Here is a 138961-nt window from a genome sequence, read left to right as displayed (position 1 = left end):
GGAAAAGGGCTCTCCTATAAAGTTAGCGGTGTGGTACAGTAAAATCCGATGTGTTTCGTGCCGAGTTGGGCAAAATAAAATAAAAATAAAAAATAAAAAGCCTTTATAAATCACTGTTAACATTCAGTGTGCGTTAGCGAGAACATTATATCCTATAAAATTCAATTAAGCTGAGAATCCCGGTCGATTACCTTGACTCGAATTTCTGTACCGAGTGCGGCAGACCCTGGAGCTTGGCATCACAGGAACACCCTAACTACGACAAGCTTGTCTCGGCGTTGGGGCAGTTCGCTTTCTGTAGCATTCTGCCCTTAATGCAGAGGGCACGTCATATATCTAATAACCCACCTGTGTTGTTTGCATCCTGAGCTTGGAGGGAGAAGAATCCCGGTTTGTCAAAGGCAACGCGATTGGAGTTCTTTTTTTTTTTTTTTTTTTTTCCCTCTCTGAATATATTTCCTGGATTAACAAATCTAAGGTCAAGTTCAAGGCATCAGTTGTAGCGATACTTTTAAATGTAAGTCGACATGGGAATGTTTGGGCGGGCTTTTCTTTTTTTTTTTTTTTCTTTTTTTTTTCTAATGTGTAAAGCGCCATTCCGGGTTACGGGTGAACTTGGGAACATCGCCCGAGATGTTGCCGGCCGCAGGCATAACCGCATTGTTTAATAACACCGCACTTTCAAGGAATCGCTGGGGATGTTCCCTACACCGCTCGGATTAATCCCACATAAAATACTGGCACATGAAAGGTGACTGGAACCTGCTTCCTGCCACCGACGCTAATGACCCAGTTCCCAGTGGGTCTGGGTGGGAAGCGGTGGGAAGTGGCTGGTTTTCGGTATCGGGAGGCGATAACCAGGGAAATTCGCTCTCGCACCCATTTTAGAGCCCGCGGCTGGGTCCAGACACCCCTCTCCCGCACCCTGGCTTTGTCAGAAGTCTCCTGCACCTGTATCTGGATACACGGGAAAAAAAGAAACGAATGAGTGCGCACTTTCACGTGTCGGGAAAACCTCGAAGAGCATTCACGTGCAGAAAAAGAGACATTTATGGCAGCATCGCCAGTCGGTCAATTTCTGAAATATTTGACCGTCTACGATAATAATTCCTTACGCCCTCTTTACTGCCAGATCTGCCTCTATTGTCTTCCAGCAGCAAGCTACGAGCAGTAAATACAAACTAAATTTTAGAAGGGCTTTAGCGAAGCAGAGCGGGGGGCACAGAGTGCTGGAGAGGCAGGGTTTTAGGACACTCAGCGTTATAAGAAACCCTCCGCGCTTGTAAAGATGCTGGGAGTGTGTTAGAACAACAAATCGTTTGGCTGCAAAAGGGCAAGAAAGTAGTGCTCGAGAAAGAGAAGTTATCTTGCTGGAATAAGCTTCCTGTCTTGAAAAACGCCCCCGTTATTTCTGCTTGTTGCAACTACAGGAGTCAGAGTCTGACTGCAGATGGAACGGTCCATCGTCGCAAAGGGATGCAAAATACCGTGGTTTATCTCCAGAGCAGGGTAGATTTTTTTCTTTCGGTCCGAAGCCATTTTATTCTAATGTTCAAACTAAACGGGAGGATTGGGAGGTTGAAAAAAAAAAAAAAAAAAAAAAAACACCCTCCTGAAACGTTTCCATCTCTGCGACGAAGAGGTGACAGAGTAAGGAAAGGGTTTCGGTAATTGATATTAAAAAACAATCTAAAATTTTCTACTCCCAGATGACCACAGCCTTTCGAGAGAAGTTCAAGTCTTTGAAATAATGCAATCTGATTAAATACAACAAAAAAAGTCAGAATAACCTTGCCTTGGATTCTGTTTAAATCTGCCCTTTCTTTTTACACGTATTCTGCAGTTTCCTAGCAAAATAACAACCATACTGCTTCAGGTTTGGGACAATACATAGCCTGTTCCGTATCACAGCACAAGGGTTCCCCCTTGCCGTTATCAAAAATCACTTCAAATTATGAGGTAAATTAATATTTAAAAAATCGTAGATAGCTATTGTTACACTTCCTTCTATTACGGTGCTGAAGGAAATTTAGATTTTTTTTTCTAGTAGATGGATTCGTATAGCTCCTTTCCATAACAGAAAATATATATATATATAAAAATTAAAAAGCGCACAGAAAAGAACAAATGCCGGTAAAGACCTTCTGAGCCCGAAATATTTTAAATCCAAACAATCACCGTGCGTTTCTGAAGCTGCATTCCTGGCAAATTTTGAGAAGAATTATCGCCTTATGGCCTTATTTTCATTGGAAAAAAAAAAAGGGGGGAGGGGACGTGCCTTTCGTAGGCAGAAACGCTGTGAATTCCCTCGTATTACACTTCTTCTATAAGTCTTTGTACACTGTAATCATCCCGTAAGTTTACAAAACGCTGTCCTAATTCCTGAGATACTTTCCTGTGGTTGACCCGCAGCAATCCTTGCCGTGCCTACGCGAAGGGAGAGTAAGAGAGTTAAAGCAGTGGTCGGGCAATATTTTAATTAGCTCTTCTTGCCACAAATTCCTTTTAGCACACGTTTCTCCTGTTAATTACAGGCACCCACCCTATAGGCAAGGTAAACGGTGGGCTGAAAATGTTTAAAACAAAACGCAGTACGAAAAAAAAAAAAAAAAGACAACTATTTGGATACTATAGAACTTGACCTTTTGGAGAACAGTGGTAGTAAGTTAAACAGTTCCCTTTGCACGCGATCTGTATATATGAAAGCTGGGCTATCGAGGCGTCTAGCTCTGTTTATATTCCTCCAAAGAAGAGATGTAGCTTTTTCCTCGCTTTGTTTAGCTTAGCTAAATGGGTAAATGTGCTCACAGCCTCCCCACCTCTTGGCCACGTTCGCCCTGCGCAAAATGTGCTGCAGGGGAGCTGCAAAATTCATAGCGTTTTTAGCCACGTTACCCTCTCTAATCCGTCCGAAATACTCGGGAAGGCGTAACGAATGCATTTTGCTTCTCAAAACGAAATGCCTCCCTTTGTTGATGTTGTTTTCACTGAGGTTAGGAAGGGGAAGGCTCGATTTTCCCCCCTTCCTCAACGCGGAAGTCCCAATTACTGTATTAAAAGAGCAATTCAACATTAGACCAAATAATCAACATTGATAATTGTGCTGAACACAGCAACTTAACAGCAGGCTCCCTGCAATTACCCACACATTCCGGGGCTTTAAGCGTACTTTATCTCTGTTTCACTTAACAGCAAATAAAGCAGAGAACAGTCTGTGTGCATTGGGTGTCTACTCGCTCCCAGACGCTCTGCGCCTCCCGCAGCCTTCCCCATTACCGTCTCTGATTTTTGGGGTCCCCTCGCGCTGCAAGCAGGATTGAGCAAATATGCTGCTTGGGGTGGTTGTCCTTTTTTCCTTTTTTTTTTTCCTTTTTTTTTTTTCCTTTTCTTTTTTTTTTTTGGGGGGGGGGGGGGGGGGACAGCCCGCGAGTAACACAAAAGCAGGCATCGGGGCTGCACGTGTGCAGGCTATGCAAGCACACATATGCCCACACACTCTCCCACACACGCCTGGTCTCGCAGGAGGGTGGCCGGGCTGCTGGTGCCTCCTCGCCCCTCTTGCCTTAATTTCCCTTTGTTTCACGGAGGCAGCCCCGACCTCTGGCACGGCCGAACCCCGCACGGCTCGGCAGCCCCGGCCGCAGGGATGTGCAGGAAAGAGCCGCATACAAACCTGTGCCAGCTTTTTGCTCCCCACTCCTAGCTCTAAAATTTATTTAGTGCGAGAGGGGGGCTGCAGTGAGTCCAAGTAGGTGGCGTCCTGCGATTAAGCGCCGGGCAGCTCTGTCATGTCTGCTCTGACACAAGCTGAAGTTGACTGCCAAAGTGCTATAAAACCGCAGGTCAGTCTAGAACTGTTTTCGGTTCTCCTAGACGCGCCGTGTTCAATTATAGCCTTAAAAGCCCTAATACAAGTGCAAGAATTTGTTTGCCATCACACAGAGGCGGGGCGAGGCTCTGCAATGGTGGCGCCTTTGTTATCTCAAAGTCACTGAAATCCTTATACATTCCTTTTTTGTTGGGGGGGGGGGGGGAACTGTGTGAGAGCAGGGTGTGGGGGGAGATTTCTTCGTGGACGGAGTCGGAGGTTGGGGGGACAGAGGAAAAATAAACAGCGCTCGGGTACCAAAAGAGGACTCCCACCCTCACCACCCCCCGACAAAAGCTCGGGGAGAAATGAGATGCGAGTAGAAGTATAGCGTTAAGGAAAAAGCCAACAGAGATCTTGCACCCCCCAAACCCAAGTTGTGTGGGGAGGGAGGGGGGAGAGAGAGAGAGAGAGAGAGAGAGGGGAGGGAAAATCCCCAAACGCTTTTACAATCCCTCAACGACAATGCAGTCTTCTGCTGGCGGTTTTGACGACATGCAATCTCTTTCCATCCACTTTCTAGCAAATATGTCAAGCTTGAAGATTAATTCATTAATTTCAAGTTCAGCTCACAGACATGCAGCAAGCATGAGAAGTTCGTGCAGCAAACCAAAATAAAGAGTTCATTACGGGGATACGTCCAGAGCATTTGATTTGTGAATGGTAACCCTTGTAAAATAAGAAAAAGGCATATAAACATTAATGCTAATAAATTAGTTTACTCCACTACAAAGTAATTACTTGATAATATTGAATTTACAGCTTGAATTCAAATGTAATAGTTAACTATAATGTAGGGAAAATACATAATGAGAATATTTTTTCTGTGCACAACATGATTAGATTTGTTATTGAGTCAGTTACGATAAGCTAAGCAATAAATAAACAAATCGATGTTGACATTTAAATACCGAAGATCTCCAGAATTTACTATAGAACTTTCTCCGGATATATAAATACTTCCACAGCACTGCAGAGGAAGGGGGGGGGGGGGGGGGGTGGAAATCCAAATATTATTTCCCTAGCATTTTAGTTTCCCTTCCATTAACCTCCCAAGCCCAGGGGGGGGACGGATCTCGAAGCACGTCTAATTTCATAAGAGCACCGACTTCACAATAGCCTTTTGCCGTTCTGTTTTTCTATTTTGATTAAATCCAGCCGGAACCCAAATATTTCTTTTCTGAAACCGAGCATCAGACTAGCAAAAAAATATTTTTTTCCAACAGCCGAGGGATGTCCATGCCTGAAAAGGTGCTGTATTCTTTGGCGTATTTCTCTGTTTTCTTTGGCTCTGCTCATTCGGTGGGGTGTGCATTTTTATTGGCAGAGAAGTGCTTTTTAGTCTCTGCCCTGTACAATCCGCTTTCTATATCATCCCTTTCATGCAACAATAGTAAAAGTTTAACCACGTTTTTAAAATAGGTCTCCCTGGGTCTCAGCCTTCAGCGACGGTACGAGGCGAAAAGGAAAGCATCACGGTACGGCGAGTTTGTTCCTAGGGGTTAATAGTATGTCAAATCATTTTAACTAGGCTTCTGGCAATTAAACCCCGAATATTTGTCAAAGCGGGGCAGCCCAACATCCCCTGGTTTCCCAAGTATTTAGCAGCAGCGCGGAGGCGAAGAGATCAGCAAACACTTCTGAGCTCAGCGGTCTGCAGTTTAAAGGGCTTTCTGGCGTCGCACATAGGCGAGCGACGGTTTGGGGGGGGCGAGGGAAGGGAACCTGCGATCGGGGAGTGAAATCTCGGGAGCTACCTCTAGTAAAGCTGGGATGAAGCCGCGCGGGGTATTTGAGGTTAATATGTAAGTAAGGGAAGGAAGACACTAAGCGCTTCGGAAGTGAACATGAATGCAAGCATGTAATCTATTCACCATGAAAATCAGTACAGACTTGACCCTGGCACATTCTTCCTAGTAACGTTTCCAGCAAAACCCTGCAGGGCGAGGGCTTTTTTTTTTGCCTTTTTTTTTTTTTTTCTCTTTTTCCCTTGGGTCGGTGGGAAGGCAGAGCGAACCGAGGCGAGCTAAAAAAAGAAAAAAAAAAAAAAAAGCCACGGCCGCTCCTTGAGGAGCTTCCTGCTAGCCAGCAGCCTCCTCGAAGGGCTCGGCGCTGGATTCCTCCTGCTCGCTCCTTGCTTTTTCTTTTCTTTTTTTTCCAGCCCGGCGAGCAAACAAACAAACAGAGAGCTCTCACCTAGCCCTGCGGGGATGGCTAAGCCGCTCCGCCGGGGAACCGGGCGGCCGGGGGGGGTGCCGTGCCCTTCGGGGGGGCATCCCCCGGAGCGGGGGGCAATGCCCCGGAGGGGGGCTGCGTTACCCCGGGGCGGGGGGGGGAGCCCGGCGCCGTGCCGATCTGTTGCATCCCCCGAGCCGGCACCGAAGGGGCGAGGGCCCGGAGCCGCCGCTTGTCAATTTGGCGTGGCGTCACGTGACCGCACCTCCCTGCCGGGCTGGGGCGAGCTCTCCACGTCAGCCGACGTCTCCCAATTTTCCTCCTTCACGGATCCGCTTCAAAGGGGCAGCTGCGTTAGAGAATCATGTTAAGCTCAGCTAATGCGGAGAAGCCGAGGTAGCCCTAATGATGGATTTTGATGAGCGTGTTCCTTGTTCCTCTAACATGTATTTGCCAAGTTGTACTTACTACGTCTCGGGTCCTGATTTTTCCAGCCTCCCTTCTTTTTTGCCCCAGACCCCGTCTTCTCGCCCTATGACATACTCCTACTCTTCCAACCTGCCCCAGGTCCAACCTGTGAGAGAAGTTACCTTCAGGGAATATGCCATTGATCCCTCCAGTAAATGGCACCCCAGGAACAATCTGCCCCACTGCTACTCCGCAGAGGAGATCATGCACAGAGACTGCTTGCCTTCCACCACCACTGCTAGCATGGGCGAGATGTTCGGCAAAAACACAGCTAACGTCTACCACCCCAGCGCCAACGTCTCCTCCAATTTCTATAGCACGGTGGGCAGGAACGGGGTCCTGCCCCAGGCTTTCGACCAGTTTTTCGAGACGGCTTACGGCACCGCGGATAACCTGTCCTCAGCGGACTATTCGCTGGACAAGAGCGGCGACAAAGCGCCCGCGGCCGCCGGGGCGACGGCGGCAACTTCAAGTTCGGAGGGCGGCTGCGGCAGGGCGGCGGCGGCGGTGGCCGCGGAGAAGGAGAGGAGGAGGCGGCCGGAGAGCAGCAGCAGCCCCGAGTCATCTTCCGGCAACAATGAGGAGAAATCCGGCAGCTCCAGTACGTATAAAGGCAGCGCCCGAGCGCTTTAGGAAAGGGAGGTTGAAATCTAGCGCACCGCCGCTGTTAAATTTTTATATGCTGTTTTATAAGCATATAAGGTTTATGAAGGGCCTTTAGATTTCCCCCAACAAAACTTTGTTATAAAAGGCGAGATCACGTGTTTAGTGCTGAAATTGGCCGTGAAATACCCACCGGGCAATGGATGCCTTTAAAAAAAAAATTCTTTCTCCTTCCTCTTTTCTTTTTAATAAGAAGAAAGAGGGGCTCTGCGGTCAGCTCTCGAAAATATAATAACGGACGTTCGGTGCCTGTAAATGCGGCGAAAAGGGGGGATCCCGACTCCTTTGATATCGATGTAATCCAGTGATTTTATAAAAGCCATGTGTTGCACCAGGAGTCTAGTTAGGAGCCGAATTCAAAGCCATCGCCGTTTTAACGATTGCGCTAGAATAGCGTTTAACAGATAAAGTAGCCGCCTGAACTGTAGCAATATATTAAAAGAAACAAATTAACCTAAAGCTGGCCTTTTTGTCTAAAGGAAGCCATTTTACTAAGGCGCTGTGGCAATTACGTGTTGCCTTCTGTCCAACAGTTTGTTACTTACAATTGTTATTCAATCTGTCAAAGTCTGATTTTTTTATGTGGGCTTTTTAAAAGGCAAAGCTAGTATACGGCTGGGGGAAAAAAATACCTCCACAATGAACTGTACCAGAAAAGGAAGTTTTTAAAGGGATAGCGGCTGCGTTTCATGTAAAGAGCTCCTGAACCCTGAAACCTTTTATATTCCGCTTAATGAACTTAAAAACCGTGCTGGCTAATCGCGAGGAGAAGACCTCGGCAGAGCCGAGACCGTGCTTCGCAGCGGCGGGCTGGGGGAGCAGGCGGCGCTCAGCTGCAGCCCCGGGCTCCGGGGCCGTGTCTGGGCTGGGGCCGGGCGGCAGGGCTCGGGCTCCGAGCGAGGGACAGCGGGGAGCCGGCAGGGCTGGCGGCGGGGTGCCGGTGCCCCCGGGCCGCTGCCGGAGGCAGCCAGGTGGAGGCTTCTCCGGGGAGCCTCAGTGCGCCTGGCGCCCGCCGAGGCCGCCTACAAAGGCTCGCTCCCGGCTCTGCCGAGCCGCGGCCGCCGTCCCCTCGACCCTTTTGCCCCTTCCTCCCTCCGAGCGAGGCCGCAGCCCCGCTTCCCGGCGGGGGTCGCGCCCTGCCCGGTGCCGGGGGCCGCGGCGCTGCGGGAGCCGGCGAGTCCCGGAGGGTCCCGGGCCCGGGACCCCCGCAGCCGCCGAGGGGCAAAACGCGTCTTTTCCATATGAATGTGTTTTGCCCCGGTGTCCCGGTCCCCCCACCCCTTCCCGGCCCTCCTCGGCCCCCACCGGCGGCAGCGCCGAGTGACAAACCCTTCTGCCTTTTCTCGCTCCACAGGTGGACAACGTACCCGTAAAAAGAGATGCCCATACACCAAATACCAGATTAGAGAGTTAGAAAGGGAATTCTTCTTCAGTGTCTACATAAACAAAGAGAAACGCCTGCAGCTCTCCCGAATGCTCAATCTGACCGACCGCCAAGTAAAAATATGGTTTCAAAACAGAAGAATGAAAGAAAAAAAAATTAACAGGGACCGATTACAATATTACTCAGCCAATCCACTACTTTAAAACTCATAGGGTTTTTCAAGACGAGATTAAATTCCGATTTCGCCCTTGACAAGGTCAAGCCACGGGGTTACACGGAGGAAGGAGGTGTGTATCTGACGGGACTAGAAGAATCCGAGGTTTTACATACATGTAAATCCGCTCTGGGACTTCCACGACGATTTCTTTTTTTATATACATATAGATATATTTACTTATCAACTGGAATCGGTTTGATTTTGACACACATGGCATCCATTTCTAAAGTGCACGTCACCTCTGAGCGCCAAGCCCATACCTCTTACCTTCCCAGGCACCGCGCCCCATCCTGCTCCCGATTTCAGCAGCCGCGGGCGGGGACGGCACCCCCGGCCCCCCACCCCAAACCCGCGGTGCCCAACATGTGCGGGGACACCGCCGGGCCCTGCTCCCACAACCAGGACCGCTGCAGGAGGCAAACTTTCCGAAATAATCTCCTGCCCTTCCTGGCGGCGATTTTCTATCTCGCAGGCAGCGCTCCACCATCGCCCATGGGGTTGAGATGGGAATTGGAGGGGAGGAAGAGAAAATTAAGGGGGGGTGACATGCCTACACCTTCACGAGGCCAACCACGAGCAGTTGTAATATGGATGTAGTGATGGGTATAATAGTGTTTCCTTTGGAGGGGGGTGGGAGCAAGGGGGGAGGGGGAAGAAAGAAGAAAACTAAGTGAAAGACTTAATTATTTACTAAAAAAAAAAGAAAGAAAGAAAAATCAGGTATAAATTTGCCATATATCGTAAAGAAACAATCACTGAAAAAAAAAAGCGCAAAGATTTAGCAAATTTTAACTAGCTCTCGTTTTATTTATGACAACTGACCACACGTTGCCATGTTTCTGGAGACAAATCATATTTAAATGCTAAAAATAAAGTCACACGGCAAAAAAGTGTGAATTTCAGCGTTTTAGAAGAAAAAAATACATAAAGGAAACTAACCTTCTGGCTTCTGGCTCACAAACTTTCTTCAGGAAATACCTGTGGAGAACGACAGTTTAGCAAATACCACACAACACTTAATTGAAACTTGGAGTTGTGCAATGCACACACATTGGATCATTAAAATAACTCAATCGCCTGTTCTTTTAAAGGTGGCTAGTGAGGAGTTTAATCAGAAGCCAAACAATGTAAATATGGTAATTTTGTTGTTGTCTACTTTAAATGTCACGAGCTCGACTTTGTCGCCCAGTCGACATATGCAAAGAATGAAGAGTTGTTTGGAGTTATTTTAAATATCTATAAATATATATATTTCCCTGCAGGAACCAAAGCGTGAAAAAAAATGCAATTTAAAAGAAGAAAAAGAAAAAAAAGGAAAATATTTAAAATTCTATATCAGTTTACAAAGGATACGGTGTTCTATCGTTAAGGTAATTTGCTGTTGAGAATATCTGAATGTATATTTCATACAGGAACGGTGTTTTACAAGGCTTGTAAATAATAAAAAAAGAACCCATGACCTATTTTGTTCGAATGCTTTTTTTTTTTTTCCTGATTTTTTTCCTTTGGGGCTCGAGGGTGTGGGATTTCTTTACATGTGCAACAAAGTGGTGATAAGAATGTTTTTTGATTAATAAATTTACTGAATGGATGTAATTTCTTTGACACGGTTCACAAAATGCAGTATCTTTATATGACATCACTGTTTTCAATATGTATCGACTATATGTATATACAGTTTTCTTTTAATATGCGGAAGTACTTGGTTGCATGTATACAGTGGAACAGCGCACAAGGAAAATAAAAAAAATGGAAACTTTATATTTTTCATTCTGGTGTTACGTTACTGCAACGTTATTTTGCCTGATGGAGCTTTGGGACCCGAAACTCCTCCTGACCTTGGTCAGTCATTCCGGGAGAAACGCTTATCCTTTTGTGAACCCTCGCTGCTAAATCTTCTGCCCTGGCGTAAACAAGGGAACCTGGGCTTGCTTGTTCGAGCACCGTGCCGGCGGGGCTCAGGAATGGAAAAAGAAGCATGGTCACAGCTGGCTACGTGCTAGGCCCTTCCCTTGTCCTGCCAGTGCCGGTAGAGCAAGGTCTTGTGTGGAGGGCTTGCTGTGACATTGTTGTTTGCTCCCCAGCACCCTCAGCCAGGAGGGCTGCTCTGGAAGTGGTCGCGGTGTCGGGAGCGCTTGGGGCATATTTCATGCGCCCAGCACCAAAGGGAAGGTCCGGGGCAGCTGATGGAAGTGCTGAGGAGCGTGAGAGCCCTAAGAAAACTGTTGTCTTTGAAAAAAAAATTCCGCATGGCAGTGTGGTGGAAATGGCCTGTTTGAAATTGTCCTTGATCTCCAAGGCAAGGAGGGGGTGGGCTGAGGCGGGCGGGAGGAGGGAGAAAGTTAGGAGGGGGGGAAAACCAAAGGAAAACAATAGCTGAGATGGGAATGTGTTTGGGGAAGAGTGCTAGGATCTTTAATGTTGACCCTATTCCTAATAGCGAGAAGAAAGTACATTCCGTTTTCGCATTGTTTACTGGCTTTGAACTTCTGTATTGCTTGGACATCACCCATAACCTTGAGGTGAAGCACTTACTGACTTGGGGCCTCTGCTGACAACCGCCACCGAGCCAGGCGACGTCCCGTCGAAGGAAACGTTAGGAGAGCGAGGGGGGGAAAGGGGACTTTATTTGTTTGTTTGTTTGTTTGTCCAGCGTGCTGGGGGGGAAGGCGAGCTCAAAGGCAATGGATGGACGGACGGACGTGGACAGGCGGCGGGAGAGAGACAGAGGGACGGATGGAGAGCCGAAGGGCAATGAAAGTTTAGCTAGAGAGCTTCCTTCCCCGGTTAAAAATTAACTGGCATTCATGGCCAATCCCAGAGACAGTTAAACCATGGAGTTTCTCTGCTCGGGGTTTGATTTCCTAGCCCAATAAAATCGCATCCTCTGTGCCGCTGTGACAATGCGGCCATAAAAAGTGTCCGTGACTTGTACGCTCGCACAGGCGGAATGCCCCGCTATAAAGGCCGGCGGTTCGGCGGCTGTTCCTGCTCCTGCGGATCAGAGGGAGGCGAGGGGAGGTGAGCGGCCGCTGCCCGGCGCCCCGCGCCGCCACCCGACGGCTTGCAGCCGGGGCCGCCCGCGGCGGCGGCGGCGGCGGCGGCGTCGGGGCCGCTTTGCCACAAGATGGCGATCTTCAGATCAATGTCAAAGCCGCCCGGGGCGAGGGGAGCAGTCCTGCGAAATCTTGGCCTTTGTTCACTTTGCAGCCGCACGTTCAATTCTTTGCACTTTCCGGGCTCCGCGTTGCGAAAGTCAAGGGGAGGAAGAGGTGGAGAGGTAGATCCGCTGGGCTGTGGGTTGGGAAATGCACGAAGGTAAGTGCTCGCCGGGTGCCCTGTGAGGCGTGTGCGGTTGTCACCGGGGTGTCACCAGGGTGCCGGGGTGGCCCCTGCCCCGACCTGGCTTCGTCAGGCACCTTGGAGGAGAACCGCGGGCAGAGGGAGCGAGGCAAAAAAAAAAAAAAAAAAAAAAGTCGGGCTTAAACCCGGGCAATAATATTTCAGGGACTTTCAAAGTCGCAGCTGACCTTTTTCTGTCTCTTCATAAAGTTTTGGCCAGCGGCGTGGAAAATCCAGGGGATCTGGAAATATTTTTCAGAGAAACTTGTAGATTTCTTCCAGTTATAAAAAATTGTAGCGCTGGAAATATTATGAAACTTGACATTTATGTGTGGAACAGTAGGTGTCTTCAATCAACTAGATCTATGGCAAGCCAGACTGCAAATGACAGACAATTCTGACGATCTTATTGGACTTGAACTGTAGTTTGGTTAGGGTCCTTTGGTAACTTAAAAGGATAGCCTGCTACCTCGCAGCTGGACACAGCCTGTGGTAAACAAGTTTTGACACATTTGTGCTAAAAACTACGCATGCGGTTGCACGTTAAGTCAGTGCTCCTGCAGGACCAGATTTGGGTACCTATCTATCCATCTATCCATCCGAACTAGACCATGTGCTGTAAACAAACAACAGTCACACATTCTCATGTACTCAGGGTTGCTCGGGGTTGTAGCTTTGAAACTCTATCCTCGCTATGAGTATCCCTAACTCCAGGTTACTTTTCTCGCCCATAAAAGTTTCACATGTTTTTGTTATGTCTCCATTTGAGAAGGGGGAAGGAGGAAAGGTGGTATTGTATGGAGATACTGGTTTGGCTACATATTTTAATCCGCTTGTTTCCTATGAGAGGGTATGCCATATTTAATTATCTGAGGGAAAAAAAAAAATTGTCCTTGCTCTCAAAGGAGTCTTCGTATGTAAACTAATGCAACTCGCCTGCAGTATTCTTAAGACAGCGCCCTTTAAAATTGTGCTCCTGGGGAACTGTTGCAAGCGTAGTTAAAAGCACATGTTCAGTCGGCAGAGAGCATTTTTCAGATGATTATCGGAACCTATCGATTTCATCAAAGATGCTCCATTAAAAGCTCGGGCACGCTGATCTCTTTTGACCTCCCCTCGGAAACGGCAGGACGTAAGAAGTCACGTCTCGAGAAGGAGCAGGGCAATTGCCGAGGGTCCCTTTGCAACATTTCATTTTACTCCAGTCGAGTTAAACTCAGCATATTTGATCAAATATTTATTTTTCCCCTTGTTGTTTCCCTGCCCCATTCAATACTCCACTGAATAAATCAAAGGGACCCCAGCAGCAGTTAAAGCGCCCTCTGGTTACGAATTGTTTACTGACGGCCGCGGTCATTGGATAATATTTTAAAAAAACAAGCTTGTTTCTTACAATAACTGTTTATTATTTCACATGATTTGGGTTTGCATGTTTTGGAGGGAAGAGGCGAGGCCAACTCAGTGTCTACACTGTGTTTAATTAATCGTGTACTCAACTTCAGTTCACATACCACATCCAAACCCCTGGGAGGCTTTTTCATAAGCTCTTTGGGTTTGTGTTTTTTTTTTTTTTTGTCACAATCTTTTCATTAAATGCTCTGAAATCGAAACTTCAAGCCAACGTGTGTGTCTGAGAGCCAAGCTATACCGCAACCAAAAAATATATTTGTACATGCATCCAGATCTTAAAGAAAAAAGGGCTACAAAAAGGGGAGAGGGGATACAGTTTCAAACGCTTAATACAGCTGCGCGGCCCATCTCTCTCGATAAAAAGGGTGCACTTAAAAGACAGATTTGTATATTTAAGATTTTACCGATAGAGATATAACCCGATACCGCTGTTGCTTCTGCATGGTGTTTGGGGCTCTCCAGACAATAGAAAGCACCGTTCTCCTTACCAGTGCCGGAGGAATGGCGAGGAGATAAAGCCTTCATGAATTGGTCGGGGTGTATTTTGTTCTGCCTCATACTAGAATTCGGAGCTCGTCAAAATTACTTGCAAAATATGTTCCTAATCCAAATGAGTAAACTGATACACATACACTCTGAAATATAGTTAGGAGAACAAGCCTTCGGATGGCTGGAATAAAATTAAATCTCAGCCTAATTTTTAACAGGATAATCCGCCACAACAAGCCAATTCCCCCACACCCCCCCAGCGTGAAAGAATTTCTAGTAAAGATAAAATTAGTGGGGCCGTCATTTGTCACCTAACTTGGCACGGACGCAGTTCCTAAACCTCCTGTTTGAAATCCGCCTTCTTTGGAGCAAATCCAGAAAAAGAAAAAAAAAATGAAAGGAAGAAAAGAAGGAATCTGGCACACATGCACGTTCCTGACAACTGACAGTTCCAATATTAAATAACTATACCCTGATTGCATTAATTTTTCGAGATGTATAAAATGTAATCTGCAGCTATATTCTCAGATAGGCGGCGCATGCACTCCTGCAACAAACTGCAAGGCCATTTACATTTTCGCAAATTGCAGTTTGCCCCTGTCTACAAATAAAAGCATATTTTAATTAGCTTACAAAATGGGTCTCTGGATTAACAGTGCTGATCTTTTGGTGTATACAGGCTAATAATAAAAATATAAATCACAGTTTAACATGATGCGTTTTGAAATTTCCAGTCAGAGTTTGCTTAGGCTGAGCTGTCCGTTTTTATTTATTCCCTTTTTGTTTTTAATTTTAGTCCAACCAATAAAACGGCTTAACGACGCTATTAATGCATCTATTATATTTTCCTTAGATCAATAAAGTTTTATTTTGATAGTGTTGTCTATGTACGCCGCGAATTTAGATTCTGCGCGAAATCACCTACTCGCTGCTTTTGATATTTATCAGAATTTTATTTGCTCGGTTTTATAGACCCTGGGATAGCTTTCCTTACGGGAGCAGAATTAAAAAGAAAGCATTTCTCGTCCCCTGGCGTCCACAATATTCTTTAAAATTTCTTTTAAATGGGGGTTAAGCTCCAAGGGACACATTGTTAAGCGTTGGAAATGCGGTAGCAACACCCAATGCATGCCAAATTAGTTCAGTTTAGGCAGAATTGACCATTATCTTTTATAGTTAAGAATCAAGTGAACGTTATTAGTTTTACTCCACTGGCTTTGATGATGCTGGTTACTATTTGCCTTGGCCTTGTTAGCGATTAAAGAAAGCGGGGAGAATGCAACGGCGATCGGAGTTCATGATCCAGGCGGAGTGCCTTGACCATCAAGCCGGCACCGGGCGTTATTATAAGCACAACGACCGGCGGCTCCTGCCGGTCCTCTGCGTTCCCGACCGAGGGCTGAACCCCAGCCCCTGCATCGCCAGACCTTTGGCTACGAAACCTGCGGGGGCCTGGCCGGGGGGCAATGGGAAAGTTAAGCTAAAACCTGGTTCTCTTCGTCCGAGCTGTTCCCGGCCTCTGCGCCTTTTGTCTGATTTTGCCTGCATTCGCCTTCCGAGGGACAGAAGCAGCCAGCTCGTGTTTGTTGCGATGCATTTTGAGTCCTTTTTATTCAGGCTGACGAGGATCGTAACGTGCTTTTATAGGCCTTTCCCCCCTTTAATCCAAATTTTAAAAGGGAGCTGCTTATTTTAAAAACAGCTTTGGAAGGATTTCAAGCGTTACTCCTCGATTCCGTATGGCTTTTGGGTTTGCAATCCATTTCTATTTAATTTGGCAAATGCAAAATAAACATACCGCAAGAGCGGACTTCCCCGGAGTAATTTTTATACCTGACTCGTGTAGAGAAATGTATTGGGAACGAGGAGTCGGGGCTCACGTTTCATTTTATTTAGATCTGCATTTATAACGCTAAGCCTATTGATAATGGCCTTCCTGTATACTGGCCAATAAAACGGTCCCTTATATGGTATTAATTTTGTTAGCAGCGATACGGCCCTCATAGGAATCTGATAAGGGTTTGTCCATCACACATTAACACATCGTGGGCTTAGCCGGCTTTGGGAAACACAAACAGTATTCCAGGAGCAAATGCGGGGAAAAACTCGGAGGGTTTCTATAGGCTGTCGGGCCGGCTCCTATCACCCCATCCTACAGCGCTCAGAAAGGAGCGGTGCCTTGGTGCTCACTCGAGAAGGCTGGAAAAATAAGACGCCTTTCCATCAAGGTTTTATGGGTCCTGCAAAGTTGTAACAACCTCTCCCTGCCCCAGCTGACGAAGGACGGAGCCCCGGGAGGGCCCCAGCAGCTTAACTCGCCTACGGAAACCAACAGGCACGTCCCGCTGCCTCCTGCACGGAGCGACTCGTCCGGGCCAATGTCAAAATGTGGCAAACAAGATTTTCCCCCCCGGCAAGGCAAAGGCTCGCGGGGGCGACCACGTGAGGCGTGACAGAGCCGCGGGGCGGAGGGCAGAGCCTGCCCCGGGCCGCCTGCGGGGCGCTGCGAAAGCCAAGGGTAGGGGCCGGGGGCTGGGGACCGGGGACCGAGCGACCGGGGGCCGGGGGACCGAGGGGCCGGGGGACCGGGGGCCCGAGGGGCTGGGGACCGCCGAGCCATGAGCCGGGGGCCGGTGCCCGGGCCCGGTGGCTCCGTCCGGGGCAGCGCTGAGGCCCCGCCGGTACCGGCGCTGCCCCCGCTCGCCCAGGCGGCCGGGAGCTGGGAGCCCGCCGCCTTCGCTTCCCCGGGCTGCCGAGGGGGAGAGGAGAGAGGCCAGCTCCTCAGGGGTGGGCAGTGAGCGCTGGAAAAGCCCTGAGAGCCGCAGGCTCCGCTTAGGCTGAAGAAGGCTTAATTCCTCGGGGCAGGCTGATAGGCGACTTCCAAATGGCATAAGCGAGAGATGATGGAAGTGAAAGCAAGCGATCATTAAGCGATTCATTAGAAAATCTATCTGTCTCTCTGTCTGCGTGCTTGTCTGTCTGCTATCTGTCTGCTCCCTCCGCCACAATTACATATTGGCTGGACAGAGCTGTCTAGTATCTCAGGATTCATCTACTTATCCTTCTTTCTATTATTTAGTACGGTGCTTGTGACAGAGACGGTGCTTTTGAAGAGGCGAAAAGTGAATGACCCAAATGGAGGGAGGGAGGGAGGAATCAAAACGACGGCCCAAATATAAACACGTCAATAAACAGGGTGCGCAGCATCATGCGAGGATCCATTTGAACTGCTCGCGTCTGGATTCTTTCTGTGGCGTATGTCTGGCTTTAGATTTTAAATGGCAATCAGACCTCGGGAAGAATCCAGCGTTAACTACAGCATTAGAAGCTGCAACCGCACAATTAATCCTCCCAGAGTGGCATTGCTCCCTCTGAGATCCCCGAGCACAGCAGCGAGCGTTTTATCTCTAGGAAATTTAAGCCCAGCCTGGCGTCGTGGTGGTGATGCTGGGCTGGAAGCAGCCCCTTCCCCAGCACTTTAACACAAGAGACACCAGGCCCCTTTACGGTTCCCAATGATCCGTGATAAACAATAACACGTCTTTTATTCCTTAAAAAACGAGACAATCAAATAAAACGAGCGGAGCCCGGCCATAAAACCCGCGGCTTTATTAATTTCGCGACACACGCGGGCTGCGCGGGGAGGTGAGCGCGCATCGCTTCCGGCAAGCCCAACCGCGGGGAGAGGAGCGCTAATAAAAACTTCATCTGGATGCAGCCTCAGCCTAGGTACAATAAACATCGGGGCGGCCGGGGCTGTTTTATCGCTGTGCGGGCCATAGCAGGGGAGCACGGCTCGGGGTGGGTGCCCCCCAGCCCCACTCCTGCCCCTTCCCCGGCGCGCAGCTCCCGCACGGGCGCAGGCGCTCGCCCATGTGCGCCGCGCGTGCGGGTGGAAATCCATCTCCCGCATTAATATACATCCATATCCCAAATTCAGAGGTCGACCTGAGAGCAGCTCGGTGCATACGAAACCAGACGGGGAGGGGTTGCTGGGGAGGCCTGGGCTTCCATTGGCTGCAAGCGTCCGCCGTGGTGCGGGGGTATCTCTAATCATATTCAGCATGTTTTGCACAAGAAATGTCAGCCAGAAAGGGCTATCTGCTCCCTTCGCCAAATTATTCCACAACAATGTCATGCTCAGAGAGCCCGGCCGCAAACTCTTTTTTGGTAGACTCCTTGATCAGCTCGGGCAGAGGGGAAGCGGCGGGAGCAGGAGGCGGAGGCGGAGGCGGAGGCGGCTACTATCCCAACAGTGGGATCTACCTGCCACAAGCGTCCGATCTGTCCTACGGGCTGCAAAGCTGCGGACTTTTCCCCGTTTTGAGCAAACGCAATGAAGGTACTTCTCAAAGCATGGTCCCCACCTCGCACCCCTACGTGTCAGGGATGGAAGTGTGGCTAGACCCCCCCCGGTCCTGTCGCATGGAAGAGCCGGAGAGCCAGCAGGCCACCTCGTGCTCCTTCGCTCAAAACATTAAGGAGGAGAGCTCCTACTGCCTCTATGACTCAGAGAAATGCCCCAAAGGCTCGGCCGCCACTGACCTCGCTCCCTTCCCGAGGCTGAGCGCCGAGGTCAGCCCAGCCAGCAACGGCACCGGGGTACCCGTCCCGGGCTATTTCCGCCTCTCCCAGGCTTATGGCACCTCCAAGAGCTACGGCGCGGGGCCTCCCGGGGCTGCCCCCTTCCCTCCGCAGCCCCCCGGCCGCTTCCAGACGCCTCCATCTCTGCCTCCCGTCCCGGACGCGGGGAGGAAGGAGGACGAGGAGCGCTCCCCCAGCCCCTTGGCGTGCGGCTCCCAGCGGGAGGACGAGACCCAGGCTTCGTCTTCCACCGCCGAGGAGCTCTCCCCAGCCCCGTCGGAGAGCAGCAAAGCCTCTCCCGAGAAAGAGCCCGTAGGTAAGCAAATAACGATGACGGTGGCGGTGAGGCTTAAGGAATGGTAGCGGTGGTAATGAGAAAGGAAAAGCGGCCGAGGAGCGTGGCAAGGCGAAAGGATGATACCAGCAGCCCTGCGGGGCTGCCAAGAAGCGCTGCTCACACTGACCTTGTGAACTTTGTAATATTCGGGCATGGGGTTGCCGTAAAAATTAATGTCCGTCCTATAGTTTAAAAACCTTAGAGCCTCTGCTCTGGGCAACTTTAGCCTGCATGCGGCTTAAACGTATAGCAAGCGAGATCAGTCTTTCCCCTGCGATGCGAAGGTGCCTACCAGATAACAGAGATGTTTGTAAAGCATCCAAAATAAGCAATAGGCAGTGCCAATAAATAAACCTATTAACGCGGTAAGTTATATTTTACGATCCAGAATGCTTTTCGGAATAACAGCCGCGCTGAAATGTGCCATCTATGAACTGCTATCAAATTAGACTGATGAATGCACCGCGAATATCCTTCAGCGTCTACACTAGATAACAGGCTTGTTATTTATTCATTTGCTTATTTATTTCCCTTTCTGGTCCCCATGGCAAAAAAATAACTCCCTTTCCCTGGGCTGCAGGCTTTTCAGGCGCTTCCCTCTGGCTGCATTTCAGACGCCCTGTTATTCCTTCAGGCGCCCCGTTGGAAAATAATAGGATTAAAACAAAAAGCAAGCAAAAAAAAAACCCAAACTCCTAGAGAGTCGCCCTCACAACAACGAACCACTCCGAGCCACCGAGGGATCGGTTTTATCTCTTTCCCAGCCGCTTCCAGCAATAGGAATAAACACCCTGCAACGGGTGATTTTTTTTTCTCTTTTATTTTTATTGTATTTTTCTCCCAAACCTTTGGAGAAGAGAGGGCCATGGCGAAGCTTCCTGAGACGGCAGGGGTAGGACACAGGGAGGCTCCTGCTCTGCAGCTCACCTTGTTTTCAGCCTCCAGAGCACATTTACAAAGTTCAGAGCAGGGTTTTTTGTTTGTTTCTTTGTTTGTTTTTTGAGGGGAAACAGGTGTCTCGGGGGGGGGGGGGGGGTGTAAAAAAAGACCCCAGGCCATCCAGTAAGTCGCCTTCCAGCAGCAGTGGGGTCGGAGCTGTTAAAAGCCTATTTTGGGGGTTTGGAGACGAGCTGCCCAGCGGGCCGCACTCCCCGCCGAGCATCCCAGCAGAGGCAAGGCTGTTCCCGGCCAGCTCCAGGGCCTTTAGGAAACCGCTTTGAAGCTCTCGGAAGCGAGGTCCCCCCCCCGAGGCTCCGCACATCTCAGCTCTGCCCTGGGGCCGCAGCTGCAGGAGCGAGCCCCTGTGCGCACACCCGCACACACACACGCACACTTTTCCCCCCCTCCCTCCCCAGCTCATCGCCTCCTACCCGCTGGTAACGTCCCTCTTTTACTTTCTCAAAACTAGGCAATTCAAAAGGAGAAAATGCAGCAAACTGGCTAACCGCAAAAAGTGGTCGAAAGAAACGGTGCCCCTATACCAAGCATCAAACTCTCGAGCTGGAAAAGGAGTTTCTGTTCAATATGTACCTGACTCGTGAGCGTCGCCTAGAGATCAGCCGCACAGTCCACCTCACAGACAGACAAGTTAAAATCTGGTTTCAGAACCGCAGAATGAAACTGAAGAAAATGAACAGAGAGAATAGGATTCGGGAGCTCACAGCCAACTTTAATTTCTCTTGATGAACCTATAAACACATCTTTATGGTTTAAAGAGCCAGTATCATTTTCCTAGGCTGTAGTCATCTGCACCTGTATGGATTAACGATTTTAGACGTTCTCAATATGTCCTTAACCTCTTAATAGCTACTTTGGGGTGGCGGGGGGGGGGCGGAAGAAAGCCATGCTAATGCACAAAATGCCATGTGTGAACCTCCCTGGTTCCTGCAGGCTTCCCCGGGCCCGAATTCTTCTTTCAAGCTTTGAAACCCAGAAATATGATTTCAGGAGCTGCAAATATCTTTCCCCTTCATATCTCTCCGAAAAGTAAACGAGCTCGGTTAAAGGCGCATTCTTTTAAATTATAGGAGGTGTAACTTGGACTGTTCAGAATGAATAATTTAAGCCTTGCCATATTTCTATACATTGGGAGCTCAGCTTTTTCCCCCTCTGTTTTCCTTTCCTTTTCTCCCCCCTCCCCCCTTTTTCCTTCGAGAAGCAGGACTTACAATAATGAAATGCAGGCATCCTTCAAAAGGGCTTCATGGGAACTGGCGTTAAGAGTGATTTTTTCCCCCTTTACCTTGAAAGTCAACATTACAGCTTTAAAATTGGCCAGGAAAATGAAATCTCTTCTCTTTAAAGGTATAAAAGAGTTCGTGTTGCTCATGGACTAAATTATGACACTTACCTCTGAATTTCTCTCTCTCTTTCTGGTTGTAGATATTTACTTAATGTAGTTTTGCTTAAATATGTGGAATTAGTGATTTTTTTTTGTCTATAAATAACGTTACCGTTGGTAACACAAGACAAGCACACAACAATTGCCCCTTGAGAAAAAAATAGTCACTTTTTCCTCACTAATTTCACTGAAAAGTGTATATCCTGAACATCAGAAGGACTTTCTGAGCCAGAGTCTAAGATAGCAAGGGAGAATATGTTCGTCTTCCTTTATACTGTGAAGTTACATGCATCAAAGGGTCAAGCATATAGGTGAAAAAAATTAAAAAGATTTAAAAAAAAGAAAGAAGGGGAAAAACTATAATTACAGATATGTATAAATGTCTATTATTATTAAAATGCCGATACTGTTTTAAGCAAATGCATTCTATCGTTATTATAAATGTTAGTTCTAGCTATATCTAGTTCTTACCTTAAATCGGAATAAATTAATATTGTAATGCTGCTGTGCGTGAAAAAGGCGATGTTTATGTTCTCATAGAAGAATAAAAAAAGTGGAATGAATCCTTTTAATTTTACCTCTTTTTGTGACTGTTTATCCTCAGGTTCTACTTTATGTCTTCAAGAACTTTTACAACAGGAATAGTTGCTTAAACCCCCTGCAATTACTTTAGGAATCTATTTAAATATTACCTAGACGGTCGTAATTTGTCTGGGCCATATAGCGATGGTGCTCTAAGGTTTGTCGGCTTTTGTTCAGTTTTATGACTTGCTAGTATATCTGGATTGTTGCTGTCTTGAACGAGTGGTTTCAGTTGACTGAGGAGCTGCATAGACTGAGGAAGCAAATTACTATTTCTTGAGGGTCGGGAACGGATTTTTTTTTTTTTAATCAAGCACCTACGAGTGTGCGGAGATCTTTTAGCTCCAGAGGACGGTGACAAAACCTAGCTTTATCTCAGGGCTCAGAAGAAACCGTAAAGGTGAGCGCATGGGGGGGGGGGGGGGGGTGACGGACATGAGAGTCGCCTTCGTGCCACCGGGCCGCTTCCACCCCCCCTTAGACAAGGCTGTTCCCTACCTGGCTGCATGCGGGAGAGCTTACTTCACCCGGGCTGCTTTTTGCATCCTCCCTTCTTTTTGCTGCATGCTTAGCTAGCAGAGTCTTGCACAAAGGAAAGGCAAAACGAGGGCTGGGAGAAGAGCGACAGCTAATGCTTTCATCCCGGGTATGTGTATGCTGGGAGGAGGGGGGGGGTAGACTTTGAACCCGGGCTTAGTGGGAGCCGTTAGCTTTTTATGATGTAACATTGTCGTGCACGGCCTTTTCTTCCCGTTTGCATCTGCATGGAGAGGCGAGAGCTGCCTGGAGGGGAGGTTATGATGATATTTCTCTCTCGTTTTCATTAACCCACCCGAGTCTGGCCGGGGGGCGCGGAGGGGGTGCCGGCGGGGTGTGCGGGCGGGCGGGCGGGCGGGCGAGAGGGATGCTGTAGTCACGTCTCTGGTTTTATTTTCGTAGCGGGATCCTTGCGTTAAAGACCACGGCTATGGGGAAAGTAATAATTAGCGCCTGAGAACTGCTCTGTGGTTTAGGTAGTTTCATGTTGTTGGGGCTCCACCTTTCTCTCTACAGCACGAAACTGCCTTAATTACTTCAGTTGATATCATCACCAGGTATGCTTGGTGCGAGGGTCCTTTGTGCCCGAAGAAATCTTAAAGCTGAAGTTATCTGTAGGCGTCAAGTCCCAATGCCATTGTTCCCCATCTGCAACGGAGGCTCCTTTGATTCCTCAGATAAACACGGCAGCCGAGGGGGGAAGCTTGACAAGTTCTTCAAGGTTAGCTAGCTCCTAAGCGAGTCCCTGCCTGCTTGCGGGATTTTAATATGCCTCGTAGGCTGCATTCAAGGTCAGGTGCGTTTTTGCGTTCTGCTCGGCCCGGGTCGAGCTCGGGAGGGGGACGGGAGGGGGTGGGGGTGGGGGGCTGCTTTTCTTTTGCTGTCCGGATTTATCAAAACCCAGCCAGCAGAAAGCTCTCGGCCTCCCGGGGGAGGGAAGAGCCCGACTCTGCCTGCGCCGCTCCGCTCCGCACCACTCCGCGCACCAACGCCGGCAAGGCCCACGCGTGCCGGGGGCTGCCGGCCCCTCCGGCGGCTCTCCCCCACGCAGCCCGCCCCCCGGGCTGGCCGCTGGTTCCCTGGGGAACCCTGGCGGAAAGGCTCCGAAACCCCGCTCCGCCGTCGGGGCCGCTCCCCCGGGGCTCTCCGCGGGCTGGGCGCCCGGGGGCGGCGGCTGCCCCGCGGCCCACAAGGCCTCGGTTACGATCACGATTGCGGCGAGCCCGGGGCCGCTCTTCCGCGGCGGCGGAACAGGCAACAGCGACCTCTCCGGGCCCTCCGCCGCCGCCGCCGCCTTTTGTGTCCGCCTCCCGCCCGCTCCTCCGGGCCCGCTGCCCGCCGCCCGCCCGGGGGGCAGCCCCGCCACCGGGGTGCCCGGGAGAGCAGAAAGGCTGACGCAGGAAAGGGCAGGAAAAGTCACGCGTCTGGGGCTTGTTTTCTTTTTTCTTTCTTTCTTTTTTAACTAATGACTTCGATTATTTTTGCTGAAAAAAGAAAAAAAAAACTTTTTCGAAACTCCGAACTGGGCTGCAGGCACTCAGAGTAGTTAGAGAGTGGATTTTAGCCAGACCTACCCTAGCTGGATCATCGCAGGAGACGCCTCGGCTGGGTCAGCAGCAGATGTCTACGCTGCAGTCCAATATAAGTGTTTGTGTCTGCCTCTGTACACACTGTGCGTCTGTCTTGGCTCTGTGTACATATGCGGGTGTATTTACAGGGCACATGTGTGTGCGTGCGTGCCTCTCCAGCCTTTACACACAGGTTTGCCTCTGTCCATTTGCATCGCATCACTCTGATTTTTGGACCGCTTCCCCCAAACTCTGAATCATTTTTTCTGCCCGCCGTGCCAAAATACCTCTGCGCGCTGGTAGCACCGGCAGGAAAAGGCGATCCTGAACTTCCCGTTCAGCGGGGATGGCGAACGGCCGCGCAATCCTGCGCCGGGGCTCCGCGGTGCGCTGCTGCTGGAGCTGCGCGCACCGATGCCCCCCGCCTAAAAATCCCGGGGTCCTCCTTCCTCTCGGAGCCGGGGCTCACTGCTAACGGCGTGGGAGCTCCACTATTTTGATCACACCGGGATGGAGCTCAGGGAACGTTTTGGTTCAGCCGCGGGAGGTACGGCAGGGCTTCGTTCCTGGAAAGTGCGATTTGGTATTGCGATTTGATGGGAAGGGCGATTTCTGGGCTGCTTGGGGTGTGCTGCGCCCAAGCGTGTAAAGTGGCCAAAATGCCGAAATAATTCGCAATGCAAAGTGTACGAAGCCCGTGGTACCCCCCACGAGCTGTGGTGGCTCGTATGCAAAATGTACTTTGGGGAAAACTGGGTCTAAAAGGACGAAAAAGGAGGCGAATGCTCCAGTGTTATTATCTACAACGTGACCGCGTGAAAAATGTCTGTAATTATTTGCCGTCTTTTAACTCTTGCTCTCTGTACTCCCTCTCCCGCCGCTTGGCTGCTGGCAGTGAACAAATTCAGAATTTTACAGGGAAATAAAAATACAGGCGCGTTCTTTAAGACGTTATTGTTATTGTTATTCATTTGCTATTAGTTTTGGTGAGGAACCAAAAAAATGAAACCCGCTGCAAGTTGAGAACCCAAATTCGAATATAAACATCCAGGACTCCTGCAGCTAAGATTATTTTTTTCTGAATGGAGAAAGGAAGTTCTACAATCACATTTCACCACAGCTGACTCCTTACTAATAAATACAAATGACGTCGAGTTCCGTCTTTCCAGGAAAGAAATACAATTATTTTTTTCTATTACGGCGTGTCTATACAATGGCCACAAAAAAATAACAGAGGCGATCTTTATTTGCATTTTTTAAATGGTTAGAAAATAACGGGCTCCCTGTTTGCAGAGATCTTGTAACTGTTCTGTAATTTTCTAACTATAATACGGGATAATAGTTTCATTATGGGCCTTTGTAATCCTGAATGGGGAGAGAGCGTTGTTAAAATAGGATCTCCGTAAGATTTCTGATTAAACCGTTGGGAAGACATGAAAAGAAAAAGCGAGAAAGAGAGAGGGGAGAGAGGGAGAGAGAGAAGGGAAGAGGCAGCCCACATAGCGATGTAAAACTAATTAGAACCACACTTTTGCACACACAATATTTACACGTGATTTTAATTATTGCCTCAGCCTTCCCTGCGATTCGCGAGGCTCTAATAAATATATTTCGACCAAATCGAGCGGAGATTCTTCTCGTGCCCCCCACCCGGATCCTGCAGGCTTCTTGGCCAGCCCCGGGGAGAAGCGGGCTGCGTGGCCGCCGGAGAAAAGCCCGGACCCGCGGGCACGTTTGCGAGCAGCTCAGACCCTGCTTTAATTCCTAACACTGGACTTGGATCTGGCCGCGGCTTTACTTTCCCCTCGCTCGCCCTCCCCTCCTTCCGTGGGGGGACCGCAGCCTGGTGCCTAGGGGCTGGTGCCGCTCGCGTGTGCCCTGCGGCAAATAAATAACTATATTCGCACATAAATATTTTGGGGTCGGCAGAATGCGGTGCGAGCGAATGCAAGCGCCCCTTTTATAGCCGCCCCGGCAAGCAGGGTGCCTTTCGGCAGCGGGGAAGACAGGGCTTTTTCTCCCCTTTCCCCCCGCTGCTTCGCTGCATATTGAAGGATTAATCGTGGCGAGAAAGCCCGGCCAGCCCCGCGGCCCCTCTCCCCCGGGGGGGTCCAAGGGCAGGACGGGGAGGACGAGGAGGGTGTTTCGGTCTTGAGGATGAGGAGGGGGCTTCGGTGATGAGGATGAGGAGGGGGTTCGGTCACTGCCGCCCTCGGTGAGCCCGGCGAGGGGGCGAGCCCACAGCCGGCCGCCCCGGTCCTCCTCCGGCCTCGGCGAGGGGATGCGTTGAATTTGACTTTTCTCTGCTTAGCCCGGGACTGAACGGAACGGGATTATTTACAGTGATCTCCCAAACTAAACACAATGGTATAATTTAACCTTTCCGAGCACTCGTAAATTTTTACTGCTGTGAAACACAGCGATGCAAATGAGCGCGCTCATAGTTACTGACTTAATAACAACCCCGTGGCTCCCGAAACAATAACTCCTTATGAAATATAATAAATATATATTTAAATACAGTATACCGCAAGTGCTATTTTCCTTTTTTTTTATTGCTTCAATTATTGTATAATTTTATGTGAAGGTCTCCGATCGGGAGGGGTTTTGTTTTGTGATTTTTATTTTTTTTCTCGCATGAAACACGACCCACTGATGGGATGATTAACTGTGATATAAAATAGTCCGCTTAAACGAAAAAAAAAATAAAATAAAGGGGGGGGGGGAGGGAGGAGGGAAAGAAAAAGGGGGAGAGGCCGTGAGGCGGAATCTGATCTTTTAATCTCAGTTGGCCGCAATTAAAACAAACTCCGCCGTATAACTCGCGTATCCCTTTGCATAAAAACATATGGCCTCGCTATAAAAATGATGGCTGGAGAACACTGCCCCGTTAATAGCCCGCGGACTGATTTATACTTTATTGTTCTGCTCCCCCCCCCCCCACGTGACCGGGGCAGCCAATGGGCGCCGGGGCTGCCCCCAACTTATTACTGACTCTACTTCTCCGCCGGCACCGAGTTGGTGCGGGGAAGCCCCGCAGCCCCGAATTGCGGCGGGTCCGGCGCCCCCGCCGCGCCGAGCCGCGCCATGTCGGCCCCCGGGACCCTCAGCAACTACTACGTGGACTCCTTCCTGGTGCCGGAGGGGGACGAGCTGGCGGCGCCCCGCTACGCCCCCCCGCCGCTGGGGCCGCCGCCGCCTCCTCCTCCTCCTCCGAGGCCGGCGGCGCTGGGCGAGCACCCCGAGCTGGCCCCCTGCAGCTTCCAGCCCAAGGCGCCCGTCTTCGGCCCCCCCTGGAGCCCCGCGCACCCCGGCGGCGCCAGCGGCGTCCCCGCCGTCTACCACCCCTACGCGCACCACCAGGCGCCCGTGGCACCGCCCGACGGCAGGTACATGCGTTCGTGGCTTGAGCCTGTGCCGGGTTCCTTGTCCTTCCCCGGGTTACCTACCAGCAGGCATTACGGCATTAAACCTGAACCGCTGGCGGCCAGAAGGGGTGACTGTACCACGTTTGACACTCACACTTTGTCTCTGTCTGATTATGCTTGTGGTTCTCCTCCAGTTGATAGGGATAAGCAAAGCCACGAAGGCGCATTCTCTGAAAGCAATGGAGAAAGTGAGGCAAACGGAGAGAAACCCCAGATCGATCCAAGTAAGTGGCACCGCGAAGGGCAATGGACTTCATTCAGGGCGCCGCGCCGGCCGCGGGGAGGTGTCGAGGTGCCGGGGCTAATGACTTGCCGAGAACCGCCTGCTGCAGCTGGGAGCCGCCCGAGAAAGGCAGCGCTGCCTTTCGTGGGCTCTGCTGGCATCCAGGACGGCTCCAGCATCCCAGGCTGCAAGGAGGACAAAAACCCCACTCTGCAACTGCAACTTAAAGGAGAAAAAAATAAATAAAGCCCCCCCCATCCCCAGCCCAGCTCCCGAGCAAACTCCGCGGGACGGGCTCGCATCTTCCTGCTGCGCCGCGCTCACGGGCGTGAGCGAGGGACGGGGAGAGGGTGCCTGGGAAGCACTGGATGTGAATCTGATTTTTTTGTGACCTGGGGGGGATTATCGCGGGGCTGGGAGCAGAAACCTCGCCACTGACTCGGTGCCCTCCTCCCCCCTCCGTGGAAAATGCTGGGCCGGGTGCTCCCGGGGCTGCGGGACCGGTAGCAGGGCACCTCGGAATTGCTACTGCTAACAACGCTATGCAAATAAAGGTCTGAAGCAGCCCAGGCTTTAATTGTGCCGGCCGCAGACTGGCTCGCCAGCTCCTTGGGTCTTGCCAGTGATGACACGGGAGAAGGTCGAAAATTAAAAAGAGAAACAATTTCAACGACACGCTGCTCTGGCTGGGCATTCCCCGGGCTGGCCGTTTGAGGGGGGGGGAGTATGTGGGGAGGACAGGAAGGAGGGAGGGAGCTAGCAGGGAGAGGAGGCGAAAGAGGATTTTAAAATTGCATCCTCCGAACAATAAAAAAGGGCGAAAGGAGGCGGGGGCGGCGGGGCTGTGCCGCGTGTGGTTCCGTGTGACCTCTCTCTGCTTTGAGCCCATTGTGCCCCACCGTCCCGCATGTCTGGGGCAACGAGAGCCACGTCGTAAACCCCAAAATCGGGACACCTAGGCGGGACCCTGAAAAAGTCAGGGCACCCCTCGGTGGTCCTGCATGCTGTTCTCCCGACAGCCCCCTCCCGCCCCCCCCCCCCCCCCCCCGCCCAAGCCTGAACTTCTCCCGCTGTTTCCCTTGCAGATAACCCCGCTGCAAACTGGCTCCACGCAAGGTCCACCAGGAAAAAGCGATGCCCTTACACCAAGCATCAGACGCTGGAACTGGAAAAGGAGTTTCTGTTCAATATGTATCTCACTAGGGACCGTAGATACGAGGTGGCCAGACTCCTCAATTTAACTGAGAGACAAGTGAAAATCTGGTTTCAGAATAGGAGGATGAAAATGAAGAAAATCAACAAAGACCGAGCGAAGGACGAATGATGGTGATACGCGGGTTACACTGAAAATGCGTACAGTAAAACAAAAACAAAGTTAAAAACAACAACAACAAAAAAATCCTCCCCTCGAGCCCTGCCATGCAATGCGTCTGGGTCCAGGCCTCATTTTTTTTTCCATGGCATATTCTGGTTATGATTGTACCTTGATTGTCACTGTAGCATGGAGAGGCCAGTTTGCCAGGAGAGGTACAGTAAGACTTTTAATTTTCTAATAGGAAAGAAAAAGGGGGCATTAGCACGAAAAGGCTGTCTAGCTGGCTTGTATAAATCTACCTGTTTCTTTACTTATGAAAAAAAAAAAAAAGAACAGAAAAAACTACCTTTTCATAATGCACAACTATTTACGGACTGTATAGTTTAGTCTACGTAGTTAATTTTATTCGCTCTTTGCGCGGCAGAGAGATCTCTGCTTTAATACTTGAACACTGTGTTTTATTGTGGTAATTATGTTTGTGACTCAATTTATGTGCTTGGGTGCTGTACCGGATGTAATTGTGTAAGCTAGAATTCAATTTGAACTCAGGTTGTTTATTATAAAAATTGCATAGAGTATAGCTCTGTAGTGTATTAAGTCTTTTCTGTATAATTAGACAGTTAACCTTTGATTGTAAAATATATATATTATATATATCCCAATTTAAACACACAAAAAAAATTAGAAAAGAAGTTTGTCCGGGATGTCTGGGAATTACGGTTCTCAAAATATTTCGAAGCAAGTCGTTTTAGTATGCACAGTTGATATATATATAGTACTGTCTTTGTCAGTTGTATATATAATCTATATATTAAAAAGTAAATAAACAGACTAGCTTAAATATTGTTTTTGCACCAGTGAGCAGTTATCAGATTTCGGAGCTATACGTATATGTGAAAAGGGTAACTACCTATGGTTTACGTTTTAATTTTAATCGAATAATTTGATGGTTATTGTAATGAAGGTTAATTTTATTGATAATAAATTATACGCTATAAAAACCTACATTTGGTTATTGTAAATTTTTATCGCTTAGAAAAAAATAAATCTGGGAAGTGATGTCGATGCAGAACGTACACTGTCTATTTTGAAATGGTTACCTCATGGCCTACTGACCAAATCGTTGTGTTGAAATGATATTTAACTTTTTGCCAAATAAAATATATTGATTCTTTTATATTTTGTGATGTTTTAAGATTATTAAGAAGGGTTCTTCCATGTCCCACCGAAAATCATCAGCAGACGTGGCAGGGCTGCGGAGGCGAGGCGAGCGTTTTCGTTAAGCCTCAGCCAAGGCAAACTTACCGCCCTATAAACGCAGCTCGGGAAAATATGGGGCTTATTTTGGTCCTAAACGGGCCGATGTGGGTCCTAAACGCCTTCGCTTCACGGAGAGGAGACATAACTCCCCGCTCCCGGATATAATTTCGTAAGCTGGCTTTTAGCGATGTAAAAAGGAAGCCCTGGCAGATAGGAGCGGGGGCATAGGCTGAAGTTAACGCGTTTTTAATAAATTCCTCTGGCAGGGCGGGGGGGGCTCCGACCAAACCAAAATGTCCAACTTCCTTGAGTGCGGACAGTAGTGTAAATCCGATTAGGCAGCGACATTTAAACCGAGATGGTTAATTAGTCTCCGAGAAAATGCCCAGAACTAAGTGTTCTTCAGTAAGCTTTGTGAAAGGCTCGCCTTGCCCGTGCGCTCATTTTAAATTCCCTTCTAGAGATAATTGCCCATGCAAAATATGCTATTTAAAACACCACCCATTTTTTTCCTTCCCTTGCCTTCACGTTTGAGATTTTTTTTCCTTTTAAATGTCCCGTGGCAAATAAAAACAACCCGTTGCTTTTTACTAGCGCTTCAGATTATATATGTATGTATATAGATATAGGTACAGATAATTTTTTCTGACAATTATGGTGGAATTTATGGTGTCAATATTACTCGGTGATTTAGCCGAGGGAGAGAGATGGGCTGGCAGCCGGCTAGAGCGGAGAAGGCAAAATAGGATTATTATTTTTTAATATATTTTTAATTTTTTTTTAACCAGAAGGAAGGTTTCTTCGGAGTGGAAGATTTCCACACACACCCCCATTGCACCCACCCCTCCCCCGCTGCCCCAAGCCAAACCAAGCTCAGCAACAAAAGAAAATAGTGAAGTCTGTGAGCTTGCTGAATTTTTCCCTTGTTTTGGGCAGACATCTTACTGCTCGGGGTGAATGTCCTCCATAATCTGATCCCCAGCGCGCTCCTGCGCCACGCCGCCCCGTGTTTGCAAATATGTCGAATAACAATAAAAGCCGCCTTGGTTTACGGACGTCCACTTACCTATGTATCTACTTAAAGCAAAATAAGACGGAGCACACTTATGGTCTTGGCAGAAGTTGTTGTTAGGAAAATTCAGAGCCATACAGTGCAATAAAAGAAAATGACTGCTGTAACCGTTTATGGGGTGTAAAACGCTGCAGGGCTCAAGACAAAACTTAGGGAACCGGCAAGAAGTTTACAGATGTGCAGAACTGCGGGGGAAAAAAAAATGCTTTCGGCTTCACCTTAAAAAAAAAAAATAAAAGAAATCCGGGCTAAGATTTGATGAGTTCTAATTAGTGAAAGGGAGCTCGTTCTGGTGTGCACACACACAAAAAGCCCCTAATTGATCCCTGAGCCAGTATTTGGGGATGCTGGGACGCCCTCTGTTGTTGCAGACAGAGGCAACTTCAAAGAATCAGCATTAAGAGTGTGTAATAAATGACGGGTCTGCAAACTGTCTGGAATTCGGCTCTTAATGAGTTTACAACTGTCCAGCCACAATTAAGATTTTCCACAAAAGCCTTTTCATTTGTTTTGTCTGGCTGTTTTAGATAAAGCGGGCGAGCGGAAATAACAACCTTTTATTGGCCTTCCCCTGCTTAAATCCAGCCCGGGCGGCGGACATTTATCTTGCCGGGAGCTGGCGGGGCCGGGGCGCGGGACCGGGCGGCGGCGGCGGGGCTGCGGGGCTGCGGCGGCGGCGGGGCGGCGGCAGGTGGCGCTCCGAGCCCGCGGAACGGGCCCGCCGCCCGCCATCAAGCGCTCGGCCACCTCCCCGACAGCTCCTAAAATGTCGACTTTGAGGGAGCATAACTCGGGCTGAACACGCTCATTTCTTCCCCACTAAGACCGATAATTGCCTTTCTTTTTCCATCCTTCCCCCCCCCCTTTTTTTTTTCTCCCTTATCCCCCGCTTATTATGGCACGAGTGGGATGGCATCACTGTGCAGCAACAGCAAAGGTAAAAACTTGCTCTGCACCACGGCCGTATCCTGCGTTTATTATTCTCAAAGCCCCCCATGCGTTTCCTACTAATTCACAGAGCCGGATGGAGCCCTGTCACACAAGTGCCAGCTCATCTTCCCCTGTCCTCAAACCTTCGCCCTTCCCTGGCGAAGCTCTGAGCCTGCCAACAGGGTGTCCTGAAGGGCTGGTGAGAAAGGAAATATTGGAAAACTGCGGGGAATTGAAGGGTTCGGGCAGGACGGAAAGAAAATCACGGCTCGACGGTGCTTCTCGGGTCTGCCTCGATCAGCCCAGGAGGAGAGGGGACGAGGAGGGAGCCTCGACCGCAGAGAGGGTCGCAAGGCAAAGGGTTTTCGAGAGAAACCCGCCCGCCGTGCCTGGAGACGCAGCCGTGCGGGGAGGCGGCAGTGCTGCAAAGCTTTAATTTGAAAATTATTTACCGGCGAGTGAAATTTTTCAACAGCTGTCTTTGATCCAAATAAAAAAGCCCTGCTTGCGTCCTCAGCAATTTCAGCTCTGTGGGACCCGCTGTAATTATATTATACAGATGCTAGCAGTCATGCTCTGCAAACTTGACGGGTCTCTCAAAGTCATTCCTAACTTCTGCTGCCCTGCTATTTTGATTTCCCCCGGTCGTTTTCGTAGTTTTTCTCCCGTTTGCTTTTGTTGGCTTTAGCGTCTCGACAATGAGATTTAGTGGGGAATTCTGGTGCATTTTCAGACGCCGGTTGCCAAAAGAGAGGGGGAAAAAGTAATTGGAAAGAAAATAGAGGCAGGAGGGAAGGAAGCATAAAATGTGGTCTGAAGTATGAACGTTGTATTTTTCAAGTTAAAGTCAGACAAGTAAATAAATCGCTGCATAGTACCCTGTAAGAGAACTACTTTCTCTGCGTTTTATTTACATTTCCTTAAATCAAAGCCAATATCTTACCATCGAAATTCAGCATCGGAAAGGAATGCGAGCACTGTGCTATTTTTTCCCCACCCTATTTCAAAGATTTAATTCTTTCTAGGGATGAAGAGTAACTGCCACTCCCTGCTTTCTAATAAGAGCATTCCTATCAAATGTTTGCCTACAATGGCATTGTTAAACTTACTATGATTAATTATTTTTTTTCCTTGGGCAGTAAAATTATATTAAAATTAAAAAGTGTTTATGCATCGTCATACTAAGTAATAACTTGGCACAGCGTGCTCCATTATAATCGTGGATAAATTACGGCGAGAACAGATTCCAAAACAACAAAATCCTGTCTAGTAGGAACCACATCAAGATACTGCTTAACACACAAGCCATAACCGTGGAGTGCTCCCAGGTCGCTTATAACTTATGAGCACCGTTTTATCACTACCTTTTACTTCCCGGAAAAGCTCAGAATGCAAAGAGAGGTAGTCCGTCTCTTCCACGAAAAAAAATAAATACAGTGAATCCTGGAGGATTATTTTTAAAGCGTGTGAGAATATTGCGGTGACGGAAACCTTGCAATCTGTGCTCGCTCTCTGTTTCCTCGACTGAAAAAAAAAAAGAAATAACAAAATGCATTCACATGAAAAGTGCATTTTCAGGCGCCGGGGATCCGGCGTTGTTTTGTAGGCGACAAAATGAGACATTTAGGGGGCAATTTCAGAGGCAGCGTTATGCTGCTGTTTGACCAACACGCAGAGGGAGGGGGAAGTAAATAAGGCTGTGGGGACCGATGTCTGGGTCTCCTTTTAAGATTTATTCGGTGAAGGCTTTTTGAGATTTTTTTTTTGACGGGTTGGCAGAAAAAAAAAAGCAAAAAATAAGCTGCAAGCGAAATATTAAAAAAGGCGGCGGTACAAAACAGGCACGCAAAGCTAAACACATGAAAGTGCATATTTTACAGAGACCCCGAAATACACTCGCCCGACTAATCTATTCGGTTCTATATTATCAATATTTAAGTCTAGACATTGGTTATATTTGCTGTTCCTTTCTTCTTGCATCTTGGTATGTTGTCACCAGAGGAGCAATTTATTGGTCTAATGTCATCTACTTCAGGCTCTTTGATCTTCTTAGTCGTCGTCTTGTTTGCTTCGCGTTCGTTTAACTTCTTGGGCCTTTATTTATTTCCAGCAGCCTCTTCTGCCGGCGTGTTCCCCCCTTGTGCTTCGCAACCGCAGGGATATTGTCTAATATTGGAATAAATGAACGAAGGAGCCTCTTTTTGCAGATTCCCCCCTGCGCCTGCGAATAACGACTGCTTTTTCACGTGCTTAACACTTGGCAAATATCTAGATAGAGCCGCCACATTTGCATACTCGGAAGCACCAATATCTCAGGGACCTCGCCGCAGAGAATTTACTCGCTTCTGTCAGTATCCTATATTCATGGGGCTGCAATAACCGCGCATAAAGAGTCCCAAAGGGTGCGTGCGTGCTGGAGGTGTGTGTGTGTGGGGAGAGGGGCTTCCACGTTTACAAAACGTAAAGTTTAGGGTCCGTGCGAAATATCACCAAGAACAATTTTAACTGGTGAGAAAGTCTTTGTACACGGGGCACCAAACTATAATTGAAAGGAGAATTTCCGGGGCAATTCCATTGTGCTCCTTCCAGTTTATGATGTGCAATACAGGCAGGCAGTAAAAGCTGTCTTTACCAGGACTCCCTGTCTGAGGGAAGGAAACTCATTTTACGATCCGTTTAAAGGAAGGGCACGGTGCAACATCCTCAATGGAGAGCCATTCTCATTGTTGGGAAGCCGAGTGTTTAGAAAAGCAGCAACGTTCCCCGCGGTCCGAGCGTAACGTTGCCGCCTCTCGCTGAGGACTGGAAGGTGCGTACGACGGAAAGGTAAAGGGGGCATTTAGGAAAAAAAAAATAAGCTGAGAACTGAAGCGATTTGAAGGCTATTCCTTTAATTTAGGGAGTTTGCTTTTCCTTTTCCTTTTTTTTTTTTTTTTTAAGGGATTTTTTTTTCTTTCTTTTAAGGCGTCCAGAAAGTTGCTTCCCTGCATACTTTCCCTTTCCCCGATTTTTTTGCTGTTTTACTTTTCTGCCGGGGGGCGGGCTGTGCTGTTTCCCAAGGGGAACCGGAGGCTCGGGGTCCCTCGAGGAGGGCTCCCCGCTTTGCCCCGTCGCTCTAGGACCGGCGGCGGTGGGCGTGGCGGGACCGGGAGGACACCCCAACAGCCCCCCACCATTTTAGGGATCTTCTGCGGGGCGACAGAGCGATAATAAGACTAAGTCATACCAACACCGAGCTCTTTAACTCCTTTAAAGCGTTTTAGTATTATTTTTAATTCCCCCTCCCCGTCTAACGAGGACCACATGGCTTAAGCCCCCCCTGCGGCAGTGGAGCGGGGCGGGGGGGGGAGCCGAGCGCCCTCCCCCGTTCCGGGAGCGGCGGCGGGGCCGTCGGGGGCCATCGGGGGCCGTCGGGGGGCCGGGGGCTGCGCCTCGACGGCGCGGGGCGGCGGCGGCCCCGTCCATGGCCGGGCACCGGCGGGCCGCGGCCGGCACCACCTGTGAGGCGGGCGGGGATTGGCGGGCGGCGTCATATGACCGGTCACGTGCTGGAGGCAGCTCAGTCCAAAAGAAAATGGGGTTTGGTGTAAATCTGGGGGGGTAATGTTATCATATATCACGCTACCTCGTAAAACCGACACTGAAGCCTGCCGGACAACAAATCACAGGTCAAAATTATGAGCTCTTCGTATTATGTGAATGCGCTTTTTAGCAAATATACGGCGGGGGCTTCTCTTTTCCAAAATGCAGAGCCTACTTCTTGCTCCTTTGCAAGCAACTCCCAGAGAAGCGGCTATGGACCAGGCGCGGGTGCCTTCGCCTCCTCCATGCCCGGCTTGTACAATGTGAACAGTACCATATATCAAAGCCCGTTCTCTTCCGGATACAGCCTGGGCTCTGATGCCTACAACCTGCATTGTTCCTCTTTTGATCAGAACATTCCCGTCCTCTGCAATGACCTAACCAAACCCAGCTGTGAGAAAGCGGAGGAAAGCAACCTGCACAACCAGGCTGAGGCTAATTTCCGGATATACCCCTGGATGAGGTCTTCAGGTAGGGGCAAGCGGAGAAAGAGGGCTGGAGCTGTGGCAGCCAGGCAAAGCGTGTCGCCAAAATTACTGTCAGCACAGCCTTTATGGTTTTAATTATAGCCGAGGCGCCATTGCGTAGAAAGCCCGTGGCATTGTATGTAAATGAGTATCATAAAACTTTTTATTGCCCAATTAATGGGTTCTAGCCTCGTAAATTTATTTAACTCCATTCGCTATGGAATTTTAGCATCGAGTTTATTTGCGCTGTTTGCTAGAGGAGCGTGGAGAGTTGGCTGCGTGCTCTCCGAGCCCCCTCGGGTGAGTGTCTCCCCTACCCTCTGCCCAAGTCGGGCAAGGAAATCTCCCGCTTGCTGGGGGAGGCAGAGGGGAGAGGGGCGCTCAGGAGCGGGGGACGGGCTGCTGAGGGCTTCGCCGGCCCACGCCGCTGAGCCACGCCGCCCTCATCCCCCTGCCCTTTCCACGGAGATAAGAATCTATAGAAATGGACTAAACAGGAAAACGGGGGGGGGGGGGGGGGGGGGGGGGGGAGGAGAGGCTGGGGGGAGGCTGGGGGCGAGAGTGTGTGAAAAACGAGAGCTCTCTTCTGGAGCTAAATGCAATGTATTGTTTACGGGCCGGGCGGGGTAGGGGGTGGGGGGTGGAGGGAGCCCCCGACATTAAAATAAAATAAATACAGCCCAGCCTTCCAGATTTTTATTTCCCCTTGCGAAACGCCGAAGTCTGGAAGGTTTTAGGGAAATACATCGCCTGGGGGAAAGTTCCTCCTCCCAAAAGCAATTTCCTCCCCCACCTCCTCTCCTGAATGCTTTCTCTCCACTTTTCCTATGTCTCAAGCAACTTAATTTTTGCTCTGCCTGAGTAGGACAGGTCGTGTAGCTGAAATGTCTTTGTTAGGGCAAAGTGTGTAGGGGGGTGGAAGTGAGAGAAGGGAATTATTCACTCTCGCTTGGACGGTTTTTATTTTTGGTTGGTTGGCTGGTTGGTTTGTTGTTGTTGTTGCTGTTTTTTTTTTTATTATTATTATTATTATTTAAAAAAATAAAGTAGAAATAGGGGAGAAAAAAAGAAAACTTTCCTCTTCTCTTTCTGCCTAACTCCTGGACTTGTGTGCCTGCTTTCAGGTCCAGATAGGAAGCGAGGGCGCCAGACCTATACCCGCTACCAGACCCTGGAGCTGGAGAAGGAATTCCACTTCAATCGCTATCTGACTCGGCGGCGGAGGATAGAGATCGCCCATGCCCTCTGCCTAACGGAGAGGCAGATCAAAATCTGGTTCCAGAACCGGAGGATGAAGTGGAAGAAGGAGCATAAGGAAGAGAGCTCCAGCACTCCGGCTCCCAACGAGCCCACGTCAGCAGCAGCGTCTGTTGAGAAAGTGGAAGAAGACGAAGAAGAGGAGGACTAGGGAGTCCCACTCGAGGAAGCAATCTCTTACTATAATGTATGCACGTGACAGTTATAAAAGCTCCCTTTAAAGGAAAAAAAAAAAAGACACTTTTTATTTAAAAAAAGTCAGTTCCCTTTAATAATCATCTTGCAAGCGAGCGTTTGCAAACATTAAAGCGTTTCTTGGGTTGGTTTTCCAGCCCTCTCTCCACTCTCCCGTCCTCCCTAAACGTGCCCTGTGCCGAACCCTTCGGTAGTATCTCCTAAGAGCATCTTACAATCATTTGATTTTTCGTTCACCCAAGTTTGGGTGGGTTTGTCCAGGGGACATTTCAGTGGGAGAACTGCTGCTTGCACATAAAGTAAACGTGACCTTCCGAAGTAACTACCTGACTCAATAGTCCCAATCATATTGTAAGGGGAAAAGTGCATTAGGCTCACATTAAGAAAAACTACCTAATTTTGAATAAGTAGCTCTGCACTTCTTTTTTTTTTCTTCTTTTTTTTTTTTTTAAATTTTGTTATTGTTAGAAAAGTATCATAACTAACAGCTACACTAACAAAAGGTTAAACAGCAAGTGAGGGAATAAAAGATGTTCCACAAACCACTACAGTCTACAGCAATGATTTGTACTACCTATTTTCCAGACTACCTATATATCTTGCTCCGCCTACCTATCTTCGAAAGTATACTGTATTTTAGTAGTCAAAAGAAGATAACGTACTAATGTGAATTGCAAAATGCTTTTAGAAACGTAAGTGTAATTGTTCGAAAAGCACGCATCAATAGCTTTGGTATAGAATTTGGTACCGAAAAGGCTGAATATATTTAAATTTAAAATAATATATTTATTCCAAAGCAATTATAAATGAAAACCATATGCTGCAATATATCTTTGTTCTCAAATCTTTACTATTCCGAGTGAGGAAGCAAACACATGCCAATATTGTACAAAGCGGTTTAATATCTTCCGTTCGCTTCTACCTTAGGCTGCCTCAGTTAAAGGCCGTTTTCGTATTATAGGCTGATCTTACTTAATATAGCTGAAAGTGTTCTTTGAAAAGTGAATTTAAATGACCATGTAACCACCTTTTAAAAAAAAAACTGTTTGTCCTGGTTATCCGAATGTGCTAATATGTAATACCGTGAATTTTCCTACAATAGCAGATACTGTATATTTGAACGATTTTTTTTTGTCATTTATATTTGTCTTGGAGCTCATTTGTAAGATCATGTCATAAATTGGGAAGTATGTAATTAATTGGGAAAGTTTGTAGCATGATGTATTGTTAAGAACTCTGTATAAATCCGTCTCGAAGGTTTGGCTAAAGTTTATTCAAAAAATTGTATGTTACAATGTGTTTCGATGTGTTCGTTGTGAACATTTGGATATGCCGTGTAAGTATTGGAAGTGGAAAAAAAATGTCTGTGAACTCTCTTTGGAAGTGATACCGTGTTCAAGTATCTCCCACGATAAATGTGTTTTATGTTACACAGAAAATAAATATGCTCGTTGACAATGAATTGTGTTACTTTATTAGGGATACAGTTCGAAGGAAGCATAAAAAATAATTTACATGGACAAATAAAGAAATTAGACCACATGAATCTTTTTTTTTTTTTTTTCGTAATCGGTATGAAAAAAAAAATAAAATCCAAGGTGATGAATGGATAGGAATCAGTCAATTTCTCTATCTCGACTTCGTGATTTTTTTTCCCCAGCGCAGTTGATTAATAAAGTGGAAAGCCTTCTGTATGGGAGGGCTTCCTTCCACCGTGTTCCAGTGCCCTCTTGAAATCGCGATCCCAGCCCAGGCGGCCCGTCACCAAGCCGAAATCGTAGACAGTGAAATAATATTTGGTAATGAACAAAAAGTGCGATGCGAAACTTCCAAGTGTAAATGATCGGGTACGCGCGGGCAGCTTTCTAGATGCGGGGGGTATAAGAATGGGATTAAAAAGGGGAAAAACAAGCCTGCTTTAAAAATAGATATTTTTTTTCAATGTACCACATAACGCCAAGGGGATCAAATATTTTCAATCATTAAAAAAAGAAAAAAATGAAAAAAATGTAAAAAAAAAAGCCCGAAAAGTCCCTTTATTCGGCCGGATAAATACAGGTAGAAGGAGAGCATAATTTGCGCGGAAGTTCCTTTTTTCTGCTGCGCTCAGTTCCTGGTCAACGTACTAATTGTAATTTTAATAAAATTAGTGCAAACTCCAGGTCTTTTAAAAAACTCCAGAGCTGCCTCTGTGGTAAGATGGCGCCTCTCTAAGACCTGCCTCTTCTTAGTGATGAGGAAAAGGCCATAAATCCGTTGTTGTTTATGAAAATTTACAACTTTGCAATACAACTTTATGAGTTGTTCGGTTTTTCCATTGGTCGTTGTCGGTCATGTGGATGGTAACCGTGAACATGAACTTTTTTATAATTTCCCTTGCGAGAATAGAGCCGCATTCTTTTGCTGAGCTCTGTCCTGCTTCGGATCTCTCTGGCTTTCAATCCCCATTTCATTTGTTCTTTGTAAGGCAATAGTGAACAAAGTGTGCGGAGGTTCGGCATAAGCAGCCGCCTAGAACACAGATCCGGGATGGCAATTTCCAGTTCCCCCGCTGGAAGGTGTGGCATATTGGATTCAAAGCACTGGCGTGGCAGATTTTCAACTTGCAACCTGGCTAATTTCCTGCTTCTTCTGGCACCAAAAGGAGGGCGATTCGTCTCCTGTGCAGCCAAAGCGACAGCTGTCAAAGTCGCAGGGGCTCCTGTGAGCCAGAACCTAAAAGGTGAGAAATGTATATGACACTACCGTAAGCAGGGAAACATGGTTTAATACGTTTAAATATTAGACATATGCAATTAAACCAAATGGAAATGCTACCGGCCAAAAATAGATGTGGCCACAGCTCAGCTTATTTCGATTTAACCAGTGCATGCAAAAATATGCCTAAATAAAATGTCTACTTGCTATTATTTAATAGGGAAGCCGTGGATTTTTCACGAAGTTTATTTCTGTTTGCATTTGCCTGGGGGTTGCTGTGACATTCAGCTTATTTTCAGGTTTACGATATCAATCCGAGGAGATATTTAATATTTTTTTCCCCCGCAGGATGAAAATATATATATATAGAAATATAAAAGCAGTAATTTGTCTTTCGCAGCATTAGCTTAAAGTTCATTTGCGGCAGCTGAATTGTAGATGTAATTTATTTGTGATTATTTCGTGGGGGGGGGGGTTGGGGGAAGGAAAGAAAAATCACACCAATCAGCACAATGCCTCCTCAGGTTATTTCTGGAGCGGGGAATGTGGCTTTGATTTTCTTTATCAGCCCGGGCGCTGCCTGCAGCAGCCCCGCGCCCCGCGGCGGGGCCGTGGGAGCAGCGCCCCGGCAGCTTTGCGCGCCCCGGCTGCGCGGAGCGGGTTTGGCGGCGGTGAAACCGATTTCAGCGCCGGAGACGGAGCTTTTCCCTTTCTCCCCTCGGCTCGGGAGGGGGGCTCGGGCAGGGAACGACCCCCGTGACGGAGCCCGGGTCCCCGCCGCCTCCCCGCTCCCTTCCTCTCGGTGCCAGCCATCACGGGTGAGCGGCTCGGAGCGCTGGAAATGTGCGCTGTTTGTGCAGCCGGGCTGCTAAAAGCATCGCATTTGCATTGCATTGCGGTATCCGCCGGAGTGGAGCTGCAGGGAGCGGCGGATTATTTATTGCGGGGCCGCGGGTGCTCAGTGCTGCCACGGCGTGGCCGAGCGGCGGAGGCGGACGCGGAGCGGAGCAGCCCCCGCAGCCCCTGGGAAGGGCAGCGCTGGGAGCGCTCCTGCGGGAGCCCGCGGGGAAAAAATAAATAAAAATAATAATAAAAGAATGAAATTAAAATCAAACTTTTTTTTTTTTAAAAAAAAGAGAGATTAAAAAAAAATCCGGCCTACTTCACCTCTAAGGGAGCATCAGAGCTCGCTCACTGGTATTCCGGCAGCTGCCCCCTCCCCTTCCCCTCCGCTTTTCCCTCGGTGTGTGTGTCAACTGCAAAATATCACGCCGGTCAGGACGAGCCCGAGTCCCCCTAGCGAGCTCCCTAATACCCCTCCAGTCTAAACAGCGGGTCGCGTTGCCCAAACTGTTTGGATTAGAAGCTATTAGTTAAAGGTTGTTTTTGGGGACGCTGCCGAGCATGAGAAGGATTTGTAAAGTGGATTTGTATACGAGGAGAAGGAGGCTTTGAAGCTTAAGAGGGTAACTGCCCCCGCACCTGCATCCGAGGGTGGCTGGAGCCGCTGGCGGGGATTTCGGCGCGGGGACGAAGGCGAAATGCTTGGCGGAGGAGGCGCTGGCCGTGCGGGGAAGTCCGCAAACAAATAAAAGGCGGATGGGATAAGTGGCCGTGGCAAAGTGTGACTTTGTGGCGGTGGCAAAATGCTCCGGCTGGCTTTCCGGGAAGGAAAAGTACTGCGAAATGTGTCCGGGAGGGCCAGAGCTCGGGGGTAACGGGTCGGTGTAATTTGGGGTTTTCTGGGGGTAGGGGGAGGAGCGGAGAGGACGCATGAATGTGACCGAAGCGGAGATTGCAGTGCAGATTGCTTAGCTGTCACTGTAAGCACTCTAACACGACCCAGCCAGGCAAACGTCCACGTTTAATTCCTTACAATATCATGGGATCAACGAAGAAATGTTTTCGCTGCCCGCGGTCGGCCTTTGGGCGGTTTGATTTGGATGCGAGCAAGAACTTGAGAAACAGAAGGAAAGAGTCAAAAAAAAAAAAAAAAAAAGAGAGAGAGAGAAATAAATCAGTGCGTAAGCAATGCTATAAAATGTAAATATAACTAAGCCTTGAGCGATTTTTCTAGTTTGGTCTCCGTTCGATGGATTCAAACAAAAGGCCGTCTGGCCACAACTTTTTAAAGTAGAGGCGGTGGGCTTCGCTTGCCCCAAGTCTTGATTTTTCACGGTGCGTTTTCGTTCTGACCCACGTTGGCAAAAATCTGCTCGTTTTAAAACCTCTTTTTGCTTGCCGTGTTGTGTGCTTGTTTGCTGTCCTTCCCCTCATTTTATAACTCTGCTTGCCGAGAGCAAAAAACTTTTTTTTTTTTTTTTCCTGGGGAAGGCTGGCTTGCAGTAAATACACTTTGCTCGAATGACCTCCCAAAGCCTGTAGCTAGAGAGATGTAATTCTACCAGGTGTGTTTATGGATTAGCCGGGATGAAGAGGTTAAGGAAGCCGAAGAAAAAAAAATTGGAGGCAATCAACATCTGAATGTGAAAGTCCAGCTGAGACTGCCAACAATACAAACTATTGTGGAGAGATGTTTTAACTCACTACTGTTTTATAGGTATCGTAATCCGCCCCCGGAAATGAGATAAATAGTCCTCCAACAACAACAAAATTCGCCTTTTAAAGCTACTTTAGGAAACGGGGCTCGCACGAATGCCACTTTCTGCCAGAGCACGTTTAAAATTAAGCTATTCAATCTGTTGTAATGGGAACGGATTATGAGTAAACACAGCTTGCAATGAACAACCTCGTGCTATCCCCAGGAACTGCAGGGTTACGGCTGAATTAAAAGCATCTCAGCGAATTTCTTCAGCACTGTTACTGTCCCTGCCCTGGGCCAAGAATTATATTTCCGCTATGGGTTAACTGCCATGTTGAAAAATGAACGTGGAAATGCTTGTTTCATGTATTTTTTTCCCTCTTAAAGACACACATCCGCGCTTGATCCAATTATTTGGAGCAACAACGAAACCGATTGGCTTCTGCTGACTCATTAGTGGAGCTATATTAATTAGGAATAGTCCTACTGGCTCGTTTTTGAATTTGAATGTTTGATTCACTCAGCTCCACTTTGGCGGGGGGGTGCTCGGGGAAGGCAGACACGTGGAAGTTTATTTGGGCTGCTCGCGGGGCTCCGGGGGCTCGCCCGGCCCTTCTCAGGGCCTTCCCGAGCCCTTCGTGCAAACCAAAACTCCCCTTCCCCAGAAGGCCGCCGCCTCCTGCTCCAGCCAGAACCTCGGCGTTAATTACCGGAGCGTTCATTAAGACACGAGACCTCACCCACGCAGGAGGTGCAGCCCCCGACACAAAAGCTGGTGCTGGAAGCCTCGGCCGAGGGGCGACCGCAAAAAATCGCCTCCAAGCTGGAGGGTCGCGGCTGTGGCATGGCGGTGGGAAAAAGGGAGAAGCGGCGGCCACGGGGGCTCAAACACCGGCAGCCCCCCCCGAAAAAACCGTCGCTGCGCGGTGCTGCGGGGAGCCCCGCTCCCCTTTTTCACGTGCTCTAAACTTTCCCTCCGCAGCATCCATCACCGCCTCCCTCCTCCCGAGGGCCGGGGGCCGGCTCGCCCACCCTGCCCGGCTCCCGGGAGGGGGTAGCCAACTTTTACCGGCCGCACCTCACCCCCCATTAAACCGCCGGGGTCAGGGGAGGCGCGTCCCCATCCTCCGCTGTCACGGCGCGCTGCGGCTGGCTATATTATTATCGTTATTATTATTATTATTGCTGATCTTAGGGCATCTCCCCGGGAGAGGGGCGGCGCCGCCGGGGCCGGGGGCGCGGCCGGTCCCCGCGGGCCGGGGGCGGCGCGGCGGGGCCGGGGCTTGCCGGTAACTTCGCGGCGCGGTGGCGGCGGCCCCGGGGGAGCGGGCGCCGCTCGCTCTCCCATTGGCCGCCCCGCCGTCAGCTGCTCCTATTTTCTGCTGTCGCTTTTGGCGCTCGGCCATCCAGAAACAAACCACTTCGATGACTACTAATAGTTATAGCCAGATGTACTAATACACAACAAATCACGGGCCGGGCGAGGGGAGAGCAAATGAGTTCCTATTTCGTGAATCCCACTTTCCCTGGGAGCCTGCCCAGTGGCCAGGACTCTTTCCTCGGGCAGATCCCCCTTTACCCGGCGGGCTATGATGCTCTCAGGCATTTTCCGGCTTCGTACGGGGCAAGCAGCCTGCAGGACAAGACTTACACCTCACCTTGTTTCTACCAACAGTCCAACACCGTCCTTGCTTGCAATCGGGCTTCCTATGAGTACGGAGCCTCTTGTTTTTATTCGGACAAGGAAATTAGTAGCGCCTCTCCCTCCGGCAGTGGCAAGCAGAGGGGACACGGGGACTACCCGCACTTTTCTCCCGAGCAGCAGTACAAATCGAGCGGCGTGCAAGCCAAAATTGTAAATGACGAAGGCACCGACCGGAAGTACACGAGCCCTGTTTACCCCTGGATGCAGCGGATGAACTCCTGTGCTGGTAAGGCATTGAATGCAACGGGGAGGGGGGGCGCGGGGGGGGGGACAGGAAAAGTTTCTTTCCCCCGGATTTTAGTTTTTTTTTTATTATTATTTTTTTTCCCCTTAGATAGAGTCCGGGCTGCTGGAAAGAAATGGCTCCTGCAGGGCAGCGTGTAACGTGAAACCCTCCCAGGTTATTTCAGCCCTGGCACGCTGGCACCCTGCGAGTGGTGGCCAGAGCCCTGCTCGGGGGTCCGCTGGGGAAAGTTACTGCGGGACCCCTGGGAAGCAGGCAAAAAATAAATATAATAAGAACAACAACACAAGAGAGGGAGCAGAGAGCTTTCCCCCCTCTCCTAAAGCCACCCCAAAGCTTCAGCTCGGCTCCTTCATTGTCAGAGAGCGATGTAAGGACTATGCCCTCTGCGCTGAGGATGCAAGGCGTTTGTGGCACATTCCTCCTCGCCCCCCTCCCCCAGCTCGTTAGCGTGGAAGGATTGGATATTGGGAGCACGTTTCTGGGGCCGTGTGCGCACCGCCAGGGCACCGCGGATTTTCTCTGCCTTACAAGTGAACTTCACAGAACCGAACTGTTCCGTCTAGGAGTGGTGCTGGCGGAGAGGAAAGGCGGGGGGGGGGGTGGTGGGGGGGTGGAACTGCATCGGGCTGGCACTTATTTGGAATCATCCCATTAACACATTTCCTTGCAGTGCTCGCTAATGGCTCCCCGCTCTCCCCCTCCCGGGTTTACGCTTGTTGGACTGTGGCTTGCCTTTCTTTTTTGGAAAGTTAAACTTTCAGCAAGACCATTCTGATGCTGCTTTGCAGTCGAGGGCAATAAATTCCGGAGCAAATGGCAAAGGCTGTTCTATGATCTTTAGCTGATGTCTATCGTGAGACTTAAATTACAGACCCTCCGTAGCCATAGCCACAGCGATAGAGCGTGTTTGTGTAAACACACGCATCTATGCACGCCCGCAGCCACCCGCACACATGCGTGCAGCTCCCCGGCTCGCACACGTGTGTGTGTGTGTGCGCGCGTGTGTGCGCACAGGCTGGCTGCATGCAGAGGGCAGCTCCTGCTCAGCGATTTATAAGGGTGTTACCTACCTCGCTTCCCCTAGGTCCACCTTACAGCCTCGCTTTGTATCACAGTTACTCCAGAAGCACGACGCACGTCCGCTTTTACAGCTGTTCAGGCAGGAGAAAAGGAAAAAATAGGGACAAAAAAAAAAAAAGCCTCCGGAAAACCAGAGCACCCCCCCAGCCCCCCGCCCCCATGAGATTGTGCCTGCGAAAGGAGGCAGAATATACTAACCGCTCTTTCTGGTCTGAAATCACTGGGCCCTGTCCAATGCGATCGTTTTGTCTTTACTTCTACAGGTACAGTATATGGAACTCATGGGAGACGAGGGAGGCAAACTTACACCAGATACCAAACGCTAGAGTTAGAGAAGGAATTTCATTTTAACAGATACTTAACCAGAAGACGACGCATTGAGATTGCAAACGCTCTCTGCCTTACTGAACGCCAGATTAAAATATGGTTTCAAAACAGGCGGATGAAATGGAAAAAGGAAAACAAATTCATAAATTCCACACAGCCCAGCAGCGAAGAAACAGAGGAAAAGTCAGGGGAGTAGAACCATGTTTAATAAACGCTACCAGGCCTTTCCTTAGCGCTTACTGTTACTATTATTATTTACCTTGTGTTCCTTCTGCTACTAAAATCCTATAGGTTTGTCACAGCCTATTAATTCTCAAAAGGCTTGGTGAAAAGATATACATTTGCAATCAACTGTGACTTTCTCTAAAATATGTAGAAGTCCTAGCTTTCGAGCTGCGGTCATGTATATACATAGCCACTTTTCCAAAGTGTAGATGGTGTTGCTTAAAGTATTAGAGACACGGCCCAAATTTTTAAATATTTGAGGTGAGCATGTGTGTGTGCGTGAGTGTCTCTGGCGTGCCTATGTGAGAACAGATAAGCTAGTATTTTTTTTTTGTGATTATGAATGTGCATATTGTAGAAATACGAGAGATTTTAGAAAATATTGGTTTTATCTTTTTACTAGTTCTCGCTATGGCGGGCCGTCTCGTTATGCTGTGTTTGGGATTTTATGATCTGTAGGGGAGAAAAAAAACTTTTACACACGTATAAGATATTTAAATAGTAAAAAAAGAAGAAAAATCCTTTTTAAAAAAATCGTTGTATAAAAAGTTGCGTATAAGATTGCAGTTAAAGCGAAAAATGAATTGCAGGGAGATTTCTAAATGCCGCTAAACTGAGTTTAATCTGCACTACTGGTATTAAAGTAAGAGCACGGCGTTCAACTTTAGGACGAGCGAGGGAAGAGGTTTTGAAGCGGGCGAATTTCTGTGGTTCCCGTTGAGCTTACACCGAGATTTCGGTGAGCTCGGCTCTACACTGAAGGGGCTTTGAATTATGGACTACGTTTCTTAGGGATTTGTGGGCTTGGGTCCGTCTTTTTTTTTTTTTTCTTCCTCTTTTGAATTAAAAGAAAAGTGTCTGTCGTATTAACTCGGGGATATTCTCCCCCGCTTTTGTGGTATCTTGATTCACGTTCGCATTTCCTCGCACTGAAAAATAAATAAATAAATAGATACTCTAAGGAAAAGTAACTGCATGGTTCCATGTCGAGTTCTGTGTAAGTAATATAGGCGCAGTGAAAATATTGATTAATATATACGTTATAGCCCTCTCTATTATAATGTGCGTGTGTGAGTGTGCGTGTGAAGCTGTGTACAAATCCACTCGTATACGCATCGAGGCTCTTTTGTTTGCAAGGAAGCACAGTTTGGGCTACCGCTCTAAACATTTTAAAAGCCACATCTCGAGAATCCTAATGCAAAATGGCTACCACCGGCTTCGTATTTTCTCTGGGAGGCAGGAAAAGTCTCGGCGACCATGCAGCCGCCTGGAATTTGGCCCCCTAGCTAGGAAAAACGCCGTGTCCAGCCCGCGTAGCTACCTGCCACCGCCGACCGGCGGGACCCGCTCGCCTCTCGAAACCCGCTGCGGGGGAGAAAGGGGACGATCATAGGAACCCCGACAGGGACTCGCCCGCGGCCGGCATCCGACGATGGATCCCGCAGGATCTGTGCGTGCCGCAGCCCAGCCTCGCCCGGCCGGGGGGCACGGAGCCCCGCCGAGCTGCGGCCGGGGGGCGGCGGGGAAGCTCCGGGGGGCGGCGGGGAAGCGCCGCGGGGCGGCGGGGAAGCGCCGTCCGGCGGCCCCTTCCCTTCCCCGGCGGAGAGCTCCTCTCCGCGCCGCCGTCGGGGGCCGTCACCCCGGGCCGACCCCGCGGAGCCGCCGCCGTGCCCCGCGCCGCCAGCGGGTGGCGCTCGAGGCCGGCGGACGGGCGGGCGGCGGCGGCGGCGACGCGCGGCGGCGGCGCGCCCCGGGCCGCCCGCGCCCTCCCAGCTCCCCCACCAGTGCACGAGTTTACCTCTAGAGGTCATCAGGCAGGATTTACGACTGGACAACAAAAGCACGTGATTTGAAGCCGTACCCCATATTTGGGTGCCTACGTAGGAGGGAACCAAGTACATGTCCCAGTCATTTCCATAATTCATCATAAATTGTGCAAGGGTGCTATAGACGCACAAAACGACCAAGAGCCACAAATCAAGCACACATATCAAAAAACAAATGAGCTCTTATTTTGTAAACTCATTTTGCGGTCGCTATCCAAATGGCCCGGACTACCAGTTACATAATTATGGAGATCACAGCTCGGTGAGCGAGCAATACAGGGACTCCGCCAACATGCACTCCGGCAGGTACGGATACGGCTACAATGGCATGGACCTCAGCGTCGGGCGCTCTGCTTCCACCCACTTTGGTGCCAATGAGAGACCCCGCAGTTACCCGGCCAACACCACCTCTGCCTCGACAGAGCCCAGGTACAACCAGCCCGCGACGTCTTCCCACTCGCCTCCCCCTGACCCTCTGCCCTGCACCGCCGTGGCCGGTTCGCCTGTCAGCGAGAGTCACCACGGGGTGAAAAACTCCCTCGCCAACTCCACCAGCACTTCGTCCAATTCCAGCAGCAACACGCACATCAGCAGGGACGGGGTTGGCACCTCGTCTGGGACTGAGGAAGACACTCCAGCAAGCAGCGAGCAGGCAAGTGCCCCGACCGACCAAAGCACAGCCCAGCCTTCACAGCCCCAGATCTACCCCTGGATGCGAAAACTGCACATAAGTCATGGTAAAGCAAATACCCTGTTCTTTCTTTATTTCTCTGGAGGAAAAACAGCCTTTAATGTAAACCGGGTGTCTGCGCCGAGGAAGGTCGGGGAGAGGGGGAGAGGAGGGCGTGAGAAGCGTGCAGCCTCCGCGCACAACTCCGCTTGCAGGGAAGCCCGCTCCGTTGTCTGGGCAAGTCCCCCCCGAAAGCAAAGCGCACGGCCCCCTGAACACAGCCCGCCCGGCTCCCACCGCCGGCCCCAGGCTCGCAGGGAGTGGGGGAGCAGCAGACGCCTTCCCGGAGGGGGGACCGAGAGCGGGGGCTGCCCCTGGCTCTGCTCGTCCAGGGGGATCCTCCAGTGGGAACAGCGCTGCCGACCCCCTTTCTTTTGCCGAGCCGTGGTAAAAAGAGAATAGCCGAGGGCGAGGAGGGCACTTTACACTGTTGGGAAGCCGGGGGGGAGGGGGTCGAGCACCCCCCGGACTCCGGGGGAGCGGGCAGAGGGGCGCGGGGGAGCGGAGCAGCCCCCAGCCCTCGCTACCTGCCGTGCCCTGGCGGCCGGGGGAGCGGCCGGGGGCTCGCCGCCTCCCGGAGCCGTCCCCAGCTCGGCCGTGGGAAAGGGCTGCAAGCCTCTGCCTCGCTCGCCCAGCCCCGAAAGCCCGGCGAGCGTCGCGGGCATCCTCCACGACAGCTTAGCTGTGGGAGGCGTTGCGGGGGGAGAGCCTTAAGCGCTCGATGAAAGAGTAGTTTTCTCTTTTGGGGGGAAATCGAAAGCAAAATCCGAGCGAAAACTTCCCACGACCACCAAAGCCCCCCTCCCCCAAGCCTTTTCGGAAAGGGGCTGGAGGGGGAAACTTGTTGAGCATTTATCCAAACCAGAAACAAAACCGAGCAGGGCTGAGAATAACGGTCTTGGTGGCTCGTAGCTGCAATAAGACATGAAGGCTCCAAGTCGCTGCTGAGAATCTAAATCATGTACTTTTCTCTTCCAGACAACATAGGGGGACCAGAAGGGAAAAGGGCTCGGACTGCTTACACCCGATATCAGACCTTGGAGCTGGAAAAAGAATTTCACTTCAATAGATACCTGACCCGCAGAAGAAGGATTGAAATAGCACATGCTCTTTGCCTCTCAGAGAGACAAATAAAGATCTGGTTCCAAAACAGGAGAATGAAATGGAAAAAGGATAATAAGCTGAAAAGTATGAGCATGGCAGCTGCAGGAGGGGCATTCCGTCCCTAAGCATTTGATCAATTAAAAGTACTGAGCAGTATTAGCTGACCCTGCGTCTCATGTCAGTACTAAGTTGACTTTCTAAAACTTCCTTGTGTTACTTCTGTGAAGAAACCCTGTTCTTGTCGCCCTTATTCATCTTTTAATCATGAGCCTGTTTATTACCATTCTCTCGCGTGTATAAGTAGATCTGCTTTTATCGTACATTTCTTTGTCTTGAATGGCTTTGTCTTGAAAAAAATAATAGATGTTTTAACTTATTTATATGAAGCGAGATGTGTTACTTGAAGTAACTGTTAAAAAAAGCAAAACAAAAAAGAAAAAAAAAAAGGAAAAAAGAGAGAGAGAAAGAAACCCTCCCCCGGTTTAGTACAAATGTTATGTGTTGCACTCAACCTGCTTAACTGTGCATGTGTGGTCAAGTGTTAATGTCTGTATAGCTCCAAGCTGTTAAAAATATTTTTATTCAAACTACCTATATAATTCCTGTGTAATTAATGCTGTTGTAGAGGTGAAATGATGAAATCAACTGAACTTGTCCTACGTGTAGTGAATAGTGAATCTGTGACGAAAACTGTGATTCCAAGCAGTATGTCCTTGCTGTGCCTTTGTATATGACTCTTTGCACGAACTCTTAGAAGTGGCTCTTATTAAGCGCAGCTTCTGTGATGTACGTTTTTTTTTGTGAACAAAGTTACAAATATAGTCAAAGTCTGGCTGTTTGAGCAAACTGTGATCAGCTTTTTTTTTTTTGTATTTGTTTTTAAAAAAACTGACTGGAAATCAACAAAAAAAATAAACTTTCTATTGTAAAGTTTTCGTGATCTGGTTTGTGCAAAGCAAGAAGTTGTGCTTCCTGATTTGCCTCTTAGAAATATTAACCAGTGCAGAGTTTGTAATAATATTTTACCTGGCTCACGCTGCACGTTGCAAGTGGTAGAGCTGCATTTGTCCGATACCAGTATTTTTAATTGAAAGTTTGACCATAAGTTCCTCCTTAATGGTTTCTGGCTAGGTGGAAAGCTGCGTTGCAGGACCACAATCAACACCCTTTGTGGGTGAATCAACTGTTAGTTGTTTGCTGATGGTTGAAAAAACATGTGCTTTGTTAAAACACCCTGCTAACTCCAAGACGTGTTTGCATCGCTCTAGATTTTCTCCTGTGGTTTCATTAAGTATATTTGCAGGACAGCCACGTTAGAGCCCTCTGCGTCTACTAGTAACACTCGATAGCCACGCTCCCACTTTTCGCCCTTTACAGATTTTTTTGGTTTTCTTCGCTACGATTAGTTTTCTATAAACGCAATGTTACTTACCCCATCAGAGCTTGAATGGTTAACTCTTCTGAGCTTCTAAGAGCAACTAAAGATTTGCACATTTACTGACTGGTTACATTGATGCCTTCCCTTAAAAGTTATAAAACAGTAAACTTTATAAGCCCCAGTTCCGGCTATATGACATTTGGGTGCCAAATGAATAGGGTTTTGTCTATGAATTAGATCGTAAAATCATCCATAGCACAGACAGATAGGCTCACTGGCTATAAAAAGTCACGTGGTGCCATTAAAGTAAGTTTTATGGTTTTGGGGAGTTGACATCCAACATTATATACCACATAACATATAATCTCACTGACGCTGGACTTCATTTGACTCTTTTGCAGGCTACGTGTGCCTCCTGGCCATTCAAATTGTCAGTTTTAGGTACAGAAGTATCCAAACCACAAGTTCTCAGTACTGTATGAAAAATGGCTCCTTGCAAGTCAAGGTAAGTTTTGTGCACAAGTTCCTTAAAGTTTATTTGTACAGTTGGGAGCCGAGTCTCTCTCTCTCTCTCTCTCTCTCTCTCTCTCTCTCTCTCTTTCTCTTTCTCTTTCTCTTTCCCTTTCTCTCCGCCTCGAGGCTTTCAGGACTGTCCCACCGAGCCCGAGAGGCAGGAGCAACCACTAATGATACAGGTTGCGCTGCAAATTCCCCCATCCCTTCACTCGCAGCAGCTAGAGCTCTATTTTAACGATCAAATCAAAGTAAACCACAATAAGCGACTTTGGCAGAGATGGATTTTGGGGCCTAGCTTTAATCACTTTGACTACCGCAGAAGATAATTACTTCCTTTGCTCCAATAGACTCTCCAAGTTTGGAGAGGTTTTGTTTAGCAAGGACTAGTTACTGCAGGCGATTAAAAAAAGGGAAACAAAATAGATAGGGCTTGATATTATCTGGGCAGTGTCTTAAGTAGGCATGATAGAGGTGGAGGCGTGCTGATATGGTAATAATCTTTGGATTGGCAAAATATGTTGCACATCAGAGCAAATATTAAAATGGCACGGACTGTACTGGAGTGCTTAAGATTCCTATTTTCTGCGATGGGTCGTGCAGAAAGCTTTAGCTATGTGTATACGTCCATCCGCGAGTGTGTAGTGTCTTGCGAGTGAGCATATTTAGAACATTGCTGTAACTTTTTCCAGCTCCCTACGTGTAAATATACAAATATAAATGTATTTGAATCGTGCGCGTGTGTGCATGCCTGTACAAATCTACATATACGCCTGTATAAAGCTGGGCACATGCATCTGTTTATCCAATACCGGTGTATTTATGCATACAAAGGGTGTGTACGTGTGTATACATATATATGTTCCTGCGAGTGTTTTTTTTTTTTTTTTTTTTTTAAGCGAACCAATTGACTGTAACTTGTAGCATTAATACAAGAGACTACAGGTCATTAGAGTGCTGCAAATTATGAAATACGGGCTTGGTTTATTGAAGATTGTAAATATCCCCATAGCTCTGCTCTCTCCCTCTCTGCCTTATATTGCTGGCTGCCATTGTGGGGTAGGCCCCAGCTGCATGTTTACTTCCACATTCTTTTTATTTAAGTGGACTGTTCTCACTAGAGTGTGATTACTCAGCAATAAACTTTATGGCCGGATTTAACTTTAGTCTTTGAATTTCCAGGACTTGAATGAAAGGGTGAAAGGAGCTCTGTCTCTCTTTGGGTAGCTTTAAGGCCTGATCCTTACCCTTAGAGAGAGGGATCGTGGGGGTGTGGATGGACTATTCGGGGGCCGGGGAAGAGATCAGAGAATTAGCTCCAAAATACTTCTGTATGCAAACCAGCTGTAGGTATCTCCGCTCAGATTCGGATCAGAAGGGATTCAATGCAATCGCCTCTGCAGGTTGCATTGTTTTCCTCGATGTGTCATAAACTCGAGTTTCAAGAAGAACTGGGCGGTTTGATGCGAGATGGGAGACAGGCTTTGTTGTATTTTGCTTGCGCTACCCCTCCTGAAAGCTGCAGTTTGGACGATATGTGGCATTGAGAGCAAAAAGAGGGGAAAGCAGAGGGGTACAGGAGGGTGAGGTTGGCGTGTACCTCTGCAAGGTCTGCACAGGGTCCGAAATCGACATTGCCGACTGATCCCTTTCTTAAATCTGTCTCCTTTTCATGTTAAAGAAACGGTGGTATATAAGGTTGGCTCAGTTCAAAGATTTCAAAGTTTTACAAATATTTAATATTTGGAGTCAACCTCCTGTGTAAGATAAATGAAGTCCGAAGCCTTTGTGTCTGTGGATCTTTCTGTGAGCACTAAACAAACACATATGCATAAGTTTTATATTCAAAAAATGGGAAAGGCTTTAAAAGCGCATATCCAAATACAGATTTGAAAATTATTTCCGTAATAAACAGCTGGGGATTTTATAGTACACTAGCTGTCACAGTTTCATCAATAGGAATACCAGAAAGATTTTTATGATAGGCGTGTATTATATTATATTATGTGCCATAAAAAATTGATAGTTCGAGGGAAAGGCATGAAAGGACTTTAAAAGTTTGGGCTTCATTCATATACGTGTCCTTTTCCGAAGGAAAATCCTTTTCATGTTACAGAGAACGATACTAGGCGCGAACCATTCACGGTTACTCAATAGTCGACAACATTGCGTTATTTGAATTATCTGGTGAATACACAAACACACCCCCACACCCTTTCAACTAGTATTTTTGGAACCTGGATATCATCCCGCGTTGTAGTGGTCTAAAGCGAAAAGATTTGCTCCTATTACTTTCACATTTTTGGATGTGCTTTCTAGAGTACATTCTCGTAAAGCTGGGAACAGAAATTCAAGAACTATGGCGAAAAAAAAAAATCACGAAACCCATAAACGTATAAACCCGCACGTACTGCAAGAAACACACTAACAACAAGAGAAAGTTAGCTAGAAATGACAGCTCCTCAATATTTTTGGCCCTGCCTCGTTCTAAGCAGGGCAGTCGAAGTCACTCAAAACCAGAAGCTCATTAAGATTTTATAATCCACTTTTTAAATTTTAAATTCAAACAACTCCAGACTGCCGAACTCTACAAAAATATTCCCAGGTCCTAATTGTTTTCTGAGTGAAAAATGTCATGGAGAATAATCGCCTGGAATCAAGAGAGAGGTCTTATCTGCGCACATTATTTTTCTGCTGTGTTTTGGGGATTAATGCGTGCGAGTTTGTTTTACTTTAGGCATGGCAAGTGGCGTTGAGCGCATTGAAATATAGTTTACTTAATCCTCTGAAAGAAATACTTGAGTGTAGTGTGTCATGTCTAAGCGTTAGGCCAATTAAAGATTAGGCAACTCTCTTAATGTGTGTAACTAGTGACTTTGTAAGTCGTAACTTTCTCTAAACCAGAAGTAGAACAATTCGCTTGAAAGTCATCCGTAAATTACAGTTCTGTAGCGCTTTCTAAGCCGCGCAAACGCCCTAATTGCAGAACATTATAGGGAAATTATTATTCTGCCATTTCCTTACGTTTAATAAGTGTGTATCTGTGAAAGGGTGACAATAGAAGGGTTTGCAATCTGCTCCATGGGAAATTGAATGGAACAGATCAGAAGGGGCGGATCAGGAGGTTTCGATTTCAAACCCTGGATACTGGAGCAATGCCTTTTCCCTCCCCGCAAATACAGATTTAACGCATTAAAGGCAGACATAAGTAAATCTCCTGGCCAAGTTATGGCATCGCCTTGCTTTCTTAGCTCTTTTTCTTGCCTGCCCTTAAAATATCCCCAGTTTGTTGTTGGAGTTGCTACCCAGAGCGCAAAAAAAAAAAAAAAAAAAAATACAGCTCCCACAGCCGCCTGATCATCTTTGAAAATATTATTCTTTTTAAATGAAAGCATCCCCACTAACGTCTCTCTGGAAGCCACATACTCATGGACTATCACAGTCACATGTTCGTGTAGCTACACGCACAAACAATATCAAATCTGACACGGAGAGCGTGTGAAATTTGCAAGGATTTCGCCTTATAGCACGCATAAGGAATCTTTCCTATAACCCCCCAAAAATGTCTTTTCAATAATAATATTTGCTATGAAGGTTATTGGGTAATTATTGCAATTTTGTGGAACAGTCCTTGCTTGAGGTGAAGTCTGTCTCTGGATAACAAATGGCAGCCCGTGCAGTTCACTGCCAGGTTAAGTAAATGCAGAAAAGATAAATCTGCACACCCTAGGAATCACCAGCAGAGCTCGCTTTAGACCAAGTTCACAGTCAACTCGTTTGCCTAGACAAGGCTTCGCAAACAATTAGAGTTGTTTCTTTATGTTTAAATCAAGGAGAAATGACTAAGACCCTAGCAGCAGAGAGCTGCAGCTTTTCCCCCAACGCCAGTCTCTATATCCTTCCAACCTCACGCCCAGAACTTACCCAGCATTTCACCTGCAATTGTAACCATATAGCGCCTTTGAGTAACAGGCTTTCCTCCAACGCTGCCGAAAGGGTGTGCAAACTGATTTAACAGCACTTTACAAAGCTGCCAGATTAAAGAAAGAAAGAAAAAAGAAAACAATAATTAAAAATGCAAAAGTATCCGATTTCTCATCAGCAAGAAGAAGAAAAAAAAAAAAAAAAAGCCCTTAGAAAGCGGGAGGAAACGGCAGAAGTATTGAAACAAACAGTGCGACTCTCTTAGTCCTAAAAGAAGCTGCATAGCTTTTGTATATCTTTGTGGTTAAGGGCGTTACAACTGCAGGTCAAAAAGTTGAGGGTCAAAAGTTTACGTTTTGCACCACTCTTAGTCATTCGCCCAGACAGAGTTTGATGTCAATGTTATAGCCGAGATCTTGACTATCAGCACAAAAGATAAAATAGCTTTGAGTTACGTGTGTATCACAGTATGGACTCCAGGTGAACCCTACTGGCTGAATGACCTCAATTACCGAGGAAAGGATAGAAAATTCCTCTTTTCAAGAGTAATACACGTTGTATTTCATCTTGAATTATCGGCCACATTTGTGTCTGAATATCTCGAGTTGAGGCGCGGCAGGTAAACATGCATGTTACCCCCACGCCAGCCGCTGGTGCTGCCTCCTCCGAGAGTCAGGTAGCAAAATGTTTCACCCTTGTTTATTATATAATAACCCGCTTTAAGAGGTTTAATGTTAAGCCTTCTCACTTTGCAAAATGGCAGGAAGATAAGATAGGAGCAAAGCTATTAACGTGTGTATCGATCCTAGCCGCGTCTTTGTTTTTGCTCTCGTTTCTGTAGCGACCACTAAACTGTGCTTAAACAGGACATGCTGCAGATCATACGGGCGGGTTATATGTTTAGTCAGAGGGAGCTCGCTTAAACCGCGGAGCGATGGGGCCATGTTGTGCTATCGATGGAAAATATTGCGGAGAAACTGACGCCCAGAGCAGCTCCGTGATTTGGATGGACCTCAGAGCCTTCTGGAATTACCCGAGGCAGCAGTTGCCAGAGAAATGGGGAGCAGGAAGGGATGTTTTCCCTCCTCTCCCCCGCCAAGGAGAATGGAAAAAAAAAAAGTTTAGAGGAATTTATTTGCGCAGAGAGTTATTTCCACATTGCTGGGATTTTTTGTTCCCAGTGCCGCCTCGGTGTTGAAGCTTTAGCTCCTCGGCTAGGCGGGTCTGGAAGGAGAAGTGGCCAATATTGCACAGGGAACTGCATTTTGGGGAGAGCACTGCAAGGCGCCGCCGGATTCAGGTTGCAGTGATGAGGATGGAAGGGGGAAAGGAGATTCCAAAATATTGATAAGCAGCTGTGCAAGGTGTGGAGGAGGGGACAGTGCCATGAGGAAGGCAGAGAAAGAGCGCACCTTACCGCCATCCACGCATAGCTGCCTTTCGACCCCAAAAGGCAGGAGGTTACACCGTCCTCGATGCATTGGGCACGCGTGAATTATTTGCTACAGACCCAGCTGGATCGTGGCAGCCGAGTGATATTTCTTGGGAACAAATTTGCGAGGTGTTAGATTTCAGATTAGCCAAAGCTGTCATTGGAGATTTTGCCCGAAGTACCTGCTGAAGCGCAGAAAAGGTGTGCATGCAAGTATTTGTTCGGCATGTAGACGTTGCTCGCATGTCCCTGCTGCTGCTAACTTGAAGCGAGCCCTGGCATTGCACGTTTGGGGAGCCTTTCCTCACCGGAGATATTGTTTAACCTTTCACATCTAGAGTATTTATTTGGTGTAAGAGCGAAGCCTGATAACAAGCTAAAAGCCATAGCCAAATATCTATTTTGTTAAAGAATAGCAGGCAGATTGTTTCCAAGAACAACAATGCGTCTTTGATACACCCAGAACGAAAGCTGTTGCTATAACTGGGTTACTCAAGAGAAGGTGACTGAAATTCATTTGCTTCCTTACCAAAACAATTAGCCTCTCGAATTCCATATTTTTCAATCCAGCCTAGAATAAAAATACCAATGAGGATATTTTCAAGGAAGTTGAAACTTCAACTTCAGCAAATATTGAATCTTCTGAATCGGTGTCTAGATTATTCCTTAAAAAAAAAAAAAAAAAAAAAAAAGGAAAGAAGGAACAGTTAATAAATTGAGACAAACTATTTCTTCCCTTTCACTCTCTGCATTCAGCACACTGCTCTCTGGTCTGGAAGGTATGGTCAAAAGACCATTCATTTCAAATCCGGGCACAAATCACATTTTCTGTGTGTTTATTTAACCATGCCAGGACAGAGCGAGCAAATCCCGCCAAACATCCAGTTGTTAAGAAGAGAGCCAGTGCCAGTGAAGTCCCCGCTTTCACAAAAGTCTGAACTTGGGCAAAAATGTGAGCATTGCCCCAGTAGCGACCATATAGAGCGGGTGCTTGCAACCGTGGAAGGCAGTAGCTGCCTCGGGGCTTTATGATTCCCAGAACAAAGGAGGGAATACAGTCGATACATTCCATAACGTTTACATTTTCCCGCGATTTTTTCTTAATTTTCCTTTAGAAGTAGTGACCTGGGCAAAGCACCCCGCTATCTAAAAGACACTGTTATAGACCTTTTAGAAAAACTAAGTCCAAGGCCGAGGTGAACTTCAGGTCACCGCGTCTAACAAATATGAAAATGTCGCCTGGTGAAGGGCACGCCTTGTTATTTAACAAAGACTGTCAATGTGTAAGATTAATAAGAAACAAAATGCACACGGTGTCACTTTTCGGTCACTTTGAAACTTGGGACAGCCTCGCATTCAAGAGGGGAAAGCTGGGGCTAAATATATTCAAAATGGTTCAAATCAAATTCAAACCAGGCTGCTAGTGCGATTCTTCTTCCTCCTACCACTCTCTCTGTGGAGGGTGCCCGGGCACGGCGAAAGGTTGACTTGAATTATTATTATTATTATTATTACTATTACTGCTGCTGTTATTGCTATTCTTGTTATTATTTTCTCTTTCGCGGTCATTACGGTTTAGCCGCGCACGTGGAGGGGAGCAGGGGTGCTCGCACGTTTCCCGAGAAAAGGGGGGATCCCCCTCTCCCCCTCTTTGGGTATGCGTGAGGTTGGCTCTTCTTGGTGCATGGCAATTAAGTCTCTCCCTCTCAACTTCATTCCAGTGCAGTCCCCATCTCCTCAGCCAGCCTCGGCCAGGAAACTCTGGCTCCTCTATTAACTGATTAAAGTCTCCTTCACCAGCGAAACCGAGACTTCAGTCCTCCTGCAAAAATAAGGGACCTGGCCTATTTTTCCTCTCCTTTTCTTTCCTTAAGAGGTTAGGATGATGCTACAAGTTTGTTAAAGGGAAGTACCGGGGGAAAAAAAAGGGTTTCTGAGATTGTTTATTACAGCCATAAATCTTGCAGTAAAATGTCGAAATGGCCGTGTGCAAGATAACACTTGGTGGTCTTGGCTGGGTTCTTGTTTATGATAACAAAACCACAAAGACATGGAACAGGCCTTTTGGAGGTCCTGCCTCAGCACATCTTCGCAGACTAATAGAACCACACGAAAAAACAGACTGCAGCCGCGCAGCTCAGGTCACCTTGCAGATTTACAGTCGTATACAAAATCGCATCATTCTCCGTTTAACCGAGCGCCAGAGATACACAGTAGAAAGAGGTGCAGTGAAACAAGTATACTTTGAGATCTAATCACGGTAAATAATAGGAAGCAGAACGCGGTCAGCTCTCCGAATAGAGCACTCAGCCTACAAATCAGGACACCAGTTTTCGTTGTGTTTTACCGTGGCTCGGGAGCACGGTATCTGCTGTAGCGTTCTAGCCATAGTGTCTCAGGACTAGTCCCTTATGCCGAGGATAATGGGTACGGTAATCCAGTGTAATTCATCTGGTGCTGGCCAGCAGGTATTTGTACGTGTGTGTCTGTGTGCGTGCATGCATCTCCTGGACGCCGGGAAACTGCTCTCTGCTCGCGGGGGTCTCTGACAATCTTTCATTTTTTACAGTAACGTAGGTGGGAGCTTTAGTCTTGTACAGTATGAGTCGCCGTGTTGCTTTTGCTTGCTTGTTTGTTTGTTTGCTTGTTTATTAATAAAACAATGTCGCCTTTCCTTTCAAATGGGTGCTGCTGCACAGTTGCGGCTCTCTGGGTGCGTGTAACCGCATTTCCTCTCCATGCAGAGTAAATAGAGAAACTTATCTATTACACTAGTTAAAGACTTCCATAGATGTGCTGTTGGAAATGAGTAAGTAAATGTGTTTTAACTCTCTTTACAAATTAGACATTCGATATGAGCAGGAAATGAGTGATTGTTTAGATAAGTACCCCAGTATACCCAAGTGCTGGAAATGTTCTAACATATTACAAGCCGCCTGCAATGTGCGTGTGTGCGTGTGTAGAAAATATAAATCGATACGCGGTGTGTCTAGTTAGATAGAATATATATTCAAATAGAATTTTATTGCATGTATCCATTATCTATAAAACTGCAAAAGGCAATAATCTGAATTTAAACCAGGCTAACTGTTAATGTAATATCTTTAGGAGGGCAAGATCTAAAACGTATCATATTTACACTTGATATATTAGATGTATTTTCCCATACCAGGGGATGAGATTACCCACTCAGCAATTATATTCGCGAGGGGTGTGGTAAATATTTCTACGTGGTTTTATGCTTTCGTGAAAAGGTGAAAAAAAAAATCCAAAAAGTTCGCTTCTAACTCCCAATTTACGAGAGTAGATGGCGTTCAATAAATATTTTTTCCCCCTAGAATTAGAGTGTAATTAGTTTCACCATCAAATTTCAATTACCTAAGGTCAGGGCGGCTGCCTCTTTTCCCTCTGAGCTGAAAATATCGTTAACAGCCTCAGTTTTAGCACGGCAGAAGTGCTCGAGTGCCCTTTCTCTCCTACACCAGGGTTTGTGAGTTACTTTTGCGAAAGCGCAAGCGATTTCTCATGGAATTAGAAATCCAGAAATAAACCCAGCACCACGCATACCAAAGCGGCGGGCTTAAATTCGTAGTTTGCAAAACGCTGCTCTGCGGAAAGGGAGCAGCGAGCCGCCGGTAGGAAGCGTTCGGGACCTCCGTGTCCGCCTCCCTTTCCCCCTTCCCCTTCTCCTCCCCGTTATTTCCAGCCTCGCTGTATGCCACCCCCCCCGCCCCACAAGACACTTAGGGGCTCTCTTCGGCCTTCCCTCGCCGCCCACGCTAAGTTTTGCGTCTCGTCCTCCAGCGACCGCGGCTGCAGAGGCGCAGGGGGCCGGGGGCTGCCGGCCCTCCGCGGTCCGGGTGGTGGTGGTGGGGGGGGGGGGGGGGCAGAGGAGGTGGCCGCAGCCCGGCAGCCCCGACTCGAGGCTATTTGGAGATGGGCTCGCTTAAACCGATCGTGCAACGCCCCGTGTAATGCCTGCCTCCCCCCGGATCACGCAGCCGGGCTGCGCTCCGCCAAATAGGGGAAAAAAAAAATCAAACCCAAAGTGTTGCGGGGAAAAAAAAAGAAAATGTCAGGTCTGGATTAGTTTTATCTCGCTTGACACCCCGACGGCCCGGGGCGGCGGGGATGGGATGGGATGGGGTGAGGAGCGGGCGCGGGGCGCGGGGGAGCCCCCGTCGGGGCCGCCCCGAGAGGAGGCGCGGAGGCGGCGGCGGTGCCGGGAGCGGCCCCCGCGGAGGGCCCGCGGGTGCGGAGCTGCCCCGAGCCCGGCGGCCGCTCGCCCTCCTTCCATTTCCTGATCCGGGGTCCGCGGCCCCGCGCGGTAATTGGCGCTGGCGGTCAGGTGGTGATGGTGTGTCGGGGGTGTGTGTGTGTGTGTGTGCGTGTGTTGTGTGTGTGTGTTGTACGCGCTCCAGGGGTGGGAAGAGAGGAAGGGAGGGGAGTGCGGCGGGGAAGGGGGGGGGGGAAGCTGGAGGCCCAAACTTTGGCAGCGGCGAGCACTTGACAGCGGCGGGAGGGGGAGACGGAGGGAGGGGAGGGAGGGGGGGGGGGGGGAAGGGGAGGGGCCTCGTCGAGCCCAGAAAAACGACAACGCGAGAAAAATTAGTATTTTTGCACTTCACAAATTAATGACCATGAGTTCGTTTTTGATAAACTCCAACTACATCGAGCCCAAATTCCCTCCCTGCGAGGAGTACACGCAGCACGGCGGCAGCGCCGGCAGCTCCTCCGCCAGCTACCACCCGCACCCGCACCCGCACCCGCACGCCCCGCCGCCGCCGCCGCCGCCGCCGCCGCCGCCGCCGCCGCACCTGCACGCCGCCGCGCACCCGGGCCCGCCGCTGCCCGAGTACTTCCCCCGGCCGCGCAGGGAGCCCGGCTACCAGGCTCCCGCTGCGCCGCCCGGGCCGCCGGGGCCGCCTCCCGAGGCGCTGTACCCGACGCAGGCACCCTCCTACCCCCAGGCGCCCTACAGCTACAGCAGCGCCGGCAGCGCCGCCCCGGGCCCCGAGCAGCCGCCCCCGGGCGCTTCGCCGCCGCCGCCCGCCAAGGGCCACCCCGGGCCGGCCCAGCCCCTGCTCCCCGGCCATGCCCTGCAGCGCCGCTGCGAAGCGGCCCCCGCCGCCGGGGCCGGCACCGGGGCCGGGTGCCCGCTGCTGCCCGACAAGAGCCTGGCCGGGCTGAAGGGGAAGGAGCCGGTGGTGTACCCCTGGATGAAGAAGATCCATGTGAGCACGGGTGAGTTGCCCCGGGCAAGGGGGAGGCTGGGATGAGCCTTCAGAGAAGGGAAAGGGGGGAGGGTGCAGCCGGGGCCGGGACGGGTCGTTGCGTGTGTGGCTTTTTTTTTTTTTCCTTCCCTCCTTCTCCCTCCGCGTTTCCTAATAAAAAAAAAAAAAAGTGAGAAACCTTTTGTATCCGGGGTCCTTTATCAAAAGATTTACGAGACGCCAAACTGTTAGGGCAGTAATTATAGCCCCCATAAATTTAATTGCCCTGCAGTGGCTCTGGGCCATGTGTCTTTGAAGCTTTTCTTCTAACCCAAATGCCCATCACCATTTTTTATTGCTCCTCGATTGTCCCCACTGTCGATAGGCTGCGAAACAATTTTTCTTGCCGTTATGTATCTTATTTGAACCTGGTGTCAAGTTATTATATAATGATTATGTTCCATCGCCCCCCACCCCCTTTTCTTTCCCCTCCGCGTGTGTGCCCGTGTGTGCACGTTCAGTCAATCCCAATTACAACGGAGGGGAGCCCAAGAGGTCTCGCACTGCCTACACCAGACAGCAGGTCCTGGAGCTGGAGAAGGAGTTCCACTTCAACCGCTACCTGACCAGGAGGAGACGCATCGAGATCGCGCACACCCTCTGCCTCTCCGAGCGCCAGGTCAAGATCTGGTTCCAGAATCGGCGCATGAAGTGGAAGAAAGACCATAAACTGCCTAACACAAAGATGCGCTCCTCAAACCAGTCCACACTGAGCCAGCAGTCCAAAGCACAGACACAGGGCCACCCCCATCCGCTCGATGGGTCTACACCCAACGCAGCCGCGCTATAAATACGGTTATTATTATTTTTTTTTAATATATATATATTTACCTATCTATTGGGGTTTTCCAGCTGCCCGTGCTGGTGGCTGGCCGTTTGGACCAAACAACTGTGTAAAACAAAACAGGATCAGAAAAGGAAGACGAGACGTGCCCAAGAACGGGCACATGTTTAAACCAAAATCCGGACGATTGTCTACATTGTATATAGATAATGGTTCCATGCCCATCATTTTTTTTCTATTTATGGAAACACTCTCTTGCCCTCGGTGTAAGAGAGTGCTGGATGCTGTCACGGACGAATTCTCTGTACCTAAGACGGACTCTTTTTTTTTTTTTTTTTTGTAGAGAACACTTTAAAAAATAAAAAGACGGTTAAAACAAAGCCAAGACCTCGTGAGACACTTGTGTAAGGCATTGACTTGAATAGCGTTGTTTCGTGGCGTGGTCGTGGATTCCCGTGTGAGTGTGCGTGTGTGTGAGGGTGCACATACACGTATGCACACACACCAACACAGGAAAGCGAACTCACACGTTCACGGAGGTTAAAAACTTACGAAAACTGTCCCCTCACGCTGTCTCAAGGGAAGTGTTTTATGTATCAAAGGTAACTTAACTGGTTTTAAGTGTAGCCCCCGCTGTAGCTGTGATATATTAGTTTTTCTCCACATTCCCTATTGCATTTATTTAAAAAAAAATGCTATAAAGGCTGTTGCTGTCTTCATATTTGGCACCGTCTCAACCGTTTGGGTCCATGTACAATTTTGTGGATTTTTGGTGTAATGTAAACAGTGCCAAATGCTGGTAATAAAGATTATTCTGTACAAAAGAATTAAACGCTTGAAACACACAAGTCCCCTCAGTGCTGTTTCCTACACCTTGTGCTTCGTTGGTGTTGGCACCAGGAACGGAAAACAACGGTTTAACGCATTGTTTTAACTTGGATTAATCTTGTCAATAAGGTAATGGTTGCTTTAAATATAGTGCAAAGCGTCCTGAATCCTAAGTGCCTGCCTGAAAAAAAAAAAAAAGAAAGAAAAAAAAAAGGCACAGTAGGACCAGGAAAGGTCTTGCTGTATTGTGTAGGTGAGTGGTCTTCTCTTTAGCAGACTTGTGGCAGAATTAGTCCGGCTCTCCATCGCTGGGCTTGAGACTGTTTTCGACTGCAGCACAGAGAAACTGAGCTTCTACTGGGAGCCAATAAGCTCCCCTGGCGGATTTTGCTGGAGGAGAAGTCACACATGCTCCCCATGATAACACTTTAAATCTCTAGCCAGTCGTGATTTATTCGTTCATTTTCGTCCGATTGTGATTTCTCAATTGGCTAGCACTTCGAAGGGAAATACATGGGCGGTAACCTGAAGTTTCTCTAGCTGTCTTTTCTGTTCCCCTTCCTTTTTTTTTTTTTTTTTTTTTTTTTTTTTAAGACAATTTCGAAATGTTTTGAGAAAGCCTTAGCAGTGACATGAAGCTGGGCACAACTCAAACGGTTTATTTGACCGAGATCCTCCAAACGATGGAGGCGAACCGGGGGCCAAGAGGTTGCAGCTTGGAGCCTCCCGTCGCTGCCTCCGCGGGCTTTCTCAGCTCTTTCTGAGACCAGCACCGAGCTGGGGAGGAAAAAACATTGAAAGGAACTCCAGCGCTAGTAAATCTTCCAGGGAAGCACCACCGAAGGCCAAGATTTAGTTGCTTAGCCAAACACATCCGAGAGGGATTTTCGGACCCTTCACGTGTTGGAGGCCGGAGAAGTGGGTGCCTCGCCACCCCTCGGGTGCCTTGCACCAGGCCCCGGTTATGCTGAGCATCTCTGCCTGTCCGAGGAGCACGTAGCGCCCGGGTGAAAAATTTAACGTGTCATTGGCAGAGTATGTTCAGCATCAGAGATATGGCGGTTGTAAATACACTGAGCAAACACCGCTGTCTCTGAACCCGACCAGCAAGCAGGCCTGAATAGCGCGCTTCCACTCACGTATTGCTGTTTGCTAAACCCTAAATTGCCAGCTGCCTCCTTATAAAGGGGGAGAATATAGCTGTAAGTGAGGTAGCTACTATCTGCAAGCGTGTATTGTGCGTTGCTCGAGAGTCCCTCCATATACTTAGAGCCCACATTAGCACAAGCGAGCAAAATTCCAGCTGAAACGTATTAACTGGCAATGCAGGATTTCTTTGGTGTGCAGCCTATGCGTATAAACCTGTTTGCTCCCATTGAAAAGAGAAATGAAATCACGCTGCAAATAGCAATTTTAGCGAGAATCATTAATCACCTCCTACAATAAATACTTCTTTGTAATTCAACAGCGGTTCTGAAAGGCATTCTCTTGGAAAAGTCTGTGAAGACGCAAAGGATTTTCCTGAAAAAAAAAAAAAAGAAAAAAAAAGTGGTCATGTGTAAAGACACAGCATCTTGGCTGTCTGCTAAAAAAATGTACATGCTCTTGGTGGAGAATGAAGAGCGGACTGCAAAATACCCCATGGCAGATTTTCGTCGTTTAAGGTAAATTTTCATTTTTCCCCCCTTCCCCCCTCCACCTCTGCTGGGAGCGGCACGGTGCTCCCGGGCTGGGAGCCCTCTGCTCCCGCTTCCACACCGCCTGTCTTACAATAACTTCGAAAATTACATCGCCCAGCTTAAATTCTCGCATTGTGCTCCCTTTGCTAGGGCAACCAGGAGTTCACCGAGAGGACAAATTTTCTATCCCATTAATTGTTTTTTTTTTTTTTTTTTTTTGAGAAGCAGACTGACCCTTCAAACCCTTGACCTTTAAAGACAGTATTCTTTTTAATCCGGCACTTGGACCTAAATGTCTCTTTCTCTCCCTCCCTCTCCCTCTCTCTCCCGGTGTCTCTCACACACGTATTTATCTGCTCTGGCCACAATGGCGAGCGCGGCCCAAAACGCTGGAAGTGGAAGTTTGTCAATATCTCTAAGAAAGACAAAATCACCTCGGAGTCAATTTAATGGCCGCAGGGAACGCCACTCCGTTAACCCCGCTCCCTACCTCCCCTCCACCCAGCAAGAAAAATGGGAGTTTTCCAAGGTCTCCCTCCCCATTTCCCCCGCAATCTCTTGCTATACCTGGTGTTTTATTACACGGGGAACTCAGGTGTGACAAGCGCCTTGTGGTATTTAAAAACTAGACCCATTCTGCATCGGAGGGTTACCCAATCCTGTGATTTTTTTTTATATATATATATATATATATATATACATTATTGATTTTTTTTCAGGGTGCTGGCCGTCCCAAGGACTTGCTCCTCAGTGTTTATAACAGGGAAGGGGTGGGGGGAGCCCTCACACAGGCAGAAATCTTGGCAGCCTCGCCATGAATAACACCCCACCCCCCCCCGGGGCCTCCCCCGGCCCCCTGGTCCCGCTCTGGGGCCCGATCCGGGCGGTCCCGGCCCCTTGGCCCCACCGGAGCCCTTCCAGGGGAGGGTGGGACCCCCCGCGGGGGTGGCCCGGGGCCGTCCCCTCGGGCAAGCCCGGCCCACGCGTGTCCCGGCAGGGCCAAGGGCCGGGGCTCCCCGCGTGGGCAGGGGGAGCACGGCGGCCGCCTTCCCCCGCCCCCCTCTCCGGCCCCGGGCAGCCTTCATGGCTCCGCCCGGGGCAGCACGAAGGCAGGATTGACCCGTGCCTTGGAGGGCAGCCCGGGGGCGTGGGGGGGCCGGGGGGATACCGCCCCCGATGCTTCCCCGGGCAGCAGCATCCTGAGCCCCCCCGCATTAGTACACCACGCCGCATACAATGAGGCGCTGGCTTCAACTCACTGATGTGTGTGCGTGTGTTGAGGGGGGGGGGGGAGTTGCAAGGCTGCCCCATCTCGATACGGAGCAGGACAAACCCGTATTATTCATGTCCGAGCGCTCTCCCTAGAAACTGAGGAGCTGTCAAAGCCAGCAGAGATTAGGGGACCCAAGTACGAGGATCCCTGCGCTCGCAGATAAAGGTGTTGCGTCTGTTCTGGGGGAGATATTGAAATTTTAATCTTTAGGGTCACGTGACTCATTAAATAATTAATGCAGATAGTCAGGAATGGATCTGTGGCCGTCAGTCCTCACTAGGAGTGATTCTCTCACAAGTGAAACTCAACTCCTTATTACTGGAGTTTGTTTTTCTTTCTTTCTTTCCTTTTTTTTTTTTTCCCTTTAAAAAATCCCACCTGATTTATCTTGAAAGATTCTAAACTTCTTAAGCAAGCAGTAGGGTCTGTGTTGGTAAGTAGGTAGTGTGTATTTCTAGCTTGATGACTTTAATTGTTTGTGCTTGCTTTGTCTGCTGAGCATTTGCTTAACAAGTTTAATATTTAGAAATGTTAAATCTTTGTTTTAGCTGCCTTGTGGTCACATTACGGCTTTTGGTGATTAAGCGTTACCGAGGCAAACACATTTGATAATGTTCTAATTCACACTGTGGAAGGCTGGGTGCCACAGTGCAGGAGGACCTGCTTTGTTCAATTTTCCTGGCGTTAATAAATCACCGGCTCCTAATGCAGGGCCAAAAAAGCAATGGAAAGGCAGTGAGCATTGTAAAGGAAAAGTCATGGGCGAATTTCTCTATGACTCATTAGTCTGAACGATTTATGTACGAACTTAAAGTGCCGCAATGAATATTAGAGTTTGGGATAACAACAAATTAAAAAAAAAAAAAGTCATAGCGTTTGTAAAGTGCTTTATTGCTACTTAGCAATTCTTTCAAGAAGAAGCATAGTTTAAAGGACTGTGGCAATGTAAAATATGGTGGTGTGACTTAATAGCTCCAAAATAAATAACAGAAAGTCGCTGGCACCGTTTTCAGATACACACTCCATATTTAACACGAGTGGGGCAATCCAGTCACGGCGTGCTTGATCAATGTTTATTGCGGCTTGTAACATGACTATTGATTAGGGATCAAAACGGGTAAGGTATGAGCTGGAGCCGAAAATGCCAGGGGGTTTCCCTCTGCTCCGGAGCTGAATGGAGAGCAAGGTAGAGCTAAGGATAACCCCAGGCAGCAGCGCCCGGGCTCAGAGATCGCAGATTGAACTTTCCATTTTCTTTTGTGTTTGCCAGTAGATTTTAGCAGTCAGCGCTCTGAAATTTATGAGACGGCAATAAACAGCTTAGTAGGCTATTATTGCATGATTTTATGTAGACTGGAGTTCAACACCAAATTTAAAATTATTAGAGTAATTATGGAACTATTAAATTGCCAAAGCAAAGTATCTGCTCGAAAAGTTCTCCCAAGACAGACTTAATATTTCCAAGGCTCAGATGACATCCTTCCACAAGAACTGTATTATTTAATTATTAGCATTTACATTTACTGACTATTTTAAGATGCGTTAGATGTTTTTTATTAGCGAGAATGAATACAGGGGGTACGTTATTATATCTGACAAATTCATATGTAAACGTGATTTAGTAAGTGGCATCCGAATAATCTGACTATTGTCTTTTTGGATTGTGCAATATGGTTTTTTTTAGGGGAAGAGAGACCGTCCAGTTTTCCTCCCCCCTTCAATGGCTTTCAGTGTATTTTTTTTTTTAAGGAAGGTTTCGGGCCCGATGCTGTTTCAGTGAAGTCAACTGTTAGTCTCTTATTGTGCTGGTGGTGCCAGGATCGGGCCCTGGCTAACTGTTTGAATAAAAGCCCAACCACAATACTCCCCGCATTAGAACTGGAACTCTTTCCGCGTTTTATTCAACAGAGATGAACACCACTAGTTGTGTTTAATGTCTGTTCTTGATTAAATGATCCTAAACAAAGGTTTCCCAGAGGAAAATAAAGCAGACATTCATGTAACAAGAGTTTGGAATGACAATATTTCCAAACACTTGGAGACAGAAGGCATAGCTGTCTACGGGAAAGAGGAAAAAAAAAAAAAAAAAAGAAAGAAGGAAAAAAAAAAGCCTCCCGCTTTTATTTCTCAGATAGCAGCGCTCCTCGCCCCGCTTCGCCTCGGACCCGCGCCCTCTCCGGCCGTGCCCGCCCGGCGCCGGGGCTCTCCCGGCGAGCCCGGTGTCGCCTATGAGTGAGCGGCTACCTCCCCCTGCGCTCCCCGTTAAGGCGTTGTTTGTTGCTTGTTTGCAGAGAGCCCGGGCACCCAGGAAAGCCGGTCCGGGCGGGCGGCGGCAGCCGGGAGAGCCTCAGCCCCAGTCTTCGCGGTGGGACGAGGTAAGAGCCCCGGGGGTCGGGGGGCGAGGGAACCGCTGCCCCGTACCTGCGCACAGGGGAAAGCCCCCCGGAGCTGGGCTTCGGAGTGATAAATATTTAACCCAGCCTAGATTTTTCTGGATTGGCTCTATTCATCTTCCGCGGCTGGTGAATGCGCGTGTCCGGGCAGACAAAGAAGCGTGCGGGACCTGAGTGATAGCCGGCCTTATAAAGGGGACAGGAAGGATGCAAAGTCATTGGAAGAGCCAAAGAGGTTGAGAATGCCTTTGTCCCTTCTTAGCTCCTTCTCAAATCAAAGGGCGAGGGAGATAGCGGGAGGCATGGCGGTGCGGGATGGCTCGGCGCTGCTTGCTGCTTCCTGCTCGATGAGCGGTGCCGCCAGCCCTGCGCGCTTGGCGACGGGAAAAGGTTGAGTTCAGGTGGCGACCCTAGAAAAACCTGCCTTTTGTCTGAGTGCACGCACCAGAATGGACCGCAGATAAGTTTCAGGTATTCGTCCGTCCCGGCCTGCCTCGCCCCGGCCGTGGGGTGGTGGCTGGTGCCTGCCTCCTGGATGCGGTTGTTCCGCTGGCAGGAGGAACGCGATGCTTCTCATAGCGAGCATTTGCTAGAGCCAGCCTCAGAGGAGGGAGGATTACAGAGAATTAGCTTAAATTCCTGCTAGATTTACCTGCTTATTTTTGGACGCTGATGTACAATTAGTATATTTTACTACCTTTTAAAAGCGGCCATAAATTACAGGACTACAAGGGCTCTTTGTGTTGGCTTAATGGGCTGCTTAAATCTTAACTACAAAAAGGCGCTGCAAATGTCTGTTCACGCTTACGTTAGGAAATTAAAAGGGAGAACACGCTACGAAGGAACCTTCCTCCGGTGGCATGCGTCCACGGTATTTCGTGCAGAGATATTTGGGATTCCTTAACTGACCCAGCACTCCCAGCCTCAGCTGACTCCCAGCAGAACTTCTTCCATGAGGGCAGAGTCGATAGCTCTACTCTTTATCTGCTTCGAAGTGATCAAAGAGCAACTTTATCTCTATCAGACGCACAGATGTAGGTAAACAGTTCTGCATCCCAGCAGATTTCCAGTCTTTCGAGGAAGCAAGGAAATAAATGCTTGTGTCGTATGGTCATTCCCATGTCTTCTCCACATGGGAGTGACACCTTACCTCTTAACAACTGGCATAAACGTAAACATGAAAGACGGCAAAAATCCTAAATCTAATTGTGTTGAAGGTAACTTTAAATAGCATTAGTGCTAAGAGTGGCTATTAATGCCAGAGCTCGCACAAAGGCTTTCGCCTAATGAATGTACGTTATGAACCCAGATCTGTTTGTGGTTACTGAGCTTGGAATTTCAGCTCAGCTCGAAGCCATGTGTATGAAGTGCAGAAAAATCAGAAGCAGACCTACTGATAAACGCCACATTTTTTTTTCCTCCTAGAAACCGTGTTTCAGGTCTCCAAATCATCGAGGTAATAAAACACAATGTTGAATGTCCAGGAACAGGAACAAAGCAATATAGAGGTTGGCGGGGGAAATCTAGCGTCTGCTACTTACAAGATGATTTGAATTCGTATTTGAAAACTCATAATCATGATACTAAAGCAAAGAAAGCTTTTCCAAATTCGGCGGAAGGGAATCATTTTCAGCTGCGACCCAGGACAGTGTAAAGTTAGGAAGATTGCCCCTTCAGCCCTCCCAAAGCACACCCTGTGTAAGGTATTCACACGTCAAGAAGTTACTTTTCTTAAGAATTAATTAGTTTCCCCACTACATACACGATGTTAATTGTTAAACAGTAGTTTTAGCATTAACTTGACAATTAATACTAATAAAGATGTTCATAGAAACAGGGGTTTGAAGCCAATAGCCATAGCTAGCGTTAAGGCATTTAAGCTGACTTATGATTGTGATTTATTGCTTTTGTAGTTTCTATTTGCTCAGGACTGCAACTTCTAAAGCCATCTTTCTGCTTTTGATGCAAAGCAGTCAATAACTTTTTACAACAGACCCAAGAAAGTCTGCCCTGCTTTTTTCAACATCTGCTCCGTTCCCATTAATTTCGGTTTCATTGTTTCAGAAGAACTTTTCTCTATGTTTCTTTTATGAGATCTAAACGCACTGGTTTTAAAAGCGCCACGAATCTATCTCGTCCAGTAAATATCAGTCTTGGTTCGCGTTTAGTGTGAGGGCAATGGAGTTCAAGTCGTGATGATAGTTGCAGCCTTAGACATGTCGTGTGTGGATAATGCTCTCTCTCTTTCAGAGGTATATAATTTTTATTCCAGTTCTTAGTGAGGGATAATATATGTATATCCTGTCAGGAGCTCACTTCCATATGAAAAATTGCAAATTCTTCCTCTGTTGTAATGTCACGCTGACTTTGCTGCACTGTCCACTCATATACACTGTTACTGATGGGTTTAAATTCCAGTGGCCCACTTTTACAGTCCAAGTGAGGGTACGGAAGACATGCCTGTAACTGTAAAAATCACCTTTAAAAAGAAATCGCCTTCCATTCTGTTGTAGGAAGTGCAGGTGAAACACTAAGAGGGGATATGCAGTTAGCTGAAAGTTTTCTTCGAGCTTATGGGGGATGGTGGAAAGGTTTAGGATAAGGTATATACATCATGATGCAAAATGCTGGACTCACAGAACTCGGTCAGAAACACGTTAAAAGCGTCAACTATCTGATTTTCTTTGACTCTAGCCAGAAAAGTTATGTGAGTTTAGGGTTTCTTTTGTTTGTTTAGCTTATTGTGTCAATAGCAAAAGTTAAACAATCTTGCAGGGAAGATGTACTGTGTTCGCACACAGGCGAAGCTGGCTCGCGTGGTAGGCTGGCTCGGGGACCGAATAGAGCTTTGCTCTTTTTTTTTATTATTATTATTATTTTCCCCCCCTTAGGCAGAGAGCTCCCCCTTCCCATTTTTTTTTTCATCGTTAGAAACCTATAATTTTGTGCATCACTCAAACTAGCTGTATAGGAAATGCGTAAGCACAGGTTTAACAGCAAGGTCCCAAAAGGTTTTGCAAAATTCAGAGGCACGCCGGTGAAGGAAGGTGTATTCTTCATAGTGTGTTACAAGGACAAAAATCAACTAGCCTCTTAGAAGAGACTCTTTTTTGCCTTTGTCAGGTAATTATAGGTCTTTTTAGTTTCTACAGGAGCCCTGATGTAGCGTGTGGGAGTTGAGCAAGCTCTGTACAATGGCAGGGTAAAGGCGTCTGGGGGTGGGGGGAGGTTGGTGGTCGTCCCGTGTAGAAGGGGGCTGGAAATAATGGTATTAGGGTTTGGGCTTTCTTCGGGGGGTTGCAGAGGACACGCGACGTGGAGCAGAGTGGCGGGTCTGGGGAGCAAATGACGGTTAATTAGGCTAAGTAGCAAAGTGCAGTGTAATCCCATGTTACGAGAAGATTTCCTCTTACTTTTCAATGGGCTTTGTATAAAGAAATATTGATGTGGGAGGAAAAAGACTCTAACAAATCTCCCCCCCACCCCCTTAGTCAGCTACATCTCTTGATTTTTTTTTTCTTCTTCCCTCCCTTAAAACTCTTCTTCAACATACCGGGCTAAGGCTTTAAAAAGCCAAGGCTCGCTCTAAGAAACCCTGTTCCTTCAATGATTCCCTATTTCAAATAAAAGGATTTAAGTTGACGTATGACCACGTGAGCACATAATACAGCGCATTATTGTGGCATTTGGAGTGGAGACCCGGTCTGGCTCCGTCTGCGATTACGCTTTTCCAGTTTCTGTTCAGAGCAAGCACCGCTTTCTATTATTTTTTTTTCCTGCCCCCATCACCGTCCCTGCAAGAGCTGGCCATTTCGCTGACAGCTTTCGTTCCTTATGGAAAGATTATTGTCGAGCGGAGAGGACGAAATGCTTCGTTAGAAAGGATGGATTTTATTTTAAGGTATTTCCGTTGATTGTTCATTTATGTGGTGAGTTATTGCTGTTCGAGGCAAAGGTCAGTAGAAAAGGCTGAAGCGAGTGCGTGTGTGTGCGTGCGTGTGTGTGCACCCGGAGCCAGGCTGCTTCCCCCTTTGTTTCAATTTGCTGCGGTAAATATTCAACTCTCCCCTCGCAGCGAGCGGAGCAGGGAGAGTTTGCTTCTTTATTTATTTTTCTCCATAGAGATCCCACACGGCTGTTGATGGCCAGCTGCCTCCGCTCCAGCCCTTCGATTGCCATGTTATCGTTATTTATGATCGGCTAGAGATGGGAAAGCCTCTCGTATTGTTTTCTTGCCGGGCTCCTTCTTTTTTTTTTTTTAATTTTAATTTTTAATTTTGATGTTTGTATGTTTATTTCTGGATGTATTTGGGGAGGTCGGGGAGGAAGGCGCGGGGGGATGCTCCTCGGCTTGGGTCGTGCTCGAGTGTGGGGCGGTTGTTGTTTTATGTGTGTTTGTTCGGCCGCTGCCGCTCTGGAAATCGATGAGTATGCAATTGTGCTGCCATTTTATTTATGATGCTTTAGTGGTACTTTGTTTACCGGGAGCGGAGGGCTCAGCTCTGTGGCTTCCCCTTTCCAAACGAGCCAGGGGCTCCTCTTTATTTCTCCTCGGTGAGAAGGAGCTGCACCAAGAGCCAGCCATGGCTACTAACAATAAATCAGCCTTGGAAATGTGGTGTTGATTTTTTTTTCCCCTCTGAACGGGGATCTGGAAAGCGAGAATAACAGGGATAGCAGTGGAAATTATCTTCTAGGATAACATATACTAGTCCTAAATTCATATCCGTACTGTCTTTTACATAAATATATACATATCCGTATGTATAAATATTTGAGTATATGCAAGTATGTATAAATATGTCTATGTAATTACATTATAAGGAATGCACTTAAAATGACGAGAATTGAAGAATTACGTGGTTATCCAAGGAGGGCAAAATGTTACAAAAAAAATGACATTTCCCTGGTGGGTCCCGGCTTTGGGAAAGGTCACAGCGCCGAGGCTTTCTTTCCTCCAGTTTGGTCAGCGCCTATTTCTGCTGTACCATTTTGTCCCCAGCTACCGGGTGCTGGCAATTACTCTTCTAAGGGGTCAGGGAGGGAGAGAGGCAGAAAAGAGAAGGATGAGAAACAAAACCTACTGAAAACAAACCAAAACAAAAAAATGGTTATTTCCACTTGAACCTATTCGTGGCTATTGTGCAGGGACCCCCAGGGCCGAGATGCTAGCGCTGATTTCTCGCTTTCTTGCTCCTTAAGCCGCTCTCAGGACAGAACTGACCCAAATAAATGCTATTTCCCCTTCAGACCATCCTGAAGCACGTTGTCCTTTATCAGACACAGCGTCTCTCTTATGCCAGGGAAGGAGAACTGCTTTGCTCTTTTAGCATGTCTAAAAGCCGAGGTTGGCTTTGCCATGTTTTGAAATGGGCCAAAACGCGCCTCAAAAATAAAGTGTAAGCTTTAATTGCAACTCAATTACTTGGCAGCGTTTCCTCTGATTTATGACCCAGTTCGGATGCATATTGACCCAGTTAAAACACTCATAAATAACACAGTCCTGGTTTGTAGCGAAAGAAAGCAAGGAGAGTTTTGTAGGAGCGGGGCATTTCGGCGGCTTGTGTAAATAACCTCAGACTGCTGAGCAAATAGCGAAGTGTCCATTGCGATTCTTTGCTGGTAGATAACATAAACAATAATCGCGATTAACCACGTCTGCTTGGACTGTCCGATAGCCCAGTCCTTCTACTATCCTCTGCTAACTCCCTAACGACTCGCAGAGACGCCGCTTCCAGAATCTGTCCCGTTCTTCTGCAGCCTTGTCCTTTCATCCCTAAAAGCCTCCCCCATATCAACCTTGAATTATAGCGCTGACCACTCGTCGGAGCATCCCAGGATAAAGCGCTTTCCGGGCATTATTTTATTTGGAAACTAAGAACAACTTCACGAAGGCGGACAGTCCTGAAAACGAGACTTTTTGGAAGAAAATGCGGCTCGTTCCCGAGTCAGGAGTCAGCCCCAAAGGCTCCCTGTCCCTCCCCGAGCAGAGCCCTATCGCTCCCTGCGGAATGTGGCAGAAAGAAAATATTCGGCCTCTGAGAGGGAAAGGCAGATAAAAGCAGCGGGAATCTGTGCGTTGGGACACTTATCCCTCCATCATAAGGCACATAAAAAAGAAATCATCTTCTCGTGTTTAAAATGACCTCTTTGGGGAGAGAGGGGGCGTGGGGAAACGGGACTAAGAGGCAAATACTCTTTGCAGGCAGTGAGACGAAGGGAGGAAATACTTCAGTATTGCGAGGAACCACTTCGGTTCTTACAATTAAAGTCCCTTGCAAATCCCTCCAGTTTTAAAAAGCCCCCCCCCCCCCCCCCCCTCCGTCCCCGCTCTTAAATACAGACATGCAGCCCGAATAGCCAGCTCCGACGGTTCAGTGCACTCCTAGGAAAAGATGGCACAAGCTTTCGGCAGCGCTCCCCAAACCGGCCCGGTCCCCGGCGTCCGCAGGTTTCTGCAGTCCTCGGTTCCCCCTTGGCCAAATTTCTCCTCTTTATCCCGAAGGGCTCCGTCGGGGCTCAGCGGTGCCTCTGGCTTTTTGGTCGGCAAACAGGGCGAATGGCGGCTCAGCAGTTTCAGAAGAAAGTGTGGGGTTGATTATTGACTAAAAAGACTTCTCTTCCGATGCAACATTCAAGGGGTTGTTTGAAGCAAAATGCATACGCGGGATTTTTGCTTCTCCTCTCCTCCTACGCTGCCCGCTTCCCCTTTCATGTGGTGCCTTCTCACTTATGCCATAAGGAGCAAGTGTTTTCTGTTTTAGTGCTCTGTTTACAGCTTTGGTGCATGAAGTCATAAATCTTGCATAGCCATAAATGACAAAAACCATTGGTATGCGTAAGAGGCCACCCCAGCCTTATAGTGCTTTTTATTTCTCTCTTCCCCCTCGCTTTGTTTGTGCTTTAAGATGACGCCGGGCTCCCTCGTGCTTTTAACGGAAAAGTTTTATTTTTAATGCCTTCATTAACCGAGTAACGTCAAATTTACACCTAGGCACTCTGCGGAGCCCCCTCTTAGGGCGCGGAGCCCACAGCCCCTCATGCCTGGGGGGCAGCGGCTTCCAATTGCTTGAATTTCCCGTGCGAGCGCCCGGCTTGCGCCCTCGCTCCCGGGTTTCTCTTCTAGGGAAAAATTGGGGACTCCGCCCCCCCCAGCTTGGGGTGCTGGAAAAATAAAGGCGAGTGCCTTTCCCGGAGCTGCCGTGGAGCGGGAGGTGAGGGAGGGCTCCCACGGGCCCCCACCGGGGGGCTGCGGGCACCCCGGGCCGGCTGTGCAGCACATGGGTGGGTGGGAGCGCCTCTGCGCCCGTCCCGGGCAATGGGGAGATTTGGGGGGGCGAGGGGGGTGTCCGGGCGTCCATCTGTGTGTGTGCGCGCTCACGCATGCACATGCATGAGTTAATAATTAGTAACTCTAATGATTTCCAGCGTGGCTCTGGAAACATTGCCCAGAGCGGGGCTCCTGGTGGGCTTTGCTTGGCTCCCTGGACCCGGCTCTCCGGGCCGCTCCCCTCCCGGGCTTTGCGGGGCTCCCGGCGGCGGGGCTATTCCGCGGCCGCCCCCAAACCCCACTCGTAAGAGGGACAAAACAAACAACCCCGCCACAGCAACCCCGGAGGCTGGTGAGAGCGACCCTTTGTGAGCGCCGTTTGTCTTCATTAGCATAATTTTCCTGGACTTTGGTGACGCCCGGGTGCTGGGGGGGGGCCGCACTCCTTCACTGCCACACTCCTCCGCTCCTTCCCCCAGTCCCCAGGCTTCCCCAGGCGGCCGCCTTTCTTTCTTCCTTTCTTCTGTTTTTTTTTTTTTTTTTTTTTAATTTGTCCTTTTTTTTTTTCCCTGCTCCCCCCCGCCCCCCCCCCTTTTTCTTTTCCTCTCTCTCCTTCCCATCCCCGCCAGGAGCGGGGAGCAGCCCTGGGAAACGTCCCCGTCCTCCGGTGTCCCTTACAGGGGGAGCCCGGGGACGGGCTGGGGCAGGGTGGGCAGCGTGGAGCGGGAGGGGGCCGGGGGAGGCGGGTGTCCGGAGCAGCCGTCCCCATCCCTTGCGGGGCAGGGCTCGCCCCTCCCGGCCGGGTGCGGAGGAGCTGAGCCGGTGCCCATCCCGCAGCCGCAGGGACTTGGCTGGGGCAACTAGTCCTTGCTCTCCCTGGGCTGTGTCGCCGAGCTTCCAAAAAAAAAAAAAAAAAAAAAAAAAAAAGAGAGAGAGAGAGCATGCTGGCTTCCGCCTCAGTCGTCAGAAGTTAAGGTAAGCAGGCCACAAATACGCTGCTATCAGTCGTGAATGGCGGAGTTTATGTCCCAGTGATTTATGACCGTAGACTTAAATGTCGGTTCAAGAAGAGTTCACAAGCTGGGGCTTCCTTCCAGGCAGTGACTGATACCCTTACACTTCGTGTTCAGGCAGCTCTCTCTCCTCTCCCCCCAACCCCCCCCCCACCTTCTCTCAACTTTGTCTTTATCTTTCAGGAAATCTTTCGGGGGGGCTGCCTGGTTTCTTTCGTCCTGGAGTCAGAGTTTGGGGCTCGGCTGGGAGTTGCAGGGAAAAGATGTGGTGGTTTTAGGGACGGGCAAGGGGAAGGAAGGAGAGGGTAGGGGAGAGCTGAACTGAGGAGCGGGGGAGACGGGGGGGACGTGCCTCCCCCAGGCAGCTTTCATCTGCTGTCTCCGGTCTGTCTGGCGGGGGGAGAGGTTGGTGAAGGGCAGAGAGGTGTATTGCGCAAATGGAGATGGAGCCGCTGAAACGGGCACTGGAAAATTTGGGGGCCCAGCTGTGTTGGCGAGAGCTGGCCTTTTGTCTTTGATGGGGGAGAGGAGAGCTCTTCCCATCCCAGGCACCAGTTTGGGTGGCAAACTTTCTCTCCCCCTCCTCTCCCGCTAGGGCGCTGTTATTATCGTGATCCCTGGCACTATAAATCCCGCTAGTGCTCTTTTCGCGAGTAATGGCCGTGCGCTCCTCAGGTTACCCCGCTCCTTTATAACTTTGTAGGAAGTGATTAACTTTCGCAGCCAAAGGCGGGTGCCGATTTTCCTTTCCTGGCAGAGGGCCGAAGATTCACTAGCATTTTGTCTCCGAAGGGGAGCTGCCCATTGTTCGCGCTCGGGGCGCGCAGCTCTCCGCGGCGCTCAGCCCCCGGCGCGGTGCGGGGCTCGCCCCAACTTGGAGAGCCCAGGGAAGGGCGAAATATTTGATGTCGCGACCGTACAAGGCGGGTGCCTTTTCTAAAAAATCACTGCTGGCTCTTCATTCTCCTCTGGCAGCGGTGCTCATGTTCTTGTTCTTTTTTTTTTTTTCTTTTTTTTTTTTTTTTCCGGAAGCAAAGGAATTGAGAAAAATCACAGCAGGCCCAGAAGATATCATTAGGAAAGGGAGGCGAGGAGCTGGAAATTGTGTGCGCGCTTCAGATCTCCATCGGCTTATTAGCTTAATAACATCCAGAGAGCTTGCTTAGTGCAATAATAGGGCAGCCGCCCTGCTGTAGGTGTGCTACCTTAATTTTGTTGTGTTATAACAAAGGGAATACTGTTTTCTAAGAACTTGTATAACTTGAAAGGCTTAGAATGAGATCGTTTGGTGCATGTGTTGTGTAAGCCTTTTCGCCCCTAAGCATTTGTCGTCGTTAGATGTTTTGGGGGAAAATATCCAGCTGCTTAAGTGCAGGGGAAGTGGCAAAAGAAATGAGGGCTGATGTGACTCCTGAAAAGACAGAGTTGTTTGTCAACAAGGGGATAGGGGGACGGTGAGCAACACATTTTATTTCTGAGAACAATGTGTGTGCATGTGGAAAGAGCTGCTAGATCCGAAATTGCGCACAGGTCTCCACTCTCATTAGTGCGGGCAATTCTTTAGCTGGTTATTTTCAGGCAGGTAAGCAGTAGAATTTAATTTGAAGAATAACAGAAAGAACAGAAGGACTGGGGGGAAAAGAGAGGGAGGAGAAAGGGATTCGCCCGGGCAGGAGAAGCATTCTCTGGGTTTGTGTCCACCCTCTCCCCAGCCAAGTGACCCTCATACATCAAATTACATAGCAGTTTCCAAGACAGAACCTATTATCGCTAAGTTGGAAGGAAAGTTCAAGCCGTGGTCATGGAGATGAACGCTGGTTTTTCAGGTTCCTGGTGTGTGTGTGTGTGTTTTTTTTTTTTTTCCCCAATCCATCATGTTTTAACAGGTAGAATCTGGCTGATTCCACGAAAAGTTAGTGTCTTGAAAATAACAAAAACAACAACAACAAAATAACAAAAAAACCGAACCAACAACCTCCAAAGCACCTAACTTGCCACTGCTGGCCTTGCTGAAGGGGCTTCACGTGGAGCCGGGTCCAGCTAAGGCTCCAGAGCCCCTCGCGGGTGGGGGCGGGCGTGGGGGCCGTGGGGGCAGGGCCGGGGGCTCTGGCCGCGCTCCGGGGCCGTGCGGGAGCCGCTGCAGGGTGGGTGTGGGGGCTCACCCAGGCAGGAACCACTGCTGCCAGGGTGCTTGACCTGGGCGGCTGGAGGTGGTGTGCAAGCACGGAGGGGAGAAGGCGCTGGCTTTGTTTATTTTCCTATCGAGCGTTTCATAGACAAGCCAAAATCCGTCACTCGGGATCAGCGTGTGTAAATATTTCTGGCTAGAAAACCTTTCCACCCCGCTCCTGCCCCCTGCCACACGTAGACAGGAACAATCTCATGTATTTCTTTGAAGTTGAATGGAGAGCCGTAACCTGGAGAGAAGGGCTAAAAATAAAATGATGCCGGTTACAGGAGAGGGTTTGATCCTGGAGCTGGAATGAAGGCATAGCCCAGCCCCTTCGCATTAGCGATTCCTCGATCACCCTTATCTCAGAGACCGGTATTAAAACAGCCTCACAATGATAAACGATCAACCCCTTTGCCGTGTGGTGCCCCACTCTGTTTCTTAGGAAGAAAGAAAGGAAAAAACCCTAGAAAGCCCCTATCCCGGTGCAGCAAAGCACATATTTGTAGCTGACAGTAAATCCAGGCAGCTTTTATATCGAAATGCTCTGCGCCTGAGGCCAAGTCATGCTGCTAAATATTGCTGACCACTTTTTCTTTTATGGCTTTCATGTCACTTAGCTATTGAAAGTAAGATGGATTTGTACCATTTCTTCACCCTGCTCTGCTCTCCCCACACCCCAGGTCTGCCCGGAGAGGCCATTGGAGGAAGAGTGCCACGTGACAGAGGGGTGCCAATGTTATTCTCCAAGGGTGTCAAGACCCTGTCAGTTTGCGAAATAAATATTGGGAAACAACGAAATGCAAAAAGCGACCTACTACGACAGCTCTGCAATCTATGGTGCCTATCCCTACCAAGGAGCAAATGGTTTCACTTATAATGCGAGTCAGCAGCAATATCCTCCGTCTTCGTCACTTGTGGAAACTGAGTACCACCGCCCCGCGTGCTCCCTCCAGTCCCCCGGCAGCTCCGTGTCCCACCACAAGGCCAATGACATCAGTGAGAGTTGCATGAGGACCCTCCCCAGCCAGCCTCTCCAGCCCCCCAGCCTCGCGGACCCGCAGGCCCCACCGCAGCCGCCTCCGGCCCAGCAGGCGCAGCCTCCTCCACCTCTGTCCTCCGCCTCACCATCTCAAAATGCCAGCAGCAACACTGCCCCGGCCAACCCCACCAAGAGCCCGGCTCTTAACTCGCCCACCATGTCCAAACAGATATTCCCGTGGATGAAAGAGTCTCGGCAAAACACAAAGCAGAAAAACAGCAGTTCCAGTTCAGGTATGAAACACGCTCCCCCTCTCCCTGGGTGCCCCTGGGCTGGCCACGTGTCCTGCGGGGAGGAGGGCAGCCCTGGCCACCTTCACTTCGGGGAGGGAAGGGAGGGGGCTTTTTTTCCTCTCTAGGCTGACCCCCTTGAGCTTTTGGAGAGGAGCTCCTGCTGCTTGCAGCGGGAGCTCAGTGAGCGATCACCCCCCTGGGAAACTTTCCCAGACTTGCAGGATGGATCCGAAGTGATCAGGTTTTCTTGTGGCTCAAGTACTTGTGCCCTCCTGTGTCTATCACATTTCATAGGTAATCCCCACTCCAGTAAATCATGTCAGTGCGGAGCAGCCCAGGCCTTAAGCCAGAGGCCCGTCCCAAGTACTTTGTTGGCACAGTGCTGCTAGATTAATAAGACAGTGACCTATCTGCTGAAGTGTAACACAAATAAAATAGCTCATAATCATGTGCAGTCAGGATCAATGCCCTGCACGCAGTCAGAACCTCTTCCTATTTTAACAGGCTGATTGGCAAAGTTACAAGCCTGGTAAACAAAAATCTTCTGGAGTGCCATAAACTTAAGCCCATAAAATATTATTTGAGGGATGGAAGTATATATTAACACTTTTATTACTCAAGGAAACCCAAATCGATAACACCAGTGCTAGCTCCAATGCCCAGGAGTTGTGTTTATATTAACCTCTTCTTCTTTTTCTCTTAAACGAGTCTTGGAAATAGAGTCCAAAACTAGTGAATGTCTTCTCCTGTGTGCTTTTTAGAGCTCTGGTAATACTGCTGTTTACAGTCTTCCATATCATGCATTTATTTTATTAAAAAGCAATAACATTTAAATATGTCTGTACGCCTTTATGCAAGCATAGCCACCGTATGTTCTTATGTGCATTATACTTCCCAATTACTACCATATGTTTATGCTAGATGTCCTAGAAACAGTATACTGTGAGTTTTATATGTTATAACTTTATATGTGGATACCTGACCTGCAAACTTCTGTAGCTGATGTGTATACATCAGGGTTTTCAGAAAAAGAGGGCTGCAGATCTTCACAGTAGTGAAGAAGACAGGTAGTTCTTGAAGAGCTGCTTGAGCCTGGTACGTAAGCAAAGCCATAGATTCACCTTCTGAGTTTCTAAAACTTTCAGCTTTATTTCCCTGAACCTTTCTTATTGCTTTATGCAATGTTCAAGGTACGTTGCATGCTGTCATTCTTACAGAGAGCAAGGATAGCCATATAATGATGCTAATGAGGTGAAGAAAATCTACTGAGGCTTGTAGCTTGGCATGAATGAACTCATGCCAGGGCAAGTACTCATCACACATGTGGGCATCTCATGGCCAAGAGCTGGACCATGCAGGTGCTGGTGTTGTAGGGTGCTGTCTGTGGTTATTGTGTCCAGGTTCACCATCTGATTGTGTTCTTTGTGTGATTTACTTAGGTGAGAGTTGTGCTGGTGATAAAAGCCCTCCAGGGCAAGCCTCCTCTAAGCGAGCCCGTACAGCTTACACAAGTGCCCAGCTGGTAGAACTGGAAAAGGAGTTCCACTTCAATAGATACCTTTGCAGGCCACGAAGGGTAGAGATGGCCAATTTGCTCAATCTCACAGAAAGACAGATCAAAATCTGGTTTCAGAACCGCAGGATGAAATACAAAAAGGATCAAAAGGGCAAGGGCATGATGACCTCTTCAGGAGGACAGTCACCAAGCAGAAGCCCTGTCCCTCCAGCCGCGGGGGGATATCTAAACTCTATGCATTCTTTAGTAAACAGTGTCCCCTACGAGCCCCAGTCGCCTCCGCCATTTAACAAGCCTCATCAAAACACCTATGGCATCCCTGCATCGTATACCGCTCCTCTTAATAATTGCCCACCTCCTCAAAAGAGATACACGGGGACAGCAGCTGTGACACCTGAATACGATACTCATCCTCTTCAAGGCAACGGTTATGGGAATCCACATATACAGGGAAGCCCCGTCTATGTAGGGGGCAACTACGTGGAGACCATGACCAATTCTGGGCCTTCCATCTTTGGTCTAACTCATCTCCCTCATCCTCCCTCTGCCAACATGGACTACAGCGGGGCTGGGCCAATGGGCAACAATCACCACCATGGACCTTGCGATCCGCACCCAACATACACAGACCTTACCGCTCACCATCCTTCTCAGGGAAGAATTCAGGAAGCGCCCAAACTCACCCATCTGTAAGAGACAGGAGTCACTAAGTGGAACACGAAGCCCCCAACTTTTTAGAAGTACTCACACCTTCCTCTCTCTCCTCCTCGCCATGTGCCCTCCCCTCTCTTTCTTCTTTCTTTTGTTCGTTTTAGTTTGTTTTGTTTCCTTTGGTAAGAGCGTTTTCTAGTTTATGTGACGTAGCAATATTTGTTGCTTGAATTGCTCTATAGTTTCACTAGTGGATATTTATCTTCTTGAACTGTAGCCTTGTGTCTCACTTTGGGAGTATACATAGGCTTTATACTTTACCTTCTACACTTTTATCAAAACAGGGTATATGAACAAATTTTCTATAAAAGGAATTCTTAAATGTGAATTTGTTCGTACATGATTGATCCCACGGGGAAGCAATTTTTTTTATTGCACTTCTTTTAAATAGCGAGAAAGACATCAAAAGCGCTTGGACAGGGACTCCCTGGACAATTATTAATACGTGTAAGTCTTTCAATGTGTGTATGCTGGTGAACATTCAGATTTATTTATATTTTTTTTTTGCAAACATTGAATAATCTAAGTGTTTAAAATTTTATTTATCCCCATTTGTTCATATTTATATATATATAAAAAATCTGTACCCTGAATATTCAGGAGGTATTTACCTGGCCATACGTTAGATGGCATATCGGCACGCGTAGGAAATACCATTTGAAAGGAAACTATAACTCCTTTATTCAAAATGATGATAACGATGATGATGACGATGCAATAAAATCTGGGAAAAAAAAAAAATCACAGTTTGAATAATTTATGCTTGTAACATCCAGCTAGGCGGAAAGCGTGTAAAGCTGAAAAGGCTAGATTTGTTTTGAAAGTTATACATTCCTTGCTGCTCACGTTCTGAAAAAAAAATAAAGTTTTTATTCTGAATAATAAAGAGTTAAGAACATGTTATTTGCAGTGGAAGGGCAGGGAGAGCCCTTCATGACGTGGGGAGCCCGTAACTCGTCTGGAAGCTCACACGAGGACCGGCTCTCCCCCCCCCGAACGGCTCCGTAGCGCCTTTTCAGCGTTGTAGAGATAGAGAGGGATGGTGGATTTTTTCCTTTTTTTTTTTCTTCACTTTTTTCATTCCTTTTTTTTTTTTTTTCCTTTCCTTTTCTTTCCCATCGGAGTTTCACAGCCGTCAGCGGCTGCATCCTCCCCCCCGCGCCCCTCCGCGGCCCAGCCGGGGGGACGGGGCGTGGGTGCACGCACGCGTGGGTGTGCACGCGCGTGTGCGCGGGGGCGAGCCCACGGGCACGGAGGCCGGGAGAGAGCCGGAGGAGCCGCTTCATGCCCGGGCTCCCTGCGGGGGGAAGGAAGGAGGGGAGCCGGGCTGCGGCCGAGCCCCGCCGGCTCTGGGCGGCGGGGGTGCCTGAATCTCCCCAGGCAAACCCCAAACGCAGTTGGGGGGGGGGCTGCTGGCGGGCGCAGCTGACTCTGGACGCCTCTCCTTCCACCCGCCTTCCCCCCCCCCCCCCCCGCCGTTTTTCTCCTTTTCCTAAAGAGAGCAGCTTTTCTTTTCTCTTTAAAATTTTTTTTTCCTTTTAAATTTTTGATTAGATGCTGGGGTCCTTCCCCTTCTCCCCAGCCTCCTCCCCTCCCTGCTGCAGCCTCAAGCCGTGGGGGAGGGGAGCCCCGCTCTCCCTGCCCCCCCCCTTCCATCCTTGCCCCCCCGCGGGGGTGTGCGTGTGTGTGTGCCTGTGTTAGGGGGTGTGTGTGGGGTGCACACCGGGCTGCGGGAGGGCCACCGGCCCCAAACGGGTACCCGCGGGGGTCTCCGGGCCGAATCGGTCCGAGGGGAATGGCAGGGACTGGAAACGTGGGTTTGAATCCCATCTTTCTTCCTTTTCTTTTCTTTTCTTCTCTTCCTTTTCAGGCCGAATGTCCATAATTTTTAGATCGAAACTTGAAAGATAAATCAGAAGGGACCTTAATAGACTAGGTAAAATATACTTGTGCACGTTTATAAAGACATATTCCTACGCTGTGTAGATAACAACGTTTACCATCTGTATCTTCCACAGCAGAGAAAAAATGTCGCCATTTTGGTCTCATGCTGAAATATTATTAATCTTTGGGCTTTATCTTGTTCCCAGAGCCATCCTTGCCTGATGCTGAAACATTGTCATGCATCCACAAGCTATATAGAGCTTTTCTGCATAAGTAGATAAAGCATGCTCAGTCAAAGAAAGGGATTGTAAATATATTTATACCGTGCGGTTTATTACATAGGGAGATATGTAACCATGGAAGGAAGGCTTATTTAGTCTGATATTTTTTCATTGAAATCTGGTTATTACCCGATACAGACCAACGACTGATGATTATTTTGTAGTAGAAATTATTATTATTTTTTTGCCACATTGCAAGACATGGCTCCTTTCAAATAAGCGCAAGTACATAAAATTCAACACCCCCCCTCCCCGCCCCAATAAGCTGCGTTAGATAAAACAAAAGGTAACGGTACAGCCGGTGAATTCCTAGCGTGTGGCTACTTTAGCAGCACGAATTACATTTCTGAAAATGTTCAAGAGAAGGAATTTGGCGTTTCTTCCTCCTCCCACTCCGAAGAAAGAAAAATACAGGCGATTTTGCCCCTTCTTTCCAGAAACCGTTCCCTACCCCATCTTCAGAGGCTGTACATTACCAGTAAGAATTTGTATTTTTGCATTTAAGATTCGCCCGATTAAAAGATCCCTCTGGAGGCAGAAGTAATTGATTTGCCCAAGAATTTCGCGTCCCCTCTCCAAAGGTTTTGTTCCAGGTGGTTTTTGTGTTAGAATGACCACAAGAAACAAATGTGCAGAATAGAGACACCCACGCAGGTTTTTACTCACAAAGCCTGGTTAAAGTCCAAACCTCTCTCTTTATTATTTGCCATCCTGCTGTTAATCCCAATATTTTCCAGAAAAAAAAAATAAAATAAAGAAAAGAAAAAGAAAAGCCCGACCCCAAGGTAGGCGCAGAGAAGCAAAATAAAACAGGGCTTTCCCACAAGCAGAGCAGTCCTCTGCCAGCATATTTTAAAAGCAGCTTTTTTCCTTGTTTACTCGCGTTTCTTGCTCTGCCTCTTTTCTCGGCCACATTTGATCTTGGAAAGAGCAAGAAGCTTTAAATGTGTTCTTAAGGGCCAGTAGCTGTCAAACCTTTTGGCGGCCAAGATTGATCGCGCGCAGACACCACCAGAGCTTTGTTTGGACTAAAAGCAAGAAAATTAAACCCCTCGCATTTTCCAACAGCATCGATATTTGTAAGGCATCCCTTTTGAGGGATTAAATGACAAGTCTCGTTCTATATTTTATTTAAACAAGCAACCACCAAAAAGCCCATTTAAAGCCTCCCAGCCCCTCCCCTCCCCCTCTCTCCAATGCCTTCGCAGATATGCTACATCTTGTGGGTGCATTAACTTAAAACCGATTTTTTAAATGCACTTCGTGCAGTTGGACGGAGACTGATCCGCTGAGTGCTTGGGGTCTTCTTTTCTTTTTTCTTTTTTTCGTTCTTCTGCTTCTTCTTTATTTTATTATTATTATTATTTTTAAATACGAAGACGCTTGCCGACCCCTTTTTGGCAACTCCGAAAATAAAGAGAGACGGCAACGCATCGCGCAGGCGATGGTCCCCGGCTGCTCGAGGACACGGAGACCGGCTCGGATGTTCCTTCCCCCGGCCCGGCCGGCCCCCCCCCGGCCCCCCGGGCCCCCGGCCCGGCCCGGCTCCGCGGGAAGGCGAGCTCCGGCCCGACTCTGACCGTAGGACTCGTCGGGCTGGCTCCCATGGCCATCACTGTCATCACTCGCCTCGGTCTGGTTGGAAAATAGTGCCCAAACCCTCCAAATTCGGGGCTCGACCTGGCAGAGGCAAATGGAAACGACGGCAGAGAGCCAAGCTTCGGAGGCGAGTGCCGTGCCTCAAGTTATCGCCCCCGCAGCATTTTCGCTCTGCCTGGCCCCGTGAAAACAAACCCGCTACCAGCCCATATATTTCCTGGTAATCGAAAATACTCACCAGACCCAGCCTACTACGGTTATTAAGCAAATTATGCCAGCAGACGGGAGTATCGTTTGCAAGCTAAGGCACAGGATTTTGGTCTTTTTTTTTTTTTTTTTTTTAAAGAGGCAACAGCCAGACGCGTTCGCAGCCTCGCGATTTGGCTCGCCCAGAGAGGTATTCCTAGGCTATGTTTTACGGTCCAATCCCGGGAAGCCAACTGGAGAGGGAAGTCACGAAGTGCAAGGGCTGCTGCCTATGTGACTCTTCCCCTAGAAGCAAGGTTGCTGAGGAAGATCCAGTTAAACAATGGCTCGGCACCGGCGGCCAATTGTTCTCCGTACTGTACGCCCGATAGCCACCACCAAAAAAAAAAAAAAAAGAAGAAGAAAAAAGAAAAAATGAAAAAGAAAAAAAAGACACAAACAAAAAAAATGAAGGAAAGAAAAGAAAAAGGAGCCCATGGAGGCTGAGTCGGGAGCGATAAAGTAATTTTGGAGGAAGTGCTATTCCCTAGGAAAAAATCAAGACTCTGCTACAGACTCCTGCCTGGGTGCAACTTCTTATGTGGGGGCCTGGCGGTGTCAAAACTTTGAAGATTAATGGATTACTTTGTTAATGACTCAAGGCGTCAGATTGAGGTGCTTAAATGATTTGTGAGGTGCAAAGCGTTTTCGTGACAGTCCCAAACAATGAGAGAGGAGTGTGCGGGTGGAGGCGAGGGAGGCAGCAGGCTGCAGGACAAGCAGCCGCACACCCGCACACACACTCGCCCGCTCGCACACACACACACACACACACACACACACACACGCTGACACACACACACACACACACACACACCAACACTCGCACACACACTCGCAGCCTCCCCTCCAAACACAGAGACGCACCCGCACCTCCCTCCCCACCCCCGATCATTTCGGATTAGGACGCCAAGGGGATAGATACTAGAGATATCATTTTCTTCTTTAAAAAAAGTGTAAATAAAGCCTTTCTGGCCCCCAATGAGGCGTTCCTTCCCGACTTTTTTGGATCAATCAAACAGACAGTGGCTTCTTTTGATTAAAGCCCAAATTGTCATTGGGCAGAGGCAATCATGTGACAGCCAATTCGGTCCAATTTCAACCTTGTCTCCATGAATTCAATAGTTTAATAGTAGCACGGTCCCCATACGGCTGTAATCAGTGAATTAGAAAAAAAACACCCCACCAGCGATCTTCTATGATATATTTTTTTCTTCTCTCTCTCCTTTTTCCTGGGCCTTCCCCCCCCGAGCCCCCTGAATCCGAGGGAACTTTTTCTCCGCGGGGGCTGCGAGTTGAAGGCCATGAATTTCGAATTCGAGCGAGAGATTGGTTTTATCAATAGTCAGCCATCGCTTGCTGAGTGCCTGACATCTTTTCCCCCTGTCGGTGATACATTTCAAAGTTCATCAATCAAGAACTCGACGCTTTCACACTCGACACTGATTCCTCCTCCTTTTGAGCAGACCATCCCCAGCCTGAACCCAAGCAGCCACCCTCGCCACAGCGGCGGCGGCCGCCCCAAGGCGAGCCCCCGCGGCCGCAGCGGCAGCCCGGGCCCCGCCGGCGCCCCGCCGCCCCCGGAGTACCCCTGGATGAAAGAGAAAAAGGCGTCCAAGCGATCCGCCCTGCCGCCCGCCTCGGCCTCCGCCTCAGCCGCTGGACCTGCCTGCCTCAGCCACAAAGGTCAGTCCCAAGACTTTGGCCGTCGGGCCGCTTTGGGGGGCTCCCCGCATCCCCCCCGGGCCGGCCCGAAGGGGGACGGGGGGCTCGGGGCGGCCGGGGCCGTCGGGGCTGGGCTCAAACCCCAAACTTTTTCCCCAAGTTGCCCCGCCGCGGGATGATTTATTTGAGTTGGAGCTGACCTCTCTTGTCTCGCTGTCCTAGACTCGGGGTATTTGACAGTAATGAAGAGTGATAGATTGCTCCCGCTCAGCTCGGCGGCTGATGCATTAATTATAAATTGCGCTATGGCTAATATAAAGTTTGCTCTGGCCTGGGGAGGTTGGCGAGCTGCAGGCGACGAGCTGGAGGCGGCCGAGGGGCACGCAGCACCGGCCTCTCAGCAGGGCGACACAATGGGCTTGCTGCACCCGAGGGCGGCCATTTTGTTGCAGTTGCTGGTTTATGCTATGTGGACATATAGATAGAGCCGCTTCCAACGCGGGGAGAGAGGGAGAGAGCGCTCCCCCCCCTCCACCCCCCCCCGGGATGCGATGGGCTCGGATGCTGAAATTCAATCCGTGCATTTATCCGTTTTGTGTGTGCGTGGTTTTTTTTTTTTTTTTTTTTTTCTTTTCGCTCTCCTGGTGCTGGTGCTTTTGGGGTGTGCGTGCGTGTGGTGGTGGTGGTGTTTTCCTTTTTCTTTTCTTTTTCTTTTTTTTTTAACAGACCCCCTTGAAATCCCCGATAGTGGTAACGGTGGATCTAGGCGGCTGAGGACGGCTTACACCAACACCCAGCTTTTGGAGCTAGAGAAAGAATTTCATTTCAACAAGTATCTCTGTAGACCGAGGAGGGTTGAGATTGCAGCCTTGCTGGATTTGACTGAGAGACAAGTCAAAGTCTGGTTCCAGAACAGAAGGATGAAGCACAAGAGACAGACCCAGTGCAAGGAGAACCAAAACAGTGAGGGGAAATTTAAGAGTTTAGAGGACCCGGAGAAGGCGGCGGAGGACGAGGAGGAGGAGAAAGCCCTCTTCGAGCAAGCCCTCAGCAACGTCTCAGGCGCTCTTTTGGAAAGGGAAGGCTACGCTTTCCAGCAAAATGCACTGTCGCAGCAGCAGGCGCAGAATGCGCACAATGGCGAGTCCCAAACTTTCCCCGTTTCGCCTTTAACGAGCAATGAGAAAAATCTGAAACATTTTCAACATCAGTCACCCACTGTTCAAAACTGCCTCTCAACAATGGCCCAGAACTGTGCAGCTGGCCTAAACAATGACAGTCCTGAGGCCCTAGATGTCCCTTCTTTACAGGACTTTAACGTTTTCTCCACAGATTCCTGCCTACAGCTTTCAGATGCAGTTTCCCCCAGTTTGCCAGGATCTCTGGACAGTCCCGTAGATATTTCTGCCGACAGTTTTGACTTTTTTACAGACACACTCACCACAATAGACTTGCAGCATCTGAATTACTGAGAAATTAAAGACGTCCTCTCCAAGGGTCCTGCCTTCTCCTCCTTATTCTCCCTCCTTATTTTTATTTTTATTTTTTCGGTGAATTAATTTTATTTCCCCATCCCACCCCTTTTCTCGGTCAGTATTTTCTGTTTATTACCTCCCTTTTGCTGTGCCATTTTACCGTTTCCTACGAAGTTTTAGTTGTGTTCAATTTTAACCTAGCCACATTCTAGGTCCTTCTATGAAAGCAATATATGAGGTCTGTAAGAAAGTGATCATATAGGAATTGTATCGTCACTTTCTTTTTATTTTTGTATTGCATTAGGATGCGTTGTCATAAGTATTTTTGGTAGAATAAATTCTTGTTTGCTACAAGGAGCTTTCTCTTTTTTTTCTTTCCCTTTCTCCCTCTCTCTTGCTCTCTCTCTCCTTCCAGGACTGACAACACTGCGGGTTTTTCTCCCACTCCCTTCCACTGTTAATTTACTAATAACCAAAATCCAACATTCTGACTGCGATCTCTCCCCTTTTGGCAATTTAGGACATTTAGTAGAGAGGAAAAAAAAAAACGTTCAAATTCTTTATTGTAAGGGTTTCTCACAAGGAAAAAAAAAAAAGGAAACTAAAACCGTTCACAGCTTTGACGGAGATTTCTTCCTTTTAATGTATAAACGCAGCATCTTATCTCCGTGCCGATACGAAGCTTGGGAATTCTGAACTGTAACAAAAGCATAAGCGAGCACTTTCTCTGTTACAGACCAAACGCGAAGCAGATTCAGGAGAGTGTCTCCTGCAGAAACTAGCCTGTTACATACACGAAAAACTTTTTTTTTTTTTTTTTTTGAGGTGGGGGGGCTCATATTTTTCTAGAACGCAGTGCTTAGCCAGCAAGCTGATTCAGGAATCTTAAAAGATATGAGAGCTCACAGAGGGTACGCTTGGTGAGTCCTCACGTGCTGAGCGGTCCAAGAAATCAGCCCTAAAAGGGGAGGAAAAAGAAGAAGTTAGACCCTGCAAAATCAAAAGGCAGAAAAGCGAGGCAAAAAAAAAAAGCGTTTAGGGCGGAATCCCACCCTCCGCTCGGTCCTTTTGAGGGAAGATAATTCCGGTTTAAACCCTTCTTTGCGGGGCGAAGGGGTGCTCCCGAAAAAGGACGGGTGTGACTTCCAAGCTGAGATTTCCTCGGGGATCCCCACCCTGGGGCAGCAACGCAGGGCTTGGAGAAAATCTCCGGCAAAGTGCGTGCTGCCCCGGTCAGCGGTGGTGGGGGGCTCGGGAGGGGACCGAGCCCAGTCCGGGGGCGGCGGGCGAGCAACAGATGCGAGCGGGGCTCTTCCACGAAGGGCCGAGGGCGTAGGGGCATCCCGGAGAGCGTGAGGACATCGCAGAGAGAGTGGCTGGAGCGGGGACCGGGGAAGGCACCGTCCATGCGAGGAGTGCTGCTGCCTTCCCAGCTCGGCAACACGCTGTGGAGCTGGGATGCGTGGGTTATAGCTGGAAGGGCTGAACGCAATTCTTCCGAAAGTCATAAATCAAACTCTTTCTATGAATGAGAATGTCATCAAAGAGATCAATTGCAGGAACACATGCACAAATAAAAATCCTCTTACGTATTTGCCGGGGCTGGGGATCCCCGTCTAAAACCATTAAGTGAGAAGGCGTTTAGTCATAATTCATTTTTATTGCTCTTTTAAAACAACAGTTGGCTGAGCTGCGGCCGCGGCGAAACCTCGGCCCTGCTTCTTGTCCTTCTCTCCGCTCCAGCCCTGCCCTGCAGAAGGCGAGCCGCAGCTTAACTCCCGTGGCACGGGGCTGCATCGGCCGGGTCAGGGCCGCTTTTGTGCCCAGATGCCTGGATGCTGAAAATACTCAAAAGAAAAAAAAAATAGGACAAAAAAAAAAAAGTATGGGGGAGAAAAAAAATACGCTACAAGGCTCAAACCTTTAGCTCGCTAGATTTAAATAAATGGGGGGGTACGGAGATCATGACTCGCCTCAGAGTCTCCCATGAGCCCTGCGGCCACAGCGGGGGCACTGGGGGCGGAGGCGAACTCCCACGAAAAAGCCTAAATCGCCGGAATCGCCCCGTTGGCCCCAGTCTCGGACAGGAAACGCCAGTTCCCGGCCCGGCCCGGAGAGGAGCAGCGGAGGGCAGAGCGGGGCCAGGGGCCGGGGGCGGCAGCTCCCCTCGCCGAGGATGGGGGATTGCCCCCTCGGCTCTTATCCTGCTGCCCCCACGCACAGTACCGGCAGCAAAAACCCAAGGCATCGCGAGAGAGACAGTGCAACAAAAGAGATGGGGGCTCTTCCCAAGAATGGCACGGAAAAGGGAGAGAAAAAAAAAAAAAAAAAAGATTTCAAATTTCAGGATGCTGGAGCCTGTAAGAGAGGTGCTGTAATTTGTCGGATTTTATGGGCAAAAAGAATCTATTTGTAGTAAAATATACATTTTTCTTGGCCGGCTGTTGTAAAGAAAAAAAAAAAGCTGAAAAGATGCCAGCTCTTTTATTGGTAAACAGTCCCAGAGGCCTGCCTTTTTTCCTCTGCCTTATGCAGTATTTATCACAACAGGTTTACAGGAATGAAATAAATGTGTTTATGTCCCTTACCATAGCCCAAAATGATGCAGTATAATGCCATAAATGCCTCTGGAGTGTTGTTTCTATTGTCCTCCCCCCGCCCCCCCGGAGTTTAAGAAAAGGAACCTTTCCAGAGGGCCCTTAACCATTCGTGCCTGTGCAGTAAATCAGAACAAATAGAAATAGTAGTAGCATCCGGATAGACGCGTGGTGGAGAGAGCAGCCCTTCGGTGTCTGCTGGCCATAGGGAGGTCTTGGAGATGGCACGGGATAAAGGCTGACCTAACAGCTGTAGGAGAGCTTGCACCTAGGAGAGGATGTTGTGGTTCAGATGGGAGGGAGGAGCTTGCGGGTGAGTGTGTGTGTGTGTGTGTGTGTTGGTGAGCAGGGAGAAGTGGCAGGGTTAGAAGCCCTTTGGATTTCCAAACAAGCAGCAGCCAACCACGAGAGCACAGCGACGGAGGAGCCGGCTGGGAATGCACCTGCAGGAGCACGGGAGGCGGCTCCTCCTGGGGCTGGCGGCTGGGAAAACGACTTCCCATCCGTCCGGCCCCGAGGTTATTGTTAGGATTGTTGGTGCCATCCCCTCTCCCTGCAGACGGACGGGTGCCCTGGGACGGACGGATGCCCGGTCTTCACCTCCCCTTTCCTTTTCCGCATACGTAACCCGAATATGGGGTCGCAACCCACATCCCGCCGCCCTCCCTCTTTTTTGGACTTTTTTTTTCTTTTTCTTTTTTTTTTTCTTTTTTTTTTTGGGGGGGTGGGGAGGGGCAAGCTGCAGTCGATGCTCTGCGCGGTTCCCAAGGGTCCTGGGGCCGCCTCTGCCACCGGCCATCTGCCACCTCCCGCCGCTGCCGGCCCGGGTGCTGGCAGAGCGCGGGGACAAAGGGGCCGGGGCGGCGGGCCCTGCACCTCCCGCAGCCCCCGTGCCCCGGCCCCGGGCCGCCTCCCCGGGCCGCCGGGCTGCGACCTGCGGCACCCCGGGCAGCTTTCCCCCCGCCCGGCCCGGGGCGGGAGGCAGCGGCGCCGCGGGGCCCCAGCAGATGGGCTGCGGAGCCCGGCGGGTCCCCGCCCCGTCCCCGTCCCCCCCTTGTCCCCGGCTCCCCCTCCCCTGCCCCAGTCCCGGGCTGACGCGGGGGAGCCCGGCGGAGGTGCGGGGGGAGCGAGGATGCGGGCTGGGGGGAGGCCGGTGTGCCCGGGAGAGCACAATGGCCGTCAGTCCCAAAAGCGCCTCATTTCCATGCTAATGCCCGCGGCCGCCTGGTGATGCGGATGGACAAGCCCCTTTAACTCTTGGCGTCGCGTCGCGCTGGGCTCTGCGGCGGGGCAGGAGCAGCCAGGTCCTTCGGCCCCATCTCCATCCTCCGGACGACCCCCGTCCCCGTTTCCATCCCCGTTCCTGTAAGCAATTCCCATTCCCGGTCCCATCCCCATCCGCGTCCCCGGGGCTGATGCTCCCCGCGCTGTCCCCACCACCTCCCCCCGCACCCCCCGGGGGGCCCAAACCGGGGGGCGAGGGGCGTCGGAGATGCCCGGCACCGGCCTGACAGCTCCGGGGCCGCCGCAGAGGCACTCACCCTGGAGGGGCCGGGCTCCGCGGGCCGGGCTCCGCCGCCAGGCTCTCTCCAGCCTTCCCCTCTCAGCGGGCGGGCGTCCCCCGGCGGGCAGCAGCCCGGCCCCCCCGCCCCCCGGGGGGCCGCCGCCGCCCTGCCCCGCGGTGCCGCGCCGCGCCGCGCCGTGCCGTGCCGCGCCGTCGGAGCGCTCGGCGTTTAAATGCCCCCGACGCGGCGATCTATCAGCGGCAGGAGCCGGGAAAGTCCCGCAGGCGCCGCAGCCATTGGCTGCCGCCCCCCACGTGCCTCCCCGCTCGCGGTACCTTCGTGTCATTTTCCTCCCGGCCCCATGGAGGATGTGGGAAAGTTGGCGCGGCCCCGCTGGCCGCTGAAGACCCGGTGGCGGCGTGACAGCAGCGGGACGCGGCGAGGATGAGCTCCTTCCTCGAGTACCCCGTCCTCGGCGGCGAGGCGGGGGCCTGCGCCGCCCGCGCCTACCACCCCGAGCACGGGATTACAACTTTCCAGCCCTGCGCCGTCAGCGCCGGCAGCTGCAGCGGGGAGGACCGCTTCCTCGTGGGCCGCGGCGTGCCCATCAGCCCCCACCGCCACCACCACCCCCCGGGCCAGCCCGCCGCCTACCAGCACCACGGCGGCCTGGGGGTGTCCTACGCGCACCCCGGCTGCGCCCCGACGTACGGCTCGCAGGGCTTCGGCGCCGCCTACGGCCCCTACCCGCTGGGGCAGGACGCGGAGCTGGCCGCCGGCTTCCCCCCCTGCGCCCCCGCCGTGTACTCGGGCAGCCTCTCGTCCTCCGCCGCCGCGCAGCACCCGCACCAGGGCTACGCGGGGGCGCCCGCCCAGTTCGTGCCCCCCGCCTACGGGCAGGAGCAGCAGAGCCTGCCCCTGGGCACCTATAACCATGCCCTGTCCCCCCTCCACGCCGGCCACCAGCAGGAAAACTCCCGCTCCCCCTCCGCCGAGACCTCGCCGCCGGCGCAGACCTTCGACTGGATGAAAGTTAAAAGAAACCCACCCAAAACAGGTCAGTGGCCCGGCGTGGAGGGGAAGGGGGGGGAGGCCGGGGCAGCTCCCTGCTGTCGGGGCGCCGGGGGCGGCTCGCAGGTGCCCCGCGCCCCCGGGAGCGCCCGGAGCCGTCTGCCCGCAGCGCTGGGAGCCAGCTCCGGCCCCTGCCGCCCCCCCGCTCCCCTCCCTTGGTCGTACGTCTTGTAATTCATAACCCACTTATCAAGTTTCCTCTGACACCAGAGGCTGACTCCAGTTTAGCACCTCGCACTCCATCACTCACCCTGCCGGGGCTTCCCTCTTATCCTGCGAAGTCCCCGCTCCCTATCGCTTAGCCGGTGTGGACATATTGATTACGTCGCCTATAAATCATTTGCGCTCACTTACCGCCGCGTGTCCCCTTTGCAGGCAAGGCCGGCGAGTACGGCTTCGTGGGGCAGCCCAACACCGTCCGGACCAACTTCACCACCAAGCAGCTCACCGAGCTGGAGAAGGAGTTTCACTTCAACAAGTACCTGACCAGGGCCAGGAGGGTGGAAATCGCCGCCTCCCTCCAGCTCAACGAGACGCAGGTGAAGATCTGGTTCCAGAACCGGCGGATGAAGCAGAAGAAGAGGGAGAAAGAGGGGCTGCTGCCCATCTCCCCCGCCACCCCCACGGGATGCGAGGAGAAGGCGGAGGAGTCCTCGGACAAGTCCTGCTCGTCGCCCTGCAGCGCCTCGCCAGCCTCATCCTCCTCGGACACGCTGCCTGCCTCCAACTGACACCGCCGTGCCCCCGACGGGGCGGCTCGCCCCGATCTCCCACGGGTTCCCCCATCTCCCACGGGTGCCCGCGGCTCCCACGGGTGTCCCCCCGCCACCGGGCCCCGAGGTGCCGGCTCGCATCTCGCCTCCCAGAGGTCCTTTTTCGGTCCCCCCCCCCGTCCCTTTTCGCTGGAGGAGCCCCTTACACGCTCAAGGACGGGTCTCTGACCTTCCCCGAGCGACAGGCAGGTTACATAGGGTACACGACCTCACGAAGAGCTGCACTATTGTGAGTGTTTACACGACTTACAGGACTTTCATCCCCTAATTTAATGTATTCTTTGTTCGTGTCTATGAGTTGGTTGCTTGTAAATACTTTGTCCGAGAGATTTATCTTTTTACAGATTTTTCTAGAAATGACGTTTAGATGATCAGGTTGAGCAGGGTGAGTGCATTCGCAGAACCGGATCCACTTTTATATCGGCCAAAAGCCGAAGACCGCATCAAGCAAATGCGTGAAGCTCCAGCAGATACCTCAAAGAGTAGCGCTGTTCCTCTCCGTGTGACAAGCAAGGCTTCAATTGCACTAGGTTTTGTAACCCTTACCCGGTGTGCTTGCCCCCCCGCCCTAAAGGTGTCCCGGGTTATACCCGCCCGAAGGGTACACCCGTCCGAGAGACCTCACCTCTTCCCGTTTTCGGATTATTTAGACTCGATGTCTTTTCAACCTTCTCGTGAATGTGACGAATGGCCAAATGAATGTATCATTTCTGTGGTTGGTGTCTGGACCGTTGCATGACGCCCCGTGCTTTGATGTATCCCGGGTACACTGAGGTCTATCAGTTGTCGCGTGTCAGCGACACCTCCTGATTTTCTGTACAATCATCGGAGCTCTGGGATTACCCGCTGCTGGAACCCAGGGCAGGATTTACGGGTCCTTATAATGTCTGTAATAAATATATTCCGCTTTCAGGTATACCTCGTGTGTCTGCCTCTGCGTGACATCACCGAGGAGCCTCAGCCTGGGCCCAGCACTTCGGTTTCCCCAATTTTCCTTTGCTGGGGCCTTTTGTAGGGTCAGAGGGGGAGGAAGAGTCTCCCAGCGTTCCTCCTCCCGGGCTGCCCGGGCTGACTCATAACACAAACCTTCTTCCTTTTCTATGCTCAAATAATATTATTTTTAGAGGATATAATGCCCTCCTCTCCCTCCACTGTAACTGGGAGGAATTTATGACCCCGATCTATTTCTGAAGCACAAACACGAGAGCTTCCTGGGTCAAGTGCTAACCTTTTCACCTCGAGATGGATGTTGACACTTACATAAACAGAGCACGCTTCAAAAGCAGAAACTGTCTTCAGCCAGTCTTTCCTCACATCGCAGGCCCCTCGCCAAGGGCTGCACATTTCATTAGCCCGGGCACTGAGCTGGGCCAGCTTCTCCCTCCTTCCCCCCCTGGCTGCCATCCTGATGGACTGCCAAGGTGGGGAGATGGCTCCCAGGTGCTTGGCAGCCTGCTTCTGGCAACTCCCAGCCCATTTCCCAACCACCAACTTTTTATTTCTGGAAAAAAAAATAAAAATAAAAAGCAAGTTCTCGCAGGTAAATAGCTTGAGGTTTCCAAGAGGTGTCAGATGAACGCGGGGTCGGGGAGGGGGGAGCGTGAGTGTGGGGAAAGCGGGTGCCGGGAGGGAGCAGAGACCTGCTGGGCTGCACGGGGGGGGCTCAAGTCACCGCTGCCTCTTGGGTTTCGGCGCAAACACGGGTGACATCTCCTTCACTCGGCACATCTGCAGGGGAGCGCTCCCGGCTTCTCCCGGGGCCGGGGTCGGTGCCCGTGCAGGCTGTGCCGTGCGGGACCCGCAGAGAGGCAAGGAAAATTTTCTTCACTTCGGTGTCAAAAGAGACAAGCCCCGATTTGCAAGGCGCGGCGGCCATATCAAGAGCCGAGCTAGCTGCGAGGGACCGGGGCTGTCTCCAAAGGCTCCCGCCACTGCCTCTATTTCTTTCATTTCCCCGCCTGCCATATACTTTACCTTTTGTTTATTAGTGTAAAGCCACAAAGCAAAACAGATGGCCTTCTTCCAGAGACTTGGATGTGTTAAAGTGGCATTTGCATTCCAATGAGGGCATTTCAATATCGAAATCTGGATCTAAACATTGCTGGAATCCGGATCTGCAACTCGGCTCCCCCGGTGTTGACTTAATGTGCTAGAAAGAGCGGCCATAAATTATAGCCTAAATGCGGGAGACGAGACACTTGTCAGTGTGTCGATCTGCGCTGGGCTGCGGCAGAGAGTCTCCTCTCCTTCCAAGCCGAAACCTCATTTTATCTTTTTTTTCCTCCTTTTTTTTTTATTTCTCTATTTTTTTTTTCGCAGCCCCGATCGATTTCAAGCGCCGACACCCCCAAAATTTCCCGATCCCGTCTCGTTTTGTTGTTTTACGTTTATGATTTCGATGCGATCAACCTCTCAGGGCAGGCGGTGTGGGCAAGAGAAGTGAGAACCTCCTGCCTGCCCCGCGTGCGGGGGTTTCTAACAGAGAAATTGCACTGGCAAGCGGAGCGTGCTTTGGCCTGACGGAGTCACTCAGCTGGCCTTCAGGTTGTAGGGATCCTTTTGTTTTTACACTATTTTTTTTTTCTAATGTTCTCTCTAGAGTCTCAGGGGAAAAAATGGAAAAAAAAAAATCAAACCAAAAAAAAAACCACCAAACCACCCACCAAACAACCAAGCCGCGTTCAAATGTCAAACGGAGTTTAGCATCTTCCTATCACACTTAAGGCCAATTCTGCTGTTCACCTTTAAAGTTTACTTTTGGAGGCTATTGAGATGCTTTGGTGTTTTCCTCTGGGGCAATCAGATTGAAACCGATCAATATTTACTCAGTCTGAAAGGGCTGTTGAAAAGGCAGCTAACAACAAACTGCTTAGCTGCTCTCCCTTCTTTAATCTCAGGTTCACCGAAAGTTCAAGCAGAAATGAATTCAGTGATGGGTCACTTTAAAATAAGTCCCAGCGCTTAATCTCGCAGCCTCGGCAAAGGCAACAATTACAGAGCCATCTCTCTCTCCCCGTCCCTCTCGCCGTCTCCCCGGCAGCCGCAACTTTCCTCCCCTTTTAGTCCAGCGCTGTTTTCTCGCTCTCACCCGCTCTTTTGCGGAGGCAGCGGCCGCTCCCGCACCGCTCGGGGCTGTCCCGCACCTTCCCACGCGGGGACCGGGCTGCGGAGCGCGCCCCGTCCCGCACCGTGCGTTTCCCAGAGGGGTGACACTGGGGGCTCCTGGGGCAAGGGGAGGGATGCTCGGGGCTTTATCCCCGCAGAGATAAGGGTCAGCTGGGGCGGCCGGAGGAGCCGGGGGGCTGCCTGCCCCTCTCCAGTCCTCCCTGGGCAAAGAGGAGAGAGAAACCCGGGCGCAGCGCTGCTAATTGCAGGGACTCTTCGGAGGCCAAAGTTCACGCAATCGCTGCATAAATGCATGCTTAACGGGGATTTATTAGTACCTCTCTAATGGCAGCTCACGCTGGAGAGGCCAGCGGGTTTTCACCGGCAAATTGCTGCTCGGGACCCCCCCGACACCCTGAGGCGCTGCCCGGGGACCCCTCCGGGCGAGCATCTCTGGGCCGGGCAACGCGCCCGTGCGAGGCTGCTCCTCCGCCCGCGCTCGGCCCGGGAGACTTTTTTTTTTTTTTTTAAAATAATCGTTTCGGCATATTTTCATCGTAAACTTGGGAACAACGTTCTTTGCTTGTTTTCCCTCTGCAGTTAGTTCTGCGCCAGCTCAGTAAACTGGTAACTACAAGAAATATAAAAAGGGAAGACAGAAATTATTCAATGAATAGCATATAAATAACATCATAATATCGAAAATGATTTAAAATATTTCTTTCTTTGCATCTTTCTTTCTTTTCCCTTTCTCCCTTTCTCCTTTTCCAAGGCAAACATTCCTTTTCTCCCCCAGGCACACTACTTGGCCGGCTTGCACTGTTAACATTATTCTTTTATGGTTTATGTGTCATAAAATATTACAGGTCACAGTTACTCCTGTTTCAGGCTCAGAAAGACCATTGAAATCAATGGGAGCTCTGGGAAAAAAAAAAAAAAGTCTTCCCTTGTGCCTAAGAATCTGAGGGCAAACTTTGTTGATTTTGATCATGCGAGGAGCCCTATTTGCTATATAACTTCAAAAGGATTACACATTTCAGTAATACGAGCAGAAATTGGCCCGGAAAAATGCTTCCGCGTTATTTTTTATAGGGCAGTGACATATTTTAAGCATTTGTTCCACACGGAGAATGTTTCAGCCATTACTTTTACAATTATTTTGGCTTTCCGATTTACTTTCCTTGAAAGTTTGTATCTCGTAAATTTAAATCAGGACTATCGATTCTCATAAAAGTGTGACCGGATAACGACCAGCCACAACAGAGACGATGAAAGCAATAGCCAGTTCGTGCCTTCTGCGGGTGTTCAGTTTATAAATACAAACTCAACGCGCTGCGAAGTTTTCTCTCCGTTCACGACTGCAAAAGCGGGGAAAAAAAAATCAAATAAAAACAAATTCAAGCCCAAACGAGCCCAGAGAGGCGCTACCGTTCTGGGGCAGCGAGAGGACACGGAGCCAATCTCAGCCACGAACTTTACCCTAAACTCACGTCGGTTTAGGACGCGGTGCATCCCAAAGCAGAAGGGTTAGGAGCACACAGGGGCTCACGGAACGTTTCGCGACTGTTGTGGGAAGAGGCTGGGCGGCCGGGGAGCGACAGCCCTGCCCCGGCTTCCCCGTTACTGGCATCCCATGCGCTCGGCTTGGCGCAGAAGTATTTCTGTGTTTGCTAATCCCAGCCTATTCTGGTTTTAGCTCGGCAGGCCACTGGCCGCCAGAGGAAAACCGAGTAATACGGTATCGATTATTAAAAAAATAAAAAAGAAATAAATCCCGGGAAATATCTACTTTGATTGAACGCTCCGCTAACGCCTTTTGGAGGGATCGATTGCATTCACAGCTGTCCTCGGGTTTGATCTTGGGGAAGTGACTAATAGAAGGAATATTCGTTGTGCGCACCGTGACAGGAACCGAGGGAGCCGGCCGAGGGGCGGCGGGGCCGGGATCCCCGGTGCATGCACCGTCTTCACCGGGACAAGGCGTACAGCCGGGCCGGGAGGGACGGGGGGGGTCCCGGGGGTCCCCGCCCCGGCGGCTGCCTGAGCCCGAAGTGGCACCGCAGAGCCGAGGGAAGGGCATCGCGCTTCTGGGCTCCTTTGTGTATTAATGCAGCTATCAGCAAATCCCCGATAACCTCCCTCTCCCTCTGTCAACACCCCTCAGCTCCGGCCCGGGCTCGGGGAAGAGGGATGGGACCTGCCACCAAGGGTCCTGCAGCAAGGGGTGCCCCTTTTGGGGGTTTCTCGGTGACAGATGTTGACGTTTCTAGGGAGCTTGGTAAACACAGGGTTGGACTGGACTTTTTCACAGCCCATGTGGTTTTCATCATTCCCCGTCAGGCTCAGACCAAAGGCAGGAGCTTCCCACTTCACACTCCTCATCCCCTCTCATCTTCAGCAGTCACTCAGCTCCGGTGACACGGAATAAAGAGCAGAGAAAACACAGGAGACCAGGTTCGCTAAGCAGTGAGAGGTGGGGGTGAGGATGGGGCTAGCGGTGGGAATGGGGGGAGTGGGAATCTCTGTGCCGCAGCACACAGGGAGCCTTCAGGTGCAGAGCACATCTGTGCGAGTCTGCATCTGGGGACAAACCGGGGTGAGCAAGGCAGAGGAGGGAGGTAAGAGCCTCAGAGCACAAAAACTTGCCTAGACTTCTCACCGGCTTCCTAAGAAGGTGAAGGTCAAAAGGGGCTCCGTCATGACAGTAGGGACTTCTACAGTTTTAATTGAAACTCCTTTGAACCAATAAAACATTTTTTTTTTTACTTTTGCATCAAGTCTACTACCTAAACAAACTCCTGTGCAAAAACATCAGTTACACTGGAAATGTCATGCAAGCCTTAATTCACATTCTTAACTTAGTTGTAAAATATTCCCTCCAGCACCCAGCAAAGGTGGAGGCTTTAACCAGACTAGTCTATTTTGCAACAAATAAAATCCCTGCAGCATTGCTCTGTAACATCAGTGGATTCAGCATTTGTGCATGGTTCTGGGGACAGATGGATCATAAAACAAAATTTGTTGGTTGGGGTAGTGTTGTTTTCCTCATGCTGCGCTGGGGAAAAAAATAGTTAAAAAAATAACACTGTCTAGAAACTGAAAGGTGATCCCATTTGAGCTGAGCCATTGAAGAGCCATGCATATTTCACTGTGCAGAAATATTATGTTGGAGGAACACTCCTCGCAAGCAGTATTAGCATGAACAATATCTTTAGACGTGGAGGTGGGTATTGCAGACAAGTAAGACTCTGTGGGGCTTTGCAATTTATTACATTTCCCTCCTCCTCCCCCATATATTTTATTTTTGCATTTCCAGCAGTGCTAGGAGGCAAAGCAATGATCATGGAAACAGAGTGATGCAAAAAGATTTGGAGAAGGCCCATCCCCTGGTCAGAAAAGGATGAGGATGAGGATGAAGATAAACACCCCAGCTCACATATATGTGAACGCACGTGTTCCCAAAGAACATAGATTAATTTAACAAGCTATCATCCTAGCTTCTTTAAAATCAGCTCACAAAATGAAATATTTAGATGTTAGCAGAGGATTGTACCTGATCCCATGATTACAATGATGTTGTGTGGGACCTACCGTGGCCCATTGCCCAGGGAGTTTTGGCTCACCTGAGCCCCACTGGTCTGCAAATCAAAAGATTAGGCTAAAAGAATATGAAAGTCCCTCAGTAAAGATACCTTTTCTCTCTTCAGATCAGATCTTTCTCACCCCAGGGTTTTGAATGCCACAATAAAGCACATAAGGAGCATAGACAAAAACACTGAAAATTCTGCTGAGACCTCTCCAATGATCTCTAATTAGACAAGAGACTCCAGAAATCCAGATAGTCTCCATGTAATCCCCTTTTAAAACACAGTGTTGTGTTTTGAGACTGGTTGACCATATAGGTTGCCTCCCACTTTCACCAAGGCTGAGACAGAACAAGACATGACCATTCCAGTGGGCTCTGGATCAGTCCTTACTGCAAGCTCCATATTCAACAATGTGCAAAAATTTCTCCTCTGCTTTTCACTGAGAAGGCAGCAGGGCAGGCTGTAGACTGAAAGCAATGGAAACCCAACAAGCAATCTTTTGGTCAGACCCTCTAGATTTTTTTTGCACTGCACTTGTGATCTGGCACTGGGGAACACTGCTTGGAAAGGGGAAGATAAAGCATTTAAAATAATTTCCACTACCAGAAAGGACATTTTTGCTCACTCTATACACTGCGTGTGATTCAAAATAAATGCAAATCATCGAGGTTTAAATGAAAATCTTATCTGCAACCTTAGCTACGATCTTATTCAAAACCTGGGAGTGGAGAAGGCTCTTTGGTAACCAGTCTCAACCAGGGTTAAATGCAGAATGTATAATGGGACCCTCTTCTGCAGACCTTATTCATTACAATCAGTGTAGTTTTGCCTTAGAAAATACTGCAGACAGGGTTTTTTTGAGCCACTAACCATTTTTCAATGTGACATTTTGCAATTTAAAATAATAAGTGAAAATTAGTTACCACAAATGCAGCATTTAAAGCAATAGTGAGCCCATGTTAACATTGATTTCTCTCTGTGTGTCTCCTTCTCTCTTTCTTTATAAAACTTACACACTCTGTCGATACAATACTACCCCCTTTGATAATAAATCTGTTGTTTCAAGCGAGGATGCTACCATTTCCTTTTCCATGTAATTTATAGCTATATTGATTCTAAAGCTCCGGTTCTCTATTTCCCTCCTGTTGTATTAAAAATGAGTTCTAATTGCAAGGCAAATGATCTTTGGTCAAAGCACCTCACAGAGTATTTTAACTGTGGCTAAGGAGATTTAATTTGATTAATAGAGAAATGAAAGCCTCGAACATCTTAAATGATAATTTTCAGCTTAGTAGAAAAGAGAGGCAGAGAAAGAAGGGAGGTTAATGGAGCCAGGGAAAGCTTTCATAGATCAGCACGAGCAGATGTTCTTTTGCTTTTCTGTCAACAATTCTGGTTTGTTGTGCATATAGAAAAACAAGCTTTTCAACTCTCACCACTATTTCAGCCTGTTGCCAGCTTTGCTTGCCTGCAGGATATCTGCTTATCTAGCAAGAGAGAAGGATCAGGCCTCCTCCCCTTTGGTCTAGAAGCAAAACAACCTTTCGCATGAGCTGTGAGGTTTGTCACACTCCCCCTCCTCTGCACACACATTTTCAGCCCTTAGATCTTTATTTCATAAAATTCCTTTCCTCTTAGAGACCAAAAAAAAACCTGACCGGGAGATGAATGGAAAAGCTGAGAAATATTAACTGCATTCAGGTGTGTGTTTGCTGAGAGGAGACGAAAGGAGCTCGGCCTCTTCCTCGAGGGCAGTGTGTGAGTTCAGAACCGTGGCCCTGCTGTCGATGTACAGCTGCATGAGGTCCTCTGCACCCTTGGTGTCTGCACCCGGTATGCAGGAAGGAGAAGGAAGGGAGAAGGAAGCTGCTAAGCAATAGGGGAAATTCAAGCAGCCATTCTCCTCTGTGAAGCATCTTTGGTAGCTACTTTGCATGCTGGAGGGTCAACACTGAATGAACAGTGATATATCGGTGCATGGGTGTGTCTTTTAGGACTTATGGGAAGGCATGCTTTTTCTTGGGTTTAATCCTTGGAGCAGGTATTTTGTTTAGTGCAATTCCCTATCAGTCCAGAGTAGCAGCACTAAAGGTGACGGAGTCCAGTTTGAGCCTTAAAATTGTGTTTGTTTGTCTCTAAACATTCTCCAAGGCAAGGAATAAGCATCAGCCTTTGAAACAAAACAAAACAAAATCAAAAACAATCTGCATTTAAGAGAAGATTAAATAATCTAAGATTTATCATTCATTTCTCAGTGGGTAGGACTTCTTTATTGGAGTAAAACATTTAAAGTAGAAAATGCCCGCAGGCATCAAATAGAAAATTCCCTTTCATCACAAGCGGTTAACTCCTGCTCTATTTGTGCTGTACAAAAGGCCCAGAAGTTCCAATGGGGGCTTTGTCAGAAAAGGGACAGTGGAAGTAGTGCCAGAGTCACTGTCTGTGGGGTAAACAATATCTGATCTCAAAGAGAAGAGGGTGGGAGGAAGGAATGAAGCTTGTCAGCAGCCCTGTCTTGAAACATACCTGCCCGAGGTGGGTTTGTCCCATGGCAGGCAAGGCAGTCTGCTCCAAAGACCCTGTCAGCTAGATGTCAAGACATTCCTTCAGCCGGCACGTGTGAAGACCCCTTTGGTTGTGAGGAGGAGTATGTGAGCTTAGCCAGAATGTCACTCCTGAAAATACTGATTTTTCTTGTCCAGTTTGGACGCACTCAAAGGGTGAAGAGATGCAAAAGTTCTTATTGGGGGGGGGGGGGGGGGGGAGGAATTTTTCCTTGCATACTGTTTCCACCTGTATTTAAAAGAATTTGGGGGAGGCAGAGGGGGGGAAAGAGTCACCTATATGTTTTCCAGATGCTTATCCACATCTATGAGACCAGCTCTTCAGGATCTCTTCATCAGTGCTCCAAGTATTTGCAGGATCCAAGTATTTTCAGGAGCACATGAGCTTACATTCTCCAGCCTGTACACATAGTGCAGCAATTCCATTGCTTTTATCCATGTTAGGATTAGGGTGGCCAAAAGACAAAGCTGATGTGGGGCAAGCAGGGGGACAACTTTGCAGGTTGAGGAGATATTACCTCCTTTCCCAGTCACAACGTGAAATTGCTGAGATGCACGGTCAGGTATACTAAGCTGCATCTCATGGGACAATGCAACAGCCTTGCTGTTCCTTAATGCATTTTATCATTCTTTTAGGTTTTTCCTTTCAGGTTTCTGCACTGGTTACTCTAGCTTGGATCCCATTACCCATAGTTTTGTGTTTTTGTGTGTAACTTAAAAACTGCTTTTCTTTAAAAGTCATGTGGGTCATGTGGCTGAAAATGAATGACAGGAAGTTTTTATCCATTTTTTTTTTATAAAAGCAAACATTTTTTCTTTCTTCCCTCATTCATTTGTTTGTTCCTTCCTTCCTTCCTTCCTTCTGCCCTGCCATTCTTCCTTCTGTCTTCCCTCCCTCCCCTTCAGACAATTTGAAAATATTACCCTAGTCAGTCAGGTGCGAATGTAAGGTGCATGTACCTCCATTTCCCTTCTGGAAGGCCCCAAAAGATTCACATGGGGGTGTACAGGAAGGAAAGGAAGATGTACTACTTCCCCAGATTTCTATCGGCCTTTTCTGTGCACGGTTTTAAAGCAATGCTTTGATCTGAGCAACGATAACTCTGCTGAGGCCAAGGATGATGTTTTACTCTCATTTGATATTTGTTTGTAGTTTGCTGTTGGTTTCATGACTTCCCTTAGTTCATTCATCCTGGAATTCACAGACTCAGACTCCTGCTGCAGGGGGAACAGAAATTTTTTTTTTTTCCCCTTGCCACAAAGTGTTTTCTAATAGTTGCCTCCTTTTCTTCTGTCCTTTCTTCTGCTTTAATATCTTTCATAAGTGTTACCATCTGCTTGGGTGCCTGGTATTACATGTTGTGAACAGGGCCAACAGTTTCCGAGGGGCTGGGACGGTGTTGTTTACTACTGAGCATAATGAAGATAGTTGTCTTTGCCTGGGGCAGGTGGGCTGGGTTTTGCATAGAAATGCAGAACATGTGCTGGTTTCCAGCTACCTACTTTTCTCCTAAAAGAAGGTTGAGCTAGTGGTGCTTGCTTAGTATGCAGGGACTCCTTCTCCTGCCATTTTCTGGCCCTTAACATGTTTAACCTTACAGAGAAAGACACAACATATTGTGATGCTACTAACTGGCCGAAAAGCACTATCAATTTTAGAAGTGATAGGTGCATGTCAGAATCAGCATAATTAACTGGAATGACAATCCTGTTAAATGTGCTCATGCCATTGCACTGGCAATAAAGCATGTGTAAATTTACAATTAAGGCCTGTCTTTCTTCTATACCTCGGAGAGTAGTGACAAACATTAAGAAGTTGTATAGCATCAGGAACTGAAGGGAGGTATTTATCACAATAAAAACATCAGGTGATGCATTTCCCAGATTATCGTACCTTTTTATGCAAATACTCTTTTTGCTGGAAATTTCAGGCTGAGTAATAATTATATTTCTGATCTGAAAGGTGATATTTCACTCTCTGGATTTTTTGTTTTCATTTGCAAGATGGATGATGACCATACTGTTTATCCACCTTGCAAAATGCTGTTTGAAATAGCCCTCGGCCCACATTATGCATCAGGCTGTACTTTCTTTACGCTGGTTGCACTGAACTTTGCATAGCCAAAGAGAAATTTTCAGGGATGCTGTGAAACGTTTTCCTACATTGTACAGAGATGCTCCCGCTATGGCGGCTGCTGGAAAGCATCAGCACAAGCAAGATAAAGGTGATTTAAAGTGCGTCTGTGAGTCAGGCGGTGAAATGACAGCCATCTTTAACCAGCCTGCCCCTGGGATGACCCTGAGCTCAGCTGGTTGTGAGATAGTTGGGTCTATTATGGGACAAAGGATCATATGTCTGACAGGATGCAGAGAACACATTATAGGATCACAGCTGAGTAACAGTGCAAGACATAATGTACATTTATTTGATGAACAACACAAGCAAATCTTGCCAAGAAAATTTAATTTCAACTATTTTGTTTATTCCAAGTCAATCTCTTTCTGCCGCCTATTTCAAGAAATTCATATTTGCTAGCTTTTTCTCTTCTAGGAACGAAACAGATGATCATGCTAGCAAAATTTATAAAGCTTGCAGAATGTACACTGATAAATTCATATAATGGACTTGCACATTTCTATTGTTTTCCTGCTTCCCATGTGGGCTCAATCTGCATCTATTCAACATTAGATTTCTAACATCTTCGTCTAAAACCACATATAATCTGGTCAAGCGAGGCTGGGAATGTCAGAATGAATGCAATAGCAGGAGAGAAAGAAAGCCAAGGGCTTGAAACTGCATACCGTTTGGTATGTGAGTAACTGCTCATGTGAGCAGTGCCAGGAGAACAGAATTTGGTGTGAAAGGGTTCTCAAGAAGGAGGAGAAAAATCTGAGTATCTTTCCATGCTGAACTTCCTTCACATCTACTCTTAGGAATAAGATATTGTAGCAAGGAATCTGATAGCCGCCATTTCAGTACAGGGAAAAAGGCTGATGGAGACACAGGCAGCGTCTATAACCTTGCACATTGAAAATGAGAGCAGCCCTAGCCTCCCCTCTGTAGAGCTCATCATATGCCATGAAAGAGAGAAACTACCACATTAAGGATTTGGAATTGGAGCCTGGGGAGGGAAGAGGCTTGCCCAAACTTCTTGGCTGATCAGTCCCCAGCCTCCACGTCCTGACTGCTGCCGCCACATCCCCTCTCTGACACAGAGATGTGGGAGGCCAGGCGTTGTGCTGCTTCAGAGGCAGTGCTCAGCACCCAGGGGGAATGCAGTGCTGCATGGTGTCTGCCAACACAAGCCAAGTGGTTAGTAATACCTGAGGTGGTTACTAACTGCTGGTGTGGTGCAGGAGAGAGGTGGGAGCATCATGTCTGTCGGAGGACAAGTCTCCGTGAGGCAAGCACAACCACGGCTGCTGGAGCCTCAGGCGGTGTGGAGCCCCAGTTCCTCTGCTGCCCCAGGGTCCAGCTTTGCCAGGCAGGAGGTGAAGGCTTCAGTCAGCAGAAGGAAAATTGAGCATTAACCCCCCACCTTCCCCGCTGCCCCCCGGCTGACGTGTCAGGGTGAGGAGAGCGGCGCGATGAAGTACCGCACCGCAGGCAAGGCCGGGAGCGGCTCTTCACTTCCAACAGCTTCCAAGGGGATGGGGGGTTAATCTGCTTCCCAGGCCCCCATGTCAGTAGCCACACATCCTATTGCTCTGGGCAAGCTTGAACCTGGCTCGGAGTCCTGTACAAACAGCTCACTCTTCACAGAGCTGCTGCACGGGGTGACCTCTCCTAATACATGGCTGGTTTATATTTGGGCTGATTGCTTCCACAGGGGGAACAACACAAAGTGATTCAGCGTGACCTCATTAGCTCGGCTCACACTGGTAAATGGATGACCAACATTACGAAGGCTCTGTTGTGGCAGCGCTTCCATCGTATTACCTGTGGATAGTATCATAATCTTGCTATAACCTGCTGCAAAGATTTATGCACTATGCTAACTTGTGCACTACAGCTGCTTTCTGTCTTATAAATATTGACTTCTGTGCCAAAAACAACAACTTGGTACAACAGGAATTAATCTTCTGCTTGACTGATGCATCTTTACAGACCAGTTTGTCTTTAGCAAATAGAGCTCAAGAGAGTTCTATGATTTAGAAAAATACTTTATAAGTTGATCTAAAATATAGGCTGTGATAAGCAGAGGCATCATTAAAGTGACATGGGGGCTATATTTTGCCTTCTAGATTTTCCTAACTGTACCATCTGTTTGTCATCTTGGCTTATGTGAAATTTTAAAGAAATTGACAGACTCTGCATCCTGAATCTTTTCTGCATTTCACAGTTTCTCTGATAATTTATCACACTATCCAAATGGTTTTAATTCACTCAATATTTTTTAAAAATATTTTTTTAAATAATAAAAAGTATCTTTAGAGGAACCTGGTTTATCAAAACACTTACCGATGTTATACCTTTTGTCCTCAGCTATAGCACTACAATGCGAGGGAAGCAAAGTGCATCCCCCACCTGGTGCTAGTCACTAAGATGAATTCACAATATTGCAGTATTCTGGAGTTGTCAGTAAAAAACAATATATGGAATCAAGGTACTAAAAAGATTAAAAGACTGAGCATTAGCTCATCTTATCCAAGATCCTTCTAGGAAGACTTTTGCACTACAGTTATTGAACAAAGATATTTTTCTATGCAAAAGAACCATTTAAGATATTAGAGGCAAATACAAGCTTCCTGTATTTTGACAATGGCCCTTTATTGAAGTTTGAGTTTTCAGGGCTTCAGTTACAGACATTTTTGTAAGCCTGTCCTTACTGTGCCTAAGAGTGAGAAAAGGTGAATACTGCCTGCTGTGGTGGAATTTTTGACTTGACTATACTTGTAGTGATCATGAAAAAGTCAGGAAAGTGTTGTGGTTTAGGACAAGATCAGCTCAGCTATGTTACCACATATTACGGTCTTATATTCTACAGGCTAGATCTGACTGACTTACAGATTAATTTTTATTTGGGTGGAGACTTCAGTGCTGCTTCTTCAATGACTTTCATGAAGCCTACTTCCACATACCCCTGAATAGGCAGGCTGCTGGCAAAACTTCTGCTCTGGAGGTGAAATTCATGCCCCTGAAATGGAGTCAGTCAGTGAGTTGTCTCCAAGTCTCCTAGGCAGCTGTTTCCTAGGCAGCTGTTTGGTTTGTAAGTACAGGTTTTACATTTCTCAGGAAAAAAAAATAAAAAAAAATACTGTAGGCATATAATACGAACAAATTAGTTGTTCTTCAGAGAGCTTATTGTTACATAGTGAAACTGAGTTTTAAGTTTGATAAGCCATTAGCTTTGATTTTTTTATAGTTAATTTCCATGCTTGCTCAATGCATAGGAACTCAAGCAAGCACTGCTTGTTTGCACTGGTTGAGCTTTATTGCAATCCCAGAAATGGAATGTTAAAATTTTATGATGTTTTATCCATAGAGAATAGATACATCCATGCACTTAAAATTTGGTGCAGAGTGTCTTCAAACAAGAATTGCTTTTATCTTTTCATGGGGGACAGCTAGATAAGGTAAACCAAGACTGAGTTTTAAGATTCATTCCTTTATGGGTCCTAGCAATGCAAATATTCTTGTACAGGAAAAGAGTATTTATTTTGTGGTCAATTCCTTAAAAAAACAACTGAACTGATTAAAATCACTTTCAATCAATAGGAATTGTAATCAGTAGGAATCTTCATCAATAGGACTTTGGATATGTTAACTGAGAATTCAATTTCTCTTGTGATTATAAGCTCTACAGCTATTTAATTACTCCAGGTGCAATGCTTTTATTAGAAATAGGTTCATTCATAGTGAAATGCACTTAATTCAGGCATTTTTTAATATATAGTTCTAAGTAGTAGCAATGATTGTTTTACCAAAAAAAAAAAAAAAAAAAAGGAAGTTACATGGTTGGAATCCTTAAGTGGGTTGGAGATAGATACAGATCTGTAACTGCCTGATAAACTGTACAACTAATTATAAATATGCCAAAGCACAGATGTGATCTTCAGTAAATACATGTTCATACCAGTATATTAATGGATTTATATGAAGGAAATAAAAACATTTTGAACTCTAGGAATGATGAATATATGGAAAGTAGCATGAGCTGTAGTTTAGATATGCTAATTTACAGACTACAGACTACAAGGTAGGAAACCTTATGATAGTTTAAGTCTTATTCTAAATTTAAACCTATGAAGGAAAGGATATTTGGTTCTTTATTCAGTACCTTCCACAAATGGGATGGCTAATCAATACCACAGTAGTAACTCCAGTTGTTCTTCTGTAACAGAAAGCCAAGCCAGATGCTAGCACTTTGGTAGCATTCCTGATCTGTGGCTCAATGAGCATCAGTTGGAGCTGTGGCTGATGGCCCAGGACTGGCCACGTTGCAGTGGCCAAGTCTGTACAGGGGAACCCTCACCTCGTCTACAAACACTGCCCACTCTCAGTGTGTCTGTCTGTGCTCCTGCAGGGTGGGTTACCCTGACACTTTGTCTTTTTTCAGGAAGCTGTGATTTCATTACATACACATCAGAATAGTCCCTCTGTTTCTGAGAAAGGAAAGATTCTGTGGAAAGGGTTTCTCCCTTACATGGCTTCAATCTGGAGACCTTAATCAAACAAACAGATCACAGTCAATGAAGTATACACAATGTTTTGGGTTTTCATAGCTCTGTTGAGCCATAGTCCACCAACTCTTCAACTCCTGACAGTACTGGGAAATATTTTTTGGTGTGCTACCCAATCTTACAGACTTGCTTAGGCTGTGACATTGTATTCACTAGTTGTTCCTTCATACATATATACAGAGAGGCACAGGCATTACTCTGGATTTCTACCTATGGAAAGCTATCCTGTTGCTTCAGACTCTGAAAGCAGACTCCATGAAAGCTTTCATGCTTGATCTCAGGTCATACAAGACTTTTATTTTTTCCTGCTGAAGGTTTGAGGAAATTCTTTGATCCAACTTCAACTCACAGAAGAGTGAGGCAATGAGCCTTTTCACAGACTACAACTTAAAAACAAGCAAGTAAACAAGCAAACAAACAAAACAGAAAAACACAGAAAAGGATATCTAATCTCGGTATCTGAATGTTCTTCCATGAAGGCCAACAGACCCTTGTGTGCTCTTGGCTGTAGTAACTAAATAAGTTTGAACCTATTTAATCTGATCGGCCTCCTAAGCCTAGGCAGATATGGATATGGATACACAGATCCTATTTGAAATTCACCTACTTATCCTTCATAAATCATAAAGATGTTTTTATTTATTTTTGTAGCTGCAAAGTGCTAAGCATGTTTTGTTGGCCTGATTTTGTATGATGACAGATAAAAGCCTATAAAATAGCAGACGATCTGAAATAATACCAGCAGGAATATGTAATGAAAGCAAAGTAATAGTGTTTACAAAATCAAGGCTTATCATGCTGTGTAAAGCAAGGCTCTTATTTCAGCTGCATTCAGATCTGAGCTCTCCTCACTGGTTTTGTCTTAATAACAAGCACACATCTCATACTGGCAAATAGAGCAATCCCTATTGAGAATAATATGCCCGTTGTTGTCATAATGGATCTCCACTGACACGTTTAACAGCTTGAAGGTATACACTTCAGCCACTATAACTTACATTAATTAATCTTTATTACATCATTACTGCCTTATAAAAAAAAAAAAAGCAGAACCCCTGCAAGAATTTGTCATTGATATTAATGAATATGCCAGACTTTAGTAAAGTTAAAGTTAAACTTTATTTTTAAACAGAGATGCTCTAAGAACCTTGTGCAAACAGTGAGGCGATAAAGCCAGTCAACTGAAACTCCGTTCTTCATCATAGTAAAGCATAACGGTAGCATATTCTTATCTGATGATAAGTTATGGGTGTCTGTGTTTAGAATTCAGAGGATTACTAAGGAGATTATCTGATCTGTCAATCACACTGATATCTTGATGGGTTGGAATACCGCTGCAAATTTAGCATAGTGTCTTTGCTCTAATGCTCATTCTGGATGTCATGGTTAACCAACATCTTAATTACATATAATAAATAATTTTTCCAATGGCTTATTATTGTAATGCAAGTCTCAGTAGTGCCATGTAAGCAGAGTCCCTAGCTGGGAATCACTCAGAGCTGCAGGGTTCCACTGAAGCACTACTACAATAAAGAATTCAGTAAGTCTCACCCATAATGAGCTGAATGAATTCGATTCTCACCTGCTTTGGAAAGTAAGCGTGCTCAGGCCTTACCAGGGGACTCAAATGACCATACAGACATTCCAGGTACAGTGAGCACAAGCCATGGCATCATGGCCAAACACTTGGATGCAGAACTAAGTAACTAAGTTGAAATAATCAACACATATCCACTGCTGCTGCTGTACTGATCGTTATGGTGATGAGAAGAAGCCTCAGTGTAGTCAGCTGGAAATAACTTCTCTGATTAACCTAGTGACCAACATCTTGGTGTCTAGTAGGACATGGAGTTTTCGTGTTGCCCTGTTGGCCTCCAGGTTAATATGCATTGGCAAGTTCACCTCTCGTTTTTACCTCATCCTCCCTGCTTTCCTAGGACAATTTTTTTTTGTTCGCATCCCTCTGTCTGTCTGCTTGTCTCACAGGAGAAAGGGCTTTTTGGTGAGGAGAGAAGGCTTCCCAGGGAGAGATGGACACATAGCTACATGTTACTTAGCATTCTTGGTATGGGATAAATGGAATTTTGCACGAACAGCTATGTAAGATGGCTTGGAGATAAGGGGCAGGGGTATAACAATACAAGGCACCAGAGGAGGGATTTATAGATACTCCCCAAAGCCCAGTAAAAAAATCTGATAAGAGGGAACAAGCAGTTTCAGCACAGCACTTCTTCATTTGCATGCTTCAGATTTCTTCGGCTTGTTATCAGTGCTGTTTAGGCAACCCCAGGTCTAGAACTGCTGAAAGATCTAACGTGATTCAAACATGAAAGCTTTCTGAGGTGGCAGCTGCCAGGGCTGACTGTTCTGCATCACAGCCTCAAGTGGAATTGCAGCAGGATGGTGACGGTGAGCTGTCGTTGGGGCCTTGTAACTCTGCAGAGGAAGGGAACATGACTTAAATAACTGTGTCCCTTAAAATATGGCATTGCTGAGGGAAGCTGGTTTCATCAAAAACTGTTATTATAGGATACAGCTACATCTATAAGGGTTTATCAGCATAGAGGCCAGGGATGAGTTTCAAAGACTGAGTGCTCACTCTTACAGCAACGCAAACTCCTCTGTGCTGTGCACTGCACCTTCATATAAAACATAGTCACCTAAAACCTAGATATCTAAAAATCAACACCATTAATTCTCTGCCTGGGCACTGAAAACAAGCACAACAGTTACATTGGATAGTATATATGACATGTTCCTCTTTTCTGCAGATGAGCACAAAGCAGTAACTATTGTACATGTTTCCTGTGACTTTCTGCCACAGTTGAATACAGAGAGTACAAAAAGGACCCATAACCCATAGCTAGGCTAGTTGATGAGAGATAAAATATTTCTGAGGAAGATCTGAGAAGGACTCGAAGGACTAACAGATATGAATTCCAGTAGTTACATTTTTAAATTCATGGTCAGGCTCTAATATAGTCATTTTACATGGAAGCTCTTGTGTTCCTGTCTCTAGATACCACTAGTATGAAGTATGTAGATATCTGTATGAAGTACCCCTGAGTGTTTGCTTCAGGATTGCTCACATGCTTATCCCAGTAGGAAATGGAAATGATCTGAAATGATCAGCTACAGAAAAGCTGCATGGACACACATGAGAATAGTCATAGCCAGGCAATGGAAAAGTTGATAAGTCATTAGCTAGATAAGATTTAGAAGAAAATATGGCCAAAATGTGACAAGTTATTTGCAGTTAGCATTAAATTAAATTTTTGGTGCACAGTTCTAGTCTATCTTAATGTGTTTCTAATTAAACTTTTGCCATCTGTGCCTGGTATGTGTAACAGGTCCTCTGCAACTGAGGCAGAAAAAGATGATCTGCAAATACAAACTGTGCCCTGTAGAGGCTGTGACTTAAATGTGAGGAATGGAAGGGAGAACTACAAAGTTTGTTTCACCTCATTGATGCATCCCCGGAACAGGAGAATGGCTTGTGGAAGCTGCATGATTCCCACTGGTCCCTACGGTGGGGTGGGCTGTCTTGCTTCACCATTTGCACATCTTGGGCCAGATCTTTTCCTGCCATAGGGTACACATCAAAAAATACTCCTGGACTGGAGAGGAAAAAGTCCCCTGCGCTTCTTACTTCGGACTCGATAACAACAAATGAACAAAGTGACCTTTCATAAACATTATACAAAATGATGTGCATGCCGTGTTGTTCCCAGTTCAAAGAAACAGCTCTCTGCTTTAAAAATAAAATGGTAGAAATTGGTAATTTAACGGCATGTTGCAAGCAGTTTTCAGCTTTCCCTGCTGTGAATCAAGTCCATGTCTGCCTGTCTTAATCAGGATTTTATTTAAATAAGTTTCATTGTACCACAAGAAACAAAACTGGCAACTCATTCTCTTGCAATGAGCTGTGTTGTCCATGGGGCCAGTTCAGAGCCTCTCAGCAGTGCTGGCAGAATGGAATTTTGCAGCCCCAATGTGGGAGGACTGGGCTTGTCCTGCTGCTGGACAGGGAAGGACGAAGGAAGGGCTGGAATCAAGGCAAGTCCTGGAGAGCCGGGCTTGCTCTTTCTTTGCTTCTGGGGTGGGACATCTGCCACATCCCCTCGCTCAACTTTCCAGGGCTCTGCTGTAGGCAAAGCAAAGCTATTTTGCTGTTCCTACCAGTCATCTGCCTGAGGTAACGGCTGACTTTACCAGTGGCAGTGCCAGCTGTGGTTATTAGTTTGTCACACTGAATGTTATGTGAAGGCAGACCAAACAGAGGAGCCACTCTCAATAGCGGTGGGAGAGAGGTTTCGATTGGCAATGTGCCTTTGAAACTGTCTTTGCCCAGTGAAAGGCTGGCTGATCTTGTTTACTGCTTTATGCAGGTATTATTTCTACCTCCTGCTGTGCAATGTGTGTCTTGCCTTTGAACTCAAAGATCACAATAAATTATCCCCTTCATCAGAGTTTGACTCACATTGAGCAGGGTGAAAGGGAAAGAGGCAGCATTAGTTTGATCCTGGATGTAATTTAGATTTATTGAGAAGTGTTAGACCATGGGTCTGTCATGCCCTTTCCTTGCCAAATAGCCTTTCTATTGCAGGAACACCAGCCCTACCTCCTCTGCTCTTCCTTGCCTGTAGGACTCTCCCTAGACAGAAGACTCCACTGCCTGTTACTCACCATAAACAGTGCGGCTTGAATGAAGCAAAGAGTTTGAATTCAAGGAGTTCCATAATTTACCCAAACTCAAGCAATGTGGGATCATGCAAATTTTTTTTTTTCCTATTGCAACTTGCTGTTTTCTGATGCTAGGAAAACCTGCCCTGGTCCTAAATTGGTTGAAGTGACTTTGCTACGATAGGACTGCTCCAGCTTAACCAAAAATATGGCTAAATCTTAAATCTGTACACAAATTCTCAAATGAAACACAGAAACTGCAGTAACTTTGGGGCAAGGCATGCCTGTTTTACCAGAGAGGGGAAACACAGCTTCCTTGGGGCCAACGTAGCCTGCATACACAGGAGCAACCTTCTGGTGGCTTCTGTGGGATTAGCTGTGGAAGAAGAGTGCTTCAGTCGAATCTTCGGCCTCCAACAATTCCATCATCCCTGACTGGAGTGGTTTAGGGCAAGAAAGAATGACCCAAGATGGGTGTTGCATATGGCTCCTTCCTAAAAGCTCTGGTATCACTTGCTATTCAGCACAGGCAAGGTGTGCTTACCCTGGTCCTTTCTCTGTGAACACTTCTCCAGCTTACAAGGCATCCCATGATGAATATTTCAAAGACTTAGTTACGTCCTTAAATGCTTAGTTTAAAGCAGTAATTGTAGCTAATCACTGAAGGAAATAATTAGACACTTCTAGATACCAGATGACCATAACACAGTAATACCTGACCTGTCACATTTTATTGTCTAGTGACATGATGAAGGTTTTGAAGATAATTGAATGGCAGGCATTCACTAGTACAGCCTGTGATTAAAGGAGCAAATAGCCTAACAAGCATGGTCAGGTACTGTGTGCATTTCAGCTGCTCATTTTGCTGAAGGCCAAAAATTTATGCTACACCCAGTGGCTACTGACTCTCTTCAGACCAGGTACATGCAATAAAACTGGAATGTTAATGGGGCCGACTGCAAGGCCTTAAAGGGACTGTGTCCTTGCAGGTACTGGCTATGCCTTATTCAAAATCATTTCACTCTTGAATTTTAATTTAAACCAGAGTAGTTGAAATGCTTATGGGAAGAAATTAATAAAAGAGGCAACATGTTTTGACACATACTGGACATCCTCATTTCAAAGTGAAATCTAGCTCTCATTTTTTTCCTGCAAGTGAGATGACATGGCAAACGTTTTAAAGTATATGCCTGTGGTCTATGAGAGAGGCACTGCACTAATAAATGTGCAAGAATGCCAGTGTTGTGGAATTATTGACAGGTCTGATACAAAATTCAGTTTTTCCAATACCATTCCAACTAAATAGGATGAATGGGTTATTAGACTCTCAGGGTCTGTGGCTGCAGGCCTATCACTCACTAAACACCTTACCAGCTATGCATCTAAGGAGGTAAGACCAATAGTATGATTAAAAGTACAAGCTTGCCGGTACTTTTTCTGCAGCAGGTAGGTGTCTTGCTACTTGCAGTATTAGTGCCTCACTATGTAAATACTGTTTTGATCGGTCCTGACCCTTTATAACTAGAGTAGGGATCCTTGAAACTTGGGAACAGCTCAAGAAGTAAATTGTTTAAATGTCAACTGTCTAGGCTCAGTTTCCCAAAGGTATTTACAGTCTAACTCTTCTGTAGCTAAATTCCCACCAAGGCCAGAGGGAAGCCAAGTACGCCTATTGGATTTGGGTTTCCAGATATCATTCTGAATTTGACCTCTAGCATCCGTAAAGTCTCCTGTTGAGTGGCATAAAATGTTTCCTGCTCTCTGGAGATTAAGCACATTGGCTATCTACACTAATCCCCATCTGTCAAAAAAAAAAAAAAAAAGAAAAAAAAAGAGAGAGAAAAAGAGAAAGCGTGTGAGAACGAGCTGAGATCAGTAGCTGGAAAGCAAGTGTCTCTCCAGCATAACACTCACTCCCTGGACCTTCAAGCCAAGCTGTGCTTGGAGGTTTGCCACATCTTCTGTTTTCTCATGGACTGGATGTTGACAGCAGTTGAAATCCTCATATTGCCCAGACTCTCCTGACATGAGAACTGTACAGTGATTACAGATTAAGGGTGTTGGTTACATCTGTTTCAGGGCTGCTCCACTCTCTCTGCTAACACGATGAACTGCCCCAGGCCAGTTCCCTGTTGTTTGTGGCTCTCCTACCTTTTCTCACACTTGCTCATGAGGCAAAGCACTGATATTTGTTCTGCGTGGAGCCTGGCAGCTGAGCATGTCCTTAGCAGCTCATGTCACCAGCAGGATCAGCTGGATTAGCGCACTAGGCTCTTGCAATGGATCCTTAGTGTTTGGCAATAATGGCAGGGGGGACAGATATTATCGTGGTGAGTTTTGAATAAGATTAAATGCACACAGGCTTAGGACTGTATTATCTACGCTAGTCTGTGTTTGAAAGTTTTTGCCTGGCACCATGATTTTTAGGCTCCCCTGAACATGGTGGGTTTATGTTTTCACTGAAATGCCACAGACTTCTTGTACACACCCCCCTTTTAAAATTAAAATGAGTAAGATGAGATCAAAAGTCTATACCTCTACCCCCATCAGACACGGAACAAAAAAATAGAACAGCAAGTGAATAAAGTTTAGAAAAAAATGAAAGCAGAAATAATGGGAGAAACTCTGGAGAGAAAGTAATATATGGAAGCTAATGATAAGTATCCTGGTTTATTCTTATGTGAACCATTTTTCTTTTTAAATACATTTTTTTTTTTTAACTTTCAGGAAAGTCTAACTTGTGGCACAGTGCAAAGGAGAGATGAGCCTGGGGAGGAGGACCAGAAACTGCTAATATTGGCACTCCACAGTCAGGTTTTGTTTTCTTCCTCCCCTGTCTGTTGTGTTTGGATAGCACCTCCTGCAGTGAGGGGCAAGTGTGCTGGTCAGGGAGGGGCTCACACACCTCCTGTGGCTTCAGCTTCTCAGAATACATTGTCCTTGCATGCCATTTGTCATCTAGCCTTACATTAGGGATGAAATAAATGAGCCATTTCAGTGAACTTTTCCCATCTTTTCAGCTCTCACTTTATTCGAGCCATCACAGTCAGGCAATATTAAGTTCTACATTCAGGAATAAAGCCTGCAGAAGTCTGCAGTCTGTCGGCAGTGCCAGGATATTTAGATGGGGTTTAATTTTGTGAACCTACTAGGTCCCATCTTATTTTAGCCTTGTTCTCTCCTGCATGGGATTAGAGTGCCTCTGCTGTCAAAATTACTAATAGACCCCTCAGGCAGAAACTGTTTCTTCTGTAATGATATGTACTGAGCTACTTCACATCTGGAGTGCTGCAGGGCCGCTCTTTTGGCTACCTCTCACTTTGCTGGGGAGAGAGATGGAAAAATTACTGTCTTTGCTGGTACACCTTCAACATACTTTAGTTCAGTTTACATTAAATACCCAGGAGTGAGGACAGAATGACAGCTACTGTACTGTGTGAGCCGCCCAAAGGTAGACTCCGTTAATACAGAAGTTAGACAGTGTGACAGATAGATGGGAGTTAAGCAAAAGGCTATTATCCCAAGGTAAAGTTATTTCAACATACTGCCAATAACCCCTCCGTATAATTTGGATGAGAGGTGGGAGAGGCATGACTTCAGCTGAGATCCTTTGACTGCCATCTACACCTTTCAGTGAAGCTCTGACACTTTATCAAAGAGGGGGGAAAAAAGAAAGATCAGTCTTTATACTCTGGGCAGATGTCCAATAAGAAACTCCAGCAGAAGATTAAAGTCTTTAACATGAAAGAGAGATCTAGTGCAATGTGTAATATCTAACAGTTCTAAAAATAAGCTTGTTTGTCAAGTCTGCAACAATCAGGCTGATTGCTAGCTTTGACAGTATGACATACAGCTTGCAATCTGGTGCAGGGTAAAAATGTTATTCAAATATCTTCACAGTCAAGATGGCCTTTGCATTTAGTGGGGAGGGATTGCACAGCAGTCCTGGCCGGGTGTACCTAGTTCCTCTCCCCAGCTGTGACACCCCAGCTCCTGATGAAATATGGAGGGGCTGGAAAGACACTTTCTGAAGGGTATTCAACAAACATCCCTGCCTGATCTTAAAAGTATGAGTAGAAGCTTCTAATGGTCTTGCCATAGCACAGGATTCCCTGGCAGATCTGTGGGAGCATCACACAGCGACCGAGTTGTTCAGACTGCCATTGGGCTAAGGGGAAGGATAAGCCCAGAGGGGTGATGGTCCTTCAGCAAGCAGTGGCAGAGCTGTGTCTAGGTCCTCCCACTGCCCCCAAACATTGAGAAGAGATAACGGGTCAGAGAAAGGGCTGTGCAGAGAGGGCAAGTGCTTGTGTGCTGATTGATTTCACAGAGTCTTTGCTTCTGAGCTCCTCTGGGAGCAGAAAAGGAGCATTATGCCTGTTCCAAAGACAGGGGTGGGATTTGGGGAGGAAGAAAACCGAGGTAGAAGAGCTTTGTAACTTGACCGTAGCCATAGAGTGAGCTGATGTTCAAAGTAGGATTCACATATGGAATTGTTCTCTTCCTGCTTGGCATGGCGTAGAAGCGCTAAATATAAGCCCAGGACACTGGGCAACCTGTCAGTCCATGGTGAGAAAGCTGACCTATGTTTATGCCCAGAAATTTGAACAGTGGCCCTGAAGGGACGTCAGTTTGCTCTGTGGAGGGAGCTGATGTCTTTGGGCTGCAAATGGTCCCTCTGTGGCAGAGCTCTGCTCCTGGGCTGACACAGTGCTTCTCCAAGTGAGGCATCAATACACAGGCACCCCTTCCACAAACACTGAGCCCCAGCCAGAGCTAGACTGGGACCAAAAACAAACTGTATACCCTAATAGAGAAGCCCCCAAACAGTAAGCATTTGTTCTGTCTGAGAGGTATGATTGGCCTGGTTTGCTCTTGAAAGGAAAAAGGTTTTAAAAACTCCCTTCAGCTTTCACCTCTTCCTATCTGAGGATGAAATGGGGCAGTCAGTTGTTTCCATATGTCCGAGATCTGCAGCTAAGTATCTGTGTATGAAACTCTGACACCCTGTCCCCTGTCTCTCCCGGCTAACCTTCCTGTGCACTCCACGAGCTCCACACTTGCAAACAACTCCTTTCGTTTTCAGGTGTCTTTCTGATCCCTTCTGTTGCATGGGATTTTTTTTTTCTGCTTATTTTTTCTTTTCAGGAAGCCCAACACTAAAATCTGAATGTGAACATAATGTTAACTTTGCTAAACCTTGTTTTAGGACAAAAGAACAGCCACATGAATTGCAAAGCTAATGTTCTTCATCTCATTAAAATCCAGAACAGCAGAATGCAGATGCTCACATGATCTGAACTACAAGCATTTACAACCCCTCACGTTAATAAAATTCTGGAATACTTTACTAAAAATTGCAGCTTCACCCACTCCACAAAACACCTCTGGGGGTTGTGAGCCTGAGGAAAGAAAGCATCAGGCAGCAGAACTATTTCTGGGTCTGGCAGGCATCCTCTGATCACAAATAGTGGCTTTGATTCCTGTAGCTTTTTTTCTTCTTTTAAATGCAGAACTGTACCAGTAGTACTGGTTTATACCCATTACTGTGAATCACTATCTGGAGTAAATATCTTCTCATGCTCTGTTCTTGTGAAAATAAAACACAAGATTTTTTTGTACGGGGCAGATCCTGTTATTATGGAAATTCATTGGGTTTAGAAAAATATAAAGGTTTTAGGGAAATGCAGCCCACAGAGAGCTGGCTTAGTGTCTCACTGTTTGTCTCCAGGGCTAGACTGGATGGGGAACACCCAATTTCACTTAGAGATGAGACAGCAGAGTTCATTCATGTACTCCTTAGCTGTTCCTTTGTCAATCCACAAGGCTGTTGCTTGTGCTGTTGAGAGCATATCCACCTCTGATAGAACTGCAGGGAACTGTACTGTACTTGCTATAAGGAGAGGCGTTGGATATACTGGGTCCATTACACAGTTTGAAATACTTCAGAAAGTGTATGAAATGAGAAATGACCTTGTGGTAGCATTTTGAGTGAGGACTGGGAAAATGTTCCCATATATAAACATGTCCAAAGTGTTTCTGGTTTCTGGGAAAGCCACGTCCAATTCATCTTTATAAGGTAGGGAATTAGATAAATAGCTATAATTTATCTGCTCACTCACCTGTAAGTGTGAATTGCAATTCCTTGCCTCCTTGACCCTAAAAAGATATGTCTGGGTTTAATGACTGTAATTCAGATGGTATTTTACCCTCAGACTGTTGGCAACGACAGTGTTACTTGCATGACAGGGTAAGGGTTCATTACCTTGGGAGAGCAAATCCAAACCCATACCTAGGAACAGGTCCAATGCCAGTATAGCCACACTTCAGCAACCTGCTTCAGAGCATCCAACAACCTGAGCACTGCTGATTAAATCTTCCATCAGGGATGTGTTTTTTGGGATCACAGCTGTTACTCTAGGCTCACCAGGATGACTGGCATGTAAAGCTTTCAGGAGGGAAAGAAAGATCCTGTTCTCTTCCACTTTCAACATTGCTGTGTGATGTGTGGGAGGCAGCAAAGCATGTCCTGAAACCAGCTAAGCTAGAAGAAGCAGGCAAACTTTTTGTGAGCAGAGTTTCCACTTTCAGCTCAGCAAAGGCACTAATATTTCCTCAATGCATTATTTCTGACATTCAAAAGTGCCTGGCTTGATTAAGACAAAAACCCAAACAGTAAAACCTGGCCTTATTACTGTTGGTATGAATTTCATCATTGATTTCAGTGAAGCTAGAATTTTACCTTGGGCATACAGACCTGCAAATTAGCTATAAAAATTTACCTATTTAAACTTACTCCAAAATGCTCTTGTAGACAGGTTTATGATATGAGATGTAAGATCATATTGCCAGTTTAAGTTGAGTCATATGCTGAAAGCCCTTTCAAATTTAAGGCATGATACTTGGGAATAGGATGACAGCCCATACCATTTCACTCTTTAGTAGCACATAATAGAGCAAGTGCCACCTGTTACAAAAGCTGTCAGCACTCTGTTCAGTGGAAGGGTGATTGAACAATGAAAAACACTTGTCTGATCCAGTCAGGATTTATGATGACATGCTTCTGAATACATTTTGGTTTTTAACATATACACTTGAATGCGTCTACCTACATCATTGACCTTTGCCCCTGACCTGGGAAATTTAATTTCCTATTTATGTATATTTGCTTGCAAATGTTTTATTCCATATCTACTTGCAATGTTGTTTCCTCCATAATATTTCCCTTGATCACCTCTTTCATACACCATATCAATGAGTTGCCCCAAAACTACATGAAATAAAATATGCTCAATCTCACAAGGATGAAGTTAGTATTATATATATATACATATATATCTACAAATATATATATATATTTCCAGTTTTTCCTCTCCTTCCCTGTTGTTTGCAGTTAAAAGAAGCAGTTCCCAGCCAGGCTGTGTGTGCAGGAGATGTGCTAGGGAATGGAGGCCATTCCTTCCCAAAAAAGTGTCAAGGAAGGTCATCTGTATTTAAACAGTCCCACTTGCCACCACAAGAAGGATGCATATGGCTAGCTTCCATTTTTCCACGCTGCCTTGGCTTAGGGAGAGTATTTTTTCTCTTTCACTTATAAATAAATTTCATAAGTTCCCTGGAGGCTTTGGGTGAATTGTGCCAGATGAACCTTATTTGTTAGGATACTTAGCACAATTACCATATAACACCTGTTTTGTTATGACAACATTTCCCATATGTACAATCAATCCACTGTAGTCACCCAAAGCCTGAGGACTTACTTCTTACTTAAGGTCTGTTTCTGTTTGTTTAAATAAGCATTTAAAGCAAAGCAAAGTGGAAATTGTAGTACTTGATCAGGTTCTGGCAAGTAGCTCAAAGAATTGTACTGAAAACTAAGGAGGAGAGTGCAGAGGTGAGTTCCTCCCCATTGCAGGCATACTTGGAGAAATGAGGATGGTTAAATTGAAGGTGACAGGAGAAGCTATCGCTTAAGCCATGATCTTGCAAAGACTTTCAAGCAGGTGAGCTTTTAGGGCTAACCAGGATCCTGGTGTCCTCAGTGCAGCTCTCCAAGCTACTTGCCAGAGCCTGATCTGTAGGCCCAGCTGTGTCTGTATCATCAGGCAGCTGTGCCGTGGGCTGTACGTGAGCACTAGCTGCCCCTGTTTGCCCTCTCTAACCATGTCAGAGCCTTCCTCAGCTTTGCTCTGATGCATACAAGCCAGCTCCCTCAGGGAGGAGTGTAGGGTGGAGAAGGTGCTGGTGGGCGAGTCACGTCCTGCCTGCACACACAGGCCTGATGCAGCTGGTACAGCCCCAAAGGGCCAGGAGGCCTTTGACACGTGGCTGTTATCAGTGGTCCCACCTTCTTGGGCACTTCTACTGAGGATGTGGAAGACACAAGGGAACTTCCCCTCGCAGCTCAGCCCATTGCTCCCTGTGAGGTGTGTGTGGGAGGCAGCCCGTGCTTGGTAAAGTGAACCGATGGAGTAGCTCCGCTGTGTAAAATCCCATTTGTACTGCAGATACAGGTAGGATCACACAATCATAGGAAAGCTCAGGCTGAAAGGGACCACAGGTGGGCTCCAGTCCCACCTCCTGCTCATGGCAAGGTTAGCTACGAGAGCAGATCAGGTGGCTCAGGGCTTTGTCCAGCTGGGCCATGAAAACCTCCCATGATGGAGGGCAGCTTTCTTCAGCTTTCAACTGTCCCCGTCATGGAAAAGTTTTTCCTTACATCCAATCTGAAACTCTCATTTCAACCTACACCCATTGCTCCTTTTCCAGCTGCAATGCACCTCTGTGAAGATCCTGGCTCCATCTTCTCAACAACCTGTGTAGGTACCAGAGAGCTGCTGCCATGTCCTCCCAAAGCCACCTCTTCCCCTGAACAAGCCCAGGTCTCAGACTCTCCTCAATGGGCAAATGCTTCAGCCCTGACCATCTCAGTGGTCCTCTGCTGAGCTTACTCTTGCTTATCCATGTCTTTCTTATATTACAGGGTCCTTTGTATGTCTGGGAAGAAGATAAAAAAAGACAATGCCAGCTACAATAACACTCCCTACAGTGGGTTTTATTTTGTGCCTAATCACAGAAACAATGAAGTTTTGCTTCACTTTCAGCTCTGCAAAAATGCCACAAAGAGAACTTCATTGGATGTGCTTAGAGCAGATTGTATTGATTTGTTATTATCTTTTGGATTTTGGTAAAGGTGGATTTTTTAAAGAGATATATAATATTAGGAGCTCCATAAATGTAGTCTCGATGCATATAAAATGCATAGAATACTGTTACTATTTTGAAACGTTTTCTTTTATATCAGTCTGATTTATGATATGTAGATATACAAAATCTTCTGTTTTTTTTTTTTTGTTTGTTTGTTTTTTCATAATCAGAAAGCTTCAAGGTTATTTCCAAGATGAAGACTTATTTTTCTATAAGTTTGCTGAATCACTGTGGAAAACTCTATCAAAATGCCAGATTTCTGCACACAGTTATTTTTCAATTATGAAAAAAGATGCTTACATGGAAATAAGTGTCAGTGAAAAAGTTGATGAAGCTGAGGCAGTTGTTATATTAAAGTTGAGTTTTCCCAGAGATGGATTCTTATTTGATAGAAACTGGCAGGCCAACGTGCCACGAACTTCAGCTGACAATCTGAATAAAATCTCCCAACTTAAAAAATATCAATGGGTTCAAAAACCAATTAGAAAAAAAAATCATGGAGAAGAACACGTCAAGAATAATTCCATTAAAAAATGAAGTAGGTACAGCCTTCTGCTTAGGGTATCCATGTTGTATGGATTGCTGGATACTAAAATGATTTACTGAATAAAAATTTGCTTGCCCTAGTCTAATACTCTTCTTCAAGCATTTGGTGCCAGACACTGAGCAGGGCTAGGCAGAGCTGTGTTTATCCTTGGTCTGTCACTGATTTTTCACTTCCTCACAACGAACAACATGTGAGCCATCATCAGTCACACAGTTCTCCTTTATGTAGCAGAGGTTACTGTACTTCTCTGATTTTCAAATGAAACCATGCATAACTTTATTTACATATATCTTGTGAAATACACACTGTGGGGTGTAGAGCATTACTGTGCTTAACTTCTGTAAAAATATCCATTTAAGACACCCCAATTGACATTTGTCACTAAGAAAAATGCATTTGAAACATCTACGCTCTGACTTGTTTTTGCACAAGAAATCACATACCGCAGATGCACATTTTGTTTTGAACTACGATCTTCAGACTTCTTTCCTCCCTGCGAGGCATACTGAGCTACCACTGCTGAGTGGTGCAGAGGATTTAGCAGGCACAGTTAGCAAAGAACCCCCTGGAAATCCCATCAGTGTGTCAAGACTGATGTTATTGATGTATATAGGGAGACTTCTCATTCCAACCCCTGCTGCTTCTTTAGAAACCCAGAGGATTGTTAACATGGTTAGAGAGAGTTCATGAACTCTGCTCTGTATGAATGCAAAGTATCTGGAACATTGATATGGAAGTGGAGACTCTCTTGTCTTTGTTTCTATTCATGTTCCTTTACATAATATTTTAATGATTAAGAACCAGATTTCTCCCTCTGATATGCCTGCTGACTCCTCTGAAGTCAGCCAGCTGTTACCAAATGCAAAATTTAATCCTGAATTTTGTAAAAATAAGGTGATAAAAAATCCCAGTCCTCCCAACTTGTAGAACTTTTAAATAAAACCAGTCCTTTCAGCTCCTGCCATCTAATGTCGATTCTACCAAAAAGAAAAAGAGAAACAGGAAGCTTAAAAGACACAACACAATCCTGTGGAGCTGGCTTTTGTGATGGAGGCATAAGCAGAGGCTAAGTTCCTTATTAGTTTTTCCATCAGGCAAGTGAAGGTGTGATCCAAGTGAAGGATCTTTTCCAGCATCCCCTTAGGGTCACAAATGGCTTTGAGGGTGGCAGATATAAGTCCACATCAGCCCGGCAGCCAGAGGTTCAGCTGAGGCAGCTGACCTGTGCCACTGGGAAGTATGTTGCAGCATCAGAATTTCTCCATGAGTTTGTTCATCGAGCCACTGGTATAGCGTGAACCACTGAGATGACTACGAGGTATGATACGAAGCAGGGAGATGCAACAATCATTCTCTAATGAACCACATCTAAACTTCACCAGAGAAAAAAAAACACACTTTTTGCTGGACTAGGCCTTGCTCCCTCCCTGCTCCCAGTGTGCCATCAGCAGCATCTGTCACCTACCCTCCCTCTCCAGAGAGGTGCAGCACAGCTTGGTGCACTGGGTCCCATCCCTCACCTGTAGTGTGCTCCCACTTCTTCCATCAGGCCCCAGTAACTGTCTGGGAACTCCTGAAAGGGAAGCAGGTCAATGTTATAACTGCACAGACACTTCCTGAACTGCCTAATTACAAGGCACTGCTAAAATCCCGCCCCCCCCTCCCCCCCCCTTAATTTTTTTTTTTGTTTAATATAGTTTTCTCTTTTTGACAGCCTGGACTCTTTTATATTCAGTGGGCCAAATTCTAGGAGTATAAAATTGATTTAGCTTGCATACAAAAGGTCATCTTACACTGTGCTATGAATTTAAATTTTGTGGTACTCTAAAGTTATAGGATGAGTTATGAAAAGCACAATAGCTGCTAAATAACTCTAAACACCTTACAGGTATAAGTAATAAAATGTTTACAGCTAGCATGTAATTAAAAGAACTGCTTGATGTAGCTCCAGGCTGGTAGACCATTTAAGGAGAGTACATACATACTGCGGCAGCAATCTAGTTTATATCAAGAGTTAGTTCAGAATATTAGCTGGGACAATCACTTAATTTCACAGCTAACATACTGAACAACTTTTAAAAGACACCAAGGTGAGGCTCAGACATGGAGAAAAGAGGAACCTTTGAATGTCCTCAGCTTCCTAACAGTAATCATCTCTGGCAATTGAGACAAATGTCTGCAGCTACAAGGCAGGAATTTCTATGGCATTGTTACTCCTTAAACAGTGATAGGTACATGCCTCCAAGCCCCTCTATTGATCTTTGGGTCACATTCTTTGTATGGCTGGACTCTCCTGGCCCATGCTGGCACAGTAGCCAGAAGAGAGCCCTTCAGCTGCAGGCGGCTTTCATTTAATGCACTAGTGAATACCGCCAGTAGGCCAGACACAAGGTAAATGCCTGTCTCTAACATAACTTCTCATTTTGCTGGCTTGCTTCATGTATTTATGTACAGGGAAGTTTAGCTAAAAGGTTATAGTCTGAGACTGTAATCAAATGAGGTGATTTCAGATGTGATGGTTGATGAAATTGTTAGGTGATGTAACACGATACCACATTATCTCTGTAGTAAAAAAAAAAAAAAGAGTTGTATTGAAAACTGTTTGTAGACACAGTAATTTGCTCAAACCAAATGCTAAAACAACAACATTCCTACTGTCACTGTCACCACCAAAGCCCCAAGCCCATGGCTCATATTTTGCAGTTGAAGTCTGACTAAACGTACTGCTTTTCTGCATGTGGGGAATGTGTAGCCAGATGAACACTGAGCAATATTGTCATTTTTGGTTAGCTTTGCCTAATGATAAGCCATAACACTTTTCTATTTCTATTCTGTTTTTAGTAGACATTTATCCAGTGACACACTCTCTTGCAGTGTAAACTTACCTGTCTCCACTGTCTCCAACAGAAATAAAACACATTTCAACCATGTACATTTTGCCACTAGACATAACATTGCTCTGCTTATATTGTCAATGATCCTGTCATTTTTTTTTTTTTCATGGAGTGTTGTGTGATATTGTGCTTCTGGGTCCTGCTATAACAAGTGAAGTCAGGAATTCCCTTCTCAGAGTGAAGCCTTCATTGCTGATGGCTGTATTGACATGGAGATGATGGCTGAGGGTAATGTGTATTGAAGGCAAAGCAGTCTGCTGAGATCGGTGATAGCCATTCCTGAAATGCTTAATATAACCTTAAATCTTCCACTGTTTTTTCAAACAAGCACATGCTTGGTTGGAAAGCATCATAATTTCAAGAGTTCAGGCCTGAACTTGGCTTAGTTTTATATATCCTTCAGGCATGAGAGTACACGTGCTGACTCCTGAAGTTCTTTGTTGTGTCCAGGTCCCCTTACTTGGCAAAACAAGTAGAAAAGGCATCACAGTCATCTTTAAGTTTGACTGTGTGAGATTTCTGTTCTTAGCAGAAATCCATTCCACATGCATGTGAGTCTGCAGCAAGTTCCAAACACAGCTCTGACTGATGGAAAGGATTCATCAGTCTCCAAGAAGGGAGAATCTACTGTCTCGTCTGGGCACCCAGCTCCCCCTGGGTGGTAAGAAGGATGTGGATACATCATGTATACACCAGAGGAACACGACACAGAGACCCTGATTGTGAAGAAGGCTGTCAGGTCAGAGAGACACTGGAAAACAAACTTTGCCCTCTGCTCTTTCTTTGTCCTAAAGCAGAAAGTCTACTGACATCATGACTTGTGACTGAGCATCGTTACTATCAGTTATGATTAACTTAAAGAATGTGAGACCTTCGTTTACATGACTATAATATACCTGGCTGAGGTGAAATTTTAGGTGTGGATTAGTGTCGCTCTGAGGTGATATGTTTGGTCTCTGTGTATTCTCTCCACTCCTCAGACAGGGAGCAGCTCTTGCATTTGCTCATCCAGCTGGAATATAAATGACTATTTCTGTCACTGATGCATAAACCAGGATAGACAACAGGTTATTCATCAGCTGTTTTAGAGCAATTATTAAACATAACAATGTGTGTTCACCCACATACTCCTTCTTGTTGCCTGGGTAGGAATCATCCCGTCAATACACTTGAGGTTGAACCTCCCAGACAACCGTTTTTTACTAGTTTCTAGCTATTGCTGTGATCAGCAAATAGAGGTTAAAAATGTTGTTTTATCACTGAAATTATGATTATTATATTACAAAATTAAATTGCATGAAGAGAAGTCCAGTGGCTTGGAAGTTTGAAACATAACTTTCATACAAGTTTTCATTTCAATTTCTCATCAGTAATTCTCAGAAGATGGCTTCATTTTATTGCCAAGAGCTGTGCCTTTGTGAAAGGCATTTTCTTCAAAATAACAAATGTTTCAGGTGATTTATGCTTATTTGTAAACATAACACCTTAGTACGCACTCTACATTATTATGGATGTCTGTCACTCGTGTTTCATTCCAGTGGAATTACTGGTGAAACTATGACTAATAAAATTGGTTGTGAACCAAAATTCAATAACAGCAAAGTTAATTACATGTTTGCAAGAGTATAAACTTACAGTTTGATCAATATGCAAATTCTGACCTTCAATGGTCTTTTCAGCCTTCTTTTAAGCTTTTAGTCTTGCAAAGATTAACTTAACTGCCTAGAACTTCCATTTATGAAGTTACCAGAATATGAGAACAAGCAATTTCAAACTGTAAGCTTACACTTTTTCAGATTTTTTTAAAAATACAAACATTATAGATGGTGTAAGTATTCATTCATCTGATCAGCAGCACTGAACTGATACATATTTATTCTGATGAGAATAGCTAATTAACAATTTTTGATATTTCTTTTCAAAAGAATTATGCAATTATCTATATTAACACAGCGTGCTTGAAACATATTGCTTGAGACTCCCATCTGAACTGAAAAGGAGTTGTGTATAAGGGATGATTGTAGAATCAAAGCATTTATGAAGTTGTCTCCCTGGGTCTGCCAGAGTAGCCTTTATGTATCAATGATCCTCTTTCCCTGACTGAATGATGACTTTTTAATCCAGCTTTCCTGAAGTGGATCTGAAAACACCAGTGCACTTGATTTTTTACTGCTTCTTGTGGAGAGTCTATGTCTCTTGCAGATTAAACAGGCCTATCATTCTCTATATTTAATATTGCTGTGCGTACTAATAAGCCTGACAGAAGCTTTATTCAGGACAATCAAGAAAACCTGTTTTTGGATACACAACATTCTGGTTTAGCTCTAATCTGACCTTGGGATGACATGTTGTTTGAATGAATAATTTGCAGAATACTGCCAGCCGCACCACAAACATTCACTGAGAAGTACATTGTTTCTGTCTAGACATTCATCATTTTAGGGAAATCTGTATGTTCGCTTGGCTGGTTTTGTGTGTTACTTTTATGTCCTCAGAGCCAGTACGGAATTACAGTGGCTGGGATAGAAAATGAAGGAAGTCCTAGCTCAGACATGAATATATTCCACTGTGTAATATGAGGCTCTATTTTTTCTGGAGGAGTTGTGGTTACAAAGAAAACCACAAACCCAAAGTAATTGGATGCTTTCTAGCATGTTTGGATTGAATGGCTTCTGCATGAGGACATACATACTCCTATTCATCTCTCAAAAAGTTCTTAGACACTGAAGTAAGTTGCTTGATGGACACAGAAAGGACTGACTTACTTTAAAATAACCTGTAGAATTTCACTCAATTTTTTTAAATGATTATCTCCTGAGGAAGATTACATCTCTGATTGGGAATGATAGAGCTTCATCTGGGAGGTGAGAATTCACATGGCTCATCTAACTGTAGCTCTGCTTATGGAGCCTCCTCTGTGTCCAACTGTTCCACTCTTCTGAGACCTATCAACAGGTCCCATCTGTTCTTCTCCATCGTGGTCTGCTTTGTTAGTACTAGAACAGAGGAACTCCTAGCCCCTTGGTTTAGATGGCCATGGGTAACTAATTTCTCTCCTGATATAAACCAATATCCTCTGATATCATATATTATATATCGGACCTGGGAGCTTCTATATGCTTCATACAACTAATTCCTCAACTTCTGTCTTGTTAATGCAACAGAATCACTGAAGGGAATAATAATAAAAAAAAAACAATGTCATAATTTGCCTTAGTATCAGCAGTCACTTCACGACTGACTAAAGTGGGAATAATGTTGCATAGGAACAGTGTTTTTAATGTAAAAAAATAGAACATTATTCATATCTCAGGATCATAGAAGGTTAATCTGTAATAGCACTGACAGCTTACTCCAAGAGGTACTCTTCAGAAGGAGACCAAATGCTTCCTGATCAATCCTGAGCACCCTTTTTCCCCAGCACTGACATAGCTGGGAACCAGAGGACCCAAGCAGTTTGTGCAAGACCCTTGGTACCTTGCAGAACTGCTGTATTACCATTTGTTGAGATGGAAAACTATTACTGGAGGATAAGGCTTAGTGCAGTTTGCAAGGTATTTGCTAAAGAAGCCTAAAAGAGTCTTGGTAACATAAAATGAATGTATAATTTGCCCTTGTTGATGTGATCTAATTATAATGTTGAAACAGAGAAGTGAGTGGAAAGTATTGGGCAACACAAAAGAAGCGAACCTAGTGAGAATTACTTGGTCATTGAAATCTAAAAGTCAGGAAGGTTTCGATCTTTGGGCTCACCTATAATTTGTGCACCATAAATGTAGACTGAAGTCGTTAGGGACTTCGTAATGACAGTGCTGTCTATAACAGTATCATCAAGCAAGACATTGGCATAAATCATTGGCACTTTGCAAAGTGTCACTTCTGTCAACCTCCCAGTGATGTGATCTTTAGTCTTTCAAATCTATAGACTGGCATTTGGATCAGCTAAGCACCTAACATCCTGTCTTGCATGTTAAAGCTGCTTTAGCCAATATCTAAATGCTGAAGTAATGCCTGTTTAAAAATATTTTTAAATGATTTGCATAATATAATCCCACTACTTTAAAGCTTTCCTTTAGGGCATAACTGTACAATCTGTCCTCCTTTGATGAATTCACAACAACCTTAATCAATAATAAAAAAAAATAAAAATTGCTCTTAAATTGAAGCAAGAGACCCTGTAAAACGACTAAACGGATACTAAGAAAAATCAGATACTAAAATAATCACAGTTTATATAATACTTTCAAATAAATGTTATGAAGACTAAAGCTTTTCAATTTGAAATTATTTTAAATAATATACAGGCTTTTTATGGATTGGAACTGTGCTTGTATGGATTGATATAAATAGAATAAATAACACACGAAAATTTAATAATGGCTGAAAGTGGACAGCAAACAAGGAAAGCTGTCTTCCATCTCCTCAATGAACTTCAACACTGGAACTCAGTAATGTAGCACCTCTCTGGACAGTACTGAAATCCTATCAGAAGTATCATGGTTTTCCATGGGTGAGTTTTTAGAAGCAGTGTATTGCTAAACAAGGAAAGCAAACCATGCTGGGTATATTTGTGGCACTGGACGGCTGTTAGCGCTACTGATAAATTGTTAGAAGGTCTCTCCTATGGTCTTGTAAATGCTGTATCAAGAACATTTAATTGACAGGTATAGATATTGCCCTTATGTCTATCTGGAGCTATTAGGAAGTATGCGCAGATTTTGGAGGTGTTCTTATGACTACACTGAGAAGTATAGTCACTTCATTATACTTTTCTCCTCATTTCTCAAGCTGTTACTGTTCAAGGTTGTATCTTGTATGAGATTTTAGAAGAATTTTATTTTGGATTATGAATATATTTTTGAAGGCACTTCAAAAACCCATTCTCGCAGTCTGTGCTAAAGCTGCCCTGATGCAAAGAAAGGTACAAAACCACCTTTATTACAAATACAAATATGTGAAGTTCTATGAAAGTAAAAAAAAAATTATTATCACCTACATTCTAGACTTACAGTCTAGAAGTCTTGTGCTTCTTAGACTGCAGCTGTTTGGAACAGGTTAGATTAGAGGAGCGGGTTTCATTTTCTTGCCCACTGGCCTCTGGAGGTTTCTTGACTACTTTTAAAATGCCTATAAAAGGTTACAAAAACAAAAACCTGTCTTCAAAACAATCAGGTGTCCTCTCCTTTGTTGGAAACATTGGAGAGGTGGAATGGAGGTCAATGAAACATAGCAATTTAATTAACGCTAAACATCTTCAAACTCAGGCTGAGTATTAAGGAAGATATATACCCTGTTTGGAAAGAGATATACTACAGACAGGCCTTCAGATTTTATGAAGGCTTTATAGAATTTTGGTGTAAGTGGCTATACAAGCTAATTCGTCAGTAAAGAAATCTAGAACTTTTACTTAGAATACTGTGGTGTATATAAGCTCTGTGATGGACTGAAGCCTTATTCTTCTATGTTGTCTGTCCAAACATAACATAATTTTGGTTTATAATTACCATCATAGTGAAAGATAACAGTAGAATAACGGCAGCATTCACACAAAAACTTTATAATAGTGGTAATCACAGATGGATGACTTCACAAATTGATTGTATTGTGTTTTTGATTGCCAAATGTAATAAATGAGTGACTTAGCCCGGCTGTATCATTAAATCTGAAGCAAAACGGCTACAAATGGACATGATATAAACAAGTGTGCTCAGGATTTAAAGATTTATACCTGTTTTGGCATAAAACCTGCCATATCTTTGTAGATATGTCGAAGTCTTCAGTGTCTGATTTGGAAAGCTTCTTTCACAGGCAAGAATAAAAGTCTACATTAAATGCCCTTAATGATCAAAAGTACAAGTGAGAGATGTAGTTTCTTATTTAAAAGTCTAGCAGTTATTTTAAAATTAACTTGGAAATATAGTAAGGCTTCATCCATCATCCACCTGAAACTCAGAGAAGGCCCTCTTCCACCTTTGCTATTTAAAGTCAACCTATTCACAGCATATCTCATATATATATATTTTTTCCTGTTTAAACTGTGCAACAGTGAAGTTGTAGCTTTCCAAAAAGATCAGAAAGGAAAACTGAACTAATATTTGCATTTCTGCTTACCCGATCTTGTTTGTCTGTAAGCTCAAAAAATACCTGTTCACGTTTATATGACTTAATTCTACTGTGAATTATGTTAAGTGATGAAGGATGAGACAATAAGTATGTATATAAAGGGATAAAATAAAAGAATTACAAGGAAGATTTCTATCAAATGTCTTGCTAACGATTGGAAAGAAAAAGAAACCATCAGTGCTAAAGGTGCTATACTTCCATGGGCTTTTTGGAGCTAGGATTTTCTTCCCTAATATGCCAGCCAGAGGAAGAAAAACAGTCGCACAAATCATGCTGGATTCAGGGATAAGTCTAGCAAATAAAGAAGAGATGGTACTCCAACTCCATTTCCAGTGCCACTGCAGCTACATGTTTTATCTAATCATTCAGCAGAACAACAGAAGCTCTTTGGATTTCATGGTTAACATTTAAGTGCAATGAATACATTCACTGCATCCAAAGCAGGGAAAGAGGAATGTTCTCAACAGAAAAAAAAAAGAAAGTCTCCACCATTATTCCATTTCTTGCTTACAGCAGGCTCAGTATTCAAGGAGCTGAACAATTTCACCAGATACTAAGGTCAATGAGCTAAATTTTCTGCCCTTATAAAACATCACTGTAGGGTACCTCTATTGAAGCTAAAGTCAGACCAGTGGAAAAATGGCCCAAATGAGAATGGATCTATACCAAGAACAGGTGAAAACGCTCAGCAACTCCCAGAAAATATCATGTCTCTGGAATGTATACTTTTTGGCAGAATATCAAACAAGATTAAGGAAAGCTCCACTTCCCTTCTGGTTTAAATACTGCCTAACAAGATATCTCCTTTCTTATCGCAGCATATTGTTTTTCCTGCACATATAAGCAGCAGGTTCAAATCAAACATAGCACTTCAAGTGTGGTAAGGTCTACATCATGGAATAGAATAGGAGATCCTTACCTATCAAAAATTGTTCCACACCTAGAAAAAATACACTTACATTAATTCAGTGCTATGGGCTGCCAAGTTGCAGGGTAGCCTTATATTGTTGTGGGCTTAAATTTTTTCAGGACCAAGCCTGAACCTATTTGCGGTGCTCAGATGGCCAATGATGAATTGATGACATTCTGTCTGTCTGCAGAGAGCTTTACTGATGGGTATGGACATACCTGAGAGCATGGCTACTTGCTCTCTGGCTCCAAAATTCTGAGATTTTTAGGACTCACTCTCCAGTTTGCTTCTCTTCACTTTTGAGTTTTATCTACATTAAGAATTCACTGAGATTTCCTACATTTCCTCTTTGTCTTTCCAAGAATTGTTTCTGATACTTCCACCTTCTCTGGACTTCTGACATGGACAATACCTCTCTATCCTTTTCCTGTTTGCTCCCTGGGCAAGAGTTTGGAGAAGCAGCAGCAGCAGCTGACTCTTCCAGACACTCAAGATTCAGCTGGCCTGGAAGCAGATAACATTAACTCATGACTTCCCTAAGTAAGTTGTAGCCATAACATCTAGATTGAGGGCTGGGTGGCTGCAGGAGGTTTACTGCATAACTGTAGGTAATAAATGCCAAGAGGTTAGCTACCAAGGTGGCTAATTTAACATGTGGCCGTGCTGCTTTTCCATTCTCAGAGTTTCACAGGGAACTAGGCATTGAGTTCTTACTGATTTTAAGGAAATTGGCCTGACTTTTCCAGGACCTTTGAAAATGTCTGCTTTTATTTAAGCAAGTTTTTAAATTCTCGTACCAGCTCCAATAAAAGGTGCTATTGCTTCACATATTATTTACCATGGAGACTGGTAACTACCTGGGATACAGCAGACACTGGCTAGTAACCCCTTTAAGTGCCTGGTCCTAAATGGGAGATAGCTATAGCAAAGTAGCATCTTATTTCCTCTCTTCCTGCATCTATCACCATCAAACTATTTTCTCTTACCACATTTCACAAGGACCTCTCACCTGACATGAATTTTATATCTAGTATTATTTGTGATGCTCTGTGTTTCTCAGTCCCTTTGTAGAATTTGTTAATATAATTAAAAATGCTTTAAGCCTGAATGTCACTACATGTTTTTACTTATTTGCACAAAAACATAATAGAACCTGCACTGGTTATGGTTTCAAGGTGCTACTGCTGTAGTTAATGAACTAGCCTGACTCATTAGTAGTAAATTGGGTTTTGTAATAAAACTAAGGTGTTCTCAGGATTGACACATCTGATGAAGTAGAAAATGCTTTTAATCTGGCCATTGCCATCAGAGCAGTGCAAAAGAGATATTTAAATTTATGTGCTAGTATAGTTTAAAATTATAAACTCATAATCCTGAATCCTACTTTTTAAAAGCAAAGATGTGAGGTGTACTTGTGCTTCTTTAAGTGTCCAGGATATTTTTCAGGAAGTGGTTTTCCAGCTTTGCTTCAAGTATTACTTACCCTCACACCTAGCATCTGGCAAAGGAGCTCAGAAAAGCATTTGCATCTTCAGTAACTTATCAGAAAACATGTGTAAAAATACTCAAAGGCAACACACACAACTCTTACTTGTGGACTTACGATGACAATGTGTATCAAACACTCAACACATATCTAGGCAGCAGCTACAGTTCAGCTACTCAACTTTAACCCCCGAGAGGAGGTCAACAGGAAAAGGAATGCATGTTACAGCTCACACTGATGTTAAGTGAGATCCTTCAATGGGGCTTGAACTTCTACTCAAGATATCAGCAACGGGTCTGAGTGCCTTGGAATGCAAATCAAGCTTGTTACAAAGCATTGGAGGGGTCATAAAAGTTCTACATCAAAGATGCAGATACCGGCTGAATTTTATCCAAGGGATATTTCACCACCTATCCAACACCAGCTTCCAATCTAAGACAATAGCAGGGAATACTTTGAACTATGT

General features: G+C 47.2%; 10 protein-coding genes and 3 long non-coding RNA genes across 25 annotated transcripts; 11 read left to right on the top strand and 2 right to left on the bottom strand.

Moving 5' to 3' along the window:
* The first annotated feature begins 6387 nt into the window (after nucleotides 1-6387).
* HOXA11 (homeobox A11) lies at nucleotides 6388-10536 on the top strand. Its single transcript, XM_013171779.3, has 2 exons — nucleotides 6388-7112; nucleotides 8529-10536. The coding sequence occupies exons 1-2, from the start codon at nucleotides 6449-6451 to the stop codon at nucleotides 8759-8761; spliced, it is 897 nt and encodes a 298-aa protein (XP_013027233.1). The 5' UTR covers nucleotides 6388-6448; the 3' UTR covers nucleotides 8762-10536.
* A 7560-nt stretch (nucleotides 10537-18096) lies between these two features.
* HOXA10 (homeobox A10) lies at nucleotides 18097-21855 on the top strand. Its single transcript, XM_013171778.3, has 2 exons — nucleotides 18097-18916; nucleotides 20346-21855. Exons 1-2 carry the CDS (start codon nucleotides 18097-18099, stop codon nucleotides 20618-20620), a joined length of 1095 nt encoding a protein of 364 aa, XP_013027232.2. The 3' UTR covers nucleotides 20621-21855.
* A 4820-nt stretch (nucleotides 21856-26675) lies between these two features.
* Nucleotides 26676-30108, top strand: HOXA9 (homeobox A9). The gene is made up of 2 exons (XM_048070242.2): nucleotides 26676-27617; nucleotides 28702-30108. The coding sequence occupies exons 1-2, from the start codon at nucleotides 27053-27055 to the stop codon at nucleotides 28938-28940; spliced, it is 804 nt and encodes a 267-aa protein (XP_047926199.1). The 5' UTR covers nucleotides 26676-27052; the 3' UTR covers nucleotides 28941-30108.
* A 5627-nt stretch (nucleotides 30109-35735) lies between these two features.
* On the top strand, nucleotides 35736-39156 carry HOXA7 (homeobox A7). The gene is made up of 2 exons (XM_013171903.3): nucleotides 35736-36246; nucleotides 37367-39156. Exons 1-2 carry the CDS (start codon nucleotides 35871-35873, stop codon nucleotides 37648-37650), a joined length of 660 nt encoding a protein of 219 aa, XP_013027357.1. The 5' UTR covers nucleotides 35736-35870; the 3' UTR covers nucleotides 37651-39156.
* LOC125183513 (uncharacterized) lies at nucleotides 39002-46230 on the bottom strand. Of its 2 annotated transcripts, none has more exons than XR_007165651.2 (2): nucleotides 45956-46230; nucleotides 39002-40409 (listed from the first exon to the last, which is right to left on the bottom strand). It is a non-coding gene; the product is annotated as an uncharacterized lncRNA (long non-coding RNA). The 2 variants fall into 2 exon arrangements; XR_010829198.1 differs by lacking the exon at nucleotides 45956-46230 and adding an exon at nucleotides 41874-42010.
* Nucleotides 40278-84350, top strand: HOXA3 (homeobox A3). Of its 11 annotated transcripts, XM_048070234.2 has the most exons (6): nucleotides 40393-40416; nucleotides 51957-52060; nucleotides 65778-65973; nucleotides 69553-69636; nucleotides 80791-81382; nucleotides 82822-84350. In XM_048070234.2, the coding sequence occupies exons 5-6, from the start codon at nucleotides 80908-80910 to the stop codon at nucleotides 83589-83591; spliced, it is 1245 nt and encodes a 414-aa protein (XP_047926191.2). In that variant the 5' UTR covers nucleotides 40393-40416; nucleotides 51957-52060; nucleotides 65778-65973; nucleotides 69553-69636; nucleotides 80791-80907; the 3' UTR covers nucleotides 83592-84350. The 11 variants fall into 11 exon arrangements, with proteins under 11 accessions (XP_047926192.2, XP_066847958.1, XP_066847956.1 ...); XM_048070235.2 differs by lacking the exon at nucleotides 51957-52060 and having other exon boundaries at nucleotides 40278-40416; XM_013171892.3 differs by lacking the exon at nucleotides 69553-69636.
* Nucleotides 42303-46531, top strand: HOXA6 (homeobox A6). The gene is made up of 2 exons (XM_013171902.3): nucleotides 42303-44864; nucleotides 46229-46531. Exons 1-2 carry the CDS (start codon nucleotides 44429-44431, stop codon nucleotides 46486-46488), a joined length of 696 nt encoding a protein of 231 aa, XP_013027356.1. The 5' UTR covers nucleotides 42303-44428; the 3' UTR covers nucleotides 46489-46531.
* HOXA5 (homeobox A5) lies at nucleotides 46680-51110 on the top strand. Its single transcript, XM_013171901.3, has 2 exons — nucleotides 46680-49080; nucleotides 50052-51110. Exons 1-2 carry the CDS (start codon nucleotides 48519-48521, stop codon nucleotides 50300-50302), a joined length of 813 nt encoding a protein of 270 aa, XP_013027355.1. The 5' UTR covers nucleotides 46680-48518; the 3' UTR covers nucleotides 50303-51110.
* HOXA4 (homeobox A4) lies at nucleotides 61913-64329 on the top strand. The gene is made up of 2 exons (XM_013171905.3): nucleotides 61913-62668; nucleotides 63159-64329. The coding sequence occupies exons 1-2, from the start codon at nucleotides 62059-62061 to the stop codon at nucleotides 63485-63487; spliced, it is 939 nt and encodes a 312-aa protein (XP_013027359.3). The 5' UTR covers nucleotides 61913-62058; the 3' UTR covers nucleotides 63488-64329.
* Nucleotides 84351-85102: 752 nt separating the features above from the next.
* HOXA2 (homeobox A2) lies at nucleotides 85103-91200 on the top strand. The gene is made up of 2 exons (XM_048070240.2): nucleotides 85103-89305; nucleotides 90011-91200. The coding sequence occupies exons 1-2, from the start codon at nucleotides 88924-88926 to the stop codon at nucleotides 90754-90756; spliced, it is 1128 nt and encodes a 375-aa protein (XP_047926197.1). The 5' UTR covers nucleotides 85103-88923; the 3' UTR covers nucleotides 90757-91200.
* A 104-nt stretch (nucleotides 91201-91304) lies between these two features.
* Nucleotides 91305-95128, bottom strand: LOC125183512 (uncharacterized). Of its 2 annotated transcripts, XR_007165650.2 has the most exons (3): nucleotides 94898-95128; nucleotides 91812-92281; nucleotides 91305-91717 (listed from the first exon to the last, which is right to left on the bottom strand). It is a non-coding gene; the product is annotated as an uncharacterized lncRNA (long non-coding RNA). The 2 variants fall into 2 exon arrangements; XR_007165649.2 differs by lacking the exon at nucleotides 94898-95128 and having other exon boundaries at nucleotides 91812-94891.
* A 75-nt stretch (nucleotides 95129-95203) lies between these two features.
* Nucleotides 95204-97623, top strand: HOXA1 (homeobox A1). Its single transcript, XM_048070241.2, has 2 exons — nucleotides 95204-95918; nucleotides 96308-97623. Exons 1-2 carry the CDS (start codon nucleotides 95306-95308, stop codon nucleotides 96661-96663), a joined length of 969 nt encoding a protein of 322 aa, XP_047926198.1. The 5' UTR covers nucleotides 95204-95305; the 3' UTR covers nucleotides 96664-97623.
* A 4416-nt stretch (nucleotides 97624-102039) lies between these two features.
* Nucleotides 102040-106124, top strand: LOC125183514 (uncharacterized). Its single transcript, XR_007165652.2, has 3 exons — nucleotides 102040-102264; nucleotides 104845-104957; nucleotides 105036-106124. It is a non-coding gene; the product is annotated as an uncharacterized lncRNA (long non-coding RNA).
* Nucleotides 106125-138961: the final 32837 nt, after the last annotated feature.

This window comes from Anser cygnoides, chromosome 2 (genome assembly GCF_040182565.1).
Source record: "Anser cygnoides isolate HZ-2024a breed goose chromosome 2, Taihu_goose_T2T_genome, whole genome shotgun sequence".
Lineage (NCBI taxonomy): Eukaryota > Metazoa > Chordata > Aves > Anseriformes > Anatidae > Anser > Anser cygnoides.
The sequence above is the reverse complement of the archived record's forward strand: the minus strand, read 5'-3'. Positions and strand labels throughout refer to the sequence as shown.

Bases quoted from the DNA above. Each gene is read 5' to 3' on its own strand.
- HOXA11 (XM_013171779.3), top strand. From the start codon at position 6,449: ATGATGGATTTTGATGAGCGTGTTCCTTGTTCCTCTAACATGTATTTG. The intron at 7,113-8,528 runs GTACGTATAAAG...CTCGCTCCACAG, and splicing joins GGAGAAATCCGGCAGCTCCA to GTGGACAACGTACCCGTAAA.
- HOXA10 (XM_013171778.3), top strand. From the start codon at position 18,097: ATGTCAGCCAGAAAGGGCTATCTGCTCCCTTCGCCAAATTATTCCACA. The intron at 18,917-20,345 runs GTAAGCAAATAA...TCTCAAAACTAG, and splicing joins TCCCGAGAAAGAGCCCGTAG to GCAATTCAAAAGGAGAAAAT.
- HOXA9 (XM_048070242.2), top strand. From the start codon at position 27,053: ATGTCGGCCCCCGGGACCCTCAGCAACTACTACGTGGACTCCTTCCTG. The intron at 27,618-28,701 runs GTAAGTGGCACC...TTTCCCTTGCAG, and splicing joins GAAACCCCAGATCGATCCAA to ATAACCCCGCTGCAAACTGG.
- HOXA7 (XM_013171903.3), top strand. From the start codon at position 35,871: ATGAGCTCTTCGTATTATGTGAATGCGCTTTTTAGCAAATATACGGCG. The intron at 36,247-37,366 runs GTAGGGGCAAGC...GCCTGCTTTCAG, and splicing joins CCCCTGGATGAGGTCTTCAG to GTCCAGATAGGAAGCGAGGG.
- HOXA6 (XM_013171902.3), top strand. From the start codon at position 44,429: ATGAGTTCCTATTTCGTGAATCCCACTTTCCCTGGGAGCCTGCCCAGT. The intron at 44,865-46,228 runs GTAAGGCATTGA...TTACTTCTACAG, and splicing joins GCGGATGAACTCCTGTGCTG to GTACAGTATATGGAACTCAT.
- HOXA5 (XM_013171901.3), top strand. From the start codon at position 48,519: ATGAGCTCTTATTTTGTAAACTCATTTTGCGGTCGCTATCCAAATGGC. The intron at 49,081-50,051 runs GTAAAGCAAATA...TTTCTCTTCCAG, and splicing joins AAAACTGCACATAAGTCATG to ACAACATAGGGGGACCAGAA.
- HOXA4 (XM_013171905.3), top strand. From the start codon at position 62,059: ATGACCATGAGTTCGTTTTTGATAAACTCCAACTACATCGAGCCCAAA. The intron at 62,669-63,158 runs GTGAGTTGCCCC...GTGCACGTTCAG, and splicing joins GAAGATCCATGTGAGCACGG to TCAATCCCAATTACAACGGA.
- HOXA3 (XM_048070235.2), top strand. From the start codon at position 80,908: ATGCAAAAAGCGACCTACTACGACAGCTCTGCAATCTATGGTGCCTAT. The intron at 81,383-82,821 runs GTATGAAACACG...TGATTTACTTAG, and splicing joins AAACAGCAGTTCCAGTTCAG to GTGAGAGTTGTGCTGGTGAT.
- HOXA2 (XM_048070240.2), top strand. From the start codon at position 88,924: ATGAATTTCGAATTCGAGCGAGAGATTGGTTTTATCAATAGTCAGCCA. The intron at 89,306-90,010 runs GTCAGTCCCAAG...TTTTTTTAACAG, and splicing joins TGCCTGCCTCAGCCACAAAG to ACCCCCTTGAAATCCCCGAT.
- HOXA1 (XM_048070241.2), top strand. From the start codon at position 95,306: ATGAGCTCCTTCCTCGAGTACCCCGTCCTCGGCGGCGAGGCGGGGGCC. The intron at 95,919-96,307 runs GTCAGTGGCCCG...TCCCCTTTGCAG, and splicing joins AAGAAACCCACCCAAAACAG to GCAAGGCCGGCGAGTACGGC.